Source organism: Psammomys obesus, unplaced genomic scaffold (genome assembly GCF_907164565.1).
Source record: "Psammomys obesus unplaced genomic scaffold, mPsaObe1.curated_primary_1811, whole genome shotgun sequence".
Classification (NCBI taxonomy): domain Eukaryota; kingdom Metazoa; phylum Chordata; class Mammalia; order Rodentia; family Muridae; genus Psammomys; species Psammomys obesus.
This window is the reverse complement of record NW_026596152.1, coordinates 10,996,361-11,121,246: the sequence shown is the minus strand read 5'-3', so window position 1 is coordinate 11,121,246 and position 124,886 is coordinate 10,996,361. Positions and strand designations below refer to the sequence as shown.

General features: G+C 44.0%; 7 protein-coding genes, 2 long non-coding RNA genes and 1 pseudogene across 14 annotated transcripts; 7 read left to right on the top strand and 3 right to left on the bottom strand.

Moving 5' to 3' along the window:
- The first annotated feature begins 3,265 nt into the window (after window positions 1–3,265).
- On the top strand, window positions 3,266–6,031 carry LOC129666803 (uncharacterized). Its single transcript, XR_008718654.1, has 3 exons — window positions 3,266–3,324; window positions 5,140–5,245; window positions 5,715–6,031. It is a non-coding gene; the product is annotated as an uncharacterized LOC129666803 (long non-coding RNA).
- A 286-nt stretch (window positions 6,032–6,317) lies between these two features.
- On the top strand, window positions 6,318–8,203 carry LOC129666940 (olfactory receptor 2T33-like). The gene is made up of 2 exons (XM_055594320.1): window positions 6,318–6,363; window positions 7,203–8,203. Exon 2 carries the CDS (start codon window positions 7,217–7,219, stop codon window positions 8,144–8,146), a length of 930 nt encoding a protein of 309 aa, XP_055450295.1. The 5' UTR covers window positions 6,318–6,363; window positions 7,203–7,216; the 3' UTR covers window positions 8,147–8,203.
- An 8,560-nt stretch (window positions 8,204–16,763) lies between these two features.
- Window positions 16,764–17,750, top strand: LOC129666722 (olfactory receptor 2T8-like). The gene has a single exon (XM_055593954.1). The coding sequence runs from the start codon at window positions 16,764–16,766 to the stop codon at window positions 17,748–17,750; it is 987 nt and encodes a 328-aa protein (XP_055449929.1).
- A 2,714-nt stretch (window positions 17,751–20,464) lies between these two features.
- LOC129666725 (uncharacterized) lies at window positions 20,465–43,007 on the top strand. The gene is made up of 3 exons (XR_008718648.1): window positions 20,465–20,586; window positions 40,803–40,924; window positions 42,965–43,007. It is a non-coding gene; the product is annotated as an uncharacterized LOC129666725 (long non-coding RNA).
- On the bottom strand, window positions 22,432–47,195 carry Cfap144 (cilia and flagella associated protein 144). Of its 2 annotated transcripts, XM_055593957.1 has the most exons (5): window positions 47,155–47,195; window positions 44,697–44,825; window positions 26,315–26,374; window positions 23,228–23,331; window positions 22,432–23,049 (listed from the first exon to the last, which is right to left on the bottom strand). In XM_055593957.1, exons 2-5 carry the CDS (start codon window positions 44,809–44,811, stop codon window positions 22,939–22,941), a joined length of 390 nt encoding a protein of 129 aa, XP_055449932.1. In that variant the 5' UTR covers window positions 44,812–44,825; window positions 47,155–47,195; the 3' UTR covers window positions 22,432–22,938. The 2 variants fall into 2 exon arrangements, with proteins under 2 accessions (XP_055449932.1, XP_055449930.1); XM_055593955.1 differs by lacking the exons at window positions 44,697–44,825; window positions 47,155–47,195 and adding an exon at window positions 27,436–27,682.
- LOC129666723 (olfactory receptor 5V1-like) lies at window positions 29,865–30,998 on the bottom strand (annotated as a pseudogene).
- A 183-nt stretch (window positions 47,196–47,378) lies between the features above and the next one.
- On the top strand, window positions 47,379–61,843 carry LOC129666719 (zinc finger protein ZFP2-like). Of its 2 annotated transcripts, XM_055593950.1 has the most exons (6): window positions 47,379–47,473; window positions 48,841–48,897; window positions 54,167–54,293; window positions 56,053–56,145; window positions 58,080–59,219; window positions 60,144–61,843. In XM_055593950.1, the coding sequence occupies exons 2-6, from the start codon at window positions 48,883–48,885 to the stop codon at window positions 60,197–60,199; spliced, it is 1,431 nt and encodes a 476-aa protein (XP_055449925.1). In that variant the 5' UTR covers window positions 47,379–47,473; window positions 48,841–48,882; the 3' UTR covers window positions 60,200–61,843. The 2 variants fall into 2 exon arrangements, with proteins under 2 accessions (XP_055449925.1, XP_055449924.1); XM_055593949.1 differs by having other exon boundaries at window positions 58,080–61,843.
- Window positions 61,844–69,171: 7,328 nt separating this feature from the next.
- Window positions 69,172–83,447, top strand: LOC129666720 (zinc finger protein 39-like). Of its 3 annotated transcripts, none has more exons than XM_055593953.1 (5): window positions 69,172–69,245; window positions 70,418–70,475; window positions 74,657–74,783; window positions 78,322–78,414; window positions 80,299–83,447. In XM_055593953.1, the coding sequence occupies exons 2-5, from the start codon at window positions 70,461–70,463 to the stop codon at window positions 81,696–81,698; spliced, it is 1,635 nt and encodes a 544-aa protein (XP_055449928.1). In that variant the 5' UTR covers window positions 69,172–69,245; window positions 70,418–70,460; the 3' UTR covers window positions 81,699–83,447. The 3 variants fall into 3 exon arrangements, with proteins under 3 accessions (XP_055449928.1, XP_055449926.1, XP_055449927.1); XM_055593951.1 differs by having other exon boundaries at window positions 69,172–69,816; XM_055593952.1 differs by lacking the exon at window positions 69,172–69,245 and having other exon boundaries at window positions 70,275–70,475.
- Window positions 83,448–91,035: 7,588 nt separating this feature from the next.
- Window positions 91,036–106,417, bottom strand: LOC129667001 (zinc finger protein 39-like). Of its 2 annotated transcripts, XM_055594432.1 has the most exons (5): window positions 106,366–106,417; window positions 105,459–105,707; window positions 101,555–101,681; window positions 95,695–95,784; window positions 91,036–93,784 (listed from the first exon to the last, which is right to left on the bottom strand). In XM_055594432.1, exons 3-5 carry the CDS (start codon window positions 101,586–101,588, stop codon window positions 92,040–92,042), a joined length of 1,869 nt encoding a protein of 622 aa, XP_055450407.1. In that variant the 5' UTR covers window positions 101,589–101,681; window positions 105,459–105,707; window positions 106,366–106,417; the 3' UTR covers window positions 91,036–92,039. The 2 variants fall into 2 exon arrangements, with proteins under 2 accessions (XP_055450407.1, XP_055450406.1); XM_055594431.1 differs by lacking the exons at window positions 105,459–105,707; window positions 106,366–106,417 and adding an exon at window positions 105,243–105,323.
- A 3,477-nt stretch (window positions 106,418–109,894) lies between these two features.
- LOC129666761 (putative butyrophilin-like protein 10) lies at window positions 109,895–114,878 on the top strand. Its single transcript, XM_055593999.1, has 6 exons — window positions 109,895–109,943; window positions 110,622–110,708; window positions 110,874–111,227; window positions 111,971–112,246; window positions 113,231–113,413; window positions 114,316–114,878. The coding sequence occupies exons 2-6, from the start codon at window positions 110,624–110,626 to the stop codon at window positions 114,876–114,878; spliced, it is 1,461 nt and encodes a 486-aa protein (XP_055449974.1). The 5' UTR covers window positions 109,895–109,943; window positions 110,622–110,623.
- The last annotated feature ends 10,008 nt before the right edge of the window (window positions 114,879–124,886 follow it).

The following is a 124,886-nucleotide window of genomic DNA, read 5'->3' as shown; positions in this document are numbered from 1 at the left end:
TATGATATGATATGATATGATATGATATGATATGATATGATATGATATGATATGATATGATATGATATGATATACAATAATATAATATAAATACTGGAGGATCTCAAGTGATAGCCAAAGAAAGAGTATATTTTCTGAAATCACTTTAGAGTTCCATAAACAGTATTTTAGCATCTATTGTCAATAATAAGAGTTCGCCTGGGGCCTGAGAGGTAGCTCAAGAGTAAAGTACAGGTATTGGTCTTGCAGAGGACCTAAGTTCAATTGCCAGCCCTGACACCAGGCGACTCACAACTGCCTGTAACTCCAGCTCCAGAGGATCCACCACCATCTTCTGGCTTCTACTGACACTTCACTCGTGTGTGTATGCCCTCACAAATACTTATTTTAAAAATAATATAAGTATTAAAACTCAGAAATTGTTTTCTTGATTTGGGGTTAAGATAAGATGTATCTATTGGTCTATGAATGTCTTAATCAATTACGTGACAAGCTTTGGTACAATGAGCACAAAACAAGTGTTTTTGTTTGTGGATACAGCATAATATATGCACATACTGTGTGCTGACTCTATAAGGGTAATTAACATAGCTGTTACCCTGTGAGGGTAATTAACATATCTGTTACCATGCACATTTGTCATTTTCTTTGTAGTAGAAACAGAACCTTCTGTTCCGGGTTTCTTCGAACTAAACGGCGTATCTTTAATACTAGCAAGAACTTTTTAATTGTTCTTCTGGATGCCGGTGTCAATCTATTTAAATATCAGATTCAAAGATCTCTACATGCTGGCTTCAAGAATCCCGGTACAGTTGTGTAGCCTACAGCTCAAGCACACTTCTCGCATCTCTGCTGGGTCACACCCACGGGCGTATGTTCAATCGTGAGTTACCGCTTAGTTAAGTAAAACAGCATAGACTTAAAGTAGTTTTTATTTTAAAAAAAAAGCAGTTAAGGCATTTGACAAACACCTCCCCTTAACTATACGTAAATCCGAAGGCGGGTTTTTTGCTTGCAAACACAGAAGGCAGGGTGGGAGCAGATGCTCCTTGGGTAAACCTGTGGCTTGTGGCTCACTGTCCAGTAACCTCTGTAAATAAACCAAACAGGGACAGGGATATTTTGGCAGACAATTAGCCTCAGTGTCAAGGCCTTCAGGTGACTGTGCCAAAGCATATAGCTACAATTATTCAGCTTTAATTATTCAGTTGAACCATGCCCATTTTCAAGGAGTAGTGCTTTTATAGGCAAAGTGTTTCTCATGTGTGTGTCCTTCTCCACGTAACGACCAGCTCTTTCTCAACACGTGGATTGCCGCTACTTCGCAGGTTTACACAGCTGATGCATTCCCAGGAGTGAGAGCATGACTTTACTATCACACGTAACTATGTTTAAAAAGTGGGTCTCTTTCCAATTGGTCATATCCTGACGTTCCCAACATGGGTCAGTTACTTTGGGGATCAAGCGTCCTGGGATTTGAAAACTGATTTTAAGCAAATAAACAACGAGCATATTTTCAACCAGACTTTACTAACGGTGTCGCCTCTGAGGATGCTGTAGCCTGACCGTGGGGTGGCCCGGCTTTGGGCAGGTATGCTTCATCATCGCACTAGCAGTGAAAAGGGTGCTCCGTGGTGATCCGTGGGATCTGAGCCACAGACATCAGGATTGCCCGGCACGGCGGCTGCTCCTGACAGAGGTGGGTGCTTGGTCTCGGAGACTCCATGCTTAAGACTGCAGGTGATGTTCTCTCAAGTTTTTGTTACAGTATATTCCATTCCCACACTTTTAGGGACTGTGACACGAGTCACAACATTTTTGAAAAACAGAGAAGCCAGTGTATCTACACCTCAGCCCATAACCTCGTAAGTCTTCTCTCTTAACTCTCTGCCGTAGCCTTTTGTGAAATCCACAAAGCAAGACATTAGGCTCTATCTGTTATTGTGATACGAAAGGTAAGTGGGTTGTTGCATTGTGTTCCACTGCAGCAACTTTCTCATTACACGTTTTAGAGACACTTTAAAATCCTTTGTGAATATAAATTGTTTTCTCCCCTCTCTTTTAAGTTCTTTCTTAGAATAAAACCCCGGGCAGATATCAGTACTTCCCAGACACAGAGCCAGCTCTGTTTTCCACTCCCAGCTGGCTATAGATTATAGTAGTTCTGTTCTGTTTGCACTTCTGCCCTGAGACTGACTTCAATACAGTCCAACTTGTGAAACACAGGAGGAAAACTCAATACTGAATTTAACACATTGTCTTAGTTGTGCTTTTAATGTCCACCGAGACTATATATTTTCAGTACTTACTAGGAAAATTATAAGATGTATAAATTTTGATTGTATATAGTTTCTCAGAAGCTTGAAATTATCCAAACAGTGCCAAAGAAATTTTCAGGAGATTCGAGAGTGAGGCATATTCCAACCCTGAGATAGATGGGTGTATTCTATTTCATCGTTTAAATTCTTCATGCACTTTCATCTAGGACTAGCAACGGTTCTGTCATTAAATTTTATTTATTTATTATTAGCACACACAGTGAAGGTCTGAGGACAACGCTGTGCATTCTGTTCTCTTGTTTCATTTTCACATGAGTTCTGGATATCAAATTCAAGTCATCTGACCTTATGTAGGATGGGCTTTATACACAGAGCCATTTTGCTGGCTCGGAGGATTTTTTTTTTTTTTTTTTTTTTTTTTTTTTTGCGTAGCTTTATTGAGAACAATAACTGGTTAAGTGCTTTATTTAAACTATCTTTTTTTTTTCCTGTAAGACGCCCCTATTTTAAAATACTGACTGGTAACTTTTTTGGTCTAAGACAGAAATCCTCAACCTTCCTAATGCTGTGACTCTTTAATACACTTCCTCATGTTGTGGTGACCCGCAACCATAAAAATCATTTCATTGCTACTTCGTAATTCCAATTTTGCTACTGTTATAAATCATACAGTGTGTATCTGATATGTAGGACATCCGCTATGCCACATGGATGCACTCCAGATGTGCAGTCTGCAGGCACATGAACAAGACCATTGATGCACATGACTCCTGACTGGATGGTAAAGTCCTTAGAATGTACCACAACTGGGTTTTCATGTCATTTAAACAAACACACACACACACACACACACACACACAATGCTGGTTTCCCTTGAATAAAGCAGCACTACTGTGATAATCTTATATAGTTTCCATTTATTTCGGAATTAAAAAAACAATGATCTAATGCCTTTTTCCATCTCAGTACTCAGGAAGCTGAGGCAGCAGAACTGCAAGGTTCAGGACAGCCTGAGCTACATAGCAAGGCCTTGTCTCAAAAATAGGTATGTCAAGTCAATTATCCCTCATTTCCATTTTGCAAAAGCATATTATTGGTAGCAAAACAGCCTTATATTACCCCTACTCAGGGCAGACCCTATCTGAATTCAATTTATCAATCACATGAAAGTTCATCATTTCATTTAGCCTAGGAATTCAATAGTTTATTATTATATTTTTTCTTTTTTGATTAAGTCAATAAATGAGAGCAGAAATTATTCTGTTTTGGTGTAGATGGTACAAAAATGGCAATTATTTTAGTCTCCAAATTTAGCTTGCATTTTATTCTTTGAAATCACATTATTATATTCACCTGAGAAAATATCTTTGGCATGAAATGGCTCATTATAAGATTTTGTTTGTTACCTGACTACCTCTAAACTTAAAATGACTTAAGAATTTTCAAGCATGAATAAGAGTTCTGTAACATGTAAACATCTTGTTGACTTTTAGAAAATGATAATTTAGTGAAGGTGTAGGAAAAATTTTCCTAAATACTAATTATAAACTCTGAAACATCAGTGTGATGAGATTAGCTACAGTCATGTCAGACGGCTCTATAGTTAGAGGAAATCCATAAACAAGAGTGACATGAGAGTCCAAAGAGACACTGAAAACATCTTTATTTTATTCACTCATAAGAAAATTTCAATTGCAAGTTAGTTCTGAAGTAAATACATCTTTTCTTTCTCTTTTTTCTTTTCTTTTGTTTACAATTTATTCATTATACTGAAGCTCCCTCCTTCACCTCCCCCCAGTCCTACCCTCTCTCCCTTTTTCCTCCTATCCCCTTCCCCTAGTCCACTGAAAGGGGAGTTTTCCTCCTCTGCCATCTGCCACTAGCTTATCAAGTCTCATCAGGACTGCCCGGATCCATTTCCTCTGTGGCCTGGGAAGACCGAATTGCCAGGGGCAAGTGCAATCAAAGAGCAGGATATCAAGTTCATGACAGAGGCAGTCCCTGCTCCCCTTTCTCGGGAAGCCACATGGAGACTGAGCTGCGATTGGCTACATGTGAGCAGGAGCTCTAGGTGCATGCATGGTCCTTGGTTGGTGTATCAGTCTCTGCAGGGCCCCCTGGGCTCATGATTTTTAGCCTTGTTGGATTCAAATATGAAACAACTATTCTCAGATAATTGTAATAGTTTTTTGTGGTTATGGAAACCAAACTCAAGATTTCACATATGAAAGGCAAACACTCCACCACAGAGCTTCATTACTAGCCCTGGAAAAATATTTTTAAGTTATTTTATAATATTTTTCTTTCTCATATCCATGTCTATGTCTGTGTTTGTGTCTGTGTCTATGTGTCTGTGAGTGTGTCTATGTGTATATGTCTGTGTCCATGTCTATATGTGTCTTTCTGTGTGTATATGTCTATGTCTATATGTGGATGTGTGTCTGAGTGTCCATGTCTGTGTGTGTGTATGTATGTGTCTGTGTCTCTGTGTGTGTATCAAGGAGTGTCTCATGTGTGTCACAGTGTATTTGCAATGCTAAAACACAGGAAATATCAAATTTACAATGATTGTAAATTCATGTATTCATGTATTAAAAACTACTAGCCTTCCCAGTACTGCACTGGTGAAACACAGTCCAACATATGAGAAACAGTAACATACAAACATTCCAAAGACATCTAATAGGTTTAAAATGATGCAATAAAATAATTTGAAATGTGTGAAATAGGTTGAAGATATATGAAACATGTATAACTATGATAAACCACTATACATAGTCGCAAAATTCATAAGAAATTTTTAAAATAGAAAACAGGAAAATAAGGTTTTCTTTTTCTTTCTTTCTTTTTTTTTAAACAGGGTCTCACTGTGTAATCCTTGCTGTCCTGGGACTCACTATGTAGACTGGACTGGCCTCAACCTCAGAAATCCCAGCTATCTCTGCCTCTGATTGCCGGAGTTAAAGGTATGTGCCACCACACCCAGCAAGAACAAAATTTCAAATGCAGTTTTCAGGTGAGCCCAGAGGTTGGGGAGCTGAGAGCTTCCGCCTCCACATAAGATACATGTTAGTTAAGAGCAATAATGTCCTCGCTGTTCTACGAATAACTATTATTGTTACAAGTAAAGGGCACGGATCCCACTAGCAACCCAATACGAATAACACAGGTGTTCCTGGTCATGGTATGACATGTCCATACAGAATAAGATCAGTAATTAAAAGTCACCAACATATATATATATATATATATGAATATATGTGTTCTTATATATTTAATTAATATAGCATCCTTATATGTTTAATATTATATCACAGTGGACGCCATTTTTACAAACAGAACATCAACATGTTGGCAGGTTACACATTCCGCTTAGAACTGTTGGAATTTACACAACATGTAATGCCCGCTCACAAGCTTATCTCTTCATTCCAGTCAAGCTAGAGGAAAACTGGAAAATGACTCTCACGTAAGGATTATGGCTCAAACTTGAGCAGAAGCCCTTGGCAATCATTGGTCTGCTGCTCTTTGGCAACTTGAGTTCGGAAGGAGACGATGGAGCTCCTGCAGACAGAGAAGAAAGCCCTGAGGCTTCTTCACCTAAACAGATCTTCCCTGGAAAGAGACAGATGCTAGAGATGCTGAGGAGAGAGCCCCACTCACCAGGACTCGGTGAGGTGCTGCTCTGCATGTTGTGAGAGACACTGGAAATCCGAATGACCTTGTGTGACACTCATTTGCACAAAAGCAAACTGTCTGCCTTTTTAAGAACACAGGATCTCTATAAGTGCGAAGGTCTGGAACACAGTTTCTGTTTCCCTACTTCTGTGTCTTCATGAAATCGTCAGCCTCCTTTAGGAATATCTGATAAAATTTAGTATCGCTTTTGAGAATGTACTAGATAAAGGTAGTTAGTGTGGAAAGAAATCTACATGGAGCAGCGGTCCTTCCCATCAGGAAAGAAATCACCACAGTGCGAGGCGTTGTACTGAGGCGTGGAACATCCGTGATCATTGCATTGCTACAGGACAGCAGCGCCTCACACATGGAATAGAGAAATTCAGCCGTGTGGGTTCCCTTCATGGTAAAGTGTGATGGCAGGGATTTTGCCTTCTTTTCATATGGAGCTGCTTTAAGTACAACTATATACAGGAATGTGCAAAGATCAAGGGTCAGGTCATGGCAGCATTCACAAATTTATAAGAATGAAAGACTCTTTTAACTGAGAAATGCCAAACGGCAGGAAACTGAAATCACACAGCAATGCTTCCTTATGCCATGATTAAGATAAGTGTGGGGTAAACACATTCTGAGGAAGCAGACTATTCTATATGTTTGTGGACAATGAACAGTTAAGGCAAACAGGCTAGGGAGTGGAAGTGTGTGTGTGTGTGTGTGTGTGTGTGTGTGTGTGTGTGTGTGTGATACACACTCATGTATGGGTTCACTGGCGGGCCAGATGAGTGTGGTCAGTCTCTGTCTTATTTCTTTGAGGCAGAGCCTCTCCCTGAAACATGTTCTTGCATTTGGGGGGCTAGGCTGACAGGCAGGGGGCCCTAGGAATCCTCCTGTCCCTGCCCCTCACAGAGCTACACATGAGGACCACATCTAGTTTTTAAGTAGATTCTGAGACCCAAAGTCAAGCTTGTGCATCAAGTCCTCAGACCTTCTGATCCATAACTTCAGCTTCAAGTTATAGGGGAAGAAAAAGTATCCCACTAAATTGAAATATTCTGTCATTTGGTTGGAAAAAAAATCTTTGTCAGACCAAGCATAGTGGCCATGCCTTTAATCCGAGCTTTCTGGAGGCAGAGGCAGGCGGACCTCTGTGAGTCTGAGGCCATCCTGATCTACAGAGGTAGTCCAGGGCAGCCTATCTTCAAAAATATAAAAATAAAAAGCAAGCGTCCTCGTGTCTTCTAGGTTTGAACAGAACCATGGAGACTCCCAGTAACGCCTCAGGGGTGGACTTCATTCTTCTAGGGCTCTTCAGCTACACACAAGCCCACCTGTTCCTGTTTTCTGCGGTGTTAGTAATCTTCACCACCTCCCTGATGGGCAACACCCTCATGATCCTTCTCATCTGCAGGGACCCCAGGCTCCACACGCCCATGTACTTCCTTCTCAGCCAGCTCTCCCTCATGGACATGATGCTGGTCTCCACCATCATCCCCAAGATGGCAGCCAACTACCTGATGAGCAGGAGATCCATCTCCCCTGCAGGCTGTGGCTCCCAGATCTTCTTGTTCCTCACCTTGGCAGGGGGCGAGTGCTTCCTCCTGGCAGCCATGTCCTATGACCGCTATGTGGCCATATGTTATCCCCTGCGCTACCACGTCCTCATGAGCCCCAAGCTGTGTGCGTACCTGACCTTGGGTTCCTGGCTCCTGGGAGCCGCTGATGGGCTGATGCAGGCGGGCACCATCCTGAGTTTCCCCTTCTGCCGCTCTCGCACAATCAACCACTTCTTCTGCGAGGCACCTTCCGTGGTGCGCCTCGCCTGCGCCGACACCAAAGCCTTTGAGTTTTTCATGTACATCTGCTGCGTCCTGATGCTCCTGATCCCGCTGTCCCTCGTCCTGGCTTCCTACTCGCTCATCCTGGCCGCGGTGCTCCGCATGCGATCCTCCGCAGCCCGGAAGAAAGCCTTTGCCACCTGCTCTTCACATCTGGCTGTGGTGGGGCTGTTCTACGGGGCCATCATTTTCATCTACATGAAGCCCAAGTCCCACCAGCCGGGGGTGGGCGACAAAGTGGTGTCTGCCTTCTACACCATCCTCACGCCGGTGCTGAACCCCCTCATATACAGTGTGAGGAATCAGGAGGTCAAAGCGGCCTTGAGGAAGTGGCTGCAGCAGACGCTGTGATAAACGTCCTGAGGGAAATTTGCCAAACCAGCTCCACTCGAGTTAGGCACTCCTCACTCAAAAACTCAGCTTCTCAGTTCCGCTGAACTCACTCTTCTGTGTTGTGTTAAGTTCTGTGATGCTCCTTTGCCATTTTATAGTCTGTTTTTTACAAAAGCATTTGGAAAATCACTTTTAAATTTAACTTGTTCTGCTGGGGTCCCTTGTGCTAGCTTCCATGTTTTAGAGATGAGAGCCAGTGACGCAGGTCTGGTTAGCTAGATTTTAATTGTGTTACTCAGTTTTTGTTTTATGATGTACACTGTCAAGAGAAGAGGAATAAATGGATAACAATTTTTCAAAAAGTAGTGTCTAATTTATTGTTATTATGAAGTAAATTATTAAATAAAATACACACCCAATAAGAATTGTTGCACATAAGACATTTGCATAAAGCATATGTCAAAATGTTTTGGAGACCAAGACTATTTGCAATTTTAAAAATACTTACAAAGGAGATGAGCAGAAAGGACTTACAGCTTAAAATTTACAGCTATATTTAACACCTTTAACAAGAAAACAAATATGACTAACTACAAAATGATGTAAGCATAATGAAAATTTCAAACTTCCATGTTAGAAGTGTTTAAAGGTGAGATCTTTAAGAAGTGGGTAGGCCTCAGAGCTCCACTCTGGTGACGGAAGGGCATTCATGACATTATGAAAGTGTAAGTTGGCTCAAAGCATGCTGACAAACACCTGTGACCAAGCCCTTGGAAAACCGATGCAGGAAAATCCTAAGTCTGAGGGCAGCCTAGATTACGTAAGGCCCCGTCGCAAATAATAAGATGAAATAATAATGATTGTGCCCTTTCCCTTATAAACAAAACAAAACACACAGCTCGCTGAAAGGAGTAAGAGAAAGTTTATTCTGGCCCATGGCCCCTCCAGATTTAGGTTTACACCAAATGCCATGTTCCATCATGATGCCAGTCTCATGAGGTTTTTACAATAACAGAATAAAGAACATTTAGCGACCAAGACACTTTTCAAACACATTTAGGGGAGACGGCAAGTAGGCAGGTTACAGCGTAACTGGAATATCTCAGGTTCAGGCTCGTGCGCCATCTGACAGCATTCTTGGCCCTTTGGCTGTTGGAAGCTAGTGTTCTGCTTATCTCTGAGAATTTGCTTAACAGTCACTGGTAAGTTAGGTCATATATAGATGAAGACTAAAGATTGCTGAAGGTAATTTGGTTCTGGACTTGCAACATTCTAATCCCTCCACAGTCACTGAACTGTCAAACAGCTCATCTCGAAGGTTCAGTATATTCCAAGAACTTTCATTGCCAGCTTCCTCTTGTCTTTTCTTGTCCTTCCACCTTCCACCATCTGGTGATACAGAAGCAGGCCCCTGATAGGTGTGGGACCCTTGAATTTAGACTTCCCTGTTGTACAACACTGAAGAATCAATACCATTCCTTATTTGGTACCCAGGATACGGTATCCTGCCATGGCTTTGCAGAAGGAGGGAGATACCAATTACAGGTGAATTAATGGACAGAAGAGGGACAAAAGGATAGGAAGGAAAATAGACAATCTAGGCACCCCCACAGGGGCAAACATCACAATCCATTACCTTGTTGGCTGCTTTGAGCCAACTGTCAGCTTTACAGCTTGTCATATGAAAGACAGACAAGTTTGTTTGTTTGTTTGTTTGTTTGTTTTAAGGGAGGGTCTACAATTTGTATATATGTTTGCTTTGTGCCAGTTTTTCTACCAAGGGACTTGCAGCATTTAACAAAACAAAGTCCCACTGGGTGAGCCACATCCTTGGATCTCATGAGAGGAATTGGCAGCAGAATCTGAGCTGACATGGGGCAGATCTAATCCTTTTTACACATCCTTCCTGCCCCCAGTGTGGGAAACCTTCCTCTCCTGCATCTTTAACATCTGAATACTGAATTCAGGGCCTTCCATGCTCTTAGTGGTGTGTAAACCAAACCGCTTCCAACCTTTCTCTGGCGCTGGTGCTGGCAGGAATCCCTCTATTTTGGTGGACTGTTGGCTTTTGTTACCTGCCTTCTGTGTGCCCTAATAAAGCACCCACCTCCATGTCCTACGGAAGTGGCTTGTAAGCAGTATCAAGTTTTCTCCCATGCTGCATGTCTTTGCCTTCAGAACTTAAAGTCCTGCTCCAGAGCTGTCTAGGATTCTGGAATCCAGCAGTTCTTATCTGAGTCCCTCTCAAGGTATTTTTCTTGTTAAGGAAAACTGTGAAGACTAAGGTTATGGTCCATTCCCGGGAGCAAATCACGGCCAGTGTCCACACAGTGAGCCTAACACAGAAGAGTGTGGCCACTGCAAGACTCTCAGGGCCTATCCCGTAGCCCAAAATTCTCTCAGGAGTTTGGAAGGTTTAGCCTGGGGCATCACTGTTCCTTTTTCACACTTTGCTTAATTCTGCTTAATTCTTCTTTAGGTGTTGACCATGACAGGTCTTTCAGTCAACTCCCTGGTTGCCCGTCCCTGCCTGTGCATTCTCCAGAAATCCCAGCAGCGCCTTAGTCATGTGGTCCTTAGGGGTCCTCGGCCAGATACCCACCTGGGGTGCACTTTCAGCTCCCCAGAGCTTCTGAGCCCTGTTCTTTCTCTTGCTGGACTCAAAGTGTCTAGTCATTCTTGAACCCCATAGACTCTCTCAGGGATTGATTCAGTCATGCAACAGTGTCAGCACTTGACAGGGTGACATCATTTGATGGCCCCTAATTCCCCCAGCACAGCAGTGGCCAGAAATGAACAGGACATAAGATTTGTTAGGGACAAAGGCTTTACACCCCGTCCTGTGGAAAACTTCTACACTGAATGTCCATGGTACCCCACTTTACTTACGTGGAGCCTGGAGGGTTTTGTTGGTTTTTCTTTTCCAGAAAATACGGTATTGTGGTTTTAAATTTAGAGCATACCCATTCAATCCACCATAAATCCAAGGAAGATTTGCCACTTTGATGAAGGTCCACACGTGATGAAGGAAACATATGCAAAGAGCTGGGGTGCAGCTCAGTTGGTAGAATGCTTCCAGCAACATATAAACCTACTGTGGTGCTAGTATAGAAGTCCCTGCAATCCCAGCACTTGCGGGTGGGAGGATCAGGAGTTCAAGGCTAGTCTCTGCTACTAAGCTAGTGAAGAGCTTAAGATAGCCTGAATATAACTCCATTTTGAAATAAAGATCTTGACTGGGAACTGAATTCGGGTACCAGGAAATATCACAGAATGTACACCTGGCAGAAAACAAAGTTAACTCTCCTAGCAACAGGAAATATAACAGAATAAATGCTTCATAGAAAATAGAGACAAACTCCCTGGCAATAATCAATGGGAATCGGTTGAGAATCAGGTGGGAAAATTCTCCCCAATGTTTCAGATATGGTTTAGAAAAATAGCCATTGTGATTATATGCCTTAGCCATTGTGATTATGTGCCTCAGAAAAGGTCACCCCGCCCTGCTAAACTTCACCCAATTCTGTAACACCAAGGCTTGTGCCCCCCTGCTTGCTGCCATGGAAACCCCCGGCTCACAGACTTTCCCTTTAAAAATCCTGTTCACTCAGAGCTCGGGGTCCCACTTCTCTACTGCTGCGTCAGAGAGACTTGGGTCCCGAGTTCGATTGCTCTCGTAATAAAGCTCTCTTGCAATTGCATTGAGTCATCTCCTGGTGGTCTCTGAGGGTCCCATGAACCTGGCATACACTAGTTTAATGGTTTGCTATTAAGCCACCCTGAGATACATGACTAATGAAGCTAATGTTTCTTTAAATAAGTAAATAAATGAGAAATAATGTAAAAATCTGTACTTTCCTTTAAATAAAATTAAATGGGAATCTCAGTTCACCAAATTATCTGACTTTTTTTTTTTAACTAGGTCTGTTTACCTAACACGTAATTCGTGATAAACAGCTTTTGTTTTGTTTCCAGTTTTCTGTTTCCAGCTGTAGAATCTGGGGTTTCTATATGGCAGTTGTCTAATTCAGAAGTTGCAGAGCATGGATCCAAGCTCCCAGGGTGCCCAGGGTCAGAAAACATTAAAATCAAGTGGCCAATTATCATGAAATACATTCATGATATTTTTCAACCTGTAAGGCGTCATCAATGTGAATAGAGCTTGGAGATTTTATCACTGTTGTTGTTGTTATATTTTGCTATGCAGACACAAACATGTAAATATAAAACCAAAATAAAACAGTCTCTTACAGGTGCCTATGACACCTTAATTGTCTCAAATTGAGTCCAAGAACAACAACAACAAACCTACAGCTAACTCCCTCCACAGGCTTCATTTAATTTCAGTTGCTGTTTGACAGTTGTGCCGGTCTGAATGGCAGACAGTTTAATCTTCCTATATGCTGAAGCCTTTCAGGAAAGTGCCAGAATCACTGGACACCAGAATCACGTGACTTTCTGATTCATACACTTGAAATCACAATCCCCTTCCAAAGACATTTATTTACTTTTGTGTGTGTGTGTGTGTGTGTGTGTGTGTGTGTGTGTGTGTGTGTGTTGAGTGATTGTCTGTCATCTCCATGATTCATGACTTTATGAGACAGGTAGAAAGCTCACTATCTCCTGAGTATTTTAAAACTTTCACCGCACAACAAACACTTCTGGCAACTGAACTATCACCAGGCAGCTCTGGGGTATTAATAGGACAGTGTTTGCACCAGGCTGGCAGTGAGCCCATCCTCATAACAGTTCCACCCAGGCGCTGATATAAGGGAGGAGGAGGAACAGGCTAGAACAGACATCCAGATGCATCATTGAAGGTGCAGCTCTACCTGCTGGGCACCAGTTTTGACTCTCATAGGTAGGTCATGCCAACCTCTTCATATCTGATTATTTGTTTGTGAAATTTAACTCTAGAAAATACAATCCAAATCCCAGAACTAGGGAGCTGGAGGCTGGAAGAACAAGGAATCCTTGGCTACAGAAAATCTAGTCCTACCACTCTGGACATTTTACAAAGAAGGTCTCCCTTGTTGAATGTCTTGGTACCTGATGAATTAAAATGTGTGCAAGTGGGTGCTGACACTTGGTTAATCTTTTTTTAAAAATCTCATAACTGTATCAATATTAACAACTTCTCTGTTAGTACCTTAATTTTCACATGCAAATTGATTTTCATTTCAGTATCCTGAAATTTAGACTTTTAAAATTACATATTAACAATGCATTTGGGGAAGAAATGTGGAAAGGAAATCATATATTCTGACTTGTTTGTGGTTTCTCAAAAGGGTTTTGTAAGAAGAAAAAGAAAGTATCTATGTCTGCCTGTGATTCCAAATGTGAAAGATATGAGTGCAATTTTAAGTAAAGATGTCACCTTGTTCATGCCATTCTAAGGGGGAAAAAACTGAAAATGTGACAAGAGGATGTCTACATCAATGGACACAAGCAAAGAGAGTAAAAGGAAGCCCTTGTTTTGTTTTTTTTTTTTTTCAGGGTGAAACATTTCCCCATTCCCACACTGGTCAAGCTGGAGATCTCATTCCCCAATAATGCATTTAGCATGTTACCCAAATGAGCTAATTCTTCAGAACCAGTTTGAACCATGAGTCACTTCCATGGTCAGGTTTTTATAAATTTACCCAATAGTCTACTCTGTGAAGATTTATAAACTTCTTAATTAGCAGTAACTTGTCTCATCTGTATAGATAGAGGTAATAATTTTAACAAAAATAAGTTGACCACACAATTAGATTCATAATGACTGGTCTCTTTTAATCATTTATTTCACCTTTAAAATGTACACATAATCACCTATCTCCACAAAAAGCTGAGAAAATCATTTCAAACTTTACGATTACCTAAATATAAGTAGAAATTTCACAATATATATTTTCTAGGACTTGGTATATAAATCAGTGGTAGAGAGCTTGACAAGCATGTGTGAGACCCTATATTTAGTCCTCGGCATTGCATAAATAGAACAAAACAGAAAATGTGTTGTTGTTGTTTTTAAATGTTGAGGTGGGGGTAGCCGTTGAGCTGATTTTCTGAAAACACATGAAGGTATATACGTGTGAATTTGCATGTTTTAAACAAAGGCTCACCATTGCTGTTTTGTGTGGTATCTTATTTATCAAGATACAAACTCCAACACTTTTTGTCAAGCATCTCACTAAATTAGTGCACATGCAATCCGCAAAGGGAGCAAAAGGCCTTTGGCACTGGCCACAAACAGGTAAGTCACAAATACTCAGATGCTGGGTGAATGCCCAAGCTTCCCAGTGTCGCAAGTGAGGAAGAGAGGATTGTGGCTGCCAGCAGCTGTGGGCAAAAAGAATGAGGCGTCTGGGTTAGTGAGTGCTCAGTTCTCAGCTGGAGGCAGTAAGAGAGTTTAGAAGGTGGATTCTAGTGACACCATAGTGACTGTGTACATAAAACAGTTACTGTGGGTGCAGAACGTAGTTAAAAAATGTAACTCTAAAAGAAAAAAAAAAAGAAATGTAGTTCTTCAGTCAAATTGCAATAAATAAAAATTATATTAAAAAAATAAATAAAATAAAGGAAACAAAAGACAATTCCAAAAGAACAAAAAGAAATGTAGTTCTATCCTCCGGTGGCCAAATGACACAAACTCCAATCTTCAATAATGAGAGATTGGAATGGTAGGAAAAAATGAGTCAGGGAGGTTCTAAGTCTTCCACAACATGATATACTGACAGCAGTAGCCATGGTCCCATGTAGCCTCTGGAGTGAGAAATATTCGATAGAGCTAAGGAAATGTGGGCGAACCATGAGCTGAGCAGAGAGAACATACTTTCAAAGGAACTTTCAAAATATAAAATAGTTTTTTTCTTTTTTTAATTTATTTTTTCTTTATTAATTACACTTTATTCACTTTGTATACCCCCCCCGTTCCCTCCCTCCTCCCGTTCCAATCCCTCCCTTCCTCCACCTTCTGCATGCATGCTCCTCCCCAAGTCCACTGATAGGAGAAGACTTCTTTTCCTTCCTTCTGGTCCTAGTCAATTAGGTCTCATCAGGAGTGGCTGCGTTGTCTTCTTCTGGTAATGCTGCTTCCCCCTCAGGGGGAGGTAATTAAAGATCAGGCCAATCAGTTCATGTCAGAGACAGTCCCTGTTCCTATTGCAATGGAACCCACTTGGATACTGAACTGCCATGGGCTACATCTGTGCAGGGGTCTTAGGTTATCTCCACGCATAGTCCTTGGTTGGAATAGCAGTCTCAGGAAAGACCCTTGTGCTCAGATTTTTTTTGGTTAAAATAGTTTTTAGAAATTTAACTTTCAAACAGCCAACTAAAACACTCAGGGACTTGAACAGGAGCTGAGCAAGACGTGGCGAGATTGTTCCAGCCATGGTGATGATTTTACCTGAGGAGAGACACGGGGTAAGCCCGGAAGATTCAGACTGCCTCTAGCCACTTGAACTAGACAACATCCTTGAAAACGAATTAGTATCCACATCTTTGTGGCTGTGGACGTCCAAACAGTCATGGCACCATCAAGTCATAGATTGAAACGGAAGTAAAGATATAAAGTCTCGGAAGCAGGAATCTTTTTTTTTTTTTTAATTTCTCACTCTGTCTTTCTCTGGAGTTAGGCCTAGTGTCTCTGAGTTCTCCACTAAATGGTGAGTTTGTGTGATTGTGAAGGGGGGAGGCTGTCTGAGATGGAAAGATACTTTGGAACAGTTCCTGAAAGTGTGCATTTAGCATTGCAGCTGTGGAAAGAAGGCCATTGCTACTTGAAGTGTGAACTTTTATAAACAGAACCTAGTGAACTCCCATCCCAGGGAAAGCCTATCCTCTAGCCACAGATTGTGTCTTTTCTGTCTCTAGATCTAAGAGAAAACACCCTTTTGTTTGGCAAGATCTTTATTATTCAGTGTTAGAGGGAGTCATGTGAACTTGGTGTTCTAAAAAAACATTGATGAGCCAGGGCTGTGGTTTATTAGATAGTTTTTACCTGCCATACACAAAGCCCTGTGTTCAACCATCAGCATCACACAAACCAGATATGGTGATATATGCCTGTAACCTCAGCCCTCAGGAGGAGGAGCCAGTAAGCTCAGAAGTTTCTAGGTCATTTTCTACTATATAGCAAAATCGAGGCCAGCCCCAGATACATGAGACCTTGTCCCAATAAATAAACAAAAATTCTGATATGTTATAAATGTGTTATCTACATTAACAAGCCCCTAAATTGTATTAACAAATACCTACTTAATTTAATTAAGAACCTAAGACTCAATTGTGCAAAATATAATGTGCATGAAAATATAAATGACAAATACACAAATCGTTCTCAACCATTTATGTGGATATCAGGTAACGGAAAGTCAAAAGTCACTTGACGCTTACAGAGAATTTTGCTTCACTAGGCCAATTAATTCACTGTTCTGGTGAGATGTTTGTCGGGTCAGCCTTGGAAATGAGAACAGGCTGATGTCAGTTTGGTGACCACTAACCATTTTGCAAACACGGATGAGGGATTTGAAGTGGGTTTCACCCTCTCCCACTGGCAACCTTCTCGGCTTGTGTAGTTCACACACCGTCACTGATGACAAGACTCTCTTCTGTCCCTCCATTTGCAGTGTCGCCTCTGCTGTGCATCATGGACAAGGGGAACGCCACCGCGGGGTTCATTCTCCTAGGACTCTTTAACCACACCAGAGCCCACCTGGTCCTCTTCGTGCTGGTTCTGGCCGTGGCCCTCAACTCCGTGGCAGGCAATGGCCTCCTGCTTCTCCTCATCCACCAGGACCGCCGGCTTCACGCACCCATGTACGCTCTCCTGAGCCAGCTCTCCCTCATGGACCTGATGCAGGTCTTCACCATAGTGCCGCAAATGGCAGCTGCCTATTTAATGGGCAAGAAGTCCATCTCCGTTGCTGGCTGTGGCTTCCAGATCTTTTTCCTTCTGACACTGGGTGGTGGCGAGTGCTTCCTCCTGGCGGCCATGTCCTATGACCGCTATGTGGCCATCTGCCACCCACTGCGCTATCCAGTTCTCATGAGCTGGCGTTTGTGCTTGAGACTGACCTTGGCGTCTTGGCTCCTGGGAGCAGCTGACGGAGCCATGCAGGCTGCTGCCACCCTGAGCTTCCGGTTCTGCCGCCGGAATGAGATCGACCACTTCTTCTGTGAGGCCCCTGTGCTGTTGCGCCTGGCTTGTGGTAACACAGCTGCCTTTGAGATTTTCATGTACGTCTGCTGTGTGTTGATGCTTCTGGTGCCCCTCTGCCTCATCCTGGTGTCGTACGGTCTCATCTTGGCTGCTGTCCTGCGCATGCGGTCCACAGAGGCCCGCAAGAAGGCCTTTGCCACCTGCTCCTCGCACTTGGCCGTAGTGGGCCTCTTCTACGGAGCTGCCATTTTCATCTACATGAGGCCCACATCGTCCAGGTCAGCTACCCACGATAAGGTCGTATCGGCCTTTTATACTATTGTCACCCCCATGCTGAACCCCCTCATTTACAGTCTTCGGAACAACGAGGTCAAGGGCAGCCTGAGGAAGTACGTGGCTTGTTGTGCTGTCCGAACTAGTAAAGATGCTTTGGTTTGCTTGGACCTTTGTACAAACAGGAAAGGTATACAGTAACCCTCATCACAGAGGTTATAGTTTCAGGATGCCCAGTGGATACCTGAAACCACTGAGAATTCCAAACTCTGTTGTTATGTTTCTTTTCCACCTTAACTCAACACTTCTATCCTGTGGCTTGAACTGGGGGTGCCTGAGGAGCCTCAGCAAAGCTATCACTAAGTTTCCTTGTTCTTCCTCTCAGTTTCACGAACAAATTTGTTCTCACTGTGACAAATTCAGCAGACTATTTCCCCCTTAGTAAGTGGAGAACTTCCGTAGTTTAACTTGGTAAGCCCTTTACAGCTTGTCGTTAACATATCTAAATTTCAGTGTCACAACTTTAACACTTTGAGGCATTATTGAATGAAATAAAGCTCACAGTACTTGGGCAGCTCCTATGTGACAGATGGACGGGTAGCATACACAGTATGGATACACTGGCCAAAGCAGTTATCAGGACTGTAAGTAGTCTGGACATGCTACTCAACAGACAGCACTGTAAGAGGGCGAGTTGAATATTTCTGGAATTTTTTGTTGTTTTTTTTGTTTTTGTTTTTTGGGTTTGTTTTGTTTTGTTTTGTTTTCCAGTTGGCAGCTGTCTGAAGGGGGCTATGAGTGTGGAAGGAAAAGCCACAAGTAAGGAGGGTGTGCGCACCTTCGCCGGTGTCTTAGTTGTTTTCTGCTTTATTCTAAGGTTTTGGTAAAACAACATGGCTGGCAGCTGACTGTGGAGCCGCCGCCTTCTCATTTCAAAGTGAATTTTCAAAACAAAACAAAAACCAAAAAACTGAAAACCCACAAATTCTCTGTGAAAAGTTCTCATGCCCCACCACAGAATTTTTATAGCCACAGGGAAGGAAGCCGCCTTGAGGATTCACTGCCAGTTCATTTTCAAGTTGGGGTGGCCGAAGCCCAGTTCTCAAGCTGAAGGGCACTCAGCAAGCCTTATCTTCCAGCCAGTTCTACAGACGTCTCCCCCTGCAGCTCTTATCAGGAGCTGCAAAATTCAAAACTGCGCAGAGGTCCCTTGAGCCCTTTCTCATGGAACACATCTGCCCATGGAGTCCAGCACCAGTCTGAGTCAATTCCCATCCTATACTGTCCCATCGCTGGACACCGATGACACTCACCTTTTATGGCTTGTTTTCCTGTGAAGATTCTCTGCATCTTCACACGCTCCAGTAGCTATTCTTTTAAACTGATGTTTCAAAAACAAAAAACAAAAACAAAAAAAACAAACATTTATTCCCTGTTTTGTGATGGACATGTGGATGACCTTCAACCTTTTCTAATTGTTTTCACTTCACTGGGTAGATGACGATGAACCTTTTATCAAGCTGTTGACTTTCGAATTGCCACAAGCAGTTCAGACATGGTGCAGATGCCGGAGGCTTTATCAGCTCTTTCTGCTCAGGAAGTCTCCTGAGTGTGGCCACACCTCACTCTACCGCCTGCGTGTGGTTTCACAGGGGTTATCGATACTCAGTGTTTTCATGTTGACTTACTGCTGGGTTGGGTATCTTCTTTTGTTAATTTTGTATTTCCGTCTTAGAAAATAACAAAATAAAAATGTTGCTGCTTCCACAGCAAACAACTTGTGATTCATTCAGATACTCAAAGGAGTACTTGGAATTTTAAAATAAAACTGTATGTTAGAATGTTCTTATTCAATGTCTGGAGACTTTTTTTTTTTCAACTTAAGTGTGTACTTGGGGGCTCCTTTCTAAGCTCTTCCACTTTACTTGCCGCAGTGAACCCTGACAGTTAGTTGGGGTATAGTATAGCATCTGTTTTAATTCCATCAAGAAATTCAGCCCCTGAAAAACCTAGAAGCTTTTCTATAAAGAATAGTGTCGTAAGGCACAACATTTCAGGTGAAGGATGAGAGTAGTGTTTTAAAATAAAGCTTCAAACAGAAGTGCACACATCCTGTCATTTTCTGGTAAGTTATAATCCTATTTTCTAGAGAATAAATTTGATACATTTTCAAAGTGTCAGTTTCACGAAGCAACTGTTAATATATTTGCATATTCTAAATATTTATATACGTTTTCCAAAGATAAATACAAAAGCAACACTAAGATGCTTTTAAAATGTTATGATTAATCTCTTTGTTTACTTGTGTTGGTTGATTTCCTCTGAAGCCCTTCTCCCACAACATTTTCTTTGCTCAAACAGCATTAACGTGGCTGCACATCTCACAGGAAATCAAGCAGAGCCTGCAGAACCTGAGCCAGAAGACATGATGTGACCCAGCTCTATAGGTCCTGCTGTGATTCTGGACCAACCGGGAACATGAATCCAGGACTCAGATGCAGCTCAGACCATTTGTGATGTTAATTCAGTGCTTCATGCGACACATGTACACTTCGATCAAATGATAACTGCAGTACAAAGTTTCTGCCTTATCATTAGGTTACATTTAGTAGGTCAGTGTAGCCTCAACCTGAACGCAATAGGAACTTTTTAACTTGTCATAAATTAAATAATAAACTTGCAATCGTACTAGCCATTCATTTGGTAATTCCTTTTAGAGTGCATTTGTTTCCTTTTTGGCTCTGATTTCTCCTTTTACTGATGACTGCTTCCTTAGTCAAGTTTGATGTTAACCATCACTATGAAAATGAAGACAGCTTATTAGGGCAAAGCGCTTTAATTTTTCTCCTTTCTTTTTGTTATTGTTTCTTGCTTTGCTTTGTTGTTTTGAGCTTGAACTCCTGATTTGTCTGCCTCAGGCTGCTCAATGCTAAAGGCCACGTCCTGTAGAGAGATACCAAGTGTTCTGGGATGCCCTGCAGGCCCAGCCCTGGACTGAAGCAGGAAGCGCACATAGATAAACACCTTCATCTGCAAGGTGAGCTGTCTTGCCAACCCTTCCTCAACTCCCTTTCTTACTGTACAGCAGAGCTCCTCAGGTGGAACCTCCGTCATTACTTTCTGATTCCCATTCGTTCCCTGGTATCACTTCCTCTAGCCCATCTTCAGGGGATGGAGGCAGATGGATCTCTGTGAGTTCAAGGCCTACACAAGTCCCAGGCCAGCCCCAGCTACACAACAGGACTCTATCTCAAAATAATCAGAATAGAAGAAGAAAGCTTCATTGTAGTCATCCATTCACATGGTATTGTGTTACACAAGGGTATTTTTATTCAAGCACACACTGTGCTTTAAGTAAACACCCCTCCATGTTCCCTACCCTGCCCTTATTCACCTCTCCCCCCATCAGCGGTCACCCTTGTTTTCCTGAACATTTCACTCTTACATAATTTTATGTCTCTGTAAAACCTAGGACCTTCATAGGAGAAAAACATACACTATTTGTCTTTGTGGGACTGGTTTAACTCAGTATGATTATTTCCAGTTTTACTCATTTTTCCTGAAAACTACGTAACTTCATTTACTTTATGCCTGAAAAGGGCTCCATTGTGTACATAAACTGCATTTCTCCTCTCCATTCCTCTGATGACGGACTGGACTGTGAGGTTTATCTATAGTAAGACATGCCGCAGGAGACCTTTGGGCAGTAAGTGTGTTTGTAGTGTTTTTTTAGTAATCACCATCTTGATTTCCATAATGGCCAGACTGTATACTCCACCAGCAGGGAGCAAAGGTTCCCTTCTCTCCACACCCTCACCGGCATTTGCTTTTGTTTCTTGAACGTGATCATTCAAGATGGAATTCCTGTGTAGTTCTGTTTTGCATTTCACTGGTGGCTACTGAGGTTGAACAGTTTTCATGTGTTATTGGCTATTTTGTTCCCTCTTTTGAGAACTATCTGTTTCTGCTTGGCTATTTGCTGACTGGATTGTTTGCTTTCTTTCTTAATCTTCTGAGTTACTGGTATATGCTAGATACTGACCCCCCTGTCAGGCCTACAGATGACACAGATTTTCTTTCATTACATGGGCAAGCTCTTCAGTTAGTTCCTCTATTTGCTTTGCAAAGTTCCATTCACCAGTTGCTGGCGGTTCTCTGTGTGCAGTGAGCCAGCTACTTTGGCTGTCAACTTGACACAACCTAGAACCGCCTGAAAAGAGTCTGAATGAGGAATTGTCTGCATCAGGTTGGTCTGTTGGCATGTCTGTGGGGACTGTATTGATTGTTAAGGTTGGGGGCAGCACCATTTCACAACCAAACTGAGCAGCAAGCAGGCAGCATAGATGCATGCGTAAGACAAAAGAGCCAAGGAAAAACACCCTGAGTCCAAGTCTGAAACCAGGGCCAAGAGGAAAAAAAAAAAAAAAAAAAAAACAAAAAAACACCAATCCCTGAGCTTCAAGATCAGGCCACAGAATCCCTCTAATCTCAGGCCACCCTGAAAAGCTCCCCCCAACCCCCACCTCCAAGAAACCCTGTATAAACCCACCTTCTGCTCAGTTCCCTGCTGCCTCTTCCCAAGCAGAAGTAGCCACCTCCTGGGGTTTTCCCTCCCATTAGATCTCTTGTGTGAGGTTTGTTTTGTGGTGTGACTCTTTAGATTCTGAATGCCAGGATACCTCTTGGAGCAGGGCTGTTACACTTGCATTGAGGAAACCAAACCTTCCCCTGCTGAAGAAGAGCTGTAACACTTACAGCAACATGCCTCTTTGCTCCTGACTGAGGATGAGATGTGACTAGCAGCTTGAGTTCCTGCCTTGACTTCCCTGAACTGGCGGGACTGTAATCCAAGTGAACCCTTCCTCCACTATGCAGCGTTTTGTCAGTTTATTTATTGTGACAACAGAAATGAAACTAGGACAAAGTAATGACCTTCAACATACGTTAATGTGCAACACTCTCTGCCTCTCTATCTCTGTCTGTCTCTATAGATAGTGATGGGATTAAAGGTGTGTGGCAGATTGTCTAACATTTTGTTGTTTGTCCACTTTTGTTTTGTTTTGCTTCAGACCTCCTCTCACAATAAGTATCTTACCTTCAAGCCCATCACCACTGGTCAACCCTTCAATCCCCTACAAATAAGATGGACGTGGGTTGTAGCCAATTAGGTTGTTTCTTTACCTCACTTTCTGCTCTTTGGGCCCTCCTTTTCCCCCTGCCTATATGATGCTGCAAGGCCTCCTGAATCATTTTTCTGTCAGACCCTTCCTGACTCACATGATCTGTGAAATATGTCTTATGTAATATTTAACAAACACAACATTTATTTTTCTGGACAACATACACCATAGGAATTCCTTGTGTAGTCTTACTCTACACCAAGAGAAAGCTACTTCATGTAATTCTCCTCCCCCAGCCTCCACAGTTTAGCCTTGTACAGAGTGATGTCCTGGTAGACCTTGAAGTGGTTCAGCCTCTTGTCCTGGCGGTCTGGATTGATCTGAAAAGGAGAAAACAGGATCAGAGAGAAGTCTGCCAGGGAGGGAGCAGACCAGGGTTTAGTAATGTAACCCAGAATTCAAATCCAGGTGAAATTGCCTCCCCAGCCTGTCCTCTTGGCCACCACTGGCATTGCTGCTATGCTCACTGGTACCACTATGTGAAGATGCCATGCTCACCAAGGGACGGGGATTCCATCCAATTTCTTGGGCTTCAGTCTGTGTCTCTGAATATTTCATCCTTGGACCATGTGCAGCATGGTGAATGACATTCAAGAACTTGACTGGAAGATGAGACACAGTTAAAAAGGAATCAGAAGCCAGAACAACAGCCAGTATGGCGTGATAAACCTGAGGATGCAGTAGTCCCATTCACACCTTGGTGGTAACCAACAGCTTTCTATTTGGTCTTCAGGCTTGCTCAACAAGAGGAAAATCATGCCTGTTACTGGACACCTGGCCAACTGCCCAGGGATGGTGAAGTCTTGACCCGTGGAGGAGATCCTACAAACCACCACCTTACTAATGCAGCATAAGCCCTAACTGCATTGTAAATACCCACAGATAAGCATAGTCATTACCCCTCGTCAAAGTAATTTCTTCTTTGCAACCAAGGGAGACCATTACAGAAAAACACAACTGCTCAAGCGGCAGAGAACAAGAAAGTGTGTAATGGTCACTCCCAGTCGATACATCTACAACACAATTCCTGCACCTAAAGCTCCCCTGAGATCATTGAAGAAGTGGTTGGATGGGGAGTCGGGGGGGTGGTGGTGGAAAGATTGTAGGAGCCAGAAAAATTGGAAGTTTGCTATGAGTTTATGTGTCCTAGAAATGCCAGAGAAACTACACCCGTGAAGTCTCACCAACACGGCTATCTAAACAAGAGCTGAAAAATGGCAACACCAATAGACATGCCCACATGGAAGGGTGAAGTTCATGAAACCTCATCCCTAGACAAAGAAATACAGGCAAATAAGGCATGCTGAGAGCAGGAGACATAGTCTACCCCAGGGAAGAGCATGCCAATTGGTTATCCAATATCAAGCAAGCAGCCCTGAACTTATATAATACAAGTAACAGTACACAAACTGAGCAGGGTGTGTGTGTGTGTAGCGACAATTAAGGAAAAGCTTAAGGATTTGAGAAAAATAAACAACGAGGGGACACATGGGAGACAGTAGAGGGAGGAAAGGCAAACGAGGAAATGATGCAATTGTATTATAATTTCAAAAAAATGTTTAATTAGGTTTTTGTTTAAGTCAGAGTCTTGGACCAAAATGTGTTCCCCTGTTATGAGAAGAAGCAATGGCCTCACAGGCTGGCCCAGGCCCCAATATGTAGGAATCTGGTTCTCTGCTCATCTTTCAACTATTTTGTCAAGCTGGATTTTGGGTCCTGGGGGCAGAACCTTGGGCAAGACCAACTGAGCCCCATTATCCTGTGACTTGTGAGTAGGATAGAGAATAAAGCACACAGTAATCCGGCATATACATAAACCTCCCAAAGAGTGACCCATACTTTAGAGAAAGGAGCAGGTACTGCAATACCTCCATTTCAAGACAAAGAAAAGGAGTCGCAAAGCAGCTTAGTAACCAAAAATGTCATTCTACTAGTGAGACAAGGGGGACTCTGCATGTGGGGCAGAGAAGAACCCTGGGACTGTTAAGCCTTGGTCACGAGACCCCCAAGAGACCACCAGGAACACGAGTCCAATGCAAACACAGGAGAATCTTTCATTACAAGCTCAAGCCTGGGTCTCAATCCTTTCTGACAGGTTGGGAAAGAGACCCCGAGGTGTGGGGAGACAGGGTTTTTAAAGGGAAAAACCAATTACTAGCAGGGACCTCCAAGCGTAGGTGTTACATGATTGGACAAAGGGTAAAGGAATAAAATGCACTTTGACCTAGTTGGTTGACAGTACCTGGCCAAACCACAAAGAGGAACAGCTTCCCAAGAGGAACACTGTGACCCTGGAAACAACTTATGTTTTCTTAACTGACCCCGTCTTTATCGGTCTGCCTCAGTCGCTATGTCTAGCTGCAAGCTGCTGAGCACATTCTGTGGTTTTTTTCCTTAGATCTTAAGAGTGGGAACCAAGGTACTCCAGGGACAAGCTAACCTTGGATGGAGTCTGAAAACAACGTAGAGTTAGTTCTATTAATTTAGCCCTTTCGGGACAAGATAGATGGAAATCCCATTGTGGGCAGCAAGGACAAGAGCCTACTACACAGAGTTCTCAAACAATGCTGATGCCTCTACTTTCTGTGCCTTTCACAAACTATGAATGTTCTTGCACAGGCTTCCCCCTGGAAAGCTCCTCTGCCTGGAGTCTCGGAGAACTCCTCCCACAATGCCACAGCCTGATTAAGGCACCAGTATGTGATGTAGGCTCACTCATTTCATTCCCTAACTCCTTTCTGGGTATGTACAAGCCTACTTCCTTCTCCTTCATAAAGAGGCTCTCCTCCTAGCCCGATTCTATGAACTCTCACAGGGTAATTATAAAAAGAATGGCTAACATTTACTGAGCACCACATAATACCACATCCCATCCTAAGCATTTGTGGTATTTTTCCTAGACCCCATGACAACCATAGAAATTGTTTCAGAAAGATTTAAAAAAAAAAAAAAAAAAAATGAGGACTAACTAGTTGTCCTAGTCAGCTTTAAGTGTCAATTTGACACAGCCTAGGATCCATCTGAGAGGAAAGCCTGGACGGAGGAATTGCCTCGATCAGATGGGCAGCGGGCATGTCCGTGGGGGTCCTGGGCTGTATAGGAAAGCTAGCTGAGCACAAGCTCGTGAGCAAGTGAGCCAGAATCCAAGCCAGCAGGCAGCCTTCTCCCAGGACTTCTGCTTCAAGCTCCTGCTTGGGTTCCTGCCCCGACTGGGGACGAGAGCTGGAAATGTAAGATGATATAAACCCAAATTGCTTTTGCTCCTGGTGTTTTACACAGCGACAAAGCACTACCCAAAGTCACTTGCTCAGTAGGTGGTGGGACTGAAATTTGAAACCTGTTCATATGACTTCAGGTATTGGATGATGGATGGTTAGTACATTGGGAACATTATCATTGGCTTTATTTGTTGTATGCTTAATAACCTGGCATTGTGGCTAAACAACTCAGTCTCCTATGACCTTGGATAAATCCCGTTTCAGAGGACCCCATACTTGCCCCAAGGTGGGAAGAACCCTGAGAGGTGTCCACAGCGTGCCTGCTCCTCTGGGCCTGAATCTTGGTGTTCTCAAGCCCAGTACTTACCATCTGCAGGCTCCTCCAAGTTATCATGCCAAGACATGGGCTTCCTGGTGATTGGGTGAACTAGAGAAAAACAAGCATCACAATTCATATTAGCAGGTGACAGCCTGTTCTAAGTCTCACCCTTGACCAGGTCCTTGTTTAGCACTCACTAAGGAGTCTGGCATATGCCAGGAACTGTGCAGCAAGCATGTCACTCTAGTACCATAGCAGAAAGTGCCTACTTGATGTGAAAAGACCAAAACGAAGCACAGCTAACAGTCAGTGAGGACACAGAGATACAGGTGTCCCATGTGGAGATTGGCTTCAGGTTTGCAGCATGGAAAAACATTCTTTGGGCCAGTGCTGATTGGCAGAGAAGCAAGGACGCCTGAAGGCCAATTCCCCAGGCCCAGACAGGGATGAACACACAGAAGGCCACTGATAAAAGGACCTCAATTCCTGATATTGATGGGAAGCCCTGCAGACAGGCTGTGAGCCAGAAAAAAATGTTCTCTCTGCTCTCTGAGCCTTCCCTCTGTGTGTGGTGCCTGGCAGCACCCACACATGGGATAACATGTGAGGGAGAACCTGAGAGCAAGCTGTGTGCATAGGGGTGATGGCATGGGCGTGTGTGAGTGGCCCCAGGAGGTGTATGTGAGTCCTGAATGAAGGAGAAAGGGTCCACTGTGTGAGAACAGCCTGGTGAAGCCAGAAACATCAAAAGGAGGATGCTCAAGGGGAGACGCCTGGTGAAGAGCGATAGAGATGAGCAAGGTGATAGGAACCAGTGCTCTTTGTCTCAGACCTTATTAGCTGTTTTCGTCCTAGCCACACCCAAACCCCTAAAATAGGCCTTTGTGCCACTCTCTTTGCCGTCACCAGTATATTAGCAAATTCTTTCTGGACAAAAGCAAGCATTGCTAACAAAAACCAGGCATAAAAACTCTGCACAATTATTTAAGAAGCCAACTATCCCCTCCCTCCCCCAAATCATCAATTCTGGACACATATTAATGCATCTACGTGTCTGGGGTGACGTGGGGAGAAATACCCTCAAAGCCCAAAGTGTTTACTCTAAAGAGATGGCTAGAGACAGAGGATGCTTGTTCTCCCACACCTCCAAACCCTCTGGGCCTGCTTACCCTTGCTCAGGGGATTCACATGATACTTCGTGTACAGCTTCTGTGTTCGCAGCTCTTTGAGGATTAGTTCCTGCAAGATCTGGTGCTGATGAACCTCATCATGAATCACCCTCTGCCCCGTGTGTCCTGCCATAGCTTGCTCCTGTTCTGAGCAGTCAGGCTATCTGACCTTCCCTTGCCAGGAGAAAGCTTGCCTTCTACAGTCTCCAGGCAATGGCGTTCCCCTTGTGTTCAGGCCACAGAGTCCTTTCTGTCTCTAGGCAACAGCGCCCAGGTTCCACAGCCTCCCTGGCCGTTCTCACCCCCAACACACACATATTCCCCTCCCCCACCCCCACTTCTGTCCACTCCACTCCTTCCAGTTCTGATTAAGCCTCCATCAATGTCCTCAGACCCCAACTCAGCACCTGGGTCTAGAGCCACCCTTGTGTGCTGCTAGCAAAGGGCTGCTGTTCCTTGGGCCACCCAGGAAGAAAAAGAATGAAGAGTGGGCCTCAGCGTGGCTGGTCACTTCCTAAAGACAGTTTGTATTTAAGGGACCAAAACAAAACAAACCTATAAAACACACAGAATCACACACACACACACACACACACACAGAGAGAGAGAGAGAGAGAGAGAGAGAGAGAGAGAGAGACTAGGGGTTGGAGGAGTCAGAGACACACAGAGAGAGTAATATAATCTGACCAGTGCAAGGAGACAGACAGGACCACTACTCTGTCCGTAAGTAATCTGAGGTCTTTATGATTTTATTTATTAGTTCTACAACACCAGGGTTGAACTCAGAGTGTCTGCCTGCCAGGAAGCTGCTCCACCGCTGAGCAGTCTTCCCTTTTTATTTGAAGGCAGGACCTGGCTAAGTTGCCCAGGCAGAGGCTGAACTTGCAATCCTCCTGCCTCAGCCTGCAGAGCTGTGGGGATTATAGGCCTTCCCCACCAGATCAAACAACTTTCATTTTTTCACTGTGATAAGATGCCTATCTTAAAGCTCTCCTGTCTTAGCCATTGTCCTGTATGCTGGGAAACCCAGCTCCAAAACTCATCCTTTAGGCAACTGTCCTCTGACTCCTCCCCTGGCAACCACCATCTTTTCTTCTATTTCTGTGTTCAACCCTTACACACCTATAGCATGATTTCTTTTTTCTATAACCATAAGTAGCCTACGGTAGGGAGAGAAGGCACCCCTGGCTCTAGTCAGCAGCTAAGCACAGATGCTGAAAGCTTGTGCTCTTTCATTCATTCATGACCCAGGATGTTTAATGGGTGATACGGTATTAGGTGTGTGGCCATTGCTTCCAATCCCCAAATCGCCACATCTATCAATGACTTCACAATTAACTGCTTTTTCTCCTTGGTGGGCAGGGTTCTTTGCTTCTTGTTGTCTGCAGAACCTTTCTACCCAACATTTATGTGTGCTCACACGAAGTCGCCTTTCAGAAGCTTGCCAAACAGTAGAGTCCCTGTCTGTTGATGTTCTACTGCAAGCTTACTTCATTAAACGTACTTGTTTATATCTAAGCTACCTAGGGTGAGCTCTATCATCGCCCTCTGCATTCCCGGAGTGTGTGCAGTTTTGTTTGTTTACATCATTTATATAGTCCCTAAAAGCATTCGGATGATTGCACCATGCTGGTTTAACTAGATCAAAACAGTACCTTTATGACTTGTTAATGTGACCCTTGCCTGGCCCCTGTGTCCCAGGCAAGGCTCAGTGTCTTGGAGTCTTCACTGTATTCCTAAGAGCAAGAAGAAACAAGCCAAGTCAAAGCCACATAGTTGCTTGCTGATAATTTATAAGATCGCACATGAATAAGCACCCTTTGGCCTGAACTATTATTACCCTAGCAGGGCTGGTGCTTGGACTGCCTGGAAGGTCGGAAAGAAATCCCAGACAAAGAAGAGATGTTAACTAAGAGCACAGTGAGACGTTTAGGGCATGGGGTTGGGGGTGTGGGGGTGAAGATGGCTATTTAGATACAAGTAAAGGATTTGGGGAATGCTTAAAATTCATCAGCATGGAGCAAAATCAGAGGATGGTCCAAATGACTGGAAGAGTACAACAATTTGACATTAAAGGGGAAGGAACAGCTAGAATGATAATATGTATTTCTTATGGAATATCCAGGAAAAGTAAGTTAAAAAAAAATTGAAAATTTGCCAGAGGCAGTGGCATACACCTGTGATCCCAGCACTCGGGAGGGAGAGGCAAGTGGATCTCTGTGAGTTCAAGAATTCAAGGTCTACAAAGCAAGTCCAGGACAGCCAAAGAGACACAGAGAAACCCTGTCTTGAAAAAAGAAAAAAAAATGAAAATTCAAATTAGTGGCCTTTACACCAGGCTGATGACAAAGACCTGAGATGGATGTCTCCTGTAATGAGTACAGTTAAAAAAAAAAAAAAAAAAAAAAACAGAAAACATGAGCCAGACACTGCAGTCTTGTAGGACTCAATACTTTCTTCCACAATAAAGTTTCTGTAGAACAAACTTCATACCTTTGCTCCTCAGACAATAGACAAGTGGATTCAAAGAAGGTGTGAGGACGGAGTAGAAAACAGACGCCAGGCGACCCTGGGTCGGGGAGTACCGAGAGGCAGGCCTCAGGTACATGAAGCTTCCAGTTCCATAAAACAAGATGACCGTGGTCAGGTGAGAGGAGCAGGTAGAAAAGGCCTTCCACCTGCCATCCACCGAGGGGATGCGAAGGACCGTGGACACGATGCCGACATAGGAGAGGACAGTGAGCGCGAAGGAGCTCATGACAATACAGCTGCTGACAGCGAAGCCCACTTTCTCATTGAGGTGGTAATCGGCACAGGACAGTCTCATGACAGGAGGGATGTCACAGAAGAAGTGTTCAACAACATTCAACAGTAGGGGAGGGAGAAGGTGTTGAAAGTGTGGAAGGCCGAGTAGGTGGCCCCACTCACCCAGGCAGTGAGCACCAGCTCAGAGCAACATTTCTGGCTCATGATGGTTCCGTAGAGCAGTGGTCTGAGGATGGCCAGGCAACGGCCATAAGCCATGGCAGTGAGCAGAAAGCATTCGCTAGCAGAGAGTGTGATAAATATGTACAGCTGGGCTACACCTCGAGATGGGAGATGAGCCCTGACCCTGTGAAGGAGATCACCACCGCCTGGGGGATAGTGGCCGAGGTGTAGCACATGTCCAGGAAAGAGAGATTCTTGAGGAAGGAGTACATGGGGGAGTGGAGCCTGCTGTGTGTCATCACAGCTGTGATGATGGAGCTGTTCCCCGGGAGGCCAAACGTGTAAACAGGCAAGAAAAATGGGATGACCAGCAATCTCAGCCGGGGGCATCTGAGAAGCCCCTGAGGATGAAGTGGGTCGCTCTTGTGTGATTGGACATGCCTGCTCAAATTGTGTTCAGATGCAGTGCCGCACACGGCTAAAGGAGGAGACAGAAATAACAGGCAGGCTCAGAACATGGGTATGCAGGTCCACGTTGTCCACAGAGGCATGGCTTTTATCAGAAAGCTAAAGCAGTAGCTTATCTAAATGGCATTTCAAAGAACTAAGGAGCAGGAGAGGGAGAGGGAAAGAGAGGGGAAGGGAGCTATCGGGGAGGGGAGAAAGGGGGCACATCTGCCAAAGTTCTCTTGCTTTTAAATTCTCCATGAAGTCAAGTGAGAAGCAGGCCTATGTATTTATTTTTTATGTATTGAAGCAAATCAACTCTTATGAACATTTCAGTGTGTTAAAGGATAGAGATTTTTAAATTTTTACTTGTTAACACATTTTCTATTTTCTGGGTCTCATTTTCTTTCTTTTGCTGATTCACCTCTCATACACACTTTCTTTAGTAGTGATACCATTATTTTTCTTAAGAGCCTTTTTTTTTAACTTGAAAAACCATTCCACCAACACTGTTGATCAAATGTCCTCTATTGAGGAACACACTCAATGTGAAATGAATTGAGTTCTAGGTTTCTATAAATCCCTGTTCCTAGAGACCTTGACTTCATACTTATTTATCCACTACTGTTTCCCCCCTCCCCTCTGGGGTTGTGTGAGTACAGGAACATGCTGTCATCCTCCTCTGCCTGCAGAGATGCTCAGTATCTGATGATGAGCCCTCCCTGGACAATTAGAAAATGGTAAAACCAAAGCAAGCATCTGTGATCTCCCTCAGACATCAGCCTTGCAGCCTAGCCCTGGGCCAGAGCTGCCTGTGGACTCAGTTGTGAGAGAGCTCAAGTGTGTGGCAAACATGACCCCCTCCCAAGACTCACTGATGCCAACTGTGCAGCCTGCTGATTAGGTTTAGTAGAGCACGTTACACCCATGGAAGTGTCTGCTGCTCTGAGCATGGTTTCCTGGTTCTTCAGCATTTCCAGCGAAGACACTGGTCACAGGTGGCTGAACAGGAGCGCCAAGGCTCCCACTCTTGTCCTGCATTCCCGATGCCCTTGACTGTACCACTATTTGGCTGAGGGCCTCCTGATCACCTCCATGTCAGCTGGAAGGAAGGAGTGCAGGTGTGGGGGCTGATGAAGGCCCTGGCTGCAGTCTGGGTGCTGTACCACAGTCTGGGCAGCCGGAGGGGGCAGCGTGGGCATTTCCCTTAGAAAAGGCAAAAGTGCAAAGTGCTTGGGAAAGGGCGAAGTTTGTGGAAAGCACAGCTGCTGTGTCCTCTGAGTGGGACAGAAGTGGCTTTGGTCTTACCTGGGATTCCTGATACAGATTAGCAGATACATCCCATCAGTGGGAAGGAGAAATATTTGAAGGAGCTCGGTAGGGAGGAGAGAGTACAGAAGTCATGGTAAAAACCCCAAGTTTCCTGCAGTTTTGAAAACAAGACAATGGTAAAACACTATTATATTTACCTAGAACAGGACTGAGGAATCTTTGTGGGCATGGACACATATAGTGCCTGGCCTCAGCCATTCTCATGACCCCTCCATCTTGCATCTTTGTCTTCAGAGCTAGTACACACAGACAGTAGTACAGACAGACCCACAGCACTACAAAGTTCTGCTTCCAGCTCAAGAGGTAGCTCAACCCTTGAACCAGCGTCTATGCGCTAACCCTAGAGAAACACTTTCACCTATGAAGTTGCTTTTGAGGACCGGGAACCCTTTGGCTTAGGCTTTTTCTTTTAAATTATTTGGATTTTCACAAGATGGTGCCTCCTCCACTGAATTAGGTTTTCCACTTGGGACACTTTTCCCTTTCCCTTTCTCCCGATGCTGAAGGCTTCTCTACAATGATGCTGACTTTCTATTGCAGCCTGAACACCAGCCTGACCTTGAAATGTCCCCTGCCAAACAAATGAGTCCATTATCTATCAACCTCTTTGGGTGCTCAGGACAGAAGCCAAATAAAGTCAGATTCTTTATCACTGGAATGGTCCTATTCCAGTTTCTGATGGAGTTACTGTTCCCTATGAAATTCCATGAGCTGTGTAGAGGAATTTTAATTTAGAACATGGCTGCTCTGGCAAGAGATCACATCCAAAGGCCTTCTAGGCCTGTGTGATCTGGCTGGAACACAAATCCCCCTTTAATAAAGAAGACAGAGGCAAGGAAATCTGTGCTCAAGGCCAGCCCGGCATAGAGCAAGTTCAGGTAAAGGAAAGCATGGATCCAGGCGTGGTGGTACAGCCCTTTAATACCAAACAATGGAGGTAAAGATAGTTTGTAGTGATTGTTTGAAAGTGATGTCTGAATGGCAGGAAAAGTGGTGAATCAGAGAAGATTTGACAAAATGGGATCTGCCCAGCTCTCACAGAGAAGAGAAAGGAAAGGACAGCTACTCAGGAAGCAATACAGAGAGAAAAGGGGGTTTTATCAGGACAGTAATTGACAAAAACCATACAACAAAAAAAAAAAAAAAGAAAAAAAGCATCTTCAACAAATAGTGCCAGTCTAACTAGATGTCTATATGTAGAAGAATGCACATAGATCCCTATTTATCACCCAGCACAACACTCAATTCCAAGTGGATCGAAGGTCTTAATATAAAACTGGATAAACTAAACCTAATAGAAGAGAAAATGGGAAATAGACTTGAACACACTGGCACAGGAGACCACTTTTTGAACAGAACACCAACAGTACAGGCTCTAAGATCAACAATTAATAAATGGGACCTCATGAAACTGAAAACCTTCTGCAAGGAGAAGGACACTGTCAATAGGACAAACAGCAGCCTACAGAATGGGAAAAGATTTTCACCCTACATCTAACAGAGGGCTAATGTCCTAAATACATAATGAACTCAAGAAACTAAAAACCAACAAACCAAATAACCCAATTAAAATGGAGTACAGAGCTAAACAGAAAATTCTCAATTGATGAATCTCTAATGGCTGAGAAGCACTTAAAGAAATGTTCAATGTCCTTATCCATTAGAGAAATGCAAATCAAAATGACTCTGAGATTCCATCTTATACCCATCAGGATGCTTGAAATCAAAAAGGCAGGTGACAGTTCATACTAGAGAAGATGTGCAGTAAAGGGAACCCTCCTCCACTAATGGTGGAAGTGCAACCTTGTTCAACTACTTTGGAAATTAATCTGGCGGTTTCTTAGAAAATTGGGAATAACAGTTCTAACTCAAGAGCCAGCTCTACCACTCCTGAGAATATAGCTGGAAGATGCCCCACCATACGACAAGGGCCCTTGCTCAACTACGTTCATAGCAGCTTTATTTGTAATATCTAGAAGCTGGAAATAGCATAGATGTCCCTCGACCAAAGAGTGGATAAAGAAACTATGGTAGTTTGGACTACTACTACTACTACACAATGGACTACTACTCAGCCATTAAAAACAAAGACGTCATGCAATTTGTAGGCAAATGGGTGGAACTAGAAAATATCATCTTGAGTGAGGTAACCCAGAGCCAGAAAGACATGCATAGTATATACTCACTTATAGGTGGATATTAGCCATACAATACAGGACAACCGTACTACAATCCACAGACCCAAAGAAGCTAAGTCACAAGAAAGGCCCAAGGGAGAATAATTGCATCTCACTCAGAAGGGGAAATAAAATGGATATCTGAGGTAGATAAAGGTGCAGAGGGAACTGGGTGGGAGAGGATGTGGGGAGGCTAACAGCAGTGGGGACCAGGTGTACAGAGAGCAAGGGTGGGGCTGAGGGTGGAGGACTAAGAACAGAAATTGGTGAGGAGGGGGCATCTCTGGGCCAGGGGAGGCTCCTGAAAGTCTATGGGAGTGACCCTAGCTGGGGGTGGGGGTGGGGTTGTTACAGAGCCTGACGTTGCTACCTCCTATAGGCAGGTGGGACGGCCTGTGGAGGGAGGGGGACACCAAACCACCCGCAAAACCTTCCACCCAAAATCTGTCTTGCCTACAAGAAGTATAGGGACAGATAGTGTGGAGATTGAGGGAATGGCAAATCAATGACTGGTTCAACTTGAGCCCCACTCCATTGAAGAGAGACTACACATGACACTATTAATGATACTCTGTCATGCTTGCAGGCAGGAGCCTAGCATAACTGTCTTCTGAGACGCTTCATCCAGCAGCTGATGGAAACAAATGCAGAGACCCACAGCCAAACAATAGGCCAAGCTTGGGGGGTTTGTAGAAGAGTGGGAGGAAGGATTGAGGGAGGTAGAGGGGTCAAGGGCACCACAAGAAGACCAACAGAGTAAACTACCCATGGAGGCTCACCACCTATGCCCCTAAGCATATATATCAGATGTGCAGCTTTTTCTTTATTCCGGTCCCCGAACAACTGGAGTGAGAGCTGCCTCTGACTCTGAAGCCTGCCTTTGGATCTCTTTCCCCTAGCTGGGCTGCCTTGTCTGGCCTCAGTGGGAGAGGATGCACTGAGCCCGGCTGCGACTTGAGGTGCCAGGGTGGGTTGGTACCCGTGGAAGTGCCTTCCCTTCTCTGAGGAGCAGAGGAGGGAAAATGGAGCAAGGGGGCGTGAGGGTAGGACTGGGTGGAGAGGAGGGAAGGGGGCTTCGATCAGGCTGTAAAGTGACTAAATTAATTTATGGAAAAAATGAAAAAAAAATAGACAATGCCACAGCGGAAAAAAAGAAAAGCATCAAATGGAATTGTGAGCCATCTCTTGCCGAGTCTAAATCTGCACTGGCCTCAGGCAAGTCTCCTTACTGTCTCCACTTTCTCTCTGGAGAGAGTGCTCAGCGGTTAAGAGTGCTTGCAGCTTTCTGGGAAACCTGAGCTAAATTCCCAGCACCAGCTTCAGGCAGTTCACAACTGCTGCGATCCTAGCTCCTGCCGATCTGCTGCTGTCTCCTGGCCCCTGCAGACATGTACACAGAGGCGGCATGGACATACTTAACACCCACACAGACACACACATGTGCACACAAACAAAAGAATTAAAGCTTCCAGCTTGTGACGCATTCTTCTCAATGCAGTTCTATGGGTTAAAACATTGGTGACAGTTTTTAAAGATAGAAACAAATGGACAAGAGGACATTGTCCTCTGAAATGGACAATGTTTAAAAAAAAAAAAAAGGAAGCAAGCAAGCAAACAATTCTTCTCTTCTTGCTCTGCATCTTATAAGATGCCCCCAGCCCTACAAAGCTTCATACTCCAACTACACTCAGAGCGATGCTGGTTTGGTATGGCCGCACTCACACTTAAACTCCCCCCGCGCTGTCAAACCTTGCGGCTGCAGGTGAAATCACATCTGTGGCTGCAGAGTCGTGTTGGGCCCAGCCGTGACTGACCCCTGCCTCTCTGCTACCTTGGCTTCTGTCCTCCAGCCCTCCCACGCTGTGTGCTTCTGCATCATACACCAACAATGTGGTCAAGCAGAGCATATACTGTCTCCTTCCTGTTGGATGGTGGGTCTTAACTGCGTCTGAATCTTCTGCCTCCGGTATTCCGGATGTCTCTTTATATTTCCTGTGAGCTTACACGGGATCCAGACATCCGAAAATTCACTAAGCAACCTTTCTTCACACTCTTCCTGACCAGTCCAGCTTTGCTCGGGAAACTAATGCATCCTCTATGAGCTTTCAGAGTCCATATAGTGAGAACAAATTTTGCCAGTTCCTCCATGAAGATCTTCATCATGTGCTGCCTAATTCCTGTCCCCTGGACCTGGAGTCCTGCGGCTCAGAGTCACACCACATAGCTCTTTCAGTCCTAGTGTCCTCCAGACCCGTGATGTGTGCACTCCCATCCAGAGAGTCCCCACAAAAGCTGAAACTCCACTCTTGTCTTCCTCACTGCAGGGAGAACCTGAGGCTCTGCTCCTCCTTCACACCATGTGGTGCTGCATGGGGTGGGCACTGGGCCAGTATGCATTCATGAGGTTCTCATGGAACCTTGGATGGCAGCCTCTGTTTTCTGGAACCTCACAGAAGGTCTGAGCCTGAGAGCCGCTGAATGGACCATTTTGTGGAAGCAAGGACCATCTGGAGCATCCTACTCTATGATACCAAATCCCTATTCCTCGCCTTTTTTCAAATTGTAGTACTTTTATTTTGGATTCGAGAGATACATTTATATATTCAGACTCCAGAGCACTTTCATACGTAGGCTCTGTAAATATTTAACTCCAGTTGCTTGGGCTGCTTGATAAACCATTTACTCCACTGACCATCCTCCTTGATACACTTTGTCAATGAGGTGGACTATAACACTGTATCATAACAATGTAACAATGTAATAACTTGACTGTTTTTTATAATGCTGTGACTCAGCTTATTCTGTGTCATATTTAGGAATCCATTGTAAAATCCAGGGTCAGGAGCATTCCCCCCTGTTTAAGAGCTTTTTGTAACATTTAATGTTTGATTTTTTTTTTTTTTTTTTAGAAGATGCAGTATGTTAGTTTCACTGTTTTGCAAAGTAACTCATAAGTTTTCAGAACATGCTTGGGTGAAACAAACCAGACACAGCAAGACCCTCCACACATTCTCACATACTTATGGAAAAGAATAAGACAGTCTTCCAGAAGTACACAGTGGAGTATGTATATCTAGAATGGGAAGTGTGGAATGAAAGAGAACAAATAAATTCAGAGGGACTTCTACCATCTAGGAAGGATGCTAAGAGGGAATGGTAAAGGCATCAAGGGTAGTAGAGGGATGTATAGACTGGACCAATTCATAACAGATACACATATGAAAATACTAGTAAATCCCATTAATTTATACATTATAATAAAGGTTAATTCAAAAAAATTGTATTGCAGGTTTTCTTCCCCAGATAGACAAAGTCATTCCAAAATAACTGAAAATGACCCCAAGAACAACTGAAAAAATAAGTAAGACTATCTGACCCAAAACAGCTTCTCTGGTGGCCCCCCATATATTCACAGGGAGTGGCACTGTCAAGAGGTGTGGCCTTGTTGGAGGAAGTATGTTACGGAGGGTGGGCCTGAGGTGTCAGATGCTCAAGCCAAGCCCGATGTCTCACTCTCTTCCTGCTGCCTGTAGATCTAGATATAGAGCTCTCAGCTACCTTTCCAGTTCCACGTGTGCCTGGGTGCCACCATGCTGCCCACCATGACAATAAGGGACTAAACCTCTGACCTGTGAACCAGCCCCAATGAAATGTTTCCTTATAAGAGCTGCCGTGGTCATGGCGTCTATTCGCAGTAATAGAAAGTCTAACTGAGCCGGCTTCCCTAGAAATGAGCAAGTCGATAGGGAGTGACTAGCTGTGGCAAATTCAAAAACAGGCAAAGCTGGTCAGTGACAAACTTTTTCAAAGTCTTACGATGAACAGAACACATCAGGATTCCCTGGGGTCTTACAGAAACTTCTTCACCAAGCATCACTGACAACTCGGTACTTCAGAGGTCCTGTTCTCACCCAAACACAATCTCGCTAAAAGCTGTAATATGTAGACAAACCAAACCAACACCTGAGAAAACACAGCTTATCTCTTGATTTTAGTACAATTTCTGGTATTCTCTTTGCGTGTTTGTTTTTTTATCTTAAAATATTTTTACCTTACCAGGTAAAGTGGCACACCTCTAATCTCAGCACTTGGGGGGTAGAGGCAGGTAGATTTCTGTGAGTTCAAAGCCAGCCTGGCCTACAAAGCAAGTCTAAGACAGCCAAGGCTACACAGAGAAATCCTGTCTAGGAAAAAAAATGTATATTCCTTAAATGATTAGATCTCTTCTTTTCTATATACTTAGCCCTTTTGCTTCTTCAGTCTCTTACAAGCTTTTGTCTTGTCCTTTAATTTCTTATTTCTAAGTACCTTAGTTTTAATTTCTTTTATTCTTTTAGATATGCTTGTTACAAAAGCCCTAAAACAGAAGTATGGCTTATTTATTTTACTTCATTGTTTTTTTGTTTGTTTGTTTGTTTTTTGATGGATAGATGGGGAATTATGTTTTTAAGATCTGATTGTATGTCATTGTCAAAGCTGACGATGTAATAAAGTTTTCCTGCCCCCTCTGCGCACTTTCAGCACTGAGCCATCGTGGCAGCAAGTTAAGGATGAGGGCAGAGGATGTGCTGAAAGGAGGCATGAGGAAACGAGGTTATGCCCCCAACAGTACATGCTTTTGAAATCTGACTAACGACCAATGTCAACAACAAAGCCTTCGCATGGGAGCCACCCATGAGATACAGTCCCTATTCAGATCTTTTAAAGGAGAGATTTCCCAATCAAATCCATTCTTCTAAGGGTGAACTCCTAGTCCTTTACTTTCATGATATGTGATGAGGCTGACTGAGGGCAAGGCGAACAGAGAACCCCAGCTGAGGCAGCAGAGTTCTGCCCGCTTGCTCTAGCTCAAGCCGTACAAAGACAGCAGATTCGCTGGGGCTTCCCTTTCTTGGCGCACTCCTCCCGGAGAAGCTCTGGGACACTGATTTTTTTTTTTTTTTTTTCAGCTCTAGGGTGACACTCACTCTCTAGTTTCTTAATTTCCCCAAAGATCCCAACTTTCATTAGAAATCTGCTTATGGATCTAACTCACCAGCCTAACCAAGGAGCTCTGCAAATCTGCCCCACGAGGTTGTCACCCTGTTAGCTTAATGAGTCCCGTGACAATTGTCCAAACACTTCATTTACAAAAAGTTTTCTGACATCCCAAAGCCCCAGCTCATTATCTCGGGCACTAATGCCTCTGTGTCGCCCCTCCTCACATCACTTTCTTACGTGGCACTTTGACTATGCATGGAGCATGGGGAATGCACGCTAGCTATCTACAGAAAAGCCATCTACACAGTTCCGGTGCTGGGATAACACAGTGATGTCAAATCTATTCCTAAAACTTCCAAAAAGGGAGTGCAGACATCAGTTAGTGACTTCGTTGATTTTATTTAGAATGTCCATGTTGACTTTTGCCTGCTCAAAATCAGTGTCCATTAAAACACACAGAAAAGTATGGCTATAGCAAAGCCAATTCAGAAGTTGAAATTCTTCATGCCCTAGCAGATGATACCAGCCACCTTCAGGAACATCTTATGCAGATGTCACATCCCAGACAAATGACCCACAGGAAAGCCACTACTACAGAGATACAAGGGATGGCTAAGAACAAGGACTGAAAACGTAAAGCTTAGCTGTCAAGTTTGTCAGATTCATTCATGAAGTCATGTGCATGAAACTTGCTCTCAAACTTTCAGACCCAAATGTTTAAAAAAAAAAAACCTACACTAAATTCATACATCATATTACCATAATGTTACCGCACCTTTTAAAAATTAATTTGTATGTTGCAGTACCACACATGAATTCACTCCTTCCTGTTGAACAGGCTTAAAGTTAGATGTTGGTTAGATGTTGGATATTAACTTGAAATGTCATTTTTAGCTGTTAATGCCTTTTATAACACTTCAGTTGTCTTGAAGCATTCCTCAGATCTCCCACACATCTTCCTCAATCATCAGCTACCCAATATTGGCTCACTGGCTGGTGGAATATAGATCCCAACTCCATACAATAGCATAAAGTCTGGTAGTTTCCATAATTGTATTGAATTAAATGTTTTTTAAAAACCACAAAATTGTATTTATTTACACAGAATTGTTTTCTGGAGTTTTTATTTTTTCTCTCTGAATAAGTTAATGTGTTTCGAATTTTTGTGACTAATACTGGAACAATGCAAACTGAAAGTTCAAAATTTAAACAACAAAACCCCACCTAGCCAGTACTCATGAATGTCTCTTCTAAGGCTAAATCAGTCACCCAGGATCTTTCAGAGCTTTGCTGACAATCCTGTCATGGCGGACAATTAGCTCTCTGGAGCTTCCTGCTGACTGACTGAGCTTGTGTTTGGCATTGTCTGTTAGATTTCAGGCTGGTGACTGAACCCGTCTCTGATGTCTCATCTAGTTCTTTTTACTATTTCAGTTTCTCTGTCAAATGTCTTGCCTTCATCTTTACAAAATGAAGCAGACCTCACTCTATTGTATTTTGCAGGTATTATATCTTTTAAATTTTGAAGGTTTGTGGCAGGCTGGCATTGGGAAAGTCCACTGATGTCCTCTCTCCCCGTATCAGATGACAACCACATTTCAGCACTGAAATAGCTTGATTACAGTGTGAGTATTTTTTATACCACGTACAAGACAGATCATGATGGCATTTCAGTACAACTTTCACACGACCTGGGAAGGCAGAAAATACCGTGGCTTGCTTTGCTCCACTCTGTACTTGGCTGAAGGTGTCTGGAGCTGAAGTTACACCCTCTGAAGGATGTGTATGCGTTTTTGAAACTCATAGATCTGTTTTATGAAAATGGCCAGAATCCTTTCTCAGTCTTGGAAAAGTTGGAAATGTCACCAACTTCCATTTCTTTGGGGGCCATTACTGGAGCTTTGTTAGTTTTGTTTTGTTTTTGTTTTTGTTTTTTGTTTGTTTTTTTTTTTTTTTCATTTAGGGTTTTGTTCTATCATGTTACATGTATATCCAATTCTGGAAGGGCTGAGCGGAAATGATATGGGACAGCCAAATCGTGCGTGATCTCTCTAGCTCGCTACAGTGCTGCCTTTGCTCTGTGGTTGGGTAAGAAAGAACCTGAACTACTGGCCGGACCTGAGGTCCACTGGACAGGTGTTCTCAGACGTTCATTCCGGTCAGGCAGTTCTACTGTTGGTTTGCAAACTGGGCACAGATGTTAGGTGTGGAGTCACTGATGAGGCGATCCTCATAAGACCCAGCTGAAATCTGCTCACATCCAGCAAGTCTGGGTTTCTGTCTTGGAGGTGGCGCTCCTGCACGGGTGTGGCTCTTAGGCACTGCATCGAGCAGAGCCGCTGCCCAGCCTCTCAGGCCAAGGTCAGGCCACTGTGCTTCTCTGAAGTGTCCAGACAGGAGGCACCCTGGGAGCATGTGGTCACTGCGTGAACCTCTGGCTTGAATGCAGAGGCTGGTCTCATGAGCTGGGCCTGTTTTCTCACTGTACATCTCTGAAACGTGAGGAGTGGGAGGTCTCCACTCACACCTGACAGACCAACAGGATTTGTTTTGTTTTGACTGACACGGGCCAAGGCCTGGGTACCAGCCTCATTCCTGCCACTTCCGCTCTTGGCTGGAAGTGCCTACACTCGTTTCTGGGCTCACTCTTTAAAGCGCTACGTGGCTTTAGCTAGAACAGCTTTACATCATAGTGTCTCATGATATAGAACAGCTGTAGCTAAAATCATTCGCTACAGTAGAAATGGTCTCTTCACAACAATGTTGGAGGGAAAGGGTGTCCACATGGAGAAAAATAAAATTGAATACTTACCTCCCCCCCAACATCCAAAAATCAGCCTAAATGAAATGTAGTATTAAATATAAGACTCCAAATTGTAAACATATTAAAAGAAAATATCCAGGAGGACTCCATGGTTTGGGGCTGGACCTGATTTGGGAGGTATGACACCAAATCACAGGCAAGCAAGCAAACACAGTCAAGTGAAATTATATCAAATATATATCAACAATACCTTTCACAGTGAAGGGGCAATCAGTCCAGTGAAGGAAAGGGAGAAAGCATTGCAGGCTTTACATTTGAAAAAAAAAAAAAAAAAAAAAAAAAAAAACAATGTTAAAACATGTCCCTCTAGTGATTTTATGAATGTTTCCTGCATCCACTGCACATGTGTGTGTGTGTTGATAAATATCTGTTCAGGTATTTTCACCATATTTAAATTTTTAAAATTTTTTTTTGCTATAGATTGAATTCTTTTTTTTTTTCTTTCAAGACAGTGTTTCTTTGTATAGTCTTGGCTGTCCTGGGCTCACGTCAGTAGACCAGGCTGGCCTTGAACTCACAGAGATCCACCTAACATAAATAGTTAGAATTTTAAAAAATTAAACAGCGGGTGTCAGAATGTTCTAAGAAATAACAAAACTGAATGGCTCAAATCAAGTGTAGTAAGTATACCTAGATATATTCTTGAGACAGAAAGACAAGGAAGAAAGAAAGGGAAGAAAAGAAAAGAGAGTCTGACACCAGAGACCTATCTATATTCAGCTGATGAAGCTGTTCGGTGGTTGGTGTTCAACCATATGCTGACGTGATTTCTAATTACCCAGTCTTGTACTAGAGCATGGCCTAGACAGTCATTCACTCTTCTTCTCATCTCTGTTTGCAGAACCTGAATTTACACACAGGAAATGGCCAGCCAGCTGGGGCTGTTCGACTCCCTCACTCCAGGCTCTGAGCTATGGCAGAAATCTCAGTTGTATTCTTTCCACTGAGTGGCTGGGAAGGCCCCATGTGGAACAGAATTGCTCTCCTTAGCCAGATCCTCTGCTTCACTGTGAATAAAGTACTATGGCTGGATTTCCACTGGATGTCTTCTACTGATCACGAAAGTGACTTTCCTACATTAGTAATAAATATCTTCACCACAATTCTCAAATGTGCCCTTTGGGCTTTACATGCTTCAGGAACAGCCACTGTCACTGCCAATGTCATTGTCTCTCTCACAAGCTCTACAACATGATGTTTTTTCATGGTTCTTTGTCTCCTGCCTCAGGGATTTGCCTTTGTGTGTATGTATATTGGATACTGTCCATCCGTTTTTCAGTGAAGTATTTAAGTTCCTTCCTAATTAAAATTTTACTCAAATCAATCTATGAGAAATGTGGCCTCATCCTATAACGAAGGATTGTTCTTGGTTTGAGTTTTTCTTTGATTTATCTTATTTCATATGCTATGGGTGTTTGGCCTCCACATGTGTCAGTGCACAATTGATCTTGAGTACCCGGAGCAGGGGATTGAGGGAGGGGTTTGTCAGAAAGCATCAGTTCCTGGAGCTGAAGTTACAAATGGTGGTGAGCCGCCATGTGAGTGCTGCAAATCAAACATCAGCCCTTTCGAAGAGCAGCTAGTGTTCTTGGCCACTGAGCCATCTCTCTGGGCCCTTGTTTCTCATTTTAAAGACAAGATCTCAAAAGTAGCTTTGTGGCCTCAAAATCAGTACGTAGTCCGGAATGACCCTGAACTCATTTTTTCTGCCTCCGCTTCCTAAGTGTGGGGACTATGGGGAGGGCGCACAAGGGGTTAGTGTTTAGTAAGAAGTCTGGGTCCTGCTTTCTAATATGTAACAGTCACGGTACTCCAGCTCAGTATCTTGGGCGGTATTTATCAAATTTTATCTCTCAAAACTTACATTTGTGTTAGGCAAACATCTGAATCTCAAATCAAACATCTGAAATCAATGAAAATTAACTTTCTTCTCAAAAGAGACCTGATCATGATTTGTGGTTTTAAACATTCATAATGTTTGGACATTTCCTCTCTTAAATTATCATCAAGTTACACAGAAATAAATGTTTTCTCATGCAGTCCATATGACAGAATAAAATATACATGGAGAATGTGAAAATACACAATTTATTATTAGTGCTTTCTGATAGCTCATGTTCTAGCTAATGCTGGATGAAGTGGAATGCATATTCGCTCATGTACATAAAAAGTGGTGGTACAATGGTATTTTTTAAGTGGCCTAAGTTTTTTTTTTAATGATGCTCAAGAACATGTTCTAGAGCTTTAAAAATAAGTATAACTGATATGCAAAAAGAAAAAAATTAAAGCAAAACATAGAAGACAAAAAGAGGAGAGAAATTAATTAATGGAAAGTAATTATGAAACATTTACAAATATAATAGAGCTAAATCTTATTCTGTAAATAATGATTTTAAGTATAAATTATCAAAACATACTGTGGGGGCCAGCAAGACTGTTCAGATGGTAAAGGCCTCCATCACAGACACACACACCCACACAGACTCAAACATGCATATACACATACATGCACACCACACACATGAAAGAGACAAACAAAACAGAAACGCATTGAGAGACTATCTTAGACTCACTTTTCCAGAAGAGCATGGAAGGACACAAATGCTCCTGCTCATTTCCGATGTCATTTTGTCTTCCCCAGCTTTCCTGATTCATGTGGTCGGGAGGACGATACTGACTTAAACTCATTGCTGATCAAATCTCTGCAAAGGCAAACATTCTCTGACTTTAACCTTTGCTGCTCAACACTTAAAGAACTGTATCTCAGGTGGAATACAACTTTCTACCTCAGATAATCCATAAGAAACTGTTGTTTGAATTAGCACATTCACTGTCCGCCCCCCTCAGAGAAGTGGCCCCATCTTTTAAGGCTATGTTTTGTATCACAATTTCATGAATGACTAAGATGGTTGAGGGTCATGCCGGCTGTTTAGCATGCAGACCTATTTGAAGTGACCGTGAAACACAGATGCATTCTGAGCATTTCTCAGGCTTGGGTATAGCTAATTGCATAGGGGCTCCATGCTGACCTGATAATCCAAGCAAGGCACCCAGAGTTTTAAGTGCATCCCAAAAGCCTGCAAGGACTGTGCCTGACTCTTCTCCAGGCTCAGACAGCAGAAGTGGCCTGTTCCACACTGAAACAACTGTCACCTGCGGGGAAGTTCTACAGAACCACATCTTCATTGACTAGTGCCTTAGTTAGGGATTCTATTACTGTGAAAAGATACCATGACCACGGCAACTCTTCTAGAGGCAAACATTTCATTGAGGCTAGCTTACAGTTTCACAGACTTAGTCCATTTAGACCATGTAGCCCATCATCATGGCAGGAAACATGGTGGCATGCAGGCAGTCATGATGCTGGAGGCAGAGGTGACAGTTCTACATCTTGCTCCACAGGCAGCAGAAGGAGACTGTGCCACACTACGCCTCCTTAAGCGAAGCAGACCTCAAAGTCCACCTCCACAGTGACACACTTCCTCCAACAAGGCCACAATAGTGCTTCTCCCTATGGGGCAAGTATTCACACATGCGTGTTTGTGGGACCTATTCAAACCACCACAACTAGGAACACCGTCTTCAGACTAGAGAAAGACAGGGGTCAGCGGCAGGGGAGTTCCCTCTGACGTCCCGAGCTTGAGATGTTGCTGGTGAAGGCGTGACTAACAAACACCTGTGACTGTGAGCCCCAGATGAATGCTTAACTTTACTCATGTAGAACTGAAACCAAACATACCCTTACTCCTGTCTTACACTCTTTCAGTCAAACACATAATTATTTCACTTTATAAAAATGAACATTTTTCCAGCTCCTACATGGCAGTCTACAACCATTTGTAAGTCTGATGCCTCTTCTGACTTCCACAGGTTTATGCATGTACATACACATACAATTAAATCATTTTTAAATTATTTCTAAAATTAGGCAAGACATCTTGCCTACATGAAAGCTGAAAATGGACAAAGGACGTAAACATGTCTTACAGAAACACTGGAATCTGACATCTTTATAAAAAAGAAAAGTCAGCCAGGCTCAGAAAAACAAGTTAGAAGTGGAAACTTGGTTTTATTTTAATTTGTGTGTTCTGTGTGAATATATGGAACACACACATTTGTGTGTGTGTGTGTGTGTGTGTGTGTGTGTGTGTGTGTGTGTGTGTATCCATGAAGAACAGAAGATAGCACTGAATCCTCTGAAAATGCAATTATAGGAGGTTGTGAGCTGCCCAGCATGGATACTGGGTTTGTCATCTCAAAGTGTAGCAAGTGCTTTTAACTGCTGAAAATGAAAGGAAATGGTTTAGAAAGAGTAACAGAACCTTGGCAAGAGAAAAGTAGTACGAACAAGAGAAATGGAGGTGATGTAAATATGTTCCAATATATTTGAATGAAAATGCTATGAAACTATGTTACTTTGAACGATGAACAAATTTTAAGGTATATATTATAAAAAAGAATACCATAGATATTACCCTTCTGAGGGAAATTTCTATATGGGTTTATGTGTACGGTATAAAATATAAACTGGCCAAATTTGGCGGGGTATGCAAATGGTTACCCTTTAACATCAGCTAATCTCAGAAAAATGGAAATTAAAACCACAGTAAGTTGCCACTTGTATGAGTGAGTTTATCAGTAACAGAAAAATTGTCAAGCGTTGTTGAACATGTGTAGATGAGCAACCCATTTACAAAAGGAGCTGAAAGTGGATGGATAGATACCCATTAGAGAAAATGTGAAGGTTCTTCAAAAAGATTAAAATGCTGCTACTGTAACAATCAACAATTCCAGTTCTGAACATGTTAAAGAAAGGGTTTCAGGTCAATGAGCTATTGATTTCTGCCTGTTGCAGGCCTGTCCACAGGTGTCAAGGTATGGAATTTATGAGTGTCCATGGTACATGAAAAGAAAATGTGAATGTCCCCAATGAAATGCACCTCAAAAACGGCAAAATCCCGTCACTCTGGACGTCACGGATTAACCTGAAGGACGTCATGCTAAATGGAATAGCCAGGTAGAGAAACTTACTTAACGATGTCGCACGATGAAGTGGGAAAAGTGGAAATTACAGGACCACAAAATAAAAGTGGTAATTAGAACACGCCCAGTCAGCCTTGCTCCATCAACGATTGGTAACGTTTACTGTCACTCAAGCGAGTCTCTCCAATCGCGGTAGTGTCTCGGGATCTGCCCAATCAGACCCACTCTCCGCGGCGGGGCGTGTTCTCCCGATTTGTCTCCGGCTCCGCCATGTTGCTTCCGGTTTCCGCCGAGGTCCGGCCTTGGTTGTTGGGTCCTACGCTCTTTCTCGGTGAAAGCCACACCAGGGCTGACGTCCGGCAACGAGGTGAGTGCAGCCTCTGCGGAACCGGCGGGAGCTGCCTGGGGTCGGTCCTCATCCCTTCGACTGTTCCGGGTGCAGACGGCGCTGGGCTGGGAATCTGCGCTGCGCTGATCTCACCTGTCTCCGTGCCGGAAGCTGTGCCCAGACCCAGGGCCCTAATTTCTGAATCCTTGTTCTGCGGCGCCTGAGCTTAGCTCTCCCTCCGCCAGGTGACCCAGTGTGGGTCCCCACGCTGCAGGTCCAAAGGACTTTGCACATTGTCACTGTGATGTTTTGTGAGGGCTTCACCGGAGAGGAAGGCATTGAGGAGTCCAGTCGCTTGACCAGTTAGGACCCTGGTGGGAAGGACGTTGAGAAGGGAGCTGTAGGTGGAACCCTAGTGCGGGGCCTCTGAGTATTAGCCATCCAGACCAGAGTTCCCCCAGACAGAGCCATCACTGCGTTCTCGCTTCGTCTCCCAGGGCATCTATTCTAGGGTGGCAGTAGAGACCTGTTGTGTCTGGAGGGAAAAGCTATGACACAGCGGTAGTTCACGGAGGAGCGCAGCTGCCTTATTGTGGTTTCAGCTCCTTTGGGTCCACACTCAGAACTGTGGCTTCCTGGAGCCTGTGTTTTGCTTCGCGTGTCTTAAAGAATGTTCTTTTTAAAAATGCCGTAGAAGCAGGGTGTGGGAACACAAAGTTGCCATCTCAGCCAGTTTCCCTGGAAAAACTCAGGCTAAAATCTCTGCAGGTCACATTTATTGTAGCTACACTGGCCAGAGGGAGGGAATTTGTGGGAGGGAGCTAGACAAAGGCCTGGTTGCAGGGAGACCAGCCATTGTGAAACCTCATTCCTACTGTCCCGCAGTAAATACACTCAGTGTTCCACTTTGCCATAGTAGTTTTGGGAGGAAACCATCTAAATTGGATGAGGATATGCTTTCTATGAAAATTAAATATGCAAAACAAGAGATGCGCCTGTAGACATCCAGTTCCATGTGGTGTATCTGTATTGAACTGTACTGAACTGACAGGAAACTAAGTAATGTTGCCTAAGTATCTCTCTACAATATAATTTCTGTGACCTTATCGTGTTTATTAAACGCCCATCCTTAAAACATCACATTATTTCTTCAGAATAATAGTTTACTAGGCAAACGGCAAATAGTTCCCTTAACCTGTGCATCACCGAATGGTGGACCGCTGTCATTTAACAAAATGCTTGGTGCCCCTTGAACAATATTGTGGCAGTTTTCAAGTGTGACACACTGTTTCCACGCAGGGACGATTTTTGTTGTGGCTTTCTCCCTCAGCAGCTGTCTTTGTGCATTGGAATCTGAAAGCAAGGCGCATTCTAGTGAGTTAATTTCTGTTGACCTTCTCTTCCAGCTGTGATTGCGCAGTCCTCTCCTGTCTGAAAGAGTCAGGGCAATGGACGCATCTGAGGTAAGTTGTGTATTTGTGGCTCGCCTTGTTTTGTGTTGTATCTTAGGACTTTTGAAAATTGAAATGGAAGAGTAAAGTTAACGTGAGATAGAGGTCGGCAGATGGTAGCATTGGCCATGTTGACAGAGCCGTGGGATAAGGTCTTTTGGGAAATGATTAAGTCACATGCAGACTGGTCTCTGTTTTTCCTGAAATGATGGAACAGACGTCTGTTTGTTGTAGGGTTTGGATTGACTCAGAAAGAGGAGGTGCCAACTTGTCATGCCTTGAGGCCTCCTGTACCTGCATGATGTGGACAGAGCTTCATTCCCAGCCTGGAGATGAGTACAGCGTCCAGTAGTCTCAGTTACCAATGTTTGAACCCAGATCGGTTCACAGGGGTTTTCTTTGCTGGCTAACGCTGTATAGTTCCAGACAACTTTTAGAAGACCCCAGTATGTCACATGAGGCCTGCACTGTATGAAGACAATGTCCTGCAGGTCCTTCGTTTCTCTCCCTGCATTTTTCCCTGCTTGTGTGTATATGTAGATCATGACAATGTCCAAACATGTTTCTAGTAATAATTTGTCTTTACTGTTTGCATTTTTTCCCTATGCAGTACTCTTGGTTCAGATTCTCAACGTTTCATCACAGTCAAATGAAAACACTGTTCTCTGCCAACTGCCATACTTAAATCTCCTGCCATGCTGCAAAGTTCTGCTCATCACCTTCCTCTGGAAGTTCTTCATTTCAGTTTCTGTCCTAAAAGTTGCTGCTGCTTTCTTACCTTATTTTTCTGAGTTCTTTTTCTCCTTTATTTTGTTCTGCTCAGCCCTCCACTCATTCCACCTTAGAAGACTTCTGTGATCCAACCCTTTGGTGGTAACTATTTCTCAGTAGCGTGGACTGCTCGCTCGGCTTTCAGATCATAAGTTTGACTCCTGTGCTGATAGGCGAAGGTACCCAGGAGGCCCCCTTTCAAAAGAAACCACATCTTTCGGTTTTTCCTTGTATGTGGTAATGGTACTACTCTCCCTTGTGGCCTTGATGAGTATACTGGCAGGACGGAATTTGTTTCTCTTTACCCCTCTTTTTATTCCTTTCTCTTGCCTTCCCCTCCTTTTCTTCCTAAGGCCTAATGTTATGAGCTGCAGTTCCTACTCGTTCTGTTTGTTATTCATTCTTGCGCCAATGGCTGCATGTGATGCTGTCAATGGTGAGGAATTGTGGTTGCTTAAAGACAAATACACTTTCTTGCTCACAGTGGAACTGTCCGTCTCTGCCAGACCAGAGGGTCTGTTTCTTCAGTGGTGAAAGAGTTAGTGGGAGACCATCTCAGAAAGAGTCTTGAAAAAGGCACACAGAGCGTAAGTGAAAACAGAAGCACAGAGCTGAATACTGTGCGTATCATGCTTATATATTTCACATAAGTACTTCCATCCAGTTTGTAGATTATCCAAAATCTATTCCTTGCTCAAAAATGTCTTGGCATAATTTTATAAACACAGGAAACAGACCAACTAGATTTCAGTCTCTTCAGGATTGGGACAGGATTTTCTACAGAGGTTATAAGTACAATGGGTCAGGTTCATTGGGTTGCATGATGTGTCCCATAGAGAGGAGCCAGAATGTAGGAGTCAGCAGGTAAAGCTGTGGAAAGCACCAGAGACTGTTCCCTCCAGTGGTTCCGGTTCACGGTCAGTACCTTAGAAGGAACACTGGATTCAGAAATGGAGGCCAAACACTTGGGAACAGGAATGTTGATGTGCTAGCTGAATGGTAGAAAGAGATAAAGGTGTTTGTGTATCTGGTCAAACCTCACTAGAAGTGGTCTCAGCAGAGGGCTTTACAAGTAAAGTACTAGTATTAGGAACTTTTTAAAGGCATGGTTTCACCATGTAACCTTGTTTGGCCGTGAACTTGCTCTGTAAACCATGCTGGTCTTGAACTCTCAGACCACCTGCCTCTGTTTTCCACATAGTGGGTGTAAAGGCATGCACCACCATGCCCAGCTGCGAGGACTGTTGTTTGTTTCCCGTCCCCCTGACCATATGCTCCACTGGCCTTGCTGCCTTATATTGAGAAGGGCAATGTTTCTATTCAGCTGGAGGGACTGATTTTATCCTGAGCACTGTGCTTCTTAGACTCCAAGGCCATAGGTGGAGAAGAACCACAGTGCTGACTTTGCTGAGCAATCTAGATTACCCAGGGAAAATCAGAGTAGTCTACAGTGGAGGGAAGAAAGGGTGTTATTTGCTTTTGTATTGCTGTGACCAAGTACCCGAAAGAAACCACACAGGGGAGGAAAGATTTGTTTTGGTTCATTGTATTGGTCCATCGCGGCAGTGATGGCAGGTTGGAGTGGCTCCATCAGTGGAGGTGGAAGGTCAAGAGGAGCAGCTGTTCACACTATTGCAGATCTGGAACCTGAGAGAGCAGCATAACCTCTAGAGACACCCCCTTTCTAGTCTACCTCCACCAGCCAGACCCTGCCACATAAACCTTCCACAGCCTTCAAAGTAGCACACACATGTGGATCACATGCTCAAAGCAATGAGCCTGTAGGGAACATTCCGTATTCAGACCATGGAAGGAGAGTGCGTGTTACAGGAGAGCCCTAGCGGCATCTCATAACTGCCCTCTAGTGGCCAAAACAACCGTCAGGCAGGACTGTAAAAATGCCAGATACTCATGTATGACTATGTGGATCAGTTCTAGTAAAGAAGCATGGTCTGCTGCTGGGGAAATACAGAGTTAGTACTAGAATTAGATAGACAACTAATACACACACACACACACATATATATACATACAACCAGTTATAGAAATGAAGACTGTAGTTATGTCAGTTATTTCTATTTTATATCAAGTTTGTTTATGGCTGAGGGTGGTAACTGTGGTAGATCCCTTTCCAGGAATGTTTTTTTGTTTTTGTTTTTTTTTTCTGTGTTCATGTGTATAAAGCAGATATTTTGGATGCTAATATTTTTTGTAATTTTTCTTAGGTATATAATTAAGAACTAAACATTTTTAGAAGTGACTTAGTCTTTTTGTGATGCTGTTTCTTTGTCTGGGGACCTATTTTGATATATGAATTAAGATTTCTCAGCTTGTATTATACTTGTATGTTTATTGACTCTAAGTCTTTTTAGAAAGGTATTTCCTCACTGAAAATTAAAAGCAGAACAGTTTGTACCCAGAACTCTTGTTTGTATCCAGTCAATGTAAGCCGTACATTCAGTTTAGTGTGGATGTGTGGGTGTCTTCTCCCATGTCTCCTGCCTCCTGCTCAGACCTGGACCTTCCCTAGCGGATGCAGTTGTCTATTTCCTCAGAGGTCAGAAGCTGTAATAGAGGTTATGTTTTGATGAGCAGCAACTCCAAGTTTAGTGACGGTACATAAGCAAGGTGCCTATTGCATCTGTGGCTACAACAGCATAACAGAGTGGCCTTTCTGGAGTTTGCTGGTCAATGAGGAGAGCAGCAGACCACGTGCCAGCTTCAAAAGGTCATCGGAGGTGGCATATCGCTTCTGCAGGTGTTGTGTTAGGTACTGTGTCCAACATGTCCTGGACTCCTCTTCCACACACCTATGCCAGCACATCCAAAGTACCATCTCTTTAGCACTTTATGCTTATAATCTTGTGTCCCAAAATGATGCCAGGAATTCATTGAACATCCACTATGATAAGCTGGGTGTGGTGGCACACACCTTTAATCCTACACTCGGAGGCAGAAGCAGGCAAATCTCTGAGTTCAAGGCCAGCCTAGTCTACAAACTGAGTTCCAGGACAGTCAGAGCTACAAAGAGAAAACCTGTCTCAAAACAAAACAAAAACAAAAACAAAAACAAAAAAAAAACGCTCACTATGACTACCCTTGTTGCAGATATCTGGCACTCAGAGACAAACTTTAACCTACCCTGCACATAGTATAACAGATGGCATTAAGCTGAAGGGACGAACCTTGAGAGGCATCATCTTCCTATAGTCTTGAAGTCTTAGGCAAGTGTGGTGAATAGCCATAACCCTAAAGATTGGACACCTTCCCAGATGAGGCTGTGCTTCTGTAGCTGGGCTGTGATCTTCCAAGCTCAGGTCTCTCCTGTAGGAACTTCTCATTGTGTTCCTCAGGAAGTTTGCTGGTGATGAATGAAAGCCTGCCTCACTGATGTTTTGTACTCAGAGAATAGCAGTCCTTTCCCTCTCTTTCTTCTTCACAGCTCTCAAATGCTGCTTTTTGTCTGAACCAGGCAGTAGGTACCAACTTCAAAATGTAATCAGAGATGGCAGATCCGTGCAAGTGTTGCCTTAAGCAGTGCCAGTTAGTCGTGACTCAGTTGAAGTAAGGTGGGAATGGAGGCATGTGTTCTGCCCTGGTTCTGTACATACCACCTTAATTTTGCAAGTGTCCCAAAAGAAATCAGAAAGCAGATTCTCATGGGTAAAAAGATCTATTTTTTTCTCCCCACAAATTGTCTGCCTTCTTTCCTGTCACCTAGTCAAAGCATCAGTTCCTATGTAATTGCTTACGTCGATAGCTTGGAAACAAACTGGTGTTTTTATCAGAGACCACAAAAATTCCTGAAGTTCCTACTCTTTATTTTCTGTTTTTCTTTGTGTTTCCTTCTGTGATGAGTTCCCAGCTCCTATCTTAACCTCTTTCATCTGCCTATGTATCACTGATTGGCCACCAGCTATTGGCCCCTGCCTCAGCCTTCTGAAAGTAGGCTCTGTGGAGCTTACCATATTGCATGGCTTCCAGTCTGTATTTTTAGTGTGCTAGTGTATTTCCCGTCTGGGAATTACGAAGTGATTCTTCCCCTCTGGCTTCACCTTAGGACCCTCCTGTTTCTTCTTTCACGAGATGAACTTTCAAAATGTCAAGGTGTTGAGCTAACCAATTTTCACTGGCTCTGCTTGTCTATATAGGATGCTAGAGATATTTGTTTCAGTTGATCTAGCAGTTCTTCTAAATTTTCGATGGGCATATATGACTATACTTCTTTATAAATAATCTATGGGCAACATTGACCCCTTGTTATTGTAGTTGTTGGAGTCAGAGATGTATTTGAGTGGAAAACGAAATGATTATCAATTGCTTATTTGTTTTCTGCCTTTGTATATCATCATTACTAAATTAGTATGTTTATAAGGCATTTTGCGGATGGTTTTTCTTCCCTGATAAGAAAGCTTACATGTACATCTTGTGTAAACGATGCTTGTGGAGAGACGTGACCTGCTGTCTTCCTGTCTCTGACCCAAGGCTGAGCAGAGTTGTTTCACTACAGGGGCTGGTGTCATTTGAGGATGTGTCTGTGGACTTCTCCAGGGAAGAGTGGCAGGACCTGGATGCTGCTCAGAGGAAGCTCTACAGGGATGTGATGCTGGAGACCTACAGCAGCCTGGCGTCCTTGAGTGAGTAGAGGGCCACAGTAGTCCCTGTAGGAGCTTAGTCCTTTTTGGTAAAGACAGGAACACTCCCAAGGATTGTTTTTCTGTGCTAGTAACCAGATTGGATCTTGTGTAGTCCAAGTAAGCACCCAGCACTGAGCTTAATCTTCCCTCTGTTTATATTTTCTTAAGATTTTATTTTTGTATATGTGTGGGTGCCTGCCTCCATGTATGTGTGCGCCATGTACATGCAGTGCCCAAGGAGATCAGAAGGAGGGCAACGGAGCCTCCGGGACTGGCATTACAGACGGTCGTTAGCCATCATACTGCTGGGACCCAATATAGGTCCTCTGCAAGAGCAGCAAGTTTTCTTAATCACTGAGCCATTTGTCCAGGCCCATATTTCATGTGTGTGTGTGTGTGTGTGTGTGTGTGTGTGTGTGTGTGTGTGTGTGTGTCTGTCCATCCGTCGCGAATATGTGGGTGTTGAGGTAGGGTCTCTACATAGTCCTGGAACTCACTCTGTAGACCAGGCTGGTCTTGACTCACAGAGATCCACCTGCCTCTGCCTCCCCAGTGCTGGGATTAAAGGTGTGCGCCACCACATCCAGCCCCTACTTGTATGTTAATTGGCTCATTGTAGTTGTTCATATCTGTGACAGTGACCTGTCTTAAAATATTAGGCTCAATGAGCAGCTCCTTTCTAGAACTCGGCTCTCTTCTGCCTCACTGCAGAGGAGGAGCCCGAGCTCTCAGCACAGTGAGAAGCAGCAGAGGACAGGCAGAGCATCAGCACTGTCAGGTTGAACAATGGAAACTAAAAACAAAATACTAAACTTTTGTATTTATCCTTTTAAAAACTCTTCCTATATAGAGGGCATGGTCGTCCATACCTTTGATTCTGGCACTTGGGAGGCAGAGGCAAGGAGAGTTATGTGAGTTTGAGGCCAGGCTGGTTTTCTACATGGTGAGTTTAAGCCAGCCAAAGCTACATCTGTCTCAAAATAATTAAGACAGAACGAACACAGACACACAGAAACCTCTTCCTGTTACTTCTCTTTTGGTTTGGTGCTTGATTGAGCCAGTTTTTACCTTTGTGCTCTCACTGATGTTACTTCTTGTTCTAATCTTGCTCTGGTGTTTTATCCCTTCTCTGTTTCTCGTTCATTTACTTGTTTTTTGTAGGAACTTACTGCTTCCCTTTCGCTGCTCTTAGCACATCTTACCACATGGCTTAATAGTGGTGTAGGTGTTGTTGGTGTTTTGTTGCATTGCACCTTTAAGTTTTTTTGTTTGGTTTTGATTGTTTTTAACAGTTCATCATTCAGGTCTGTTTTTACTTTCAGTGTTTTTGTTTTGTTTTGTTTCATGTCTGACCATGGGGTTCGGGTGGCTGGTGTATGTTTTGTTGCGTGTGGTCCATGTACATCTGTTTGTGAGGCTTACCTGACTGTTTGCATGTGAGGAGGCCACAGGAGACTGCCCCTTCTGTCTTTGAGGGAGACTCATGGAACCAGAAGCTTGCCTTTCTAACCTGGCTGTTGGCCAGCAGTCTTCTGGGATCTGCCTTTGGAGGCCAAAAGACAGCATTGGATCCCCTGGAACTAAGGCTGGAAACAGTTGGAAACCTCCATTTGTGTGCTGGAAATTAAACCTAAGTCATCGGCAAGAGTGACCAGTGTTCTTAACCTCCAAACCATCTCTCCAACCCGGTGCATTGTTATTATTTAATGTACCTAACTTGGTAGTTAGCCAAAACTTGTATAATATTTCCTATTAATAGATCAGTGTGATCTCAAACCTGAGTTGATCCTGAAGTTGGAGCAGGAAGCTGAGCCATGGAAGGAAGAAGATGCCTCAAACCAGAGCTTCCCAGGTCAGTGAATGCACCCTGGACAAGGAGGCCAGGTTGAGGAAGCTCATCAAATGGTGGCTGTGTTGAGCTCTTTTTTCTATTTTCTCATGTCCCAAACTTGAGTATAAGTGTTCTTGCTCATCCAGCAGGAAGTGCGTACAGTCTGCAAGGAAAGCTCTTTCAAATAAATGCATGCATACCACTCGTATTAGTCAGGGCTTCCTAAAGGAAAAAACTGATAGAACACAGGCACATGCGCACGCACGGGATTTATGGGAATGGATTACAGGCTGTGACCCAGGTAGTCCATCAAAGGCTGTCCCAACAGAAAGGCCAAGATTGTGGTGCTAATCAGTCAGTTTGAGCTGTTCAGCAGTACCAATGTGCTGGAATCTGAAGGATCTAAGAAAGCTGCTGTCTTCAGTCTTCATTGGAATCCTAAAGTAGGTTCTTAAACCAGTGAAATAACGCCTCAGCAGCAGGATAGCTATACTTGCCAGTGAGAGTGAGGGCAAGCAGCAAAAAGCAAAAGCCTCCTTTTACCATGACCTTTCATTTAGGCCACCAGACAGTTTGGCTAAAATTTAGTGTGGGCCTTCCCACCTCAAATGATCCAGTCATGAAAATCCCTCACAGACATGTACAGCTGCTTGAGTTTTAGTTGATTCCAGATAGAGCCAAGTTAACCAAGATTGCCATCTTTGGCTGTTTTTGACATGTATTATCTTGGGCTTAGCAAATTGAGGGCAAACCTTCACATGTAACTTCCTTCCCCCCTTCTAACTTTGGCAATATGTTATCTTAGCCTAAACAAATTCTATGCAGGCTGTGGTTGTTCTTACACATTTGTTGGTGCAGTCATTTTATTTAAGCTCTTGTTCTTCTTTCTTTGTTTTTATAGCTTATTTTGAATATTTATTCATGTGTTTATTGCTTATTATTTGTTCCCTCTTGTCTACTTGTTTGATATTCTGGACCAAACTGGTGAATCAAGAAAATTATCAACAAACTAAAGAGCTCTATTGTGTTGAGAAACAGAAATTTTGTCACTAAAGAATCATCAGCCCTCCCCAAAATCTTCCCTGAATGAAAGAAGGAAAAAAAAAAAAATAGTTAAGATCTGAAGAACATTCAATTTTAAGATTATTGCCTTCTTCTGATTTGATTTAATTTAATTTTGGAGCACTGATTTCCAAACCTAGTATTCAGTGTGTAGATGGACACGAACTCTCAAGAGTGCTTATTATTTTATGGAAAATCCAGTTTTGATACTAATTTGAAACTAATACTAAAGGATTGATTAGAATATGAGAAAATGAAATCATATACATGCAGACAGAGAATTTGTGAACTGGGGGCCACTTAGCACACCCCAAGGATGGGGTGCATTTAGAGCTTGGTGTGACAGCAAGGACCCTTGGGACTTGAAGGTCAAACGAACCACAGATTGCATTTTTCTAGGCTTGTATTTTGTGTACTTAGGATTGTACTATGTAATTAGCCTTCTACTTTTCTCTTTGTAGAAATCACTCTAGCTCAGCACATACAATGAATTTGTACAGAAGCTCCGTTTGTTTTGAAATGTTAACATAGTCAGAATTCCCAAGCACAGGTAAAAGCATGGAAAAGCATGATTTTCTGAATCAGCCTGTATGTGTTCACACAGGTAGGAAAATGCCAGTCATTAATGTCAGACCTATGCAGAAATCTCACATTTTCAATGTTGAGGGTACACTCTGGTTTTTAAAGAACCAAATGTTTGCAGCCTTCCTATGTGTTATAGTTAATTCAAGAATCCATACTACTGTATATGGAGCAAGATCATCAGTATCTGAAAAACACTGGAGGTATCTATGTCATTTCATCCAGAAATTCTTAGGTAACAGACAAGTGTAAAACACTTGATCTGTATGGGTGCTAACCAGAAAACCTTCCATTTCTTTATTTCCTTCTAGATACGCAGAATGTGAATGCCTGGAATGAGATCAGCCAGGACAAGCAAAAGATATGTGGATGCGATCTGGTAATTGCCAAGAGCAGCACATCAGCTAAGGAGAGGTCTAAAGCAGGAGAAACATTTACTAGCTCACACCGTGCTTTAAGTCTGGCTGTAAAGAATGGCATGACTTCTGGAATGAGACCTGGGGCACTTAATATGTGGAGTGATGTGCTCCTCCCTAGTGGGCCCAGAGAGGTGCAGGCTGGAGAGGAACTTGACCTTCCCCATGTAACCAGGGTGTCCTCGAGACTTCCTGAGCCTCTTAGTCTGTATGGGAACACTGAGTGTGAAGAACATCACTTTCAGTACTGTGGGCCCAGGGAAGCTTTCCACATGGAGACAGTGTGGTTACAGAGCACATTCCCTAGGAGGGCTCCCCCCAGGAAGCTGAGGGACTACGGGAAAGGAATAGAAAAGTTAGCTCTTCCTTCCCAAGGGGGCACTCAGGTACGGGAGCAGACTTTTGGATGCAAAGTGTGTGGGAAATTGTTCTATAAAAATTTTCATCTCACACAGCATTTAAAAACACACAAAGAAAAGAAGTATTATAAAGGTAATAATTGTGAGCCGATGCTCAATATACGATCAAAGCTTCCAAAACATCAGAGCTTGGGTATGGGAGAAGAGCTTTCATCATTATGTAATGACGAAGAGAAATACATTTGTCAGAAATCAGAAAAAAGCGTTCAGCAGAGAATCATAGGGGATGGAAGGAATGTGTATGGGAAAACTGTGTGCTTAAAATTCAACTGCAGTGTTCAGCAGAACCCTCGCAGGGGGGAGAGATCCCATGAGTGCAATATGTCTACAAAGACAATTAGCAAGTCAGCCCTCCACCAGCCTGAGCCGCCTCACAGATATGAGAGAGTGCGTGCATGTAACACATGCGGGAAATCCTTTAACCATTCGCCAGATGTCCACTCGCAGTCCAGAGATCACACAACGGAGAAGACCTATGAGTGTAAAGACTGTGAGCAGTCAAAACTCACTGTGCCTCGGCAGGCTCACACACAGGAAAAGCGCTACGTGTGCCATGTCTGTGGAAAAGCCTTTTACAAAAGAGCTCACCTAAATGCGCATCAGAGAACTCACACAGGTGAGAAGCCGTATGACTGTAAAGAATGTGGCAAATCTTTCAGGCTGAAGTCGTTTCTTGTTGTGCATCAAAGAATTCACACAGGTGAGAAACCCTTTTCATGTGATACATGTGGGAAAAGTTTCAAGCAGAGGACCAGCCTCTACACACACATAAGAATTCACACAGGTGAGAAACCCTATGAATGTAAAGAATGTAGGAAATCTTTTATTCTCAAGTCATATCTCACTGTCCATCAGAGAACTCATTCTGGAGAGAAACCCTATGCATGTGATGTATGTGGAAAATCCTTTAAGCAAAATTCCCACCTTCATGCACATAAGAGAACTCACACAAGTGAGAAACCTTATGAGTGTATCGTATGTGGCAAAAGTTATAAGCAGAGTCCAAGCCTCTACACACATAAGAAAATTCATACAAGTGAGAAGCCCTATGAATGTAAACAGTGTAGAAAATCATTTAGCTTGAAGTTCCATCTCACTAGACATCAGAGAACTCACTCGGGTGAAAAACACTATCAGTGAAATGTGTGTAGATGAGCCTTTAAAGTAGAATTCACACCTGTGTGCCTCAGAGAACACATGGTGGGAAATCCTGGGGAGGACATGGAACAACTCTACCACTAACCATCTGCCCATGTTTATTAGGGCCTTCAGGGGTGAGAAACCGTCAGTGTAAGGTGGGCAGATTCAAGCTGGTCCATGTCAGAGAATTCACACAGGTGACAGCCAAAGGTACATCAGACAGCTCACAAATGTGAGAAACTTAAGAGCATATAAATGTAAAAATAACTCATTGTTCGGCAAAACACATACAACCTGGTATAGTGTATGTACAAAAACCTTTCTCCAGATGTCATATCTCAGCGGTCACTAGGTAATTCACACCCTATGAGAAACCCTCTGAATGTAGAAAATCCTTTAGCCATAGGTCATTCCTTACTGCATACCAAAGAAGGCACAATGGGGACATCTCCATGAATGTTGTTTATGTGCAGAAAACACTTACTCAAGACAAACCTCCGTGTTCACCTGAAAACTCAAAACTGAGAAACCCTATGACTGTAAATACAGTAGGAAGTATGTCCACCATAAGCCATCTGTCGCTGTACATGAAAGAAGTCACATAGGTGAGTAGCCCTAAGCACATAGGTGAGTATAATGTCAGCGGAGAACCCTTTAAAAGGTGTCTAGTCTCTTTGCATTAAAGAACTTGCACCACTGAGGAACCCTGAGAGTAATCTACACTGCCTTTTCCAGTCGGCAGACTGAACATCAGTAACTGCTCAAAGCACATGAATAATGTTATGTGGGAAACTTACTGGATATCAGACCTTCACTCGTACAGATGTAATCACTGTGTATCTGAAAGAACCACATACTGTAAGTCAGACCTCAGGAAACATTTGAATTAGCACAGGGAAGACTGAAAACAGGTGGGAAAATGTTTCTGTGGGAAATGTTTCTGTGTAAGAAGTTGCTCGGCACAGATTCTTCCCACAGAGGCCCGAAGTCCAAGAAACGGAGTGCCAAGTGCTCTCCAAGATGTACTTTCCTTCCTGCACTCATCAGCCTGTGTCTGCAGTCCATTTCTGTTAGTGAGCCCTGTGCTAAGCTCTTTAGTGGAATACAGATGTGTGTTGTGTATTGGTTTATATCCCACTATCCCCAGATCTTACAGCAAACTCTACCTGGGTGCCCGTCCATAGTTGGCCTGAGAGCAGATAGCCTCTAGCATGTTTGGGAGCTATGCAGAGAAGGGCACTGTGGCTTAGGATGTGCTTTGTCCAGGGAGCTGTGGTCCTCTTAACATATTTCTGCCATCTCGCTAGTGTTATGAAAGAGAGGTCTGCAGGATCTGTTTGTAATAGTGCAGACCCGCAGTTTACTTTAAAAGGTGGTTGAGACAAAGAGACTGTCTTTTTAGAAACCGTCAGGAGAGAGATCCTGCTTGCCATCCTTCATCCTCATGATGCTTTGTGGGAAAGAAGAAATCCTGATAAAATTCCCATAAAGACCAAATGTGTTTCTGGTAGGTATTGTCCATTAAACAGATCATTGAGTGAACATCTCCTGTATATGTGAAACCTTTCCACAGAATTGCCGGCTAGGTTTCAAAAATCCTTGGTCAAGGAAAATCATCACTATAGAAGCTGTATGTTAATATTTGAGAGAGATGTTAAAGCTCACATTCCCGTCATTTGTCAAAATCTGCATGCCAGGAGAAGAATATTGTAATACTGCCAATCAGTGGGCATCAGTCTTCGTCTGGGGACCTTTGTAACACTTACGTAGAGTTTGGGAGAGGCCAATGGCACATACAGTGATAGAGCTGAGCAGCCTACAGTATGTTGGCTAATACACTCATGTATATATGGTTCATGGATATGAGTATATCATATGAAATATATTCCTTGATGATACTCAGCAGAAGGGAATCTCCATGGCTTCATGTAATACGTGTTGAAATGTATGCTACAATTTCCCTCATTCCATGCCATTCTGGCCTGTTTACTTCTAGCCTCAAACATTGTATTATACACTTCTTAGTCTTGTAGCACATCTGAATGTGTGTGGCAGTTGTTTCTGGCTCAAGTAAATAAAGATACTGTTTTTCTAACACGATGTCTCTGATAGGAAAAGTGTTTGCAGTGAAAAGTACACAAAGTGACATTTGTTGACAGCTGGAGTGTGGATTGATGTTGGATTGTTGTGAACTGTAGTGCTCATTCTCTCCCAATCTCAGAGGGATAGTTTGTTTTTTCACACCTTTAAATGGGGCGTCAGCATAGGCGGGAGATTTGCACCAAATGCTTTGTAACAGGTTCTCTTTAATTTCTATTTTTTAAAAAATAGAACCTGTCTCAGTGTGTCATGCTGAAATTAGATAAAGTACTTGCCATATAACCTAGAGTGTGATTAAAAATACATTCTCTAAGCATTATGGTGAATTAGATTACAACTGTCTATCGTTTAAGTTGGTACGAGGCTACAACAGAATGTTGAGAGTGCCACGATGTATCTTAGAATGTGCCAAAAAGACAGATGGAAACATGGAAGCAGTAAGTAATCCGCTGTATACTGACCTGTGGAGGCAGAGCCATAAAGTGCTTTATTAGTGGATAATGTATGGCTTTCCTACTGCTGCTGCCAGCAGGCCAAGGTGGTAATCAAAGCGGCTGCCCCTGTGTGTGGCCCATGGTGGGGAAAGTGCCCGGAGCAGCTGTAGTGGTTCATCCCCAAGCTGTGGTGTCCTGCTGCTTCCCCAAGCTGGGGCACACTGACTCCATCCCTGCTGTGTGGTAGCCCACTGTAAGCCTCCTTCCCTCCGAGAGCCATGCCTAGCCCTCAAGCCGCCCTGGGGCTGCTAAGACAAAAAACAATGGCTGCTCCTGTCAGCGCCTCAGCGGGAGCTGTCCATGGTGACTCTTCCTGCCTCAGCCTACTGCTAAGGGAACCGACACCTTTCCTGCCTCAAACTGTATTGCCGCAGCCATGGGAGCTCTCCGTGATGACAACAACCTCTCCTGCTTCAGCCTGCTGCCTTCGCGGTGAACTCTAAATTCTGGACACTCTGTAGACTGTAGAACCTCAAGGCTGAAAAGCCGCCAGACCTCTGCTTGAGGAAGCGCCAGCAGCCCAGCTCCTCCCCCAGACCTCTGCAACTGTCATCCCCAGCCCCTCAGCAGGACTCCTCCCAGATTATGCTAATTTGAGGTGAAAAGTCTGGACAAAAACCCACGAATCCCTGAGCAGAAGAACTAACCAAGCCCCGAACTTCCCACTAAAACCCACCAATTCGCGAGTAAAAGTACCATCCAATCCCTGAACAGGAAAGCCCACCAATTCCTGATCTTCCCAAGTTTAGGACTTAAAGTCCCACCAATCCACACTCTAGAAATCTCTGCCCCAGAAAGCTCCGCCGCTTAAGAATGCCTATATAAAGGCTATGCTGCCCAGTTCAATGCTATCTCCTTCTGGAAGCCCAGGTAGCCACTTGTGGATTCAACCCTCTTCTCCTGGATTGGTCTTTCCAGTAAATATCTCTTAAGAGGTTTCTTCTCTTAAGAGAAGAAACAAAAGGAGCAGAGCCCACGCTCCTCAGGGCGTCAAGGTTGGGGCAACCCTCTCTGGGAGCTGCAACATCTTTGTTGAGGAGGCCTCCTCTCAGAGCTTGAGATTCCTGGGCTCCCGTGGCTCAGGACACCGCCCACCCAGAGTTGGATACCTTCCCCACTTTACCACCGGATCAGGAAGGCAGACCACCAGCAATGGACCTCATAGATTATCAGTGTGCAGAACTCTAAGAACCCATTTCAGTAGTGTATAGGGCCATTGAAATAGCTCGTGTGAGACCTGGGGACTCTTCTTTTTGCAGGGAGGGGCCATTTACTTGCAGGATGGTATTTCTCTTGGTCCATGAGAAATAGACACCAAGTTACAAACCAACGTAAGAATTCTTGGTGTTATGATGCTAGTGCAAAATTCTAGCACGTGGGAGGGAATGACAGCATTGAGTCTGAGGCCTATGTAAGGGACCCGTACGCCTACTGTTACAAACATGCACACACACACAAACTCTGCCCTAGACTCATACGTTTGATTTGAGCATCTGTGCCATCACTCCTGTCAACCTCCCCAGGAACATGTACAATGGCAGTCACATAACTATGTGCGTGCATATTTAAAGGGAAAATGGTAAGGTACATAACCAGATTAAAAACAACATAGCCAGACTAAAAATAATTGTTCCAGAGAACAGTAGATTGTAGTTCAAAATGGTATTTTGGATTTAAAGCAAAATAGGTCCTTATGCAATAGTAAAACTGACACTGATAAAACATCTCTAACTATGTATTTAATAACACTTAGTATATAAAGCAAAATACTCAAGGGCTCAGGGTTGGAGCAAGAACTCTAGGGCTAGAGGAGGCATTGAAGTGACAGTGGACAGTTGGAAACATTACTGAAGTAAAAGCCTTGGTCGTTGTGTCTGAGCACATGTTTGGCTGTGTGGAATTCCAGTGCTGGGCAACCAGAGCCAACTCTAACTGCCCGTAACAGCTTTAGGAGGCTCCCATCCTGCCTATCCAGCACCTGTCAATCTTCTCTTTACTCCTGGTCTCTGGCACTCTTCCCCAGGAGCTTTGCAGGGAAGACCAGCTTTCCCAGCACTGTCTCCCTGACCTTGTCCAGCAGCCAAGGCATCTGTGGTGATTTGAATGAGAATGGTCCTCAGAGGCTCATATATTTGAATGCTTAGTTACCAGGGAGTGGAACTGCTTGAAAGGAATAGAAGGATTAGGAAGTGTAGCCTTGTTGGAGGAGATGTGCTGACTCAGACACTGCTCTCCCATTGAGTCCAAATAAGTGTTTTTTTTCTTGTGGATCTTTTGTTGTTACGGTTGTTTTTGTGTTTTGAGATAGGGTTTCTCTGTGTCGCCTTGGCTTTCTTGGACTCACTCTGTAGACCAGGCTGGCCTCTAACTCAGAAATCCACCTGCCTCTGCCTCCCTGAATGCTGGGATCACAGGTGTGTGCCACTGTGCACACTTATTTTGGTTAAAGACAAAAGAAAACAAATTTATGCTCCTAGTGTTGCTCACCATTTGCATTACTGTGAGAAAACACTCAAGGTAATCAACTTAGGGAGAAACCCTGAGTTTTGCCTCATGTTTGCAGAAGATCCAGTTGATGGTTGGCTGGCTTTTACACTTGTAGCAAGGCAGTGTTTTTGAGGGGGCTGGGGGGTTAATGCTAGAGGTATGCTTTCACATCCTGGAGGCCAGAGAGCAAAGAGAAGACAGACCTAAAAAGGTCAAAGAAAAATGAGTCTTCAAAGCCACATGTTTGGTGCTGTTTCTTCTCCCTGAGTCGTCTCCCTCCTTTCACAGATGTACCAAGTCCCAGTTGCCGTCACACAGAGTACACAGGTACATTAAACCATTTGTGGCAGAGCCCTCATGACTGACCAGGCCTAGAAATATCCTCATATACAGACAGAGGGTTGGTACAATTATAAGTTCATCTCTTAAGTCAAACTGACAAGATTAACTACACTTAGAAACCCATCTGTTTTCATTGCTTTTAAGACGAGGATGAGGACTGCAGAGATGGCTTGGTGGTTAAGAGCACATATTGCTCTTGCACAGGGCCTGAGTTTAAAATTTTAAAGTGTACATTTAAGACTTGTAGCTTCCTAAGCCAGGAATAGTGGCATATACCTTTAAGCCCAGCATTTGGGAGGCAAAAGCTGGTGGATCTCTGAGTTCAGAGCCAGGCTGTTCTACATAGGGAGCTCCAGGCTATCCAGAGCTAAGTAATAAACCCTGTCTGAAAAAGAGAGAGAGAGACTGTAGCAGCTTTGAAACTGCAGAAATGGTTCAGCGACCATCACCACTCACTGCTTCTACAGAGGACCCAAGTTTGGTTCCTCTGTATTCAGTGGTTCCAAATTGCCTGTACCTCTAGTTCTAAGGAATCTAATGCCCTCCTTCAGCCTCTGTAGCCACTGCTTGCAAATGGTGCACATAGAGACAAGCAGGCACACACAGATATAAGTTTAAATAAAAGAAAAGAAATGTGGGGCTGGAGAGATGGCACAGCAGTTAAGAGCATTGCTGGTTTCCCACTTAGTTGAATTCCCATCACCCACATTGAGCTGCTTGCAACAACCTATAGCTCCAGCTCTGAGGGCCCGGGGGAGACTCAAAGGATGTCTCCAGTGTCTTTGGGGACCCCTATGCACATTGCACATGCCCCCTCACACACATAATTAATAAAACATGTTTTTAATTTTAGATTCATGTGTACGCATATGACCGTGCAAGCACAGGTACTAAAAATAAACATGTCTAGGTAGACAGGGTAGGGCGTGGGCCAAAGCAATAAAGAAAGTTCAAAGGTGCCTAATAAGTAGTTGTTGAAGCTATAAGAAGTTTATTATATTGTTAGTTTTGTGTGTATATTTATATATGTGTATATTTTTCTGCAATAATATATATGTAAAATATATTTATAAAAAGCAAAGTTAGGCCAAGTGTGGGGGCAAACACTTATAATCCCAGTAGCCTAGTAGCCCTGTGGAGGATATAAGTTCAGTGTTATCTTCAGCTACATATTGAGACTGAGACCATCCTGTGCTCTGTGAAATGTCCAAAGAACAAACAGAGGAAGTTGACAGCCTTAGCACCTAAGAATTTCATTACTGGACCAGGTGAGTAGCTTACAGTGCTTTTCAAGAACTTGTGAAGCTCATATCTAACAGTTTCATATCTAACTGTTGGCAGAGGTTTCTATTAAACAGCAGGGACTGGAGAGGTGGCTCAATGATTAAGAACACGGTGCTTTTCCAGAGGACTGAGGGTTAGTTCCCAGCACATAGCTATTTACATAACTACAGTTCTAGGGCATTTGGGCACCTTCTGGCCTCCTCTGGTACCAGGTGTGCATATGGCACAATTACATTCCATACAGGCAAAACACTTACACACAAAATATACATGTCTTAAGAACAACAACAAAGATCTAGTATACTTTTTGGAATAGGCAAAGCCAGACTTACTGAGAGCACGAGAGAGGCTAATTCCTTTTTTTCTTTTCTTTTTCTTTCTTTTTTTTTTTTTCACTATTACACAAGTGTATTCATTATGTAATAATTCATTGGGCCTTTCATAGATAGAATGCACATTTGTTTTGTTTGCATGCTATATGTTAATAAAAACAGTATTATATACTGTCACAAAACTCCATGGCAGTTTTGTTCGCATTAGTTTTTAAAAACTCTTTTATTTATGTTTCTTACATCTTTTTCTCCCAACTTCACCCCAATCCCTTCCAACACCCCAACACTAGGTAGAAGAGAAAAAAGGGTTAGTGGGAGAGGGGTGCAGTTCTCTTAGCTGCTTCCTGCTGGTTAGGGTCTTTGGGTTCCTTGGAGCCAGCCCAATTCTTGTTTCGGGAGATCTCCAACTTCTTGACTCAGAACAGCAACCAGGAGCAGCAAGAGAGAAGCAGGAGCAACTTTGATCTTTTTCTGAGCTCCACACTCTCTGTGCTCTGGCATTTATTCTCTCTACAGAGACCTCAAATTTAAACATCTACAGCTGGCAAAGAGCTCCTCTCAGAGCCCACACGAAGCAAATGGTCTGCTGCTGAATCAGTCCCACATCCCACACGTGGGACCAAAACAAAAACATGTTTATATCAACAACACAGTTTTTCAGAATAATCAAAGAATTTAGTACCCTCTTACTCTTTGCCTAGCCCATCATCAGAAGGATGGTAATTGTCTCCAAATCCTAAACCTCGGGCAGCCCCATACACTTATCAGTTGTTAGGCCAGTTTTGTAAGTGGTAAACTCTACACTTAAATTTTAAAAATCGTGTTGGGTGTGGGTGGGAGGGAAATGTGTAAGTGTGGGTGAAGGTACTCAGAGAGTTCAGAAGAGGGTGTTGGGTCCCCTGGGTCTTGAGTTACAGGGGGTTATGAGCTCCCTGGTGTGGATGCTAGGAACAGAATTCGGTTCTCTGCTCTTAGGCATTTGCTTTTACCAATGACAAATCTCTCCAACCCCAACTCTGCATTTTTTTTTTTAATGATACAACTTTTCCTTGCAATGTCCCAATGCTATGGTGCTCACCAGCCTTACACAACAGCATCCTTCACACAGCAGGGCAGTTGTGGTGGTGGGTTCCATAAGGACAGGTTTTGACCAAGAATGTATTCCTAGGAGATCACTCTGGTTTCTCTTTCAGCAATCCAGACACTGTTCTCCATCCAGGGAGATCAAATAAAGCATTGCCTGGTACAGTAGACAGTTATTACAGAATAAGGTGAAGCGTTGTTGAGAGTGAGCAAGGACCAAAGATTCCATTAGTAAATAGGCTTTACACTTCAAACTGAAGTTTCCAGAGTAATTCCCCAAGAGTCTTTTATCCAGGAATTGACAAGCTTATTTAGATTAACTTATAAGAATGGGGCAATTGTATGTCTTTGATGTTTTATTTATTTGGCTGTCCTGGAATTCTTTATGTAGACCAGGCTGGCCTCGAACTCGGAGATCTGCCTGCCTCCATGCAATGTGTACCACCAAGCCCAGCGTGTGTCTTTGGTTTTATAATCTTGGAGGCAGTTTAAAATATTACACTTCTACCAAGAGCCAAAGTTATGTATGGCTCAGGTCCTCTTCTGATTGGAAAAAAAAAAAAAATGGAGTTATGATGAACTATAAGAAACAGCCTTCGCTTCAACAAGAGACTGTTCTCTTCCGTTTTTCTCCCTTTCACATAGAACTTTAAATTTTGAAGAGGGGCGATTGCTTCCCTATTTTCCTGTGGTGGTTTGGATTCTAAGGGCAGTTGTGGTACTTTGGTTTTCTTTAACTTATTATGTGTCCATCCTCAAAAGACCTGATAACGCCTGTCTAGCTATCTACCTAATAAGTAGGTTGCTTATGCATGAGTGTTCTTCCTGCTTGTAGGACTGTGCACGTGTGCAGTGTCCATCGACTCCAGGGAGGATTCTGGATCCCCTGGCTGCCACGTAGGTGCTGTAAATTGAACCCAGATCTTCTGGAAGAGTAGCCTGCGCTCTTAACCAGCTCCAAGATTTTTTCTTTTCTTTCTTTCTCTGACCTGGAACTCAGAGATCTGTTCACCTCCGCCTCTTCAGTGCTGGGATTAAAGGAGTGTGCCACCGCACGGACCCAGCTAAAAGCTTTTTTTTTTTTTCTTCCATAAAGCAGTTGTTTCTGGGTTTAGCCTCACAAAGGATTCCCTTTAGAGCTTTGGTGTATTCAAAAATGCAACGACGTCACCAGCGAGTGACGGGGATGCCCTTAACTGTCAAAACATTCAAGACGGTTGCGTTTCACACGCTCCGAGATCCAGACGTCCCCGCGCACTTTCGGTTTGTTTCCGGCGTCGCCATCTTGCTTCCGGTTTCTGCGGGGGCGGGTGGATTCCGGCCTCGGTCCCGCGCCAGCCCGTCTGAACGTCACCGTGTAGGCAGACGCCTGCCTTCTGGGTGAGTGCAGCCGGTTTCTGCCGGCCGGGCAGGTGCCGTGCGGTGTGCAGACGCGCGGCCTGTGCGGGGGCCGAGCTTACGGCCGCAGTCGCCCTGCGTCCCGAGGTGGCCGAGCCTCCCCCTCCTGGATGCTGCCGAGAGACTTACAGTCAGCCGTACCCCGTCTCCTCCCGGTCCTGATCCCGGAGCCACAACTGCTGTGTCCGCTGTCCCGTTGCCTAGCAGTGACAGTCCTAGCTCTCAGAGCAGCCTGACGTGTGCTGGGGCATCCCCCGGCCTCCATCTTTACCTGCAAGTCTCTTAGGTGTGTTGGCTTCTGTTGGACAGTGCACAGTAGTTGCACACACTTTGACTGCGGAGACAGTCTGTCCACCTCGGATGGCCAGTTAAGAGTGACCAAAGTAAGGACTCCACCACGGTCCATCTTGCTGATCCCGTGAGTTTATTGGATTTACTCATCCAGAGAGGATGGATGGCCCCACCAAGGCCCACCCCATGATGGATGCTGACCTCGTGGAGAGCCACATACAGTTAACTCTCCATTTCACGCACACTCTAGATCATTAGCAAGGTGAGAGAGGTACCATGGGCGAGAATGGTTGGAATCCCAGACGAAGGTCCTTAACCCGCGTACAATTAGAATGTAACAGCTCCATTACCTCTGCCGTAGACCTGTGTTATTTGGCTTATTTCATTGTTATGGATTCCTGGTCAGTCCTGGGCCAAAGCAGTTTGTCTGTGGAGCATAAATATGTGAACCAGCTGATGTGGGGGAGTCGTGTGCGGTGCCTCTGCATTGACAGGAAGCTAGGAAATCTTGCCCAAGTGTCTTCTATAATTTCTGTGACTGCATCGTGTTCATTAAACATCCGTCCTTAAAACACTGCAGTATGCCTTCATGCTATAGTTACTAAGCAAGCGGCAAATACTTTCACTAGCCTATACGTAAACTATAGGTTTGCTTTCTAATTGTGTTCTTTCCATCAAATTCCATTGAGTTCTTTCAATTAAAACAGGGCAGTTCTCAAGTGGAAGGGACTGTCTTCACACAGGAGGCTTTTTTTGTTGTTGTTGTTTTCTAGGTTTTTCCCTCAGTAACTATGTAGAGATATTGGAATCCACCAACAAGGCACAGCAAGTGCCTGTTTACACCTGTTTACCTTTTTTTCCAGCTGCGATTCCAAGGTACTCCATGTGCCTTAGAGAGCGAGGAAAATGAGCACAGCTGTGGTGAGTGGTGTTATTCCTGACCTTGTTTTACCTTGTGGTTTAAGAGCTTTTTTGTGAGATAATTAAAATTGAAATGAAAGAATAAACATAAGACATAAACATACACAGACATAATAAGATGATAATGCTGACACAGCTACGTCATAAAGGCTTTAGAGTCACTTGAACTGTGCAGTTTGATCACTGGTTTCTCTGATCGCATGCTGTGTGTGAGTGCTTGGATTGACCCCAGGGGGAGGATACGATCAAGTCTCGGGGCCTGTGGCATCTAAACAGGCTTCATGGACACAGGCACGCTGATGGGCACACTGCCTCACTCCCAACGCAGAGATAAGCAAAGATCATGATTGTTGCGAGTCTCTGGTACTCAAGACACATCTGTTCCATCACAGTTTTAAGTTACAGTTCAATGATAGCACGATTCTCTAGCTGCCTTACTTGAAACTTCTGCCACATTTGAGACTATTATTTGTGATCTTCATGTGGAAATTTTCTCATTTCAAGTTTTTTTTTCCCTCGTGTGTGTGTGTGTGTGTGTGTGTGTGTGTGTGTGTGTGTGTGAATATTTGTAGATGTGGGCAAATACCTTCCTTGATTACTTTCTTTATATGGTGGAGTCTCTCACAGTTCTGGCAGCTCTCGCCTGACAGCTTGCCCTGGGGATCCCTTGTCTCTGCCTCCCAAGTGCTGGGATTATAGGCTGCCACTGTACCAGCCTGTCTTTCCTATGGGTCTGAGGGTCAGGACTCTGTTCTCTCATGTCAAGCATTTTATCTTCAGCACCCCTTTCTGTGCTCAAGACCCCACTATGAAACGAATTGTATGACTGTCCTTGTGTTCTGCTTTTTGTCCCTTCCATCCCACTGTAGACTCTGCCTCAGGCCTCTGCGGCTTGACTTTTCTTAACTATTTCTCTGTAGCTTGTACCTTTCGCTCAGCTTGACACCTGTGTGGCAAGGCAAGGGCACCTCTAGGCCCCTTGTCCAAATGCAGACCGCATCCTCCATTCTTTCTTTAGGTGGTATTGAGAGCAAAATACCAAGTGGCTTTTACCTCACTCTAAAAGGAGGCATTTTTCCCCTTTGATCTCTTCGTCCTCCCTCCCCGTTCTTTGTCTACTAACTGCTCAGAAGTAGGGCATAGCATTTGTTTTGATTTGTGCGTGCTCATGTGCAACATGGAGGTCAGAGGACAACTTGTGGGAGTTGGTTCTCTCCTTCCACGTGTCTTAGGGATTGAATTCAAGTCACCAGGCTTGGTAGCAAGCCTTCACCCTCTGAATCACTTCACCAGCCCAGAAGTAAAGTTTTGTTGTGTTTACAGAAAGCCATTCGTTTTCTGGTGGCTGCTGTTTTTTTTGTCATGTATTCAAATTTCTTGAATTTTAGTTATATTATTATTAACCAACAGTTTCTTTCAAAAATGCCTTTTTTTCCCTCCAAAAAATATAAGCAGAGTAGTTGTAGCTTGTGCTTCCTCAATGCTTATATGCTATACGTAGATTTACTATCACTCATACGTATATGAATATGGATATGTTGTTACTCACAACCATTCGTTGAAATGCTCAGTGGTCCAGCCTTAGGATCTGTGGTGCCTTTTGAAAACTAGACCCCGCTTCTTTGTCTGGCGCCCTCTTTCTGCCTTTCTTGGGATGTCACATGTGGTGTTTAGGCAGGCAACAGCTTCAGCTTTGGAGTCACATATTCATGTCTGTGTCACCTGTTTTACCACTTGAACTGCCCTTGTCTCTCCTGTCCCCACCTCCTTGCTGGTCCCCTTCCCCCTCAATGGGCCCCTTCTCTAACATCGCCTATATTTCATCATCCCCTTTTCTTTCCCCTCCACCCTCCATCAGTCTCTCAGTGCACGTTCATGTCTTCAGACATATGTATATATGGTATGGATTTAACTCTAGGTTCCACACATGACAGAAAATGTGATGATTGTCTTTCTGATTCTGGCTTATTTCAACTTAATAATTACCTCTAGTTCCACCATTTCCCTAACAGATGTTCATTCTTTGTGGCTGAAGAAAATTCCATTTTATATATTTGTCATATTTTCTTCACCTGTGATAGACCCTTACGCTGGTTCCATTTTTTTTTTTTTTTTTTTTTTTTTTTACTAAAGTGAATAGTGCCACAATAAACACAGATGAGCAGGCGTCTCTGCAAGAGGCGGCCCCAGATTCCTTTGAGTACATTTCCAGAAGTGGAATACCTGACCCACGTGGTAGTTTTATTTTTAGTATTTGGAGGAACTCTCCTGTTGATTCTTCAGTGGCTGCATTAGATTAGACATATGAGCTAAGTGGTGTATAAGAATTCCTGTTTCCATACATCCTCGGCAAGACTTGTTTGTTCTTAACTGATAACTGTTGTAATGGATGAACCTGGGACACCTGTGTGGCTTTTATTTGCATTTTCTCGATAGCTAATGACATAGAACTTTTTTTTTTTCATCTGCCTAGTGGGCATATATACTTCCTCATTTGAGGAATATCTGTTTGTTTTGTTTGCCCATTTATCAGTTGGATTATTTGTGAGTTTGGTGTTTACTTTTTTGGTTCTTCGTGTGTTGTAAATGCTAATCCTATTAGATATGTGTCTGGCAAAGATTTTGTCCCATTCTTTAGGCACGCTGCTTTGCAAAGTATTTTTAATTCAATGGTCCCTTATTTGTCAATTCTTGTAGTAAATTCCTGAGCTTTTTAAAACAATTTTGCCTAGGCTTATATTTTGACAAACTCCTAGCCACTATTATACTACATGTGAAATGCTGAAGCGTTTCCTTTAAATTCATTAACAAGCCAAGGCTATTGAAACTGTATAGTGGTGAGGTCTTGGCCAGTGCAGTATGGCAAGAGAAAGAGATCCAAGGGCAGAAATCAGTTCATCTTTATTTGCAGGTAGTGTGATCTTAGACCTACTCTAAGCACTCCACCAGGAAACTGTCAGATCAGATGACACCACCCACACAGTATGTCAGGAATAGAAAAGCAGCACATGAAACTCAAGAGGTGGTCCATTAACTAATAACAGTAGTACAGAGAAAGAAATCAGTTGCATTTACAATATAAATTTAATAAACCTCATAATGTAGTAATTCTAAAGTATGAGGCTAAAGACCTCTAAAATGGAGACTTCCAGATAGTAAAGAAAAAAAACTGAGTAAGGAAATGTAAGATTGAAAGAATTCCCATGCTCATGGATTGGCCATGTATTTTTTCATAGTATATGTTTATTCTGAAATATGTTTGTACACATCTATACGTGTGCATGCATGCATGTCTCATGTTTCCTGGGATGACCTTGAACTTGAGATCATCTTGCCTTCACTTTCCAAGTGCTAGGATCACAGATAAGAGCCACCGTGTCTGCTTGAAGAATAAATTATCTAATCTTGAACCTTCTTGTTTTCCCAGAATAAATGTTAAAGTCTGCTGCAGTTCTCGACATCTGCATCTTTTCCTCAGTCACTGAATACATTTCCAGTTCTTTGTTTCATGTCCTAAGTTGCTTTAAAGCTACTTTACTTCGTTTGTTAAGTTAGCTACCATTGGAATTTCTAATTCTTTCTGTTCTTTGTGAACATTTGTAAGATCTTGTTTGTTCAGTTGCCTGTTAGGCATCTTACATTTGATGGCAGAAACTTTAAATGAGTATGTCTAAGATCTGTTGTAACTCGTGCCTATCACAGTGAGTGTCATTTATTCCAGTTTCAGTTTACTCCCTGTGTAGACCAGGTTGGTCTCAAACTCAGAGATCCTCCTGCCTCTGCCTCTCATGACCTTGGATTAAAGGTGTGCTCAGCACACCTGGCCAATTTACCCTTTTTTATAGGACACTGGTGATGTGTATTTCTTCATGGCTACTAGCAGCTCTTCTAGTTTTAGGAAGGACATATAAGGCTGCCTATGAAAATGAATTTGTAAGTATATTTTGAATATACTTGGAGTTGAGGCATGTGTTTAAGTGGAAAACCAAAAGAATATCAATTTTATGTAACCTGTTTTCTACCTTGGTCACATGAGCTGGCGAGTAGGCAAGGCAGTGTTTAGTTAGTTTTTGTTGTGTTTGTTTTTGTTTTCTTCCTTAATAAAGAATGCCTATAAGGTACATCTCATGTAAGAGATGCTTGTCTCTGACCCAAGACTGAGCAGAGTTGTTTCACTACAGGGGCTGGTGTCATTTGAGGATGTATCTGTGGACTTCTCCTGGGAGGAGTGGCAGGACCTGGATGCTGCTCAGAGGAAGCTCTACAGGGATGTGATGCTGGAGACCTACAGCAGCCTGGCGTCCTTGAGTGAGTAGAGGGCCACAGTAGTCCCTGTAGGAGTTTAGTCCTTTTTGGTAAATACGGGAACCACCCCCAAGGATGGTAGTTGTTGGTTTTGTTTTTTTTTCCCTGTGCTAGGCCAAACCTAGAGCCTTGCACATGCTGGGAAAGCACCCTACCACTGAGCTGTCACTGCACATGGTAACTGTACATATTTATAATGAAAGTTGTCATTTTAATATTTGTGTAGTGTAAATAGTGATCAGTGTTTCATAAGTCTAGAAACCTAGATTTATTAGTGCTCTGTATTGAGAGCATTTAAACCCCCCTCTTATTTTCATTCTGTCTGCTCATTTAATGCATGTGAGTATTTTGCCTGATTGTATGTGTGCATACTGTGTGTGCCTGGTGCTTGAGGAGCTTAGACGATGATGTCGGATCCTTTGGAGCTGGAGTTAGGGATAGTTGTGAACTGCCAGGTGGGGCTGGGAACCAAAGCCAAGTCTTCTGCAAGAAAAACAAGTGTTCTTGTCCACCAAGCCATCTCAAGCCCCATAAAACCCTCCCTCTTACTTTCAAGTAATTGTTGCCATCTGTATTTAGCGCTTGTGTGCCATAGAGCAATGGTCGTTATGTGTCTCATCCAGCTGTTCCCCTTGCCTCTGTGAACCATCTTCTCTCCTTCCTTCCTTCCCTCCCACACACCATTCCTCGGCCCTCGTAGCTAGATGTTCTTTCTTTATGTTTCAGGCTAACCTTAGCCTCCAGCTGTACATGTGGATACAGTGTTTGTTTCTTTTGGCTCAATCTCCCTCACTTAATATGAGGGTCTTTTCATTTACTTCCACATCCTGTGACAGAAAATTCAGGGCCTTTCCATAGTAAGATGAGGTCATCCTCTCTGTGTTTAGCACATTTTTGTACCAGTTTATCTGGTGGCAGAACACTCAGGGAGATTCCATATTTCGTCTTCTTATGTGGTGGCGTGTGTGTGTGTGTGTGTGTGTGTGTGTGTGTGTGTGTATGTGTCTGTGTGTGTGTGTGTGTGTGTGTTGTGAACAGTTCACTGCCCAGCATTTCAGTAAGCACCATGCTGTTTCTGTTTCTCGTAGCGACTATTAGTTACATTTCCAGTAACAAGCTTTCCCTTGTCTGTGTGTCCTCCCAGTGTTTGTAACACTAAGTGTTTGAGAATCACTGCAGGTGTGGCTCAGTGAGAGCCTGTTGTTGTTTGATTTGAAATTCCGTGGCAATTAGGGATATTCACATCCTTGTGTCTGTGGAGAAATATCTTGTGGTCGTTTGCCCAGATTTCACCCGATCATTCCCTTTTATGCTCGTGCGCTATATAAGTTGTGGAAGGCAGTCTGTTATCAGTTATTAACAAGTTAATAACTTGTTAATATTTTCTCTTTCTATGTGTTTTTCTTGTAACTTTCTCAATTGTTAGCTTTTCTGAACTAAAGTTTTAAATTTTTATGTAACCCTGTCTTTTTTTTTTTTTAATATTTTGTGTATGTACATGCGTTTGTGGGTGAGCGCAGGGGCTGTGGAGGCCAGAAGCTGGTGTTACATTAAGTGAATACCTTCCATGGGTGCCGGGAACTAAGTCAGTTCTTCCACAAGCTCAGCGAGTGCTTTTACCCACTGAGCTGTTTCTCCAGCTCCCATAATTACTTAACTGTGATTTTGATGTCAAGTTTTAAAAGTTGACTCTTTTGTGTTTCCCCTGTTTTCTTGTATTGGTTTTATAATTTCATAATCTACATTTAAATATATTGAAATTTTTACTTGACTTCTATGTATGGGAAGAGGCGGGCTTAATGTTTCTCTCCAATATAAGGCTATCCAGTTAACATACAGTTTTATGGAGATTTTCCTTCTAAATTGAGATTTTCCTTCTAAACATTGCTCTGGTTGTCTTTTGTGAGGGTTGGCTGACTCTGAGCCTGTGCATTTGCTTTTGGTGTCTCGGTTACATTGTGATAGATTCCCTGCTTTTTCTTCCTGCCTGTGCAAGCTCTTTTGGTAACTTCTCTTCTTAGAATGTTTTGTGGTTAGGTTTTGATTGCCTGTTCTTTTATTCTTTTATTTTGGTTGGTTGGTTTTTGTTTTTGTTTTTAGAGACAGGGTTTCTCTGTGTAGCCCTGGCTGTCCTGGAACTCGCTCCGTAGACCAGGCTGGTCTTGAACCCAGAAATCCACCTGCCTCTGCCTCCTGCATACTAGGAGTAAAGGCGTGGGACACCACCCCCAGCCTTTTATTTATTTTTTTAAATTAAAATCTACAACTGTTCCAAAACTCACTGGTATTGATTACTTAGAACTGTCACTTTGTGTAGTGTTGACACAGATGTGGGGACTGGAACTTCGCTTGTGGTGCTGGGCGGGTGTTAAGCACTGTGGGATCTTTGTAAGTGCTATTTATATTCCTGGTAAGTTCTTTAAGTTGCTGTGAGCACTCCATCCAGTGTCCTTTTCTGTCCCTTGACAAGGAAAGACTTTGTGAATAGCCTGACTTGCTTCCCTGGTTGCCTTGAGCAAAGAGACTCCCAGTTAGTTGATGGCTGATTGACTCCTCTTAGGGCAGTACCCCTGCCATACACACTCCAAGGCACTCAGAGGAAACCACAGCTGTTTGCTCTCACACAAGGTTCAGTGCCAGCCAGCACAGTTTCAAAGTTTCTAACTGAATTTTGCTCTCATGCGTTTTGGTGAATTCTGGGTGACTCTACAGCCATGTCCACCTAGGTGTCGGAAGGGGAGCACTTCCCTTGTGGCCTGACAGAGACTGCTGTGGCTAGTGTTAGGTAAACGATGCTTTCCAGATGCGGACATTCCTTCATTCACATCCTGGCTTCCTGCTTGTGGACAAAGCCTCCTCTCTGGCTGTAGAAATAGACAGTTCAGCTCACTTGGAGAGCTGCCCGGGAGATGCCCTTCTGTGCTGTGTGCCCTGGTTTTGTTCCGAGAAAAGCCTTCTCTCCAGTCGTCTCTTCTTACCTAATTTTAGTGGGGTGAGCCGATCGGGTAAGACCAAGAATAGAGTAGCAAAGACTGGAACTGAATCCAAGAGACCAGAAGATGATTTTATCTCTTAAAAAAAGAACTCTTGCTGTTGATGGTCTTGCTGATGTGTTTGTATTCAATTCTTATACATGGTTTTTCTCCTTTCTCCTGCTCTCCTCTGATTCCTATTGAGTGTGTGTGTGGTGGTGGGGGGTGTGTGGGTGTGTGTGTGTGTGTGTGTTGGGGGGGTATTCAGAGCTCACTGCCACCCATCTACTGATCTGGCCAACCTCTGCAGTGTCTGGCAGAGGATGTTTAAATTTTTGTTGATTCAATGCATTTTTGTATTTTTTACTTGCTTTTTTTTTTCCTTGATCCAGGTAGTCAGTCAGAATGATGCCTTTATTCTGTATATATGTATTTTATTTTAACGTCCTCAGTGCTGGTTATAAATGCATGTTCACATAGAGTGCTTATATTGGTACTCTCATTGCTGAACATCTGAAACCAGTATTTTGCCATTAGGGTACAACTTTTACAATATCTCCTATTCACAGATCAATGTGATAGCAAACCTGAGTTGATCCTGAAGTTAGAGCAAGGAGCTGGGCCATGGAAGGAAGAAGATGCCCCAAGCCAAAGCCTCCCAGGTCAGTGACTATGCTCTAGACAGGGAGTCAGTCCTCATCAGATGGTGTTCTTTTTACTCAAGTTTGCCATCTCCCAACCTTGAGACCAGCTTCTTAATCAGATGCGTGCTGTACTGTGTCCAGAGGAGGCTCTCATTTACAAATGTGCCCTTCTCTCCTGTTTTTCCTGTGTATTTTCATAGGCTTAGCACATTCTGCTCGGTCTTCTTAAATATATATATAATTTTTTTGGGGGGGGGGTTGGAGATTTTTTTTGTTGGTTTTTTTGTTTTTAAGCGTTTTCTTGCTAACTTGCTAAGCCCAAACGCAGCACAGGCTGCCACGTTGAGAGTGCCAGGTGGAGAGTCTTAAACGTTTTTAAAACTAAACCTCACTTTGCTTTTTTCCTGTTTTTATATAATGCTTTACTTCAAGCATTTTTTGTGGGTTTATTAATGCATTCATCATTTTTTATTTGATTCTTTATAGGCAGTGGTCTGCTGTGTAGGACCAAAAGTGGTGATCCAACAAATTTACCTTGCTTAAAGAGCTTAATAACTACAAAAATATGTTTTCTTAGCTGGATAAATGAATGAAAAATATAGGATGGTTCTAATGCTAAAACAGTTTAAAGGAGATTATTCTAAAATTAATTTCAGATTAATTTTCAGACTAACAAATTTGGTCCATAATTCATAGGTTTGTAGGAGCTCCTGCCTTCAAGAGTGGTTGGTTATTGTTGCGCTCAGGGAGAAGCTGAGAAAACTTACTTCAGTGACAGAAGCTTAGAATGAAAGCTTTATTCCCTTGAGCATTCCTAGGTAGCCAGCTCAGGATCTGAGCCTTGTCCTTGAAGGGCTCAGCACATTTAAAGGAGGAAACCATGAAGTGAGGAGGAGCTGTAGCATTGTCTAATCATATTTTGACATAAGGGGTTGAGAAAAGGAGTTTCCATTGTGGATTCTCCCCAACTTGGGGCTGGCCAGCCTCAGGAAGGAAGTAAATGTTGGTGATTAGGCCTTGTCACCTAAACCTGCGCCACCTGGTTTCAAGGTCCTTGACTCATGCTGGACATTTGGCTGGTAACTCAAAATGGTAAGACAACCAAGCAGAGAGCAAGCTGCACGCAGTCAGTCAGGTCATGACAGGTGATCTAAGGTACCTGCAGTATAAGTGATATACACTTATACTGCAGGTACCTTAGTTTAGATAACAGGCAACTTCTTTCCTTATACTTTTTTGTAATTTACTGGTTAACAGACAAACAGGAAGCATCTGGAGAAACGGGATAGGAGTTAGTCCCTGGGCCTGGGAACATGAACCTAGTTTGAGCCTGCCAGCAAGATGGAGAAGTTGTCCATGAGATGGCTAGACACAGACAGCTATCTCCTTACAGTTAGAGTTCATTAGAGGTTACAATGTGACATTAGTTAAATTCTAAGTTAATATTGAAAACATAGGTTTCAGACACTGATCTCAGAATTCAAGTATGAGAAAAGATGTCCAAAATCAAATTGTGCCTACCAAGATAGCAGAATTTATGAAATTCAAGGAGCATCTACAAAGACTCCTGGTAGACCAAGGTGTGGCATGGCATCCAGGAGATCTTAATCATGGAGGCCAGATGAACCAAGGCTCTATTGAAAGGCTCCTATTTGATGAGGAAAGTGTAATATCTAGTTAGCTCTCAAACTTCTTCGTCATAGAACTTACTCTAAGCCAACAGGTTTGTGCAGCATTTGCTATGACATTTTAAGCCAATGGGAGCTCTGCACCAGCAGCCAGCGCTCTTAGCCCCAATTTTGTGAGGTTACATCATTAGGGGGAGTTCTTCACTTTTGTATTGGGAGTCTGTCCGAATGGCTTCTGTATTGTTCACGTAGGTCAACTTTTATTTCCTTTCAGCTATGCAGTATGTGAAGAGCCTGAATGAGACCAGATGGGCCAATGAAAAGAGACATTTGAACCACCTGGTAATCACTGGCAGCTCATCTGCTGAGGAGAGGGTCAGCTTTGGGAAAATAGTTAATAGGAGTTCCAACCCTGTTTTACGCCTGGCTGTTAAGAATAGGAACTCTTCTAGAATGAGATCTGAGGTCCTTGATATATGTGAAAATGTGTATCTCCCTGATGAGTCCGTTGAGATACAGGCTACAGAAGAACTTGATCATCTTACTACAACCAAGATGTCATGCAGACCCGCCGAGCCTCTTAGTCTAGATCACAGTGTCGAGAGTGGGCAGCAGCCCCTCCAGTGCACGCAACACGACAAAGCCTTCCACTCAAACACTGTGTGGACACATGAAGCGTTTCCTTCGGGAGATGGCTCGAGGCAGTTCAAGGAATGTGGGAAAGCCTTTGATAAGTTGGCTCTCAGTGCCCAAAAGGAGACTCAGATAAGGGAAGAAACTTCTGATTGTGACATGTGTAAGCAATCATTCTCTGACAGGTGTAACCACATTCGGCATTTAAAAACATGCATAAAAAACAAATATGTTGAGTGTAGTGATGATGAGCCAACATTGAACACAAAAGCAAGCCTGCTAACTCTGCAGAGCACTCTGCATGTGTGGGAAAAGTCCTGTGGGTGTGATGACCGTGAAAAATGTGTGTGTCAGATGCCATCACAGAGGGCTAGTCAGAGTAAAGAGAGCAGTTGTGTGAAAAAATTTTGCCCTAACTCAAATTTCAATGTGCACCAGAGACCACACACAGGTAAAAAGCCCCATGAATGTAATACATCTTCAAAACTCAACAACCAACATCGGAGACATCACAGATGTGGGAGAACCTATCAGTGTAAAGTATGTGGGAAAGCCTTTAAACACACACAAAACCTCTATTTACACCACAGAACTCACACTGGTGAGAAGCCCTACGAGTGTAAAGAGTGTAAGAAGCTGTTCAGTGTGAAGTCCAATCTCAGTGTCCATCAGAAAACTCACACAGGCGAGAAGCCCTATGAGTGTGACATCTGTGGGAATGCCTTTAAGAGGAGGTGTGACCTGACTATACATCAGAGAGTTCACACAGGTGAGAAGCCCTATGAATGTAAAGAGTGCAGGAAAACTTTCAGTATAAAGTCAGGCCTCATTGTACATCAGAGAATTCATACAGGCGAGAAACCATATGAGTGTAATGTATGTGGAAAACGTTTTAACCAGAAGTCAAACCTCTCCACACACGAGAGAATTCATACAGGTGAGAAACCCTTTGAATGTAAAGAATGTAGGAAATCATTTAGTGTCAAGTCATACCTCACTATACATCAAAAAACTCACTCGGGTGAGAAGCCTCATGCATGAGATCTGGCCTTGTATGAGAAGACAAACCTCCATGGACATCAGAGAGCTTACACAGGTGAGGAATCTGTGAACATAGAGGGTGTGGAAAAAGTTTGTCATCTCTCCATGTACCTCAGAATTCAGATCCTGTGGATGTAAACGTTGCAGAGAACCTGTCAGGCTTAAGTCATATCTCAGTTAGTGAACTCAAAACTGAGAATGAGATAAGTTCAGTAGAGTTCTGCCAGATGTCAAACCTTAGTTATTGAGGAAATCCTACAGCTGAGATCCTTGGACTGTGAAGTCTGTGGAGGCTTCACATGGATAGAAACCCTATGAGTGTAGCCTTGTGGAAAGCCCTTTAGTCAGAAGTTCCACCTCTGAGAATCTCAGTGAGTTCACCCGGGCGAGAGCCTGCGACTGTGAGAGTGTAGGAAAGCCTCTCAGACCTTTGTCACCTCTCCCTGTGTACTGCAGAATTCAGAGCTGAGTTACTGGACAGTGTAATCTAAACTGGTCACCTGCCACATGCAAACCTAAATACACGCCAGAGAAGTCTCCCAGCTGAGAGGCCTTAGGAGTGTAAGGACCAGGAAACATTTCCAGCAGATGTGTATCAGAGTAGAAAAGCTCTGCAGATGGAAAGGGAGAAAGTTTCAATAGCAGATACAGCTCAGTACACGCCAAACACACACAGCTGAGTAACTTGGAATGCTGTGTGTGTGGAGAAACCTTTTCAGAGCTCACAGTCACCAGGTGAGGGGCTCTGTGATTGTGAGGACTCCTCCAGCTGTGAGACACCCTTTACTGTATACCAAAGAAGACACATGGGATAAGCCATACCAATTTAATGTGTGAGTAAAAACTTGGTTCTGTAAGACAGACATCTGCCTCAAATAGACAGCAGAAGCAAAACTCTGAATACAAAAGCCGGGGAGGAGGGGCAGACCTGTGAATATAAAGAATGTAGAAAATACTTCATATTCTTGGGTTGTGTGCGAGAGCTCACATAGGTAACCATGTTCCCACATAAGTCAACAGATGTGTGTGCATCTGAAACAATGACCCCCTCAACACTCCTGAGAAGGCACAAGAGTGTGAGATATGTGGAAACACTGGAGAGCTCCCGGGCGGTAAGTGATGAGGGTAACGTATGTGGACAGCCCTTTTGCAGGAAGTTGGCCTCCACATTGAGAGGGAGTTGTTGACGTGTGGAAAGGCATCTCTAGAATGGTCATGGATGTGGAAATTGTCACTGTGAGAAGTTCTATAAGCAGAGGGCTCGTGTGCTGAGATTGGCTTTCTGGTCCTGGGACTGGCAGCCTGTGTGTGTAGTGTCATGGAGAGACCATGTCCTGAGTTACGGGAGTTTAAACTCATTTCTTTCCAACCTTATCCCCCAATTGCAATACATTAGCCCTGGATTTGTACTCGTGGCCAGAAAGGCAGATGAGCTTATCTTTGGCAACAAGGGAGTATAGAGGATGACGCTGATTTAAGGACATGTTTTATTGGAGAGAGCAGAGGTTTTATATGTGTTTGTAAATCTCTTGTTTGTATGAATGATAAAACTTTCTACAAGAGCTTTTTGAAACATAATGCAAAATCATTGTAACCCATTTTACAAGCATTTCAGCCAGGAAAGAGAGCCCTTCTTGTCACCCGTGTATTTTCAAGTCATTTTGTGGAGAAAAAGAAACATGAAATTTCAATAAATTCTAAATGCCTTACCTGAGCACCAGCATTGCATTGAGGAGATACTAAAGGTTGTATCGTGTGAAATATATATATATATATATATCCATAAAACATTAAAATCCATCTGTATCAGAAACCATAAAAATGAAGTAGTTTCCAGGAAGTGTTAATTACAGTGTTAAAGTTATTTTTGATCTGGGTGTGGTGGCACATGTCTTTAATCCCAGCAACCAGGAGGCAGAGGCGGTCAGATATCTGAGTTTGAGGCTAGCCTGTCTGCATAGAGTTACTAGGCCAGACCCTGACTATAAAAACTGTTAAATATGCCAGGTGATAATTGTTTATGATGATGCCTCATGCAGTGGTTTGGTCTACATTTGGGGACATTTGTGTTTGTCACAAAAGTCTGAGAGTTACAACTGACACCTGTGAATACCAAAATGCAGCTGAGCTGCCTGAGGGACACTTGTCCTGAGGAGCCATGACCTCAGCCCAGATAGGGCACCGACAAAAGACCAAAGAAACAGTTCTGTCAAGCCCCACTCAGGTGACTCAGTGGGTTCAGTGAGCTCACGGGAGTGTAGGGGCTACCTATCAGGGACAGGAGATCCCGGCAGCTGCATCATTGAACAGCCCAGTGTGGGAACGACTCATGAAAGCTGGACCCCATGCAGGGGACTCGGCTGGCCACAGCGGGTCAGAGAGGCTCCCTCCAGCAGCTCCTCCTGTTTTATAAAGCTGGGAACAGAATGGACCTTGAGCGTCTTTTACATTTGGGGGGCTTGTGAGACTGTTCGGGTTTTAATGAGTCTTCCTCCAGGGTGGAACATTTCATTTCAGAGGGTACTGCCACACATCAGGTGCAACATACCCTGATACATGTAAGGTTTGTGCGTGTGGTTTGTCCTCTTAGCAGGGGAGTGCAGAAAATATACTTTTTAAATGTTCATTGTGATTGGCATTAAAGTTTTCCACAGTAACCATTATCCTGACCTGTTTACGTCTTGTAAGTTTCTAGTTCATATTTTCTTAATCTTTTAACATATAAGTGATTGTCACCAACTATCTGCCAAGTATAGATGATAGTGTTTTTGTAACATGGTGATGTCTTAAAGTGAGCCAGTACTGCTCAAAGTAGTGGGGTAGGAAAACATGGATAAAGGTGTTTTTCACAGCTGTCTTGTGAAATGGTGTAGATGTTTGGGAACAAATGGTACCCATTTCCATCCTCTGAGAGAGATGATATTCTTGGAATAAGTTCCTTTTCATTATTCTCCATGCCTTACGGTTGGGCACCACCCTAGCTCTGAGTGTATGCTGTGAAACCAAGGAAGTATGTGTGCTCACATAAGAGCACAGAGCATGCCTCAACCGTCAACATGACATGCCTGGTGTCGCCACTGCCCTTGCTCCCTGGGATTAGTAAGCAGTACATCCACTCAACACAGTCATGAGAGCTTGCAAGTACATAGCAATCATTTGGTAGGAGGCTGCAACAGAATGTTCTTTGACCACACAGCACCATCTTACCCTTGGCCAAAGTGTGATTTGGTTTTGGTCTTTCTTCTGGATACTTATTCAGACATTTGCCTCAGTCGTGCTTCTTGTAATTAGATGGGATCACTCTTCTAATTTCTTTAAAAAGCTAAGCATGCAGATGAAAGAGGAGGAAGGAGGTCCTCCCCAGTCAGTGGACTTGGAAAGGAGCAGGGAGGAGATGAGGGAGGGAGGGTGGGATTGGGAGGGAATAAGGGATCGGGATACAGAGTTAACAAAATGTAACTAATAATAAAAAAAAATTTTTTTAATTTAAAAAAAAGCTAAGCATGTGACCTAGCTGTATATAGAATGGGAGTTCAAAACACTTCTTAGACATAATCCAAAAGACAAGTGGAGATGTGGTGGAAGCCTGTCTTCTGTTGTACATTGGTCTTTGCAGTCATCATTTCTCATTGTTACCTGTGTCCTTCCAGATGTGGTTCCTATCATTGTCGTTATACAAAGTTTTCCAGACCAGTATGAATGGTGTTAAGGGCAAGAAATAGCCAATGAGGAAACTTCTTTTTTGAAGGACTTGGGGCACGATGAAAAACATTGTTTCTTTTGGTAAATAAGCAACAGGCATGTACTTGACCAAAACAAGCTTTCTGAGCAGAGCCCCGGGATTTGGGCAGCTGATTCAAGATTGCACATGTGAGGCCCACATAGGGTGCATAGGGAGTCGGTCTGTCCACACACATGCTCTTGCATGACCCCCACTATTATGGAGAAGTCAGACATCACTTCAGTACCCTCCCCTACAAGTATCCTGACTAGCCCTGCTGATAACTTGCTTTTAACTCCCAGATTATAACTCTAGACAAATCTTAAATACACACACAAATTCAGAAATAAAAACACAAGGCTACATAAGGAAATATAAAATGTGGTCACATTATCCAGAGAATGGTTTATTATAGGGTGAAAATCTTATTTCTGAATTAAAAAAAAAAAATTTAAGGGACTTTTCCCAGATGCATGAGAAAAAAAAAAATTGGAGCATGAGTTTAGGAAGTTACTGAAAATTAGAATAACAAGGATGAGGGCTGTTGGGATGGCTTAGCAGGCAAAGGCCAAACCTGAGGACCTAAGTTCAATCCCTAGGACCCACAGGGTAGAAGGGAAAAAATAGACTCCCACAGGCTGTCCTTTGACCTCCACAAGTACCATGGCACAAGCACACATATGCACCCACAGTAAATGAATAATAAATGCAATACAAAATGAGTACTAACAGAGGTGAGACTGACTGCAGAAGCAGTAATTACCAGCTATTTACAGTAGAGGGGTTTTTTGTTGTTTGTTTTGTTTGTTTGGGTTGCCCAGGCTGACACAGGACTCACAGAGCTCTGCCTGCCTCCATGAGTGGTAGAAATAAAGGCATGTGCCTCCAGGCCTGGCTCATTAGTTGGAACAGGTTGATAATGGCACCAGAAAATAAGTGTATGTTAATCGGGCAACATAGGAAGTAGAGGATCATTATCATGGCTTCTGTTATTCTTTCCGAGTCTTGAGTCATTCAGATTTTACATGCAACAGATTTCATCTGTGAAGCACTAAAGTCTATGTTCCAAATTATTGAAGTATTGAAATACTGAAAGATTCTCTAAAATGAAAGTGTATTGGTGGTCTTGAGTTTAAGGTCTGTGGGTAGGTCTGTAGCACAGAACCAGGAAACTCGTGGGGTAGGATGGAAAATGATTGTTAGTAAAGTGCTTTTATTGCATGGTTAGATGGAATGATGTAAAATCCCAGCAACGGCCATGGTGCATTCCTGCCATCCTGCTGCTGAGGGGGCAGAGAGGGGGATTACCCAAGGTTATTAGACACAAATTTTTGTCCAATCAGTGAGCTCAAGGCTCAGTGAAAGATCCTATCACATGCAATTTTGTTACTTTTTGTAGCTAAGATAAAATCAGATACCATAGCCAAAAGTGACTTATGGAGGAAAAAGTTTATTTTTAGTTACCGTTCCAAAGAGATGAGTCCATCCTAGTGGGGAGGCATGGTAGCAGGAGTGGGAAGCTGCGAGTGAACAGCAAGGCCATCCCTCTAAACCTCCTCAAACAGTGCTACCAATGGAGGCCAAGTGGTCAGATGCCTTACTCAAACCCCCACATTCCACTCTCCTGCTCCCATAGGCTCATAACCATATCATAATGCAAAATGTGTTTGGTCTAACTCCAAAAGTCCCCACAGACCCTGGCACGTTTTAAATCGTAACTCCTTATAAAATCAAAAAGCAACTTACATACTTCCAATATATAATGGGGCAGAATATACAATACTATTCCAAAAGAGAGTAACAGGGCCATAGTGAGACAGCACTGGACCAAAGCAAGACTGAAACCCAGGAAGGCAATCTCCATATCCTGTTGTTCAATCTCTGGTATTTTTAGTTTCCAGAGGTTTAGATGGCTCTGCCTTTTCAGCTATGCTGCCTGCAACATGCATATCTTTCTCCTGGGCTGCTTCTACTCCCTGTGTAGACACTCTCCTGGGCAGATAATCCCATGGCCCTGGCCATCTCCAACATCTTGGAGTTTCCACAAAAAACGCAGGATTCATTTCTGTAGCTTCACACAATGGCCTCTCGGAGACTCTCTTCCTCTTAGGCCTTCACTCAAGGACTACCCTGCCCACATGCTGCCTGGCCTCAGCAGCTTCTGAAAGCACGGAGGAAGAGTCCTTAAACACTTCGCTCTTGTATCCTTCATTCCTCTAAAGCCAACCTGCCGTGTGGATATTGCCAAGTCCACAGTCAGCTCAGGATGGACCCTAACCCCCTTGACCCACATTAGCATCCGCTTTCATATCCAGTTGCTTTTTGGAGCATAAAACCCCTTAGGCCTTTTCCTTCCACAAGTCAGAAACTTATATGCATGCGATCTTGCCCTGGAGGAACCTTTCCCTTTGTTCTAGTGCAGATCAGGGCTCATTAAGGCCTGTCTTCAGCACAGGCCTTGGCTGTAACATTGAGCTTCACAACGCTCCTTTTCTCTCCAAACTGTATAATGTACACTTTGCATTTTTCTCAGCACTATTGTATTCCAAGATTTTACTAGACTGGCCCATTAAGCTCAGCATCCAGCATCCAGCATCCAACAACTCTTCTAGTCCAAAGTTTCAAGGTCTTCCACATTCTTCCAAAAAGCAACATGTTCAGGTTCTCTATACCAACACCCAACTCCTGGTGCCAACTCAGACATTAGTTCCTTTTCTGTTACTGTGAAGAAGGACCACGACCAGAAGTGATAATTGGTCAACATTATTTTTTGCTTACAATTCTAGAAGGATAAGAGTCAATAATTTAGGGCAGGCATGGCAGGAGCAGAAAGCATGAGGAACCACATCTCAACCACAAGCACAAAGCAGAGAGCAAAAAGGAGGTAAAACACAACTGTGAAATTTGTAAGCCAGCTCAATAAACTCATTGGTTTCCAAAGTTGGACTATAAATGCAATGTTTTTCTTGTTTTGTTGTTTCAGTCTGCCATTGATGCCCTACCTGGGTTCAGTAGGTGTTTGTACATCCCCGAGAAGAGCCTCACTGAAGTGTCAGAGGGTAACTTTTCTGCTTGTGTTGGGGAAAGACTGATGAGAGCTGGCTTGCTGCATCTCGATTGGTAGGCCTCTGCTCTGGCCTGGGTACCAAGGTTTCTAAGTCTGAAACCAGACCTCAATTTTGCCTTAAGTTTTGCTGGCCTGTTTTGTCACTTCTGAACTGGTAGCTGATCTAGCAAGTGGATTATTCTCAAGTGTGAAGGAGCATATTGGTTTGTGCCCACTGACTCTTATTGTCTGATTTTCAAACCAGTTCAGTAGTCTAGACTCCAGCATGCCTCTTTGCTCAGTTCTCCTGTTGGCTTCAGCAGGGTTGGGATGTTGCTCAGGCATAACTCAGTGGACATCTGCCTTACTTAGGCTAGAAGCAGCCATCCTACAACAGGTTTTCATCAGAACCACTTGAACAAGTACTCAGATCTGTGGGTGGAAGAATTGCTTGGATTTCAGAAAGATGGATGGTGAACTGGGTTCCACAGGGATTGATACAACTCATCGGAACCCAGAAGAACCTAGCACCTCACATGTCTTCTGAATTTAGTTCAGGAAATTTTTAAGATGTCAGATGATTTAGAGGAACTCAAGGTAGGTTGAAGTTCTGGTGATATGCTATAAAATAATTTTCATTGCCAGAGAAAGTATATTCTAACTTCAAGACTGATGAGAAATGAAGAGTAATGGAGGAGAGGGAGAGAGAGGACTTGACCACTGTTCCTGCATTAAAAAAAAAAAAAAAAAGAGTAATTCCTAAGTTGGTTATGTGTCAACTTAGTTTTCTAAATACTGAATTTGAACTGGCTCCTGCAATTCATTTTATATGTCTGTAAACTGTCTAGAAGCGTTTAAAGTTTCAGTGTTAAGGAAATAACAGGCTATCCTATTCATGCCAGAAATACAGAAAGTACACTTAGCTTTGGGAAGGGCAGTGGGACACATGGGTCCTATTTGGCTGTTACGGACCACAGCTTTGCCAACTTCAGTTCTGACAAACTGGGTTTAAGTGTGGGCTGTTTCCTGAAAATCTACAGGACACTGTAATTAGAGTCAGCTTTGAGCATTTCAAAATGGAGTTAGAGGACCAGCATCAACACACCTAAAGTGCCAGCTGCCTGAGCAAGTGAGTCTTGAAGGAAGGACAAGAAAACGATAGGGAAACAGTAACCACTGGACTGGGCCACTGCTGCACTCACTCCTTTCCTGGAATTCACGTGTGGATAATTATTCCAAGTGGACAGAGAATGTCAGCCCTACAGATGCTACTAGTCGCAACATAACCTGGTTATGCTAGTGAAGACATCATCTATGCACCAACTGCCCTCATCCTGTTTGGTATTAATGTTAGCAAAACAAGACTTTAATTATGAAGAGGTCGGTCTCTAAGAACGCTACTGGTAGCCAGGTGATGATAGCACAGGCCTTTAATCCTAGCACTTGGAAGGCAGAGGCAGGTGGATTCTGAGTTTGAGGCCAGCCTAGTCTTTCAGGACAGCCGGGACTACACAGAGAAACCCTCTCTCAAAAACAGAAACAAAAATGCTACTGGTGAGCAGCCATCCTCCACACCAGCCTCCATCATGCCTTAGCAGGCTGAGCCATGGGGTACAAGCCCCGGGGAAACAACGTTGCTTCATGTTCTGCTTCAATCCCTGCCCCGACTACCTCAGTCACAGACTGTGACATGGAAATGCAAGCTAAATAAAACCTTTCCTCTCCAAGTTGCTTTTTGGTCAGTGTTTTAACACAGTACCAGAGAAGCTTCTTGGGACAGTTTCCCCTCAACATCTCATAAAACACTGACCATAAGATACAAGTTTCAAATACCAAGATTTACAAATTTGTAAGAAAAAAAAATGGTTTTGTACATTATACAAAAGTATTTCTTTCAAGGCAGTTAAGTGTAGGGCAAAAACATCTTCAGAGCTAGAGCAAAATGTGCACTGACTTGTGCCCTCGGTGATACAAATGTTCAATGAGAATTAGGTAACTTAAAACAATCTTTTAAGCCTACGATAACAGCCACTTCTCTTTAGTGGCTTTGTTTTGGGAATGAAGTGTAGCTAATGGGGCAGCACAAATAAATGAACAATGGATTCTTGGTTGCCAACAGCACTGAAGCTGAAATGACAACTGCTGGTCACAGCACTTTAGGTGCCAGCTGTAAGCAATTTAGGGTGTCCATTTGTTCATTTCTTTGTGGACACTTTCTATTAGATCAACAGGCAGGCTTTATATTAGCTTCATACATTAGAAAAGTCTTGCTTACTTAAGGGACAGTTAAATAGCAATGTTTACACACACTTATTTAAGTACAGTATTTGAGAAAATATTACATGGTATTTGACATGGAAATTTTTAGTTTTTAGTGTATGCATGTATAGAGGGAGGCTGAATCCAGGGTCTTATGAATGGTACACATATATTGGGGTACATTTGTACCTCAGTCACTATTTAACAAAGCAAAACAAATACATTTTCCATAATTAAACTACGTCCCTCCAAAGGAATTAATATAAAACACCCAAATATATAAGTGAATGAGGGAATATTTTGTGCAATACAGGCTGTTTAAAAAGCATGTCTAACCCCTATTTACTGCATGCCAGTACCAACTCCCAACCTCCAGTTACAATAACCATAATGTTCCCAGACACAATGAACTCTGACAGACAATATCATTCATTTATTGGTGCATGTATGCCTCCATTGGAAAGTTAATAAAATAACAAAAACTGATAGTTTTCCTTCATTATAAACTTCTGACAGGAAAGTTTTGCTCAAAGTTTCACACATTAACTTATCAATATTTGATTTATTCCAACTGTTCAATGAGACAGGCTCAGTGTAATGCCAGCATTTGTGAGGAAGAAGCAGGTGGATCTCTGTGAGTTCAAGGCCAGCCTGGTCTACAGTGAGAGTCCAGGACAGCCAAGGCTACATACCCTATCTTGAAAAACCAAAACTAAAACGTTCAATAAAACTTTTCTGATAAAGTATTCTCAACTTGTTACACAGGTTCCCCTTGTGTACAAACTCTGAACTGTTAAAGAGCACGTAAGTTCTCTCAATTTTATTGAGTTACAGAGGGTTTGCATTCCTATCAAAGCACCATGCACAATGCTTGAGAAAGCATTCCTCAAATAAACTAAAAAAGTTATTTGTGGATAAAATTGAGACAGCTCTGCCCTCTGCCATCAGTTATTTAGTTCTCTTCCATCGGTGGCTTTCTGACAGGATGCCAAGGCCACCTTGCAGGTCACATTCACCTCAGACCTACAGCTCATGAGAATTTAGGCAGAAAAAAACTCTAAGTGCCTCTGTGGGCCTTGCGGCAAGTAATGATCGTCATAAATACACACATTATTCTGTAGGGATGTTACATGGTCACACAGGCCACACAATGGTGACCGTGCGCCAGAGAAGACAGCCAGCTTGTGCCACACAGAATTTTCTTTTCAAAAGAAAAAAAAAAAAAAAACTGTCCACAGTATCACATTTCTGGCTGTCCCCTATGTGTGATCTGTCTGATGCCTGCTGATGGTTTTTGCCAAGAGACCTTTCCACATTACACTGACAGGCGCTCCCTCAGGTGGATTTTCTGATGAACAGTGAGAGAGGACTTATGATAAAATGTCTTCCTACATTCTTGACATTCAAACCGTTTCTCACTTTCATGGGTCACCTGATGCCTGTTAAGGTAGGATTTCTGGTGAAAAGCCTTCCCACACATCTTACATACATAGGGCTTCTCACCTGTGTGGGTTCTCTGGTGCACGGTGAGATGCGACTTACTGTAAAAGGTTTTGCTGCACTCTTCACAGGAGAACGGTTTATAGCCCGTGTGGCTTCTCTGATGGACAGTGAGAGAGGACTTGTGAAGGAAGGTCTTTCTACATTCTTCGCATGTGTATGGTCTGTTGCCTGTGTGGTTTCTCTGGTGCCTGCCAAGGCTGGACTTCTGGTAGAAGGCTTTCCCACACTCTTTACACACGAAGGGCTTCTCACCAGTGTGAGTTCCCTGGTGCATGAGGAGGTGTGATCTGCGGTGGAAAGCTTTTCCACATATAGCACACTCATAAGGTTTCTCACCTGAGTGCGTTTTCTGATGGACAGTAAGGTTTGACTTACGATTGAATGTTTTCTGACATTCTTCACATTCATATGGTTTGTCACCTGTATGAATTTTCTGATGTATAAGGAGGTGTGAATTAGAGTAGAAGGTTTTTCTACATTGGTCACACTCATACGGTTTCTCACCTGTGTGGCTTCTACGATGTACGTTCAAGTCTGACTTGCAGTAGAAAGTTTTCCTACATTGTTTACATTCATAGGGCTTCTCACCCGTGTGAGTTCGCTGATGTATAGTGAGAGAGGACTTATGGTAGAATGCTTTCTTACACTCTTTACATCCATAGGGTTTCTCACCAGTGTGAATTCTCCGGTGCCTGCTGAGGTGTGACTTTCGGTAAAATGACTTTGCACACAGATCACATCCAAAGGGTTTAGAACCTCCACGGGTTCTCCGGAGAGTTGGCTTCTCATTAAAGCTTTTTTCAGACTGATACATTTCATAGAGTTTTGCTCCTTTGGGCACTCTCTGGCACACATTTTGTTGTTTTTTCTGAGAAAAAAACTTCTCACATTGTTTACATCTATGGGACCTGACTCCTGCATGTACTCTCTGATTTTTGTGGTACGATTTCTTAGCGAAGGTTTTCTCACAATCACTACATTTGTAATATTTTTGTCCTTTGTGTATTTTCTTATGTTTAGTGAGCTTAAACTTTGTACAGAATGCTTTCTTACAAACACTACACTCAAAAGTTTCGGCCCTTACCCAACTCATCTCTTGGGCATTAGGAGCTACCTCATCGGGCACTTTCTGAGACTCTGCAAACTTACGGGAACTCTGAGCGCTGTGAAACCTCTTATTGGTCCACGATACCCTTGTATTGCATGTCGCTTCTTGCCTACATTGAAAACGCTGCTGAGCACTCGGCGCTGTGTTATATAACCTGTGATGGCTCTTGCTAGCTGGAGAGCCACCACATTCCTTTCTGGGCCGTGTGTCATTGGGCTCATTAGGAGGTAGTACACTCTGCCATACATTAAGTGCTGCAGGCCTCATCCCTGAAAACTTTCCATTCTTTACAGTCAGGTTTGAAACATAGTTTGCGCTCACATTAAATATTTTCCCTCGTTTAGCTTTCTCCTCAGTTGACCTGTTGCTGTTGGGAATTACAAGATGCCACAAATGTCTCTCTTCGTTGTCCTGGCTGATTTCATTCAGTTCAGTTACTTTCTGGACATCTAAAAGAAAACAAAGTAGCCAAGCTGATAACACATCATAAATATGAAGAACTGCCTTCTCATTCTTATTTCATTATTATTTCAAAATACTATTGATGTATGATATATGTAGATTTGTCCCCAGTGAATCTATAAATTAGGCATTAAGATGTAAAAACCACACTTGAGTCATTAGATAACTATTCATCTGCCACCTGTGAATCTCAGTACATCCATTTGCATCTGCTCTCTCTCCCCCCCCCCCTTCCTTCACTCTGGCTCTTTTTTACAATTCGCCCCACCTTCCTTTTCTTTCTGACTTGTAGTGGTAAGGTTCTTGTCAGTCAGCCATCTGAGATGGAGGTTCGTCTTTCATTGATCGGAATTAGTCTAGATTTAGGAAGGGGCAATATCTGTGGGTTTAGTTTTCTCTTTTCGATGAAGAACCACAGTAGAAACATAGGGAGTTGGTTTGTAAACATAAATGACCTTATTCCCATATAAAAACAGCTAATACTACCTCTCAGTTCCTAATCAAAATCAATTTTATGCTTCCCAAAACTCTGAGAGGGTCAGGAAGCTCCAGTCTACCTCCCTGTTGGACTAATGGAGGAAACTAAGCCATGTCCATCATTATCTGAAATGTTTCTTTCTGTATATTTCTGCATTTCACAGTGCTGTCACTCTTTACTCAGATTAAGGTACATGCATCCCTGCTTTGTAGCTCTCTGCCTCCGTGAGCTTCTATTTTATATTAAGCTGTCTTCTACATTGTAAGGCGACTCTTCTACATAAGCCTATTGTCTTCAGAGAATGTTCACAAAGAGAGACTGCTAATGACAACCTCCATACCTCCACAGAAATCTCAGCCTTTTAATGTGAAAGAAATCCTTGCGTCACTTAAATCCCTTCATATTAAAGACCTACTTGTCCTGTTGCACTTAGGATTTCCCTTCCCATGCTGAGTGACTGGTTGTGCTGAATACTCCACACTTTTATGGATTCTGATCCTGTGGGACAGAAGACTTGATTCTGGGCCTCTTTTTCTGATTTCCTCATCAATCTCCTTGGTTAAAGCCTGAATAACTATACTATAAATATTGATATTAAATTACCAATTTCCAAATCTATAAGGACTAAGATCATGACCACCCTTAAATCTTTATTTTATGCCCACTTATGTATGAGGGATACCAAATTTGGGGGGGGGGGAAGTAGTGTCAATATTAAACTATAATAATCTTCTTAAAATTCCCTTCCCTTTAGACTTCCTGAAATAAAACAGTGTATACTTTTATTTCTCATTTTGTAATAAATAAAACATCATTCCCACCCCCACCCCCCCGACAGGGTTTCTCTGTGTAGCTTTGGCTGTCCTGTCCTCAAACTCAGAGATCCGCCTGACTCTGCCTCCCTGAGCACTGGGATTACAGGCATGCACCACCGAGCCCAGCAATAAAACATCCTTTATAACTCTTATCTTATAACCAAATATTATGTGTGTTTTTTTCCCAACAAAATGTGAGCTCTTCATGTGCAGATGTATCTGTCACTATTTACATGTCTTGTTTTAAAAGCACAATGCTTAGGGGACAAGCAAGTGCTATATGATGAAAAAAACAGCACAGCAAAATCACCTGCAGCAGAAGACAGACAACTGAGAATTTACAGATGTAGCTACCAACTGAGCAAAATTGTCTATGAGGCTCCACACAGTCAAGAGAAATTTGTGAACTCTAGAAACAGGCAGCAAAATAAAAGAGAGTAACAGTTATGTGAGAGTTCTCCTTGGAGAATGTACAGAGCAATTATCTGATGTGTGGCACCAGCTGACCCTACGACTAGGAGCTGTCAGGGAAAACTGCTCAAAATGGCCGGGGCTATTGTACTCTGTCCATCCCAGTCTGTCTGTCCAGGGTGCATTCACTGACCTGGCTGACTCAGCTTTGGGACGTCTTCTCTCCACGGCCCAGTTCCTTGCTCCAACTTAAAGATGACATCAGGCTTGGTAATGCAGTGACCTGTTGATGAATAATAAGACTGAACCAAATTCTAAGTCAAGTGCATTGCAGAAAGAGCACACCCTTGGGAAACCAGTGGCTGCTAAGCAAAGTTGAACATTTTGTGAGACGCTAACATTCCTCATGATCCAGAACCTTGCCTTCATTAAGTCAAATGGCTTGAGAAGAAAGCGAAGCTGGGACTGCTGCAGGCCTGTGGTCCCCGATGCTCGAGGGGCTAACGCAGAAGGAAGACTAGTTCAAAGACTAGTTCCTCCTTCCTGAGCAACTTAATAATATCCTGTCTCAAAACACAAAGTAAGAAGGGTGTTGGGGATACTGCTCAGTGACAGGACACTTGCCTGGTATATTTGAAGCCCTAAATTAATCCCCAGCACTAAGAATGAATAAATAAAAAGTAGAAATCTAAGAATGATTTTACTAAAACTTAAAATAGCATAATATAATTCAATTAAGAAAGAAAGAAGGAAAGAAAAGAAAAAGAAAGAAAGAAAGAAGACAGATGACTCAGATATGTAGGAGACAAAGATGATTAAAACAGTGAGATGGCTCAGCAGGTAAACGCACCACATACTGAGCCTCATAACTGAGCTCCGTCCCTAGGACCCATATGGAGGAAGAGCACCAAGTCTGCCAAGTTGTCCGCTGACCTCTAGATGCATGTCCTGGCATGTGAGTGTGCATGCATACATATATACACACATGCAAGTACACACATACACACATATATAATACATTTGAAAATTTTTTTTAAGCAATCTGAATTTTAGAGCTAAGACTCAACAAAAACTTAAGGAAAGCAAAAGGCGGTTGCCTGAACAGCAGAAGGCAGAAGAATAATGTTTAAAATACTGTGGTCAGATTCAAAACAAAGAAACAATGGGAGACACATACAAGGAGTTTGCCTGCCAGACAGACAGACAGACAGGAAATTTCAGGCTAAGCGAGAGACTCTGTCTCAAAGTATCCTGCTTGGGTTTTTTGTTGTTTTCAACTTGACAAAAGCTAGTGATTTGGGAATAGAAACCTCAATTGAAAGAATGTCTCAATTCGATGAATGGACCTGCAGGCAAGCTTGTGGAGAATTTTGTTGACTAGTGATTGTGGGCAATGCCAAACTTGGCAGCTGGTCTTAGGGTGTGTAAGAAAGCAGGCTGAACACATGAGCAAGCCAGTAAGCAGCATTCCTCCATGTTTTTTTCTTCAGTTCCTGCCTTGGCTTCCCCTGATGATGGACTGTAAGTAACCTGTAAGCAAAAAAAACCCCTTTTTTCCTCAAGTTGATTTTGGAACTATGATACAAGAAAATAAGGACAGACAGGAATATGCGTAACATCATTCTTTCCTCTGGCCTCCAATGTCACACACGTGTGTATGAACTTGCACACAGTCATGCACATAAGCACATACACCACACACATACACAAACCAAATTTTTAAAAAGCCAAAGTCAAGAGAGATATATGAACATCTAGATCCAAGAGATTTGCCCAAAAAAGGTTCTGACATATAGTCAGACTGTCAAAAGCAAAACATGCATTAGAGGACACCAGAATTGAAGAGGACTCCAAGGGATGGCATAAGAGGCAGATAGACTTCAATTAAACAGGCTTTAACCACTAGACTGAGACTGTCTGGCCCTGTGGACTAAGAAGCCGCTGGGTTCTCTGGCTTTCCAGTACGTAGATAGCCACTGTCTCCCTACCTTTCCCTATCAGCAGTAAGTTATTCTAATAATTTCCTTTAACACACACACACACACACACACAGAGGGACTCACACACTGATGTTCTGTTCCTCTAAGGACAGTGATTCTCAGCCTCGCTAATGCTGTAACCTCTAATACAGTTCATACGTGGTGACCCCCAACCATAAAATTATTCTCTTGGTTTTTATAACTATAATTGTGCTACTTTTAGGAATTGTAATGTAAATATCTGTGTTTTCCAATGGTCTTAGGTGACCCCTGAGATAGGGTCATTTGACCCCCCAAAAATGATTGAGACCCATAGGTTGAAAACCACTCCTTACCTAATTAATATACATGCTTAAGAAATGTTATACAATGAGTGAATGAATAACATACCATTATTAAAACACATAAACATAAAACAAACAATAAAGCAAGGTACACAAAAGAAAAATATGAAAGTGTATCAATACAGAAAACCATTAAACATAAAAAATTAACCCAGAGGAAAAAAGAATACAGAAAATATCCACCAAAAAAATGTCAGATACATGTCTTCAAGTGTAGATGACGATACCAGGTTGAGTGACAGCTGCAGAAGAGAACCATTTACTAGGGAGGAGGCATGTGGGCTGAATGTGAAGGGATTGCCACCGCATGCAAATGAGAGCCCAAAGCAGCCAGAATTCAAGCAGACTTTGAATCAAAACCTGTAAAAAGATCACTCTACAACGATAAAAGGAATCTTAACTAGCGTGTAAAGAGACACACAGTGTTGGGCACCAACTTGTAGAGGCCATGTCATTGCCAAACAGAAGAGGCAGGCTGCAGCACAACAGTCTCTGAGGACTGCGGCAGCCCCTCTCACCAAAGGGCAGGCTATTTTTACAGAAAATTTACAAAGAAACACTGGAATCAGCACATAATGGACCAAAGAGCCCAACAGACCCCACAGGGTATGACCAGTATTATCTCACAGCTCATGGGGCACACATTACTCTTCAGGACACAGAAAGTGTTAAGAAGCAAAGGAAGTCTTAACAAGTTTAAAAATAAGCAAAAACCCTGAACTCATAATGCCCTTTCTGAGTACAAAGTAAAGTAAAAAGATCGTCATTAGCTATTATATATATATATAATTAAGCACCCTATTAGAAGACGATGAGTATTAAAGACAGCAAAATACAAATTTAAAAATTTACTGGAACAAATGTTAAAACTGCATCTAAAGCAGTACTGCAAGAAATGTGTACTGCACCAAAAAGAGAAAAATAAACCTTTGAACATTTTTTTTAATAAAATAAAATAAAGACATCACAAGCGATGGTACATAGAAGTCCAAAGTACCTTTAAGCAACTACAATGAACAGGACCAAATTGAGGCTGAAAAAATCTAAAAGAAACAGGTAACTTGCTGGTCATGCATAATCTACCCAAACTCAACCACGAGAATACAACCTGACCAGGTATTAAAACATTTGAATCAATAATAATAACTTTTAAAAAGTCTACTGAGAAAACCTGGGACCACACAGAGCTTCACTGGAGAATTTTCTCAGTTGGGTTGTCTGGCCAGCCCTATCCAGTAGTTTCTTTAATGAAACTGCTGAGATGGAAAGACAGTAATACTATTCAAACGTTACATAAAAACAAAATACACTAAGGACCATTACACTAAAAATTATGAGTTCCTATCATAGCTCCCCCTGAAGGGCAGCAACATGGCTGCAGGCAATTCCGTGGCTATTGGCCTCGTCTCAGTCCACAAAGTGAGAAAAAATGTGAACAAGCCCAGGCATGGCTGACAGTGCTCATGTGTCACTAAACACACCAACACTTTTTGGGAATGTAGAGATTTCTGCAGTGTTTCCAAGGACACTTAAGCTCATCCCAAAGTGGGTGAAGATACACAGCGGTGCCAAGAGAAGTTGGAGGAGCTGATCAACTTCCTGGCACATTGGAACCAAGGACTAAACCTCTTCTGTCCGTCATCTCCCTTAATAAACATTGGTCACACAACACACACACACAAACACACACCTGTATGTAGTATTAACGTTATGTGAAACACTGATGAATGAAAATGAGGACCCCAAATGAAGATCTCATTGTCATGGAAAAACTCACTATCAATAAAATGTCCCCAATACTCAGACTGACTGACCACTGCAATGCAATCCTTATTAATTATCAACAGCATTTTGCCAGAACTAGAAAAAAGCCTGTCGTAATCTTCCTAGAGAAACACAAAAGACCCCAGACAGTCCAAGCACTCTTGAAAATCAAAGCGAATCAGTCATTACATACTATACAGCAATAGTACACAGTAAGACAGCACAATACTGGCGTAAAAGTAGACAAACTGGAAAACAGAACAACAGAGAAACAGCAAATCCATTTATCACAGCCAACTGGTTTTCACCAGAGGCAGCAGGAACACTTAGGAAGGAAGCTCTCTTCAGTAACTGGGGCAAAAACTATATGCTCTTGTGTACAGAAAAAATAATAGAACTCCCATTTCGTACCATGTTCAGAAACCTAATTAAAATATATCAAAGACATAATGCAAGATCTGAAACTAGTGCAATAAAATTCAGGGAAGCTGACTATCAAGTCAAAGATTTTATTTCCTTTCTGAGATTGGCCTCCCTAGGCTGCCAGGTAGGTCTGGAAGTCCCAGGCCCAAGTAATGCTTCCTCCTCAATTGCCAAGGTAATGGAAACACAGACATGCACAATCACACCCAGCCCAAAGACTGTGACATGACTTCAAACCACAGCCATCAGCAGCCAAAACTGACAACTGGGATTTCATGAACAACAACAACAACAAAAACAACAACAGAAAGAAAAAAAAAAGAAAAAAGAGAGAGAGAAAAGCAAAAGATAGAGTGAAGTGTCAACCTACACAATGAAAGAAAATGTCTGCTAACTTACACGAGGCTAACTTCTGGAATACATAAGGAAAATAATTTGATTAAAAATTGAGCAAATGACTTGAATAGATTATTTTCCCAAAGGCATAAAAAATAACTCAGAAACCCATCAATAGTCAATATCTGTGCAAATCAAAACCACTTCAGCCATATCTAGCTGAAGTATCACTACACTGCAGCTAGAATATTACCAAACCACAAACAACAAATACTGATGAGGATACATAGAAGATACATTCATTGTCATACACTGCTGTTGGGAATTTAAAATAATTACTGTGTGCCAGGTGGTGGTGGTGGTAGACACCATTAATCCTAGCACTTGGGAGCAGAGGCAGGTGGATCTCTGTGAGTTCAAGACCAGCATGGTCTACAGATTGAGTTCCAGGATAGCCAAGGCTTGTTAGAGAGAAACCCTGTCTCAAAAAAAAAAAAAAAAAAAAAAAAGTTACTATGCAAAACAGTATGAAAGTTCCTCAAAAAACAAGAAATAGAACTACCTTTATGATAGGTGCAGCTACTGTGTACATATTTTTTAAAAATAAAATCAGTATTTTAAAGATCATGAGTTCAAGGTTATTAGGCTACATGAGAGCTTGCCTTCAACTTAAAAAGGTGTTTATGCATATGGAAGTATTATTCACTAAGAGACCCGAAGATTATTTCGGGTTGAAAGTGAAGGATGTTTTGCTAAGTAAGTCAGACACAAAAGGACAAACGTCACATATCCTTGCCTAGTATGTGGAAGACAAAGTTGTGCTCACAGGAAACAGGCAAGAGTGGCTAACAGCCTAGAAAAGTGGGAGGGAGGGAGGAAGGGAGATGGTTAGTGCTCGCAGGGTACAGATGGATAGCGATATAACTGTCAGCACAGTTATAGCAGTTTCTATAGCACAGACGCATGACCCCGACTGCGACGCTTAAATGTCCCCTAAGAGCTAATACAGCATTTAAAGGCTTTCAATACAAAGATGTGATATGTCTGCATAGGCCTGCCAACTTCTGGAGGAAGGTTTACACACACACACACACACACACACACACACACACACACACTGGGTGTGTGTGTACATAAACTTCAGACATGATTACCATTCTGATTAACAAAGGGAGTGTTTCTAATACTGCCAGGGACTGTCACTCACCCAAGGACGCCAGGCTGCTGTAGGTCTCCAGCATCACATCCCTGTAGAGCTTCCTCTGAGCAGCATCCAGGTCCTGCCACTCCTCCCAGGAGAAGTCCACAGACACATCCTCAAATGACACCAGCCCCTGCAGTGAAACAACTCTGCTCAGCCCAAGCTTCTGGGCCTCTCAGAAGGCAACCATGCGGGCATGTGCTCTCGTGTGTCTCACACAGGCTGCATCTTCCTCACATAGGGGGAAAGTCACTAACATCTTGCATCTGTACTTAATTTAGTAACTCAAAGGAAAAAAAAAGACTACTACTAAGGAATTTTCTGTTCCTAGCAAGAATGGATAAATTATATGCAGTAAAACATGCAAGGCCCCGGCTTCATCCAATCTGCAGTAACACACACACACACTTATATATACACACATGAGCACACATGTGCACATACACACACTTTTAAAAAGAAAAGAAAGAAAAAGTAAAAAGAAAATAAGTGGAGAGTGATAGAGCTACATGATCAGGTCACTGACAACCCAGTGATTCTGTGTTTAAAAACTTGGTCTAACTCCAACAATTCAAGTACAGTACTTATATTTTTACAATAATACTTATATTTGCCCCCTAAATCTTAAGGTCTGCATCTTGAAAACCATCCCAGGAAAGGAGGACAGAGAACGATGCAAATAAGAATAAGTGAGGGAAGCAAGCAGGCCACATACAATTACCTGCAGCAGGAAATACAGCATTAAGAACAGAGAAGGCCAGGTGGGGCTACAGGAGAGCCTATCTCAAAAAAAAACAAAAAACAAAAAAAACGTAGCCAGGCTCAGTGGTGCACGCCTGTAATCCTAGCACTCAGGGAGGCAGAGGCTGGTGGATCACTGCGAGTTTGAAGCCAGGCTGGTCTACAAAGGGAGTCCAGGACGGCCAAGGCTACACAGAGAAACCCTGTCCCAAAAAACAAAAATGAAAGGAAGGAAGGAAGGAAGGAAGGAAGGAAGGAAGGAAGGAAGGAAGGAAGGAAGGAAGGAAAGAAAGCAAATAAAAAAATACAAGCGTGGTGGTGCATGACTTTAATTCCTTTAATACCTCAGTCTAGACAGAGGTAGGCAGATTTCTGCTGAGAACAAGGCCAGCCAGGGCTACATAGTAAGACCCCATGTAAAATTTAAAAATTAAAAAAAAAAAAAAAAAAGCACACACAAACAGAGAACAAAAAACTCATCCTAGAAAAATGAAGAAAAAAAAAAAGTTGTGCCTGAGGTAAAAAAAAAAAAAAAAAAGATACTTCCAGACTGGGTACATAATCAGCTCAGTAGGAAGTAATTTTGTAAAGACTGAGGGGAAGTACAATGAATACGATGGGTAATAGATGGATCTTAAATGTGGGGCTGGTTAGTTTGTTTTTGAGGTGTCTCATGTAGTTCAGACTAGACCCAAAACTCTGTGTGACTAAGACTGGCCTTGATCCTCCTGCCTTCTGGGTTCCGGGACTATAGGCACATGTACCACCATGCCCAACTAAACATACATGTCCAAAGTTTCTGTGATCAGATATGAGGGGACACCCAACCAGCTAGTGGATCTAGGGCCTTGCACTCAAAAAAAAAACAAAAAAACAAAAAACACAATTTTAACAGGAAAATAAGACTTAGCTAACAGCAGGACCTCAGTCATATGAAGACAATGGATTGTATAAACAAAAGGACAGAATCTGCAGACACTTCAACATTCAGTGACTGAGGAAGAGAATGGAACGTGAAAAGATTCTTAAATACTCTTTCTAGGAATAAGGGAAAGTTCAATATTTAAAATGACATCAGTGTATTTCACTGTATTCACTGTTCCATTGGTAGGGGTGTGATCTTATTATTTATTTTATTTTATGCATAAGGGTGTTTTGCCTGCATGTATGTATGTGTACTACATGCATACAGTTCCCACGGAGGCCTGAGGCCTTGAATACCCTAGAAGTGGAGTTACAGATGGTTGTGAGCAGCCATTTTTGGATGCTGGGAATTGAACCCATGTCTTCTGGAAGAAAAGTCTGTGCTCTTAAACAATGAGCCATTTTTAAAAGAAGCCAGGCAAAAATGAATTCAGAACAGTCTTCCCCTCATGATAACATGTATGTCTCTTAACCTACAATGCAGCACAAGAGCTGAGGGGAAACGGAATGATAAGGAGCCCTGTCTTCCCAGACAAAGTTTGCTAGGCCAGCACTTGGGAGACAGAGGCAGGAGGATTCAAGTTTGAGGTCAGCCTGGTCTACAGAGCAAGACCCTGTCTACAAAACTGAAATATCAAACAAGAACCTCCCTGTAAGAGGCTAATAAATAAGGCAACAGTTCTCTTCAACCCCAGTGGCTTCCAAAATCACTGACACAGACAGACTACGATTTCTTTTACAAGCTTAAAGCATTGGAGTTGGACAGATTTCAACCCTCTAAACTATTTAACTCTCAGCTACACAACCCACATTACAGGCCAATAAGTTGTCCTTCCTGCTCCCTGATGGAGCAGAATCACTGAATCTGCTCCATCAGGGCGCATCCTTCTGTTCACCTTCTGTCCTTCTCCCCCACTTCTTCCCTCTTGGTCGTCCAATCCCAGGCCTAGGAACCCCGAACTCCTCTTCTGCCAAATCCCAAGCTTCAGCATTTTTTTTTTTTAATTAACCAATCAACTCTAAATTAAATTAGGTAGAGCAAGGTTTACATATCAAGGACAGGTGTAGTGAGAATGTGCTCACCTGGGCAGCAACCAGATCTTGGAGGGCAGTAATCAGCATTACAATGCATAGCACCAGACCCAACCCCAACACGCTGACACCTGTGACAAAGTCTTAGGAAGACGCTTGCAATAATGTCAACCTAAAACTTACAAACTCCGTGGGATATGATGTAAACTATTTGCTACAGACCAAAGATGGAGGGATTCTGATTTAGCCTACTAGCTGTTGCAAGCTCTATTTGAGATTCTACAGAGTGAAGGGAGATGGGGGATTTTAAATGGCGTGTGACGTTTCTAACCCTCGTAAAGAAGTGCGGATTCTCCGGATGGCCGTGGTCACCCTTGTGACTAAGTTCCCACAACTCTGCTCCAATTCCTACTTTTCAGCACCACCCAGGAACGCATATCATACCGTGGACTCATCAAAGGAGCAATCTATCCATGGGGCCTGAGCCATTGGCACGTAACCTCTGGAGAGGCCCTCACACAGCCAGCTGTGTTTTAGCAGCGTAGGCAACCGTCAGTGCCGTGGAGCTGACGGTCAGGGTTACTTAAACGCACACACACTTCACAGAGTTACGAAGAGGGGAGGCGGTGTGCACGGATGCATCGGGCCGGTACACTGGGAGCAGAAACTTAACTACAGCAAAGGACCCGAGTGAGGTGTGCAAGAGGCACGTCCCCCGCTCACTACACCCTCCACGCAAGCCACCACGGGAACACCCCCGCTGAGACGTCCCAGCGCAGGCTCAGCCCACCCCTCGGGCTGCCCTAGCACCGTGGACCGCGGCTGAGGGCAGGTCTCCCCGCAGCGTCGGGGCGCGCGGAGGCTCAGCCACGTCCAGACCGAGGGCAACCGAAGCCGTGGAACTCGGCCCCGCACAGGCCTCCCGGGGTCAGGCCGCCTGCACCCGGCCCAGCGGAGGAAACCAGGAGCCCCGCCGGCTCCCGCGGGCAGCACTCACCATGGCGCCCCCGGCCGCCTCCTGCAGCTGACAGGCCTGAGGCGGCCCCACGGACCCGCTCATCTGACCGCTCTAGTGCAAAGATGGCGTGAGACAAAGACCCGCGAACTAGCAAACCCGAGAGGGCCCGCCCCCGAGCCCGGCGGGCGTGCCTGATTGGGTCGCGCCCCAGTCCCCGCCCCCACCCCGCCTTGAGTGACCGCAGATGGCACCAACCCACGACTGAAGGAGGCAGAAGGCCCTGGATTAGTGGCAGCCGCAAAGGGTTTTTTTCTGTTGTTGTTGTTTTGTAATTTGTTTTCCTGAGACAAGGTCTTGGCTGTGAAACCCGCGCTGGCCTTGAACTCGTGACAATCCTTCCGCCAAAGCCGCAAGGCGCTGGGCTCACAGGAGCTGACCGCTGTTCGCCCCTTGTCCGAAGCTGTCACCCGAGGTGGATTCAGAAAGTCACGTGAATGACGAACTCTACACAGGAATATGTTATTCACAAATGTAAAAAAAAAAAAAAAAAAAAAAGACAATTATTTTTACATTTCCGTCACCATTTTTCTTAGGTATTTTTCTTTGATCTCTGTTTCTTTCTTTGATTTTTGGCCCTAGAGCTTTGAACAGAGAAGCTGATAGAAACCTAACGGGAACCGTCGGTCAAGTACAAACAAAAAGGCGAGGGACATTGTCATTTAAAAATTCCTGGAGTTCACGTTTAAAAGAAACAATCTGACTGCGTTGGTTTTAACTGCCCCCCTGGAGGGGCCACCGAGGGGCCAGGTCCTGCCCCCGAGGACCGCCCACCGCTAGGCTCCGCCCTCAGAGCGCTCTAAAGGCCTCAGGGATAGGCCACGCTCCACCCCACAGAGGAAAGCTCGTGCTCAGGACCTGAAACCCTGGTAAACTCCTCTCCTTCCTCACCCCCCCAAAGGTCTCCAGCCCAGTTCTCTGCTGCTTCTCTGCTGAGCAGAGACAGCCACCCGCCTGTGTTTCTCCCACCAAATCTCGGTGACATTTACACTGTTGTCTCTGTTAGTATTCCTGCCGCCTGCTTCGCGGTTGCCTAGTAACCGTGATGTCATCATGCGTTTGCCGGCCAGGTAGACCTGCCCAGGAGCTATAAATAGACTCTTACCTCCCCTCTCTCTCTTGCTCTTGCGCTCTCTTGCTCTGGCCTGCTTTCTCCCCTCCCCCTATCATGTCACTCTCCTTCTCTTCATCTCCATCCAATGAACCTCTTTTATATAATATCTGCTGTGCGCATCATCATTTCACTCAGCAGCAACCTTCTCCCTGAAGCACGCAGGAGTTTTACCTACCTGGGGAAATTAAAGGTGCAAGAGGGTTATGGAGTATTGGCCCTTGGTGGGCTAGCTACCTTTGATTGAAAAAAAAAAAAAATTTTTTTTTTTCTCTCACAGGGCCAGCATATCTCAACGGCAAGGCCTTTCTCCCAACTTCTCCACCTTCATCCTGTAGGCCGCTGCTAGATTTTCAGCTTGCCTATCCTGGGGCTTTTTTTTTTTTTTTTTTTTTTTTTCAACTTAAAAATTGCCCACGAGATTCCATTTGAGCCCATTCTTTTGTTCATGAGACTAAGAACCCCAAGAAGAGACCTTGATTTTTGGGGTGTCATGTGGTGGCTTCTCCTGGACTCCTGGGGAGTCCAGTAACTGTCTAGTAACAGTTTTTCCCCCTGCCTTCAATTCTTTACTAGGAGAGCAAATGAACTTTTTTCGGCATCCCCGAATGACTTCCCGCTGTGGAGCTGTGGGTCGGTGGCAGCAGGGTCCTGAAGATCCCTGGGTAATCTTTGCTGTGTATAAGGCGACCGGACAAACAGCACAGTGAGAAGTCCTGGAGGTCCCCAAACAGACGGTGGCAAGGACCAAGGGCAGCATTTGAGGACCCTAGGCTCAGCTCAGGGACAGGACACTTTCCCCGGTGAAGAGGCTGCTCTGAGAAGGGCTACACAACTCCACAGGCCTGGGGACCACTTTCGGAAGACCTTGGAGAGAAGAGACTTCAGACCACCAACCTCCCACCAGCCCTGCTCTGGGCCTTACGAACAAAGCTGCTGCAGGTGGAAATGGGGAGAGCCAAAGAGAACTTAACCCCACTTCCTGGTTCCGGCCCAGGGGTAGGGGTTGGAGGACACAAAAACAAAAAAAACAAAAAAAAAAAAAAAAAAAAAAAATCAATGACATTCAGATGTACTGACACACAACCTCCTGCAGAGGGCGCCAAGAGCTAGAAATTCCGCTGAGCAAGCCGGAGACTTGTTTTCTGTTTTTACTTTTTATTAATTTCTTCCAGAGAGTGGCGTGTGCCACTTTTCACTTTACCTCCTTTTTCCCTCTTCTCTTATTCTTTTCTTTTTTGTTGAAGCTAAATTCACATAGCATAAATCAAACCATTTTGGCACTTAAACATTCACGATATTTTCCAACTACCACCTCTACCTAATCTGAAAATATTTTCAGCGCCTTAAAATAAAACCCCGAAACCATTACACAATGCAACAATTCCACACCCATTTTCATCCCCTCTCTTATCATGGCATTTTTAGCTGAATTCCTACTAGGCGGAGCCTTTTATGCTCTGACTTAAACTTCACAGCTTAGGGAGGTGGCTGGGTGTCTCCGAAGGTTTTTGGATCCCCGCTGGTTTTGGGGTCTCTCGAGGGTAGTGAACGAAAGCCTGGGCCGGTAGCAGACCGGGGCACGCTCTAAGTCTGCCTCCCGTGGACCTGGGGGAAGCAGCAGCAGACCTACTGTAAGGTAGATGGTGGACATCTGAAGTCCCCGCGTTTGAGAGGTGGAGGCAAGAGGATCAGGAAAAAAAAAACAAAAAACTTAACATGATGACAATAAGGATAAATAAATTTATTTGTACGTGGCATATTATGATTATGCTTATGGGGTACGTGTGATGTTTTGATGATGTACATGTGTGTCCCGTCTAAGCCAGGGCGAACATCTACCCCTCAAACGTTTGTCATGTCTCTTTTTAAAAGGAAATTTTATTCATCATAAATGATGCATGTGTGGGTGAGAGCCAGTACACACAGAGGCCGGAGGTGTTGGCACCCCTAAAGCCAGAGTTACAGGTGTTTGGGGGCCGTCCACCAGGGGTCCTGGGAACCTTACTTGGACCCTCTGGGAGAGCAGCAAGTACTGCCAACCACTGAGCCACCTCTCCAGCCCTTGTCCTGCGTTGCTGTCTGTCAGCAAGATAGATCCTCTGTGCACCCACAGACCAGAACTTCCTGCTGCCATTTAACTCCTAACTCAGCATCCTTCGACCAGCTCCTTTTGTCTCTCCCGTTTTGTCCCCAAACTCAGCGGTCTCTGAGATCAACATTTTCGCTTCCATGTGTGAATGGTGCTGCACCGGACTCATTTTTACATAGCATAACAGTCTCCAGCCCTGTCCGTATTGTTGCAGACAGCAGGTGTCACTCTTTCCTGGTAGTAGTTCCCCACTGCCTGTCCTTTCCTCCTTCAATAGCGTGGACTTATTGAATGGCTCTTGGCTATCAAGAAGACAGCAGCAGTGACCATGGAGTGCACCTGTCACTTTTACACACTGGAGTCATTTCCTGTGAGTGCAATTTTCCAGGAGTGGGAAGCTTCAGACAGTAGTTCTTTCTAATTTCTTGAGGGGGATCTCAGTTTTCCGTCATGGCTGCTCGGGAGAGAGCTTGCTCTAGCCTGATAAACTGTAAGTCCTTCCTGACTCCCAGGGACAGGTGAGGTGAGCGTCCGCTGTCATGGCTGCCTAGCTAACACATGTGGTGCCTTTTCATATGTGTATATAAAATAACTTGTTCCCCAGAGGGTGCGCTGCAAAGAGGCGTGCAGAGAAGGACTTGGGGCTGGACTTTCTCAATAGCTCTCAGCCCAGAATGCCTGAGTCCCGTACCACCAGCCGAGTTACAAGAGCACTCCACCCTGCCCAGGGCCAGGTGGCCCTCCCTGAGAGCTCCTTCTCACCCACAGCCTCCAGGAACACCAAGTCAATAAGCAGGAAAACTAGGTCAAATACAGCCTGGCCCACTACCTCACTAAGTGACAGGTTTAACAGCAGCTCAAGAGAAGCTTCCATGAGTTTCCCGTGGTGGGGGACAAGGAAAAGATGAGAAAGGTTTGGCTTGGATTTTTGAAAAGGAGTCTCCACAGCCACTGCCAGAATCAGGCCACTTTCAATAGCAATGTTACAAGTCCCAAAGGCAGTGGGGCCAATGTCCTGAAGGTCTAATAGCCAGGCAAGTTTATCTGAACTCCACAGTGCTACAGCTGGCTGGGATCCAGCACCAACGGTCTATGTCCTCCCCTTGGGCTCCTGATGGCCCCAAGCTGGCTACGTTGCCACCCTCCAACGGGCCACCTCCCCCATCTAGGTGCCTTTCCTTATCCCTGCTCCCAGTGTCTTTATCTTACACGCTCAGTACAGCTGGCCATGCCCCTCAGGAAGATTTGTTTTTCTCCGTTGCAGTGGCCCCAAAGGTGAGAGCTGGTTATTTTCTGATGCAGTAACAAGACTCAACAGAAGCTGGTGAGCTCATCTAGTATTTGGCTTCTAGGCTCTGCTCCCGTCGCACCTACAGTAGATAAGCTCCCTCACTTGGATTGTGGCCTGTCTACAGTCTTCAGGGAACCAAACCAATCCCCTCAAAGTCATCAGAACCTGGAAAGCAGGCAGCGAACTGAGGTAGGTGAATGTCATCTTGTTTAATGGTACTCCTCCATGTTTTGGTTTGGACTTCTCCTGTGCTCAACAGTCAGGGAGAACCCGTGGCTGTCCTAGCAGGCAAGAACCAAAACACAGGAGAGCCCTCATAAAAATGAGGCATGACATACTAGATATGAAGGGCTGCCTAAGGCCGTATCAGGAAGGGCCTCTTAGAACTGGCTGTCCAGTTCCCAATACGTGCTCTCTAAACAGATCGTGCTAACTACCCCAGATTACTGAGTTTTCTGGGGTGCTCACCCCTGCCAAGGAAGGAGCTGCGTCCTTTTAGCCTAGCTGAAGATGTTCTTTCAGGGCAATTGGACAGCAGAGAGTGTGAAAGGTCCTGATGGCCTGAGCCTTTCCTGTTGGACCTAGTTTTTCTCCATGTGTGTGCAAAAAGCAGGAGCCTGGGTTGGAAACTCACGCAAGAGTAGGTGCTGAAGTGCAGCTTGATCGAGAATACAGGGCCATTTGCAGGATACTGCAGGTGGAGTCTGTGGAAAATGACCCTGTTTCTAGGACTAAGAACTCATGTGGTGTGTGAATGAGCAGCTTTCTCTCCTAGGCTGTGTCTCCTTTTTCCAGTTAGACTCCTAGCTTCTCTTTCACCATGTCTGAGATGTCTCTTACTCACCATATATAATGTGCCCCCAATAGATATGGCAAAGCCACACCATGGAGATGCTATTCTGACAAATTTCTTGGTTCCCTTCATCTTCCTGCAGCTCCTGGCTTCTGGGAACGGTAGGACAGCATCACATTTCTCATCCAAGGGGTACCCAGAGTCAAGCCAAAGCTTCTGGTTGAAGCTGAGGACTAAGGGAACTCTCAAAGGGGAAGAGGGGGCCCAAGGGGAGCCCTTGCCCTCTGCATGTGCCCTAACCTAGCCCTTCCATTTGCATCTCTAAGGAAAATCAGATTTCCGTGTCCTTGGACCTCCTGACCCGCTTCTGGCCATAGTCGGGCAAGACAAAGAGTTGCCTTGCAAACTGTCACCCAACATCAGCGCTGAGGGCATGGAGTTGAGGTGGTACAGGAACAAACCCTCCCAAGCTGTGTACGTGTACAAGAATGGGGTGGACATGCCTGAAGAGCAGATGGAGGAATACAGAGGAAGGACCACGTTCACTGGCAACCATATAGCCAGGGGAGAGGCCTCTGTGAAGATACACAACATCACGATATTTGATGATGGGGCTTATCACTGTGTCTTCAAAGAACATACATCCCACAGCCAGGCCACCCTGTGGCTGAAGGTGGCAGGTGAGGGCTGGTGTGGGGGTCTTGGACTCTGCTTGGGGGCTTCTCTCAGCATCAGCCACAGTGGCAGACCACGGCCTCCTGAGGCCAAAGGCTGGAGAAGCTTTGGTGACACCTGCCTCCAGGCAAAGAGATTTTCAAACAGGCTCTGTGTATCCTGTGTTCCCAGGACATAGTTCCAAACAGAAAGCTGTTTCCCATTACACCCTTGTACCAGGAAGGGCACAGATGCATAGGGTTGGGGCGGGGGGCAGCTGGGAGGTGGAAAGACAGAACTGAGATGAAGAGGCAGAGAAACAGGAAGGCAGAATGAGCAGGAGACAGAAAAACGGGAAGGTAGGAGCAGAGAGAAATAACAGAGAAGCAGGAAGGAAGACAAAAAGAGAGGCTGAAACAGATGGGAAGGAGGAGAGTGGGACAGAGGAGCAGGGAGATGGGGAGGGAGATTGAGATTGGGGATATGGAGAAGTTTTCACAGGTGAGCAGAATTTGTTCTTTCTGATTAGACAGACCCCCCAGCTCTTTTCTCATTCTCACACTTAGTAGGGACTTTGGTTTTTTCCATAAACCTGCCCTGTTTCTCTTGACTGCTTTATTTGAAACTGAGGTGCTATGTTAGTAATATAATCACACAGATAGGTGGTCTATGAAGATTCACAGAACTTAACTAAACACCTGCAAGACATCCCTTCCCCCTATAAAAGCAACTGTAGCTGCAGGATCTGAGCTGGTATCTCTTCCTTCAGCATGGGGCTCATCACCCAGAATCCAAGTGGCTGACACCCATGACAAAGGCATACAGGCGGTGTGCATCTCATCAGGCTGGTTCCCAGATGCAGAGGTCAAGTGGCTGGACCTCAGACGACAGCCAGTGCCTGCTAAGACCTTCTTCTTGGCTTCAGCCCCTAACATTACTGTGGCATCCTTTGTGACTCTCCAGGACAGGGCTGTGAAGGGCCTGACTTGCTCCATCTCCAACCCCCTCCTCCCTGAGAAGAATGTGACTAAGACTTACCTGCTTGGTGAGTACCTGTCCAGTTCTGCCATCATAGCCACTGGCACAGGAGTTCAGGCCCTGGGTGGTGGGGATGCTAGGAGAAGACTATGTGAGCAGAGCCAGAGAAGACCTTCCCGACAGTCTGGCCACGAGGGTCACAGGGATGTTAGTTTCCAAGAAGTAGCAATTGGGATGCACGAAAATCCGCTAGGGAAGCAAGAAAGATAAACCCTGTTGTTGACTTTTCTGTTGCTTGTTGCTGATGTTTTAATAGACTTTTTTAGAGAAGTTTCAGTTGATGGAAAATTTAATCAGAAAGTGTGTAGATTTTCTTTTCTTTAAAACAAAACAAAACAAAAATTGATGTATGCTCCATGGTGGTGGGGGGCACGTCTTTAACCCAGCACTTAGGAGGCAAAGGCAGGTGGATCTCTGTGAGTTTAAGGTCAACCTGGTCTGTAGAGTGAGTTCCAGGACAGCGAGGGCTACACAGAAAAAAAAAAAAAAAAGCCTGTCTCAAAAAAACAACAAAACAGAATAAAACCCGATTTATTTCTTTTTATTTTATGTGTATGAGTGTGTTACTGAGAGGGTGTAAGTGCACTGTGTGAGCCCTTGGAAATGGAGGCACAGATGGTTGTTTTGAGCCTCCATGTGAGCGCTGGAAATGGGACCTGGGCCCTCTGGAAGGGCAGCAGAGCTCTTAGCCACTGAAATGTCTCTCTGGCCCCTGGATTTTCTACATACCTCATCTCATAGTCCTAACTTTCCCAGGAATGAAAGTCCATAAGGGGAACCTCACAGGAATGAACAGGCAAGACTCACCAGGGTCAGCAAGTGTGTGGGCTTGGCCGGGGCCAGGTGTGCTGGAGGGTAGGCACTGGAGAACAGCATCTGTTCCCCAAGACGACACACTGCCTGGATGCGTGTGTGTGTGTGTGTGTGTGTGTGTGTGTGTATAACAAAGACACCCCCCCCCATTATTACTGATGACCTGGAATCTCCCCAGCCTCCCCGTGGAGAAAGCCTCTGTCGATGGAAAGGGGACCGGCTCTGCCCTTGATCCTCACGGTACTGGGGCTAGTTTTGGCAGCAGTCGCCTGTGCCTTTGGGAAACATTACAAAGAAAAGCATAAAACAAGTCAGGAAGAAGAAGATCCAGGAGCTGGTGATGAGGCTGAGTCCTTCCATGGTGAGTGGACCTGACCTGCGTGCCAAGCTCCGCTCTGAGGCTCTGCCTTTGTGTCATGCAATGGAGAAAATGTCTTAGTGGGGATTTCCCAACTACAATCCTCCCAGTGGAAACCCTTCAGCACTGAGAGATTCCTTGGTTAGTTATTCTTCACAAGATAATTCTGGGAAATAGACACGGCCTCCTTCGGCGAACTAGACAGACAGGAGCTTGAAGCTTGGGTTTGACCTTTTTCCAAGACTGAAACAAAATACCCGAGGCTGGGTGATGCATAAGAAAATGTTTGTTCAGCTCACATTTTGGTGTCTAAATGTCAGGTGGACCATGTGCTTAGGGCTATTTGGCTGTGTCACATCATGGTGGATAGCAAAACAGAATAAGCAAGGGATCTGGGGATCAGGGTCATAGTGGGAACCAACCAGGGTCCCCAGAGAACTAAAGAACGCTCTCATGAGTCCCTTACCTTGGTTGAGGCTCCATCTCTTACAAGTTCCCCCACCTCCCACTGTTCACACTGAGGACCAGGGTTCTAATCTGCAAAGCTAGAGGACACATGCCAGTCACAGGCAACCCTGAGAAAAGCCCACATCTGGGGCTCTGGCTGTGGGGTGCGGGTGTGAGCTGCAAGTTTTCTGTCTGTTGGAGGTGGACTCTGCCGCTCAGTCTCTCTGTCTGTGTTTCCCCCACGCAGAGCCTGAGCCTCTGGTCTGAGCTGTCTCAGGCAGTGCTCATGGCTATTCAAGTGTCCTTCATCCTTGCCTCCCCCACTGTTTGAAGGGGAGGGACAAAAAACAGTTTAAATGGGAACAGAAAAGATGTCTAGAGATGAAGGGGAAACCTTGATGTGAGAGACAAAGCTTGGATCCCTTATCCATGTGCCTGACACTTTCCTCTCTCCATAGTGAGTCTGTCCCTAGACCCTGAGACAGCCAGTCCCAGACTCATGGTGTCTGAGGATCAGAAAAGTGTGAAGCGGCTGCTATTTGATCAGGACCTGTATCCCGATTCCAGAAGATTTGAACAAGACCCCTGCATCCTGGCCCAAGAACGGTTTGAGGCAGGGAGACATTACTGGGAAGTGGAGGTTGGGGACAGGAGGGCCTGGATCGTGGGTGTGTGTCTGGAGAGTTTGGGACGGGAAGGAAGGATCCCCAAGTCACCCCAGCATGGCCTCTGGGCACTGGAGTTTTATAAGAAGAAACTCCAGGCCCTCTCCTACCCCAGGACTCGCCTGTCTCCTCCGGAGCCCCTCCGGCGGGTAGGCGTCTCCTTAGACTTCGAGGCGGGAGAGGTCTCCTTTCACAATGCGACCAATGGCTCCCTGATCTATTCGTTTTCTGGGCTGTCCTTTTCTGGTCCCCTACAGCCATTCTTCTGCCTCTGGACCCACGACCCCAAGCCCCTGACCATATGCTCAGTGGTCAGAGAGAATGAAGAAGACACAGAATTCTCTGGGGGTCCTTGATCTCCCCGGGGACTCCTGGGGTGTCCTTAGGAGAGAGAGGCTCCTCCCTTCTTACTCACCCTGGCTCCTGGTACTAGTCATTCCTTTCCCATGTAAAAATATGGCAAGACACCAGGGGCTTGATATGCTCCCTCTGCTAAATTGCTGTGCCGAATGCTGACACCCCCAGGACAGGAGGATGGATTTCTGAAGATGTTGTAATTTGGAGATGAGGCATTGAGATTGAGGTTAAAGGAAGTCAGTGATGTACCTACCTTACCCCACAGATCTAGTGTTCTTGTAAGATTGAAGATCGGGACTTAGAGAGGTGCCACTCACTAGCCAAGGACACCAGTAATGCCCCGGTCTCACATTTCTAAACCCTGGGACTGAAAGCCGTTCCTGCTGAGTGAGAATCCTGCGAATCTCCTGTGCTGAGGTACTTAGTCATGGCTGTCCTCCCTCAGTGAGGAAAACCACACGATAATCACACCAGGGGCTGTTTTGCTATGCTCTTAGAGTCCTATGTATATAGAATATATGTGCGCATGTAGAATGTCCAGGGCCCGGTGTGTTGTGGCTGCACAGTAAATTGCAGTCTTAACCTCTTCTTGCTCTTCCTCCATCATGTTCATCTTTCTCTTGTCCACTTTTCTTTCCTCTCCTCCTCACTTCCCTCCCCCTCCTTCCCTCCTTCTCCCCCTTCTCTTTCTGTTAAGTGATTTTACTATTAATTTTTAACTATGTGGGGGTGTGTGTTTGTGCACATGAATGCAGTGCCCACAGAGGCCAGAGGACAACATCTGATCTCACGGAACTGGAGTTCCAGCGGTTGTGAGCAGACAGATGAAGGTGCTAGACAGAGCTCAGGTCTTCTGCAAGAGAACCAGGGCTCTTCATCATAGAACCATCTCTTCTCTTTGTCCTCCTCTTCCAATCTCTTTCTGCCTTAAATATCTCTCTCTCTCTCTCTCTCTCTCTCTCTCTCTCTCTCTCTCTCTCCCTTGCTAGGAAAGACTAGATCAATCCACACAAAGGCAAAGATCCCAAGATTCCTAAGGCTTTGGTCAGAGTTCAATGAGGACAGAAACCACGTCCGTACTGACAGAGAAAACAGATGAGAAGTGGGTGTTAATGGACACTTGAGAACACAAAACAAGAATACAGACATGCATGGAACCAGCTTTCGGCTCCCTGGGATTCTTCCGCTCCGAGACTGTGGGCAGAAAGAGCTGAGGGTGTTGGATGCTGTTCCGTGGTGCTGGTACCACAGTGCTGAGAAAATGCAGTTGTTTAGTGAAGCTGGTAGTCCCAAGAGAAACAGAGTCACGCCGTACCCACACCCAACATTTCCTCTTGTTGCTTGTTCCATGTTCGAGCGGGGATACGTTTGTGTGATCGGTGTGGTGTTCAGGACCACAATCCAGGAGGACTGGGGCTTAAGGTTAAGTGCTCTGGCCTCAAAGCCACTAGTGACTCTTCCCACCGCATTTTGGAGACCAGAAATCTGAACTGAAATGTTGGCGGGCTTGGCTGCCCCAGGATTCATGGGAAAACCTAAACCAGGCCTCCCTCCCGGTGCCTGGAGGAGTCCAACCCTCCCTGGCCGGCAGGAGCTTCGATGCAAGCCTCTTCTCTGTGTCTCTCTTTAAAATCTTCCTCTTAGACACACAATCCAACTCAGAATCCACTTTAACCCGAGCTGACTCCACCCTCCTGTTTGTAACTTGGTTGCATCTGCAAAGACCTTTTTCTGCAAATGATGCCAGTCACAGACGGGAGAGCTGGGACTCCCATATATCTGGGGAACACACAACCTGCCATAGTGGGTTGGACTTGAAAGGTCCTGGCAGAGTGGTGGGCAAATCTCTGGGAGAGGGGCTGGTTTAGAATGCCTCCTCAGACTGAGGAGATCATTGTGCATAATAGTCTCTATATGTGTGAGAGAGACAAGGTCCTCACAGACAGATGAAGACCACCTAGTGTTTTGGGTTCACAGTCAAAGGCAGTTATAACTAGTCAGTGGATTAGCAAGTAAATGTCACAAGTGCAGGTGGCCCCTGAGCTAGGCTTTGGAGAGAGGCTGGCATTTTTATAGAAAGAAATGGGAGAAGAGAGGAGACTGAATAAAAGACCTGTCCTCACCACCTGCACATTACAGTTTTTCAACCTTTTGGTGGTAATATTAACTTTTTTCCAGCTTTATCAGTGTGATATTTATATGTAACAAATTTGCTAGATTAAAAAAAAAAGAGTTGGGGCTGGAGAGATGGCTCAGAGGTTAAGAGACCTGGCTGCTCTTCCAAAGGTCCTGAATTCAATTCCCAGCAACCACATGATGGATCATAACCATCTATAATGAGATCTGGTGTCTTCTTCTCGAGTGCAGGTGTACATGCAGATAGAACAATGTCTACATAATAAATAAAAGATTAAACAAAAAGAAAAGAAAGTTATGTGTTAAGCAGAGATCCACCTGCCTCTGCTCCCGAGTTCTGGGATTAAAGGTGTGTGGCACCACTGCCCAGCTAGAGGTTCTTTGGGGTTTTTTTGGGTTTGTTTTTATTTTTGTTTTTAAATTTAAGATTTATGTATTTTATGTGTTCTGTGTATATGGGTGTTTTGTCTGAATGTTTGTGTGCACACCAGGAGGTGGTGCATGCCTTTAGTTTCAGGAGGCAGAGATCTCCTGAGTGTGACAATACCAGCCTAATCTACAGAGAAGCTTCCAGGACAGAGAGGGAACAAAAAATTAATGTCTCTCTCTCTCTCTCCTCTCTCTCTGTGTGCACATGAGCCCACGCGTGCGCACACACATACACACACGCATGCACATGTGTCCTCTCCTCCCCCATGGAGGCCAGAATAGGGCACTGGATTCCCTTACAGCCACACTTAAGGCATTTGCGAGCTGCCCAACATGGATGCCAGAGACTGCACAGCTGTTCTTAATGATGGAGCGGCGGGTGCTTAATCAGCTTCAAGCCTTCTTGTTTGAAGACTACAGCACGGTGAACGTTGGTCAACACGTACTCGTGTAGCAGCACCAGCAAGACATGAGTCTTTGTCCATAAAAGTTCTCTTGGACTTGCTGGAACTTGATTCCCATGTGGTCCTACTCTAGGTTGCTACCGATCCTGTAGAGTCTTGTTTTGTTTTGATTTTCCCCTCTCTCATTCTTGGACTTATTTTGAAGTCAGTCCATTTAAATTGTGGAGTGTTACTGATACAATTAACTTTCGTTTTTCTCTTGGTGTTTTATTTGATATCTCTATACAGTGATTCTTTTTACCTGTACTGGAATTTAAAATAAATGGAGTCATACTATAACTTTTTTTGTTTTTAAAACTTCTGTGTTGGTTCATTTCCTGTTTTCATAACAAAATACTTGCAGCTGGGAAACATGAAGAAAAATGTTTCTTAAGCTCAAATTTTTGAGGAGCTCATAGGAAGACAACCTGATGAACCCCAGATGGCTGCTTCCTTTTCACCATCCAATCAACACACAGCCTTTCTCTCCTCTTCTGCTCAGGTTTGGCTTTTTTTTTTTTTTTTTTGTCTCGTCAACTTGCACAAGCTAGAGTGTTTTTATGGGAAGAGGACACAACCGAGAAAACACTTCCATCAGACTGCCTTCAGGGCAAGACTGTAGAGCAATTTCTTGACTGATTATTAATGTGGGAGGGCCACTGTGGGTGGCGCCAGCCCTGAGCAGGTGGTACTGGGTGCCATGAAAAAGCAGGCTGAGCAATCCAGTAAGCAGTAGTCATTCATGGGTTCTGCTTCAGTGCCTTCAGCTTTCTGCCCTAATTCCCCTTCATGAAGAACTACACCTGTAAGCTGAGATCTTTTTCTCCTCAAGTTGCCTTTGGTCGTGGTATTTTATCACAGCAATAGAAGAGCGAAGGACAACTTTTTCTAAGGTCCCCAATATCAGCTGTGACTGCTTGAATGAGAAATGCCTCAGTAGACTCCCGTGTTTGAACACTTGCTCCCTGGTTGATGGTGGGTTTGGGAAGGTTTAGGAGGTGGGGCCTTGATGGAGAAAGCATGTTACTGCAGGCAGATTTGGAGGGCTTATAGCCGCAACCCACTTCCAGTTTGTCCTCTCTGCTTCCTATGTGTAGCTGAGAAGGGATCCCTTAGCTTCCTGATCCAGCTGCCCACTGCCATCCCTCCCCTGCCAGTGTGGACACTTTCTCTGAAACCGTTAGTCCAGGTTTACTTTCTTTCTTAACTTTCTTCTGTCGTGATATCTTACCACAGGAACTGAAGAGTAACTAATACAACAGCTGACTGGGGAGGCAGACTTCAGTTTTAGAGTGGTTTTTTTGAGCCAGGATAACCAGGCTGGATTGGAACTTGATTCTCCGAAGTGCCAGTATTGGTTTAGGGCTGAGCTTTGCATTCATGCTTTCCCTCCTGCTGTCCCTGGCTCCAGTAAGGCTCTCAGCCAACTGGGTAATGGCCATCCACATTGGTAAGCAGGGCTCTTTACTTCAGTACACTGTCATGGAGACATTGAATAACACTATGTTACCAAATAACTGGGTATCACTTTGCTCGGTCCTGCTGGGACATTAACCACCATGGCTGATTCACCCAGACTTCATGGAAAGGTAGGAGCATGACACCTTTAAATGCTGTTGAACAAGCGCAGGGATCCTATGGGACCTTTCACAACATTCCTCTATCCTGTTGCTACGAAGCCTGTCCCCACCCCACTCCCCTATGCTCCCTTAATTATGTGTGTGTGCATGTGCGCACTGTGGCACACATGTAAGGGTCCGGGGACAAGCTGTGGGAGTTGGTTCTCTCCTTGTACAGCATAGGTTCCAGGGATTGCTCACTCAGGTAGTCAGGCTCGGTGGCAAGTGCCCTTACCTGCTGAGCTGTCTCAACAACTTCCCATTCCCCCTTTAAAATGCCTTGTGACTTCTGTACAAGTCCAAGTTGAGGTCAGGTCCCCTGAGGGTCTTTCCCTGCTGGGATGCGTCCTTGCTGCTTAAGACCTCTGCTTAACCCTTCACTTTCCGATTTCATCACTGACAAAGAAAAACAGGAAGTGAGCACCGCTTGGCTCACATTTTCAGTCACCCTTCTGATCCCCTCATCCGCATTGCTAATGGTGTCTTTGGATACCCCCTTTCATGCCTCAACGGCTTGTTTGTGTTGGGGGGGCAATCACGCAAGGAAGATTTTAAAGGATTTTCTCGTTCTTGGGAGAGCCATTGTGCTGGTGGTAAGCTAGGGAAGGCAGGTGTTTAAAAAAGCCAAGGACAGGCTGTCAAGATGGCTCAGTGGATAAAGGTGCTTGCTACCAGGCTGCATGACCCAGCTTCACCCCCTGGGACCCATGTCAGGGAGGGACAGAACTCACTCCCAAGAGCTGTCCTCTGACCTCCACATCCTCACCATGGTGCATGCACACACACACACAAAAAAAAATAAAATAAAATAAAGAAATTAAGAATGAAGGACGTCTTGGTTGTTGAGGTAATCTCCAGAATTACTCACCTAGTCAAGCTTCATAAACTTTTCTATTAGTGAAAAAGTCTCATAGGAAGAGGAATATAATTCAAAATTATTTAACGCGTTGCTAAAATATAAACATATTTTTTCATTTTTATTTATATATACCATCATATGTCATCATCCGGGCTATATTTTTTTTTTCTGTTGTTACCAATTCACTGAGCTACACTCCACTTTTATGTTTTATGTGTATGGCTGTTCTGCCGCATGTATGTTTGTGCACCTTGTGCATGCAGTGCCCACAGAAGCCAGAGAGCCTGAATATAGACTGTATACAGAAGATTGTGAGCCTCCGCGTGAGTGCCACAAACCAAACCCTGGGCCGCTGGAAGAGCAGCCAGGGCTCTCAACTAGTGAGCCATCACTTCAGTGCCTCGCTTTGACGCACATTTATCAGTAAAATAATCGACCAAAGTTAAAAATACTCTTAAAAACAGTGACCACAGTCTACATGGAAATATAAATGAGATTTCTATAACGCCTGTAAGGACTATTTTAGGTGAATGTGAAAAACAGCCGGCTGTTAAAAACGGGAGTGCTTGCTTCAGGTTTTCTCATAATCTTTTGAGAATGGATGAAAATGGGCTAAAAATTATGTATCAGCATTAGTATGCATAGCAAAGTGCCCGCCATGTTTTATTTTTTATTCTAATGCGGATGTAATACAATTGCAATGAGGACGTTTCAGTACTAATGTTTTCCCAAGGAGGGAACCAGATCAAAGGGTGGTACTTAGCCAAGCACTTGCAAACACCAAACACTTGTGCCTTTGCTCTTCGGTGGAAGCTGGACAGTTAACCTAGAAATTAAATCAGGGAACTGGACCCGCTGGTGGTTGCTGCTTTTTGTTATTAGTTTGAGACAAGGTCTCTCACTTTGCAGCCCTGGCTGAACTATCCTAAGTTCTGGGGTCAAAGCTGGGGACAGTGCCTCCCAACCTGAACTGTCAAGAGCTGAACCTGTTCCGAGCCCAAGAACTATTTAAAGGAACCCCAGCGTCTCTCCGGCACGCCGCCGAGTACTACCTCGGCCAGGCCACCAGGGGGAGAGTCCCTGCAATGGCCCAGGTATAGAACCAGGAGTCCGTTAAGCTACCCAGGGACCCTGGTTAGCTATGAAGAACCTTTGGCATTCACTGAAGGACTCTGAAGGCTGATAAACCTCGGTGGCTCGTAGCCTTGCGGCCATCCGTGCACTGCTGAGAGCCAGATTAGACGCTGTCTTGTGCGTGATCAGCTCCACAGCTCACGGACCTCTGGAAGGGGGCGCAGAGCCACTGCTACACCTGAGTCACCAGGGCCCTGGGCGCGATGATGGAGCATTGGGGGGGACGGGGAGGCTTTTGTCCAACTAGGCGGAAAGCGACGAAGACGACTGCCAGAAGAATAAACAGCTCATAGCACAACTCTCAGGCTCTCATAAACCGTTGGACCTGACACCAAAGCAGTCGGCAACCCGAAAGCCTCATTGGCTGCACTGTGGGGACTTGTCCAATCAGAAGAGCCCAATAAGTCACCTCATTTGCATATCAGCGGGGGTTCTATTAGATCGGCCTTTTCTGTCCGTTTCTTTCAAGACAAGGATTCCTCCAAGGTCCCTACTTTCCCAGTTGGAGAGAGGTGATTTTTCTCCTTTGCCAGGACACAGAGCTGTTCACAAGCGAGGGCTGCCTCGCCCTTACACCTACTAATGAGATTTAGGAGTGCCTGTAGCAGCCCCACGGAGTGGCGTGGGGAGACTAGTGTTCAAAGGCAGGCCTTTGCAGTGGATAGGAGGCACGACCCTTCATGACTGAGCCCATAGTCAGTGCCTCGTGTTGACCTATAGTCAGAGGCCACCAAACACCCATGGAACCTTTTCCTCAGGACACTAAATAGGGAAAGCCTCTCTGAACTTCAGCTTTCCAGGGACAAGTTCAAAGCAAAAACACCGAAAGCAGAATGCCCTGAGGTTTGCTCACTTCCTTTAGAGCTGTGGGTGGGAGCTGCGCTTTGCCTGCAGCACAACTCTGGCTAGGGCTGAGGAAGCCAAGAAGTGCTGAATTGAGACAAGCTGGCCTTGTCAAAGGACACCAGCATTTTTTTACTGACCCAGCAGTGAGCTGAGAATAGCGGACATCCTGAAGTAAGGCAATGTGCTCAGTAGGGCCGGTGTAGGAAGGGAAAAGGGTGTGGGGGAGGCAAGGGAAATGAGGGGCTGGACTAGAAGGCTGGATGCACTGAGGCTTGTCCAATCTGAAGCCAAGGGATCGAATTTTAGACACCCTAGTCATCAGAATGACAATCTTTACATTTATGAAAGGAATCAGTGCTTGTCCTGACACAACTCCCCAGCAAGATGCCTGATCCTGCTGCAGCCACCCTTGATTGCACCCCCTCACAACCCAAAATGAAATCTTGCTGAAATCCAGACTTTATTCTGTTAGAGCTTAATCCCAGTTGGCTTGTATGCTGTGTCAGTTTTTATTAGCGCTTAGCCTTGTCTCCTAAAAATTCCTTAACAGCACATTCCTTTTCACAGACGACAGTTTAACAGAGAATCTTTGTTTCAACTTAATTATCGATCTCTAAATTAAAATTCTCTTATGGAAATAAAGCAACTCACGTGGGCATCAAGAGGCACAAAACTTGTGTGGATTTTTAGCATCTTCTGGTTATTTACGGACCTTTGCTTGAGAAAACTAGATGGATGTGAGAACTGGCCTTTGAACTGACCTGCCCAGGGACAGCTGTTGCCAGCCCTCACTTAACTATGAGGTGACGGGGACAGACAATGACGTTAGAGCCACAGCCAGTTTCACTGAGGAAGAAATATCAAAGGTTCCACCCAGAACCTCACAAAACATCTCAAAAGAGAAGTGAAGTTCACTTGCAGTCTGCAGGGGAGGTGCTGCCAGAGAACCTCCAGAGCCTCAGTACCCAAATAAATGACTTGCACATTGGAATACAGTCAGCCTGCTCAGGGGATCCACACCTATGGATTCAATTAAGAGATCAAAAATAACCAGAAAACAAAAACACCTGTCATCTAGAATGTATTTCATACTTTTGACCTCACCATTTTCCCCAAACCGTATAAAACTAGTTGATGGTATCGGTTATATTAGACATTTGAAGTAATTTAGAGACTTAGAGAACACCATATGCTGCATGTAGATAATAGACAGGCTTGCACTTAAAAGATTTTGGTATTTGAGCACTAGGACCAGGCCCCAGTGGGCAGTCACCATATACCCATAATTCTGTACTGATCAACTGTATTGTCTGTTATCTAGCATGCACACTACTTATAAGGCTCTACTCAACAGACTGTTAACAGCTGCAGTACACCCAAGGAAGATCAGACTGAAATATGCCTTAAAACCTGGCTGTTTTCCATACAAGGAAGCCTGCAGGAAAAGCAAACAACAACAACAAAAACCAACAAAAACTTGCTTTTCCCCCTTGTTTGGCGTTTGGGTGGGGGAGGGGTGTGCAAAACTGTTCTCCTGTAGCCATTAGATGCATGACAGTAATCCTGCCTCAGCTTCCTAGGTGTGGCCATGCCCAGCTCTCCCTACCTTCTCTCTTCTTAGTCTTTTTTGTTTGTTTGTTTGTTTTTGGAGACAGGGTTTCTCTGTGTAGCCCTGGCTGTCCTAGAACTCACTCTGCAGACCAGGCTGACTTCAAACTCAGAGATCTGCCTATTTCTGCCTCCCAAGGGCTGGGATTAAAGATGTGAGCCACGTGCTCAAAGATCTTTTCGAAGTTGGTATTGTCTTCACTCCCCATATCCCAATCTCCACTTCCCATCTCACAGGCAACCTGCCCTTTGAGTTCCATTGATGCCGACACTGTCTCCCAGCATATCAGACCTGCACCTTATGGATAGTGTTCAGATAAATGATCCCTATCAAAACAATGCAGTCCACCACCAAACTGTACTTACCTTTGTAGACAAAACAGTCAAAAGGATGGACACATCTGTATGGACCATTTGTCACTTTTTGGTTTTTTTTTTTTAAACTTAAACCATGGTCCCCTGAAGCCCCACTCATGTACAAACATGTTCAGTTCATCTCTTCTGTGCCACGGGCTGCATCCTCCACATGACCTCCCCAACTCCCCAGCAAGGAAGCCCATTGGCTTGTCTTCTGATGCTGTGGTGAGCACAGTATGCACTGCCTTGAGGGCCTGGAGATGGATGCCCTTGGCTCACTGTGCCTCTAAATCTGTCAAACTCTGAGAGCTGACATTTACCCAGCAGGAAAGTGGGGGAATAGAGCATGGCATCTTTGGGATTCTGCCTTTAGGCTTCGGCTGTCACTGTGAAATCTGTCCTATCACTATTCTTAGGAAGGTGTGACCTTGAGGAATGATGTGTTATAAGGGTGCAACCTCACACACAGGATCCATGCTCTAGGTATCTGTACCCTTAGAGACCTTCCATTCTTCCCATGAAAGCACAGGGAGGACATCTGTGAGACAGAAAGCAGGCCTCACCAGACAGAATCTG

Bases quoted from the DNA above. Each gene is read 5' to 3' on its own strand.
- Cfap144 (XM_055593955.1), bottom strand. From the start codon at position 27,568: ATGGCAGGACACACGGGGCAGAGGGTGATTCATGATGAGGTTCATCAG. The intron at 23,332-26,314 runs GTAAGTACTGGG...CTCATCTTCCAG, and splicing joins CTTGGAGGAGCCTGCAGATG to TCAAGTTCTTGAATGTCATT. The intron at 23,050-23,227 runs GTGAGCATGGCA...TCTCCTTTTCAG, and splicing joins GATGGAATCCCCGTCCCTTG to ATCAATCCAGACCGCCAGGA.
- LOC129666761 (XM_055593999.1), top strand. From the start codon at position 110,624: ATGGCAAAGCCACACCATGGAGATGCTATTCTGACAAATTTCTTGGTT. The intron at 110,709-110,873 runs GTAGGACAGCAT...TGCATCTCTAAG, and splicing joins GCTCCTGGCTTCTGGGAACG to GAAAATCAGATTTCCGTGTC. The intron at 111,228-111,970 runs GTGAGGGCTGGT...CTCTTCCTTCAG, and splicing joins CCTGTGGCTGAAGGTGGCAG to CATGGGGCTCATCACCCAGA.
- LOC129666719 (XM_055593949.1), top strand. The intron at 54,294-56,052 runs GTGAGTAGAGGG...TCCTATTAATAG, and splicing joins CAGCAGCCTGGCGTCCTTGA to ATCAGTGTGATCTCAAACCT. The intron at 56,146-58,079 runs GTCAGTGAATGC...ATTTCCTTCTAG, and splicing joins CTCAAACCAGAGCTTCCCAG to ATACGCAGAATGTGAATGCC.
- LOC129667001 (XM_055594431.1), bottom strand. From the start codon at position 105,305: ATGAGCGGGTCCGTGGGGCCGCCTCAGGCCTGTCAGCTGCAGGAGGCG. The intron at 95,785-101,554 runs GTGAGTGACAGT...ATTCATCAACAG, and splicing joins CAGCAGCCTGGCGTCCTTGG to GTCACTGCATTACCAAGCCT. The intron at 93,785-95,694 runs GTCAGTGAATGC...GTTTTCTTTTAG, and splicing joins CCCAAAGCTGAGTCAGCCAG to ATGTCCAGAAAGTAACTGAA.
- LOC129666940 (XM_055594320.1), top strand. From the start codon at position 7,217: ATGGAGACTCCCAGTAACGCCTCAGGGGTGGACTTCATTCTTCTAGGG.
- LOC129666722 (XM_055593954.1), top strand. From the start codon at position 16,764: ATGGACAAGGGGAACGCCACCGCGGGGTTCATTCTCCTAGGACTCTTT.
- LOC129666720 (XM_055593953.1), top strand. The intron at 74,784-78,321 runs GTGAGTAGAGGG...TCCTATTCACAG, and splicing joins CAGCAGCCTGGCGTCCTTGA to ATCAATGTGATAGCAAACCT. The intron at 78,415-80,298 runs GTCAGTGACTAT...ATTTCCTTTCAG, and splicing joins CCCAAGCCAAAGCCTCCCAG to CTATGCAGTATGTGAAGAGC.